The sequence below is a fragment of the Eulemur rufifrons genome, chromosome 29 (genome assembly GCF_041146395.1).
Source record: "Eulemur rufifrons isolate Redbay chromosome 29, OSU_ERuf_1, whole genome shotgun sequence".
Lineage (NCBI taxonomy): Eukaryota > Metazoa > Chordata > Mammalia > Primates > Lemuridae > Eulemur > Eulemur rufifrons.
In genome coordinates, this window is record NC_091011.1 from 46,735,262 (window position 1) to 46,857,157 (window position 121,896).

At 37.7% G+C, this 121,896-nt stretch overlaps 5 protein-coding genes and 1 pseudogene across 8 annotated transcripts; 3 read left to right on the top strand and 3 right to left on the bottom strand.

The window, feature by feature from the left end:
- Positions 1-4,820: 4,820 nt before the first annotated feature.
- FAM133B (family with sequence similarity 133 member B) lies at positions 4,821-33,394 on the top strand. The gene is made up of 11 exons (XM_069462073.1): positions 4,821-4,898; positions 14,255-14,352; positions 16,084-16,162; positions 17,215-17,289; positions 17,430-17,462; positions 17,913-17,972; positions 18,453-18,545; positions 20,442-20,492; positions 26,536-26,628; positions 29,342-29,389; positions 32,379-33,394. Exons 1-11 carry the CDS (start codon positions 4,875-4,877, stop codon positions 32,463-32,465), a joined length of 741 nt encoding a protein of 246 aa, XP_069318174.1. The 5' UTR covers positions 4,821-4,874; the 3' UTR covers positions 32,466-33,394.
- Positions 33,395-35,836: 2,442 nt separating this feature from the next.
- On the top strand, positions 35,837-52,481 carry CLXN (calaxin). The gene is made up of 5 exons (XM_069461644.1): positions 35,837-35,894; positions 43,701-43,856; positions 45,879-45,983; positions 50,603-50,754; positions 52,341-52,481. The coding sequence occupies exons 1-5, from the start codon at positions 35,837-35,839 to the stop codon at positions 52,479-52,481; spliced, it is 612 nt and encodes a 203-aa protein (XP_069317745.1).
- A 2,775-nt stretch (positions 52,482-55,256) lies between these two features.
- On the bottom strand, positions 55,257-63,507 carry RBM48 (RNA binding motif protein 48). Its single transcript, XM_069461998.1, has 5 exons — positions 63,397-63,507; positions 62,656-62,846; positions 60,403-60,548; positions 57,884-58,455; positions 55,257-55,564 (listed from the first exon to the last, which is right to left on the bottom strand). The coding sequence occupies exons 1-5, from the start codon at positions 63,505-63,507 to the stop codon at positions 55,478-55,480; spliced, it is 1,107 nt and encodes a 368-aa protein (XP_069318099.1). The 3' UTR covers positions 55,257-55,477.
- Positions 63,508-63,791: 284 nt separating this feature from the next.
- On the top strand, positions 63,792-103,536 carry PEX1 (peroxisomal biogenesis factor 1). 4 transcript variants are annotated; one of them, XM_069461805.1, is made up of 24 exons: positions 63,792-64,013; positions 69,207-69,350; positions 71,371-71,454; positions 72,052-72,166; positions 72,265-73,010; positions 75,039-75,158; positions 78,931-79,054; positions 79,942-80,045; positions 80,941-81,023; positions 82,170-82,302; positions 85,813-85,909; positions 87,109-87,279; positions 89,059-89,213; positions 90,166-90,355; positions 90,562-90,728; positions 92,562-92,696; positions 95,467-95,531; positions 96,522-96,664; positions 96,748-96,851; positions 97,692-97,868; positions 99,301-99,531; positions 100,632-100,829; positions 101,130-101,260; positions 103,036-103,536. In XM_069461805.1, exons 1-24 carry the CDS (start codon positions 63,885-63,887, stop codon positions 103,118-103,120), a joined length of 3,831 nt encoding a protein of 1,276 aa, XP_069317906.1. In that variant the 5' UTR covers positions 63,792-63,884; the 3' UTR covers positions 103,121-103,536. The 4 variants fall into 4 exon arrangements, with proteins under 4 accessions (XP_069317906.1, XP_069317907.1, XP_069317908.1 ...); XM_069461808.1 differs by having other exon boundaries at positions 63,865-63,909; positions 103,036-103,408; XM_069461806.1 differs by lacking the exon at positions 87,109-87,279.
- Positions 103,537-108,915: 5,379 nt separating this feature from the next.
- LOC138377313 (acylglycerol kinase, mitochondrial pseudogene) lies at positions 108,916-110,178 on the bottom strand (annotated as a pseudogene).
- A 1,160-nt stretch (positions 110,179-111,338) lies between these two features.
- Positions 111,339-121,400, bottom strand: GATAD1 (GATA zinc finger domain containing 1). The gene is made up of 5 exons (XM_069461818.1): positions 120,982-121,400; positions 120,336-120,461; positions 118,962-119,021; positions 114,846-115,029; positions 111,339-112,686 (listed from the first exon to the last, which is right to left on the bottom strand). The coding sequence occupies exons 1-5, from the start codon at positions 121,231-121,233 to the stop codon at positions 112,496-112,498; spliced, it is 813 nt and encodes a 270-aa protein (XP_069317919.1). The 5' UTR covers positions 121,234-121,400; the 3' UTR covers positions 111,339-112,495.
- Between the last annotated feature and the right edge of the window lie 496 nt (positions 121,401-121,896).

Here is a 121,896-nt window from a genome sequence, read left to right on the forward strand (position 1 = left end):
AGGGTCCCAGCTAATGCAATAGGTAAGAAAACAAAAAGCATATAGATTGTAAAGAAAGTAAAGTCTTTATTGATAGACAGCATGAGTGTCTATGTAGAAACGCCTAAAGAATTTACCAAAAAAGCTACTAGAACAAGTAAACTTAACAAGGTCATAGGATACAAGGGCAACATTAAAAAATTATATTTCTATATAACTTAAAACCAAAATTGTAAACCAAAAATTTAAAACACCAATTACAGTAACATCAAAAAACTGTGGTCATATTGGACTAGGGTGTGCTCCCAATCCAATGACTGGTATACTTACTTTTTAAAATTAATTTATTTTTTTGTTTTATTTTTAATTGACAAATAATAATTATATATAACATATATTAATATTTATGGGGTACAATGTGATGTTTTGATACATATTTTCATTGTGAAGTGATTAAATCACACTAATTAACAAATTCATTGCTACTCTTTTAGCAGTTTTGAAATATACAATGCATGATTATTTACTATGTCACCATTCTGTGCAATAGATCACTCAAACTTATTCTCCTGTCTAACTGAAATTTTGTACTCTTTGGTCAACATCTCACCTTTTCCTCTTCACTCCTCTCTTCCAGCTTCTGGTAACCACCCTTCTACTCTCTACTTCTATGAGTTTAGATTCCACATGTAAGTGAGATCATGCAATATTTGTCTCTCTGTGCCTAGCTTATTTCACTTAGCGTAAGTCTTCCAGGTTCATCTATGTTGTCAAAAATACCAGGATTTCCTTCTTTTGTAAGGCTGAATTGTGTATATACACACTACATTCTTTAATCCATTCATTCGATGATAGATACCTAGGTTGTTTCCATCTATTGTGAATAATGCTGCAATGAACAGGGAATGCAGATATCTCGTCAGAATACTGATTTCAGTTCCTTTGGATGTATACTCAGAAGTGGGGTTAGGATTGTTGGATCATATGGTAATTGTATTTTTAGTTTTCTGAGGAACCTCCATACCACTTCCCCGAATGACTGTATTAATTTACATTCCCACCAACAGTACACAAAGTTCCTTTTTCCCCTCCACCCTCACCAACACTTGTTACCTTTCAAAATGACTGGTCAAGAACACCGGTGGCCACCAGAATTTGAAGGAAGCAAGGAGAGACTCTACCATAGAGCCTTCACAGGGGTCCTTCTTCCCTAGAACCCTGGGACACCATGATTTTGGACTTCTAGCCTCCAGAACTGTGAAAAAATAAATTTGTGTTGCTTAAACTATGGAGTCTGTGATACGTTGTTGTGGCAGCCCTAGAAAACTAATACAGTAATTCAAGGGGAAAGAATAATCTTTTCAACAAATGGTTCTGGAAAAATTGGATATGCATATGGGGAGAAAAAACTGAACCTTGGCCCTTACCTCATACCATGAAAAAAAAATTAACTCAAAATGGATCTTAGGGTGAAACAATAAAGCTAAACTATAAGACCTGGAGAATAAGGGAATTTTTAGAGAGATGAAAGCGTTTGATATCTTGATGGTGGTCATGGTTACATGACTGTATATATTTGTCAAGACTCATCAAACTGGTGGATTTTGCAGGTGTGGTGGCCAAGTGGTAAGGCGTCAGTCTCGTAAACTGGCAGATTTTATTATATGTAAACTACACTTCAATAAAGCTGATTTTTAAAAGAAAAATTAAAGATGTTCTCTCAAGGCTAACAAAAGCTAACCTGAAATAATTGGCCAAGAATGTTTATAGTTTGTGAATCACCTCAACGAGAATGGAACAAGAGGAAAATTACAGTGAAACTGTAACCCATTGATTCGGTAGAAGCTCTCATGAACCTCAGAAACTTTCCTTTCTGACTTATTTTACTTGGTAACTTCCACTGCCTTCAACAAATAATAGTACTTAACCTGGGTTTACAATAGGAAAATTATTAATAATTAAAGTGAATGACTACTTGATTTTCATGATTCAAATTCTTTTTGAATGTCCACCCTCTAAACTCACTAATAGTATTATAAGTAATGACCAGTGAGAGTTTATTGTGTAAACTTTTCAGAAATTTTCCTGGACATACTTAAGCCTATACACGTAATATATTGAACCTTATAAAATTGCCATTCTCATAGATTAGAAATTGCCAAATATTGGCAACTTCATATGGCTCAACCAATATATCCTCTCATTTATGCACATGCTACCATACTTTATATACTCATACTCTTTATAATTCTCTATTTCTCTTTATAATATATAATGTGGCCATTTTGCCATATCAATACATACAGCTGTACATCATTTTCTAAATACCTGCATAATTTGCCATTGCATGGATGTACCACACTTTATTTAACCAATTCCCTTGAGATGGATATTTAACTTGTCTTTTGTTCTCTTGGTTAATATAGCTGAATAATCACAATGGCTGTTGTCTTCAAACATGAAAGCTTCAAGCTTCCATCTTCAGTCTACTGATATTTCTACAGAAACAACAGTCACTTGGGTTTGTGGGTTGAGTTTCTGTGTCTCTCTCAGTTGTTGAAATTCTCAGATACCCACACAACAATGAAAAGTACAGGAAAATCAATTGTATTATTAAATGTGGATGTAGACTCAAATTCATCCAAGTCTTTCTAATGTTAAAGATGCCATTGAGTTGTAATCTTTGTTATTCAGGTTAAAAATCCCTGCCACAGAGAATTATTATTATTATAATTATTAGACTGTTCCTATTTACAGCTTTGCCTTTTATCAATGCTATGTTACTTCCCTAAATAAAAAAACTCTGTCCCATTAATGACAACATGGATGAATCTGGAAGACATTGTGCTAAGTGAAATAAGTCAGGCACAGATATGACATGATCTCACTTACGTGTGGAATCTTAAAAAGTTGAACTCATAGAAGTAGAGAGTAAAATGATGGTTATCAAAGGCTGGGGTGTGAGGAGGGAGGTAACGGAGAGGTATTGATCAAAGAGTGCAAAGTTTCAGATAGGAAGAGTAAGTTTTGAGATATATTGCACAGCAAAGTAACTATGTTCAATAATAGGCCAGGCGCGGTGGCTCACGCCTGTAATCCTAGCACTCTGGGAGGCCGAGGCTGGTGGATCGCTCAAGGTCAGGAGTTCTAGACCAGCCTGAGCAAGAGCGAAACCCTGTCTCTACTAAAAATAGAAAGAAATTATCTGGCTAACTAAAAAATATATATAGAAAAAATTAGCCGGGCATGGTGGTGCATGCCTGTAGTCCCAGCTACTCGGGAGACTGAGGTGGTAGGATCGCTTAAGGCCAGGAGTTTGAGGTTGCTGTGAGCTAGGCTGACGCCACGGCACTCACTCTAGCCTGGGTAACAAAGCGAGACTCTGTCTCAAAATAATAATAATCATAATAATGTATTACATATTTAAAAATAACTAAGTAAATTTCAAATATCTCACCATAAAACATATTAGGTAAGCAAGGCAATGGATATGTTGACTGGCTTGATTTAATCATTTCATATTGTATACCTATATCAAAACATCACATTGTACCCCATAAATGTATACACTTTTGATTTATCAATCAAAAAATATTAATGTTTAAAAGTGTTTTAAATAAAAGCCTGCAGAATAAAAATAAAACTTCCCTTGGCATTCAAAGTCCTTTGCCTCCAACCCCAATGTAACTTTCCAGCCTTGGTTCCCCTCTACCACGGAAGTTCTATGCTGCTATTCCTTTTACTCAGGATGTTCCCTCTGTTTGGAATGTCCTTCCCTCTTAGCTCCTCCGTGGGAAATCTGCCTAGGGTCACAGTACACCTGAGATGCCACTTCTCAATCCTCCCTCTCCACCACCCTTCCAGCCCCATGGTATTTTTGTGTGTGGTTTTTAAAAATATAATTATATACAATGCAAAATGAGAAAGACAGGGTGGGAGACAGAGATTGGGAAAGATGATTTTAGAACATTTTCTTGTGTGTAATGAGTGTGAGTCCCATTTTGCCATTTTCCAAGTGTCCAGAAAAGATCCTAATTGATTTTCAATTACTTCCTAACACCGTGCTGAGATGAGCCCAGAGGGGTCACTTTATCCAGGTTTATAAATACTAAATATAATGTGTCCATCTCTAGAGCCCAGCTCATCATCCTTTGAAGTTTCAGTACCGTACTGACAATATTATGACATGTCATGCAGTAAAGTTGGCCTTGTGTATATTTCTCTCCCTCGCGAGTTTATAAACAGGGCCCTTGAAGGGAGGGATTTATTTTAATCATCTTTGTGTCCTGCCTCAGCTCCAGCTTCCAGTTACTCAGTGAAAACTGTACAAAACAGACGTTCACAAAATTAGTGTGAAATGAATGCATAGGTGATGCATGAATGGAGTTGAACTTAAAGGGCGATTTCATTAGCAATGTTTATGACAGCGCCATCTTTCTCCCCGACCAGCTGACGGGCTCTGTGCGAATCCACCGCTCCTGGTCCTCAGTTTATCCCTACCATTTGGCGCACAATAAGCGTGGGAATAATCTCTGTGTCCCCTGGAATGAGTACTTCAGCACATCAAGAATAGAAGAAAGCACAACAATGCAAGGCAAACGGAAGCGAGCTGCCTAGGTGAGGCTGTGTACGGGGAAGTGCAGGGTCCGCCGGTCCCTGGGCGAGTGATAAAGAACAGCAATCCCCCAGGTGATCCCTGGGAACCGCGGGTGACGGCCGGTGACGGCCTCTCCTCCGCGGCGGTAGGGGGCGCTGTGGACTAGCGGGGCCGTTGGGTCCGCGCGGCGCCGCTCTCTGGGCGGAGTAGGGAGGCGGCAGACGGACCTGCGGCAGGCCTGCTTCGGCCGCCTCTCCGGCCTGGTCTTCCTCGGCGTCTGTTTGCTCGGTTGGGCACCATGGGGAAGCGGGACAATCGGGTGGTGAGTGCTCGGCGGGGAAAACAATGGGGCGACGTGGGGCTCGGCGGCAGGAGAGCGGGACCCCTCGTTTTTCCCGGCCCGGCCTGAGGGCCAGCGGCGTCTCTCCGACCTAGGGCCCGAAGACCCAGCACCCTCCACCAGTCCCAGATGCGCGTGCGCTGCGCACGCAGTTGGCGCTTTCGGGTCCCCAACTGTCTCTCGCGCCCTCCTGGTTCCTCTTCCCCCATCCCGCCGCTCGCTCTGCTGTGTTCCCTGGCTCCCTTCCCTCCAGCACCCGGGCCAGCATTGCGCACTTCTTAGAGCCACAAGGGCTCAGGAGAAATCTCTCAACCCTGAAAATAACTCCAAAGTCTAAGGCCCATGGAGGAGGCGCCGGGATTCACCCCCTCCTCATGGTCGTCCCCCCCGCCCCCCGCCCCCGGGTCTGTTCCCTTCTCCTCTTGCGCACCCAAGTGGAATGGACGTGCTGAGGCCTCGACGCAGCCCCCGCTTCTGGGGCCCAGCAGGGAGCCCCGTTCTAGCGACAGGTGTGCTCTCGTTTGAGAACCGGGATCACAGCATTTGTCTTCCTGTGTCCAGTGCCCAGTACTGCCTGGCACCTGGTAGACCCTGCGGAGGAATGAATGGCGTGAAAATAGGTAGCTTCGGAGTCCGACACAGACAGGAGTGTCAGTCTTGGTCCCTCGGAAGTTAAGCGACCTAGGACAAGTTACTCTTCTTCTCTGGGCCTCAGTTTCTTCCTTTATAAAAGGAAGTTGTTATCATCCCACAACCATGCAGAATAGTTGGAACCACAAAAGGCAAGATGTATGAGCAATTGTTTGGCATGAAAATTACTACGTTAGTAAATGAGATTGAAAAGAGAAGGTACTTTTGACAGGTGAAGATGGGAGGAAAGCATTCCAGATTGCTGGGGGACAGTAGTGGGGGTGATTTGAAAAGCCCAGGTAATGAATCAGATAGTATGGACGATAACGTAAGAGAATAGCAATAAGATTAGATTGCAGCCTGACAGTTCCAGTTTTAACCATTGAACACCAAAATGAGAAAGATGCACTTAAAGCTAATATACTGCATTTAATGAACTAGCTTTTTTTTTTTTTTTTTTTTTTTTGTTGAGACAGAGTCTCACTTTGTTGCCCAGGCTAGAGTGAGTGCCGTGGCGTCAGCTTAGCTCACAGCAACCTCAAACTCCTGGGCTCAAGCGATCCTCCTGTCTCAGCCTCCCGAGTAGCTGGGACTACAGGCATGTGCCACTATGCCCGGCTAATTTTTTCTGTATAGATTTTTAGGTGTCCATATAATGTCTTTCTATTTTTAGTAGAGACGGGGTCTCGCTCAGGCTGGTCTCGAACTCCTGACCTTGAGCAATCCACCCGCCTCGGCCTCCCAGAGTGCTAGGATTACAGGCGTGAGCCACCGCGCCTGGCCTGAACTAGCTTTTTTATTCAGCAATTACTTGAGGGTGTGCACGTGCACTAAAAGAGCCTTTTATGAAATGATGACATTTTCCATCTTAAAAATGTAGTTTTGTTATAGTCTTTATAATCGATAATGTCTTGCAACCACTGTGGTAGTGAATCTTGATTACAAAGTTAAGGAATTTTCTTTTCTCCTGCCTGCCAGTAAGACCTTGTGATATCTTGATTGTCATAGAGTCGAAATGGTGTTATGCAGGAGCATCCTTAGGTTTGGGGTGTTTAGAGTGTTTGGCCTCTTTTAATGCCCTTGGGCCTTGAATGTTTAGAAATCACCTGATTTGGGGTGCAGTTTTATACCGAGGCCTAAGTTCATTTTGCTGGAAAAAGAAAGTCTGGGTTTCCATATCTCTTTAAAACATTTGAAAAACTTAAGTTAGCTTCATTTACGAGAGCATTGTGATAACTGCGCTCTGCTTACTACTATTGGTATGCTATCGTGGCACAAAGTGTTCTCCTAACATTTTGTTTGCACTTCAAAGATTGTGGGAGATTAAAAGGTAAAAGACACAGTTTGTCTAATTCAGTCTCCTCATTGCGTAGAGGAGAGGATGAGACTATTTAAACTGCAACCAAAACTTGGGTTAGCCGACACTCAGTTCTGTACATCATAATTCTTAATTTTTAAAGACTTAATTTTTTTAGAGCAATTTTAGGTTCACAGCAAAATTGAGTGGAAAGTACAGAGGTAACCCATATACCTCCTGCCCCGCACATGAATAGCCTCCCTGTTATCAACATCCCCCACCAGTGTAGTACATTTGTTACAATTGATGAACGTACATTGACACATTATCACCCCCACAAAAGCCATAATTTAGGCTGGGCGTGGTGGCTCACACCTGTAATCCCAGCACTCTAGGAAGCCGAGGTGGATGGATTGCTTGAGGTCAGGAGTTCGAGACCAGCCTGAGCAAGAGCGAGACCCCATCTCTACTAAAAAATAGAAAGAAATTATCTGGCCAACTAAAAATATATATAGAAAAAATTAGCTGGGCATGGTGGTGCATGCTTGTAGTCCCCACTACTCGGGAGGCTGAGGTAGGAGGATCGCTTAAGCCCAGGAGTTTGAGGTTGCTGTGAGCTAGGCTGATGCCATGGTACTCACTCTAGCCCGGGCAACAAAGCGAGACTCTGTCAGAAAAAAAAAAATAAATAAAAGCCATAATTTACATTAGAATTCACTCTTGGTGTACATTCTTGGAACAGGTTTTTGTTTTTAATTATGGATATGTAATAGTTGCATATCTTTATAGGGTGCATGTGATGTTTGGATACAGGCATACAATGTGAATTAATCAAATTTGGATGATTGGGATATCCATCACTTCAAGCATTTATCATTTCTTTGTGTTAGGAACATTCCAATTTCACTCTTTTAGTTATTTTAAAGTGTACCCTACCTTATTGTTGATTATAGTCACTTTGTTATGCTATCGAATACTGAAATATTGTTCATTCTATCTGATTATATTTTTGCACCCATTAACCATCATTCCCCCCTCCACCCTTCCCAGCTTCTGGTAACCATCAATTGTTTTTAATACATAGCTCCCACATGAGAGTGAGAACATGTGAGATTTATCTTTCTGTGCTTGGCTTATTTCACTTAATATTCTCCAGTTCCATCCATGTTGTTGCAAGTGGCAGCATTCCATTCTTTTTTGTGGCTATGTAATATTCCATTGTGTGTATGTACCACAATTTTTTCTTTATCCGTTCATCCATTGATGGACACTTTTGTTGATTCCAAATCTTGGCTATTGTGAATAGAACTGCAGTAAACATGGGAGTGCGGATATCTTTTCTTTATACTGATTTCCCTTCATTTGGATATACCCAGCAGTGGGATTGCTGGGTCATATGGTAGTTCTATTTTCAGTTTTTTGAGGAACCTCCATACTGTTCTCCTTAGCGGGGGTCCCCAACCTATGGTGAGTTGTATAATTATTTCATTATATATTACATTGTCATAATAATAGAAATAAAGTGCACAATAAATGTAATGTGCTTGAATCATCCCGAAGCCCCCTCCCCATCTGTGGAAAAATTGTCTTCCATGAGAACGGTCCCTAGTGCCAAAATTGGGGATTGCTGCTGTAGTGGTTGCACTAATTTACATTCCTACCAACAGTGAAGGAGGATTCCCCTTTTTCCACATCCTTGCCAGCCTTTGTTATTGCCTGTCTTTTTTGATAAAAGCCATTTTAACTGGAGTGAGATGATATCTTATTGTAGTTTTGATTTGCATTTCTCTGATGACTAATGATGTTGAGCATTTCTTCATATATCTGTTGGCCATTTGTATGTCTTTTGAGAAATGTCTGTTCAGATCCTTTGCCCATTATTTAAACAGATTATTTTATTTTTTTCCTTATTGAGTTGTTGGAGCTCCTTATTTATATATTCTAGTTATAAGTCCCTTATCAGGTGGGTAGTTTGCAAATATCTTCTCCCATTCTGTGGGTTGTCTCTTCCTTTTGTTGATTGTTTACTTTGCTGTGCAGAAGCTTTTTAGCTTGATGTGATCCCATTTGTCCAATATTGCTTTGGTTGCCTGTGCTTTGGGGATATTACTCAAGAAATCGTTGCACAGACTAATGTCCTAAAGCACTTCTCCAATGTTTTCCTTTAGCAGTTTCATAGTTTCAGGTCTTAGATTTAAGTCTTTAGTTCATTTTGATTTGATTTTTGTATATGGTGAGAGATAAGGGTCTAGTTTCATTCTTCTACATATGGCTATCCAGTTTTCCCAGCACCGTTTACTGAAGAGACTGTCTTTTCCCCACTGTATGTTCTTGGTACCTTTGTCAAAGGTAAGTTCACTATAGATGTGTGGATTTATTTCTGAGTTCTCTATTCAGAACAGTTTTTTTTTTCTTTTTTTTACCTGAACAGTTTAATTCCCAGGATTTGTAAAAGGCTTTTAAGTTCATGATAGCCGCCCTTGTGCCTGTTGTTTTCTGGAAGTTTTCTTCTTGTTCTTTTCTGTTACTTTGTACCCTTTAAAATAGATGTATCTTCTAGATAAAAATAGATAATCAAAGTACGAAATGAAATTCAGCACATTGTGTCTTTAGCAGTTTTACTGCATTGCTCTTTTTGTGCCTGCCCACATATTTATCCCCTTGAGCTCAATTTGCCATCCTGAGTTTCAAAAACAAAATCATTTTCTGTTACCCAAACTCACGCAGCAATTTGGAGCCACACACAATTCTAGTTATTTATGAATATGAATGTTTGATTTACAAGGTCATGGTATTTAAAATGATTAAGTCATAGTGAGATGTTTTAAGAAATTGCACAATTTCTATATATTAACTAAATTTTAACCACACACCTAATGTTAGGAGCATTATTTTTCACACTGATGCATAAGTGAAAAGGCTCTTACCTTTGTAAAATAGTTACTTTTTTTGTTTTTGAAATCTTTCTGTTTTGCATTGTAAAAAAAAAAAAAAGTATTGTTGCTTAATGATTAAGAGCAGACTTACAGGTATAATCCTAGCACTCTGGGAGGCCAAGGCGGGAGGATGGCTTGAGCTCAAGAGTTAGACACCAGCCTGAGCAAAAGCGAGACCCCTGTCTCTACAAAAAAATAGAAAAATTAGCCAGGTGTGGTGGTGCATGACATAGTCCCACTTACTCAGGAGGCTGAGGCAGGAGGATCACTTGAGCCAAGGAGTTTGAAGTTTTAGTGAGCTATGATGACACCACTGCACTCTAGCCAGGGCAACAGAGCAAGACTCTGTCTCCAAAAAAAAAAAAAAAGGTAGACCATCAAGTGTTGTGCATGGAGCCTAGTACATAAGATGCACTTAATAAATATTACTGTTATAATTGAAATAAGTCATGGAGATATTTGGAGTATACTTAAGCAGATTGAGGATGGTGTTTATGATTAAAAGCTTAAAAGTAAGCCTTATTACTTCAGTGGTAGCTCATGTAATTGTGCCATAAATTGCCCATAGTTAGTGCTAGCTATTTATGTGAATACTTTATTATTTTTCCTTTGAAAAGTAAACGTAAATAAGTTGGTGTGTTCTTTGGGAAAGCAGTTTGACGGTAGACATTAAGACACAAAAACATTAGTGTACTGTTAAGATAGATGAAAATTGAAGACTATATAACATGGTAAATGTTATGATTTAAAAAAAAAATTAGAATGGGCAGGGCAGAGAGGTTCATGCTGGTAATCCCAGCACTTCAGGAGGCGGAGGCAAGAGGACGGCTTGAGCCCAACAGTTAAGGATGCAGTGAGCTGTGATCCCGCCACTGCACTCCAGTCTGGGTGATAGAGTGAGACCCTGTCTCCAAAAAAAAAAATTAGAACGAAAAATTGCCACTGTTATATTTGTGAATTTTTACATAAGGACAATTCAGCTCTGAATTGATGTAGTGGTACTGGGATTGAATTTTTCTCATTTTGTTTACCTTTTTCATTAATGTAATGCTTATGCATATCTTTTTGTTGTTGTTTTCTCTTACACATGGTAATGTTATTTAAAAATTTTGCTCCAGTGTATGAATAATGGATGTGGATGTCTCCCTTCATATTTTGGCGCACATGCATCCAGATTTTTAAATTTTTATAGTTATTTATTAAAATGTTTCTTTATAAAGTGATGAGCTGCATTTATAACAGGAAAAACAGGAAATGATGTACAGAGATTACCTGATTGGTGCAGTTTTATGTTTGTCTGATGTGGGCATCGTTTGGCAGCCTTCAGCTTGGGATTGGCTGAGGGTTCGACTACTATGATTGGGTGAGACTCAGTTGCTTCGTTAAGAGGGTGTATGCTTAGGTTACAACTCACCACATATCATGATAGCTACAATCAGTTCACTATATATGGAGGCTGCTTTGAGCCAAACAATTCAGTTTATAGTTTAACAATATGAATAATGCTCCTGTTTTACAAGGGTGAACTTAGCTTGTATGTTGTACTTCCAATTTTTAGGATTGTCAGTGTTGTTAGTTGGGTTAACAGTTCCTCTATTTCTGCTTTTTTTGTTTGTCATACTTCCACACCAACTGATTGAAATGCTCAGCAAAGATGCTTGAATGAAATATTTGAAGGCATAACAGTTTACAAAAAAATAGAACTATCTGCCTCTATCTTTAACATTGTATTTGACGTGCACATCTTGCCCTGATTCTGTAAACATCCATGACATTAGGAGCTCTAGCATTTGTTCCTGCTTGTAGAAAATTATATCAAAAGTTTGTCTTTTTCATTTCAAGTAATTATATTAGGTTGTGTGCATTGAATGGAAATAGTTCTAAGTGTGTGTTGTTTATGCTGGTTTTATATTGTTTGCTCTGCCAGAGAAATCTTGAAGTATATAAGTTTATTTGTTATGAAGTTGGGAAATGTTGGTCATTTTTACAGATTTGGTTAAACAAAATGCAGCAAATACACTGTTTCCTTTTACTTCTTTTAGAATGTTACATATTAGGTGTAAGGCCTTAAAATCGACCTTGATAGTAGTCATTTTCAATCAAAATTCTTTTTGGTTAAAAAGTAGAAGAGTTTTATACGTCCTTGTTGTCTTGAATTAAATTTGGGAAAACCGAATATGAAGATCAAGCGGTTGAGACTCAATTAAAGGCCAGATTTTACATCTGCAGCAAAGAGAATTTTAAGAAAATAGCACATGAGCCAGGCATGATGGCTCACCCCTGTAATCCCAGCACTTTGGGAGGCCAAGTGGGGGTGGCTTGAGACCATGAGTTCAGGACCAGCCTAGGCAACATAGTGAGACCATGTCTGTACAAGAAATGAAAAAATAAAAATTAGCTGGGCATCGTGGTGCATACCTTGTCATCCCATGCTGCTATGAAGGGTAAGGCAGATTGCTTGATCCCAGGAATTCAAGGTTGCACTGAGGTATGATTGTGCCACTGCACTCCAGCCTGGGCAGCAGAGTGAGACCCTGTCTCTAAAAAAAATCTCTTTGCTAAACACTAGAATTAACAAAGAAGACTTTTTATTTTATCTCAGTATGTTTTTGAAAAAATCTTTAAAATGTGTTTTTCTGCTATAGTGATTTTAGATACAGAACATAATTTAATTTTTCGTAGTTTTTTTTATTGAGCTAAAATATACATAACAAAATTTACCATTTTAACCATTTGTAAGTATATAGTTCAGTGGCATGAAGTATATTCATAGTGTTGTGCAGCCATCACCATTGTCCATTTAAGTCATCCCAGACAAGAGCCTCTGTACCCATTAAACAGTAGTAAATCCCAATTTCCACTTCTCCCCAGTCCCTAGTAACCTCTATTCTAATTTCTGTATCTATGAATTTGCATTTACTAGGTACCTTATTATATAGGTGGAATCATGTATTTGTCCTCTTGTGTTTGGCTTATTTCATTTAGCATGTTTTCAAGGCTCTTCCAGGTTGTATATAAGAATCTCATTCTTTTTTAAGGCTGAATAATATTCCATTATACATATGTATACCACATTTTGTTTATCTATTCATCTGTAGATGGACATTCTCATTAGTTCCACCTTTTGGCTGTTGTGAATAATGCTGCTATGAACATTTGTGTACAAGTATCTGTTTGGATTCCTCTTTGCAGGTCTTGCTGGATCATGTAGTAATTCTATGTTTTTAACTTTTTGAACAGCTGTTTTCCACAGCAGCCACACCATTTTACATTCCCACCAGCAATGTGCAAGCGTTCTAATTTCTCCACATCCTCACCAACACCTGTGATTTGGGTTTGTTTTTTTTATAGTAGCCATCCTAATGAGTGTGAGATGGCATCTCTTTGTGATTTTGGTTTGTATTTCCCTAATGACTAGTGATGTTAAACATTTTTTCATGTACTTATTGGCCATTTACTATGTACCTTCTTTGGAGAAATGTCTGTTCAAGTCCTTTGCCCATTTTTGAGTTGGGTTATTTGGGTTTTTTTGTTGTTGAGTTGTAGAGCTTTTTATACGTTCTGGATATTAATCTCTTATCAGATAGATGATTTGCAAATATTTTCCCATTCTGTGAATTGTTTTTTCACTCTTTTGATAGTGTCCTTTGATGTATAAACCTTTTTAATTTTGATAAATTTCTATTTTTTCTTGCCTGGGTATATTTTTTTTATTTTTTTAAATGTATTTATTTTTTTTAAAGACAGGGACTCATTCTTTCACCCAGGCTGGAGTACACTGGTGTGGTCTACCTCACTGTAACCTTGAATTCCAGGGTGCAAGCAATCCTCCTGCCTCAGCCTCGCAAGTAGCTAGACTATAGATGCACACCACCATGTCTGGCTAATTTTTAAATGTTTTTGTAGAGACAGGATCTCACTATGTTGCCCAGGCTGGTGTTGAACTTCTAGGCTCAAGCAATCCTCCTACCTTGGCCTCCTGAAGTACTGGGATTAAGCATAAGCCACCATGCCCAGCCTAATTCAAATTTTTGATGTTAATAATTTGTGAATAAAATTGCCATCAGTATGGCACAGTATTTCCTAGGATAGAAGATGTAGTGGAATTAGCAATGAATTTAGAATTAGATCTTCTTTTAACTTTTTTGAAATTGAGTTATTTGCCAGTGAGCATAGTGTTATCACCATTACAGGGTTATTGTGCTTTAGGACAAAGTACTATAAAGCCATCAATAGGTAAGAGGTATCATTATTTCATCAAATCTCTGGAGAAAAACACATTTTCTATGAAATAGTGATATTTTTTATCTCCCAAACTTTCAAGGATTAATGGAGGGTTAAATTTATTTTTTGTAATGCAAAGTTGGTTAGTCAAATTATTCATGCATTTATAACAAAGATTACTTGGAAAGTAAGTGAGCTTTTGCATTTTTAATGGTTACTTTAATGGAATTAATTTTTGTTCTTTCTTCAAGGCCTATATGAACCCAATAGCAATGGCCAGATCAAGGGGTCCAATCCAGTCTTCAGGGCCAACGATCCAGGATTATCTGAATCGACCAAGGCCTACCTGGTATTTGTGAAACAGTTTACCTATTTATAAGCTTTTTATAAACTTCTTAAAGTTTATTCTTAAAACTTTTATTGATTGCCAAGCAATTGCCAGATAACTTGCAATATTTCATATGTGCTTTCTTTTGAGTATACCAAACACATATAGAACTATAAAACAAACATTTGAGAACCCACCGACCAATGTAGCTAAAGCACTGCCAGGCAACCTTTTCATACCAGTCTCTTCTCTATCCCCTAAAAGACCTTAACCTTGCAGTGTTCTAAGCTATTTAAAATAATGGGTTTGAATGATCTTGCCTTTCATTGAGGTGTAACCAGGTGTTAGGAAGAATAATGTTCAGCTTTGTTTCTGGTTTTACCTCCTGGATTTTCGATGAATTAGAAAAACTCATTGAGTGGCTCTGATTCCTTATAAATAAAGCATCATAGCATGGGCCTTGTTATTTTTTAGTATGTCTTCCTTATTATTAATACCATACTCCTAAAGCAACATATGACAGGCTTCAGAGCTGTTAGCTTCAGAATCCTAAGTGCACCTGAAAGCTGGGCAACTGTGGTAAAGATGTGCTTATATAGAATAGGGACTGCTTTTGAGTTGAGTAGGAAGTAAGCCTTGTCCACCCGTGTGCATGAGCGCTGTTGTTAACCATTGCAGCATACCAGAAAATAAATTACTCCAAACAAAGTATATTTTATCTTTAAAATGGGGAGAGGGAATGAACTTTAAAGGGAAATGCCCAAGCAAGTATATTACATGTATGTCAGATGTCTTCAAGACAGCCCTCAGGTTGGATAATTCATAGAAGGACTCACAGGCACCTCAGCAGATAGTCAAAATCATGGTAAGATTTATTACAGTGAAAGGATACCAAGCACGATCAGCAAAGGGGAAAGGCACATGGAGCAAAGTCCAGGGGAGACCAGGCTCAGGCTTCAATGGGTCCTCTCCTAGTGGAATCACGTAAGATGTACTTAATTCCCTCACCTAGGAGTAATGATAACACGTGAGATGTTGCCAACCAATGGAAGCTGATTAGAGACTTAGTGCCCAGGGGTTTTATTGAGGGCTGATCAGCCTCTGTTTGTCATGTACCCAAATTCCAGATTCCCAGAAGGAAAGCAGGTATTTAGCCTAAACTACATTATTTGTACAGTTTAGGCACAGTGAGCTGCTCTGATCAGGGAATGGTAAGAAACCACCAAAATCCAAGTTCTCAGATGCCCATCTAGGGCCTATCTTGTGAGTAGGCCTTTCTAAGAATAAGCAGTCAGGTGTGCTGTATCAGCTCGTCTCTGCACATGTCGGGTTCATTATAAAATGAGAGATTAAATAATGGAATATAAGAGTTCTGTCAGATAGACCTTAGCTCACTCTAATACTGAAACTACCAGCTTAATGACCTAAAATGGGGGTACATACTATCTTTTCTCACAGGGTTGTGAGGATTAAATGGAAATTTATTTAAAATGGTACCTGTTGTAAGCTCTCAGATGTTTGGTGTATTGGCTGTTATAATCCATGTTTAGAAGAGTGATTAGTGTTGTCTAATAGGCTTTATTATGAAATTTATTTACATGGATACGAACAAAGAAATTTGAAATGTATCAACATTGGAATGGAGATCTATGAGAATGTTAAAGTTTATTTATGAAATTTTTTTGCCTTATTTGTAAGCATGCATCTAATTTAAATTACTTGAAACTTTATTTGTATATTCTACTTTTTAAGGGAAGAAGTGAAAGAGCAACTAGAGAAGAAAAAGAAAGGTTCCAAGGCTTTGGCTGAATTTGAAGAAAAAATGAATGAGGTTTGTAAAAAGTACCTTTTTAAAAGCTAGACTAATCTTTTTTCTTATAATAAAAATGAAATCATCTTATGTTCCATTTTTTAGTAAACCAGGAGTTTGGTTAAGGGAGCTCTGTATTTTAGAAGTATTATTGTTATATTGAATACAAGTTTGTACGTAAATGTATGCTTTCTTTAAAAAATAGAAAATAACCATCTTATAATTTAAATCATCTAAATTATTTTAAGTTCTTACCCTGTGCTCCCCACCTACCCTGGGATTTCCATAGTGATGTTTGCTTCTTATTGTTGTTATTTTCAATACTTGCTATTACTAGTTTGTTAGATACAACTCAGGCCAGGTGCAGTGGCTCACACCTATAATCCTAGTACTCTGAGAGGCAGAGGAAGGAGGATCACGTGAGTTCAGGAGTTCGAGACCAGCCGGAGCAAGAGCGAGACCCCCATCTCTACTAAAAATAGAAAAATGAGCTGGGTATCATGGTACACACCTGTATTCCCAGCTAGTCAGGAGGCTGAAGCAAGAGGATCACTTGAGCCCAGGAGTTTGAGGTTGCAGTGAGCTACACAGTGTGAAGTATGGGGGAACAAGCATGGAGCTCCTTTTCTATACCCTTTCCAGGGCTGCCAACTTCATGGCACCAAGAAGTGTTTACCAACCTGGAACCTCTGATGTTTGTTTTGATTACAAATGTATATATGGTATTTCAGCCACAATATAGACCAATTGAACTTTTACTGGCTGGAAAGAGAATCTAGCCGTCTTTGTTGAAAAGAAAAAAGGTTTTAGCCTCAGGAATAATCCCTACTCCTCCTCTCAGTATACAGTGGAGAACCTCCAACCTTTAATATACTCTTTGAAGAGAGCCATTAGAGGCTCCTTTGGTGATAGGGTCAAGGATTAGCACGTGGATATCTTTTGACTGTAATTAAAAGGTGAGATAGATGAGAGGAAGTAAAGGATAGAGGGAAGGAAGCCGTGGTTATTTCTCTATACTAGGTGTATTAGAAGGGGATGGATAGCCTCTGATGGTGTTTATAACCTTTTTGCAGAACTGGAAGAAAGAACTAGAAAAACACAGAGAGAAATTATTAAGTGGAAGTGAGAGCTCATCCAAAAAAAGACAGGTAATACCATTTTTAGTTTATTGCTATTCTTAATCTCATAGTTGGATTTTTATAATAATGCTGTATACTGCTATTAAGAGATACATTTGAAAACTCGTATCACCTTGTTTAGACTTAGACTTTTATTTGTTTCCATTTAGAGAAAGAAAAAAGAAAAGAAGAAATCTGGTAGGGTGAGCAAAAGTTTTCCATTTTTCTAAATGTTATAATTAAAAGCCTACAAAAAGTAAGAGCAATTAATTTATTTAACCTGTACACTTAAGATAACTTAAAACTCTAGATGAGTCAAGGAACCTGAAGGTCCTTTGGTTGTGATGGGTGGTTTTGTTCTATCAGTGATAAGAAAGTGTCACCCTCCTTATAACCTAGTAATTTTTCTGTTGCTATTTAAAGAGGAAGATTGATGACTATTATTACCACACATGCTGTCACTTTGTAGAGCTTTTATGTGGCAGGGGGGCGGGGGGGGCAAGTGTGACATTTTACATTTTAATGTTTGTGTCCTATGAATATGGAATCTGTTTCTCAGACAGTAGGTTAATTTCACTAAGTATTTAAGAGACTTAGTAAAAGAAAAAAATTCCTGCATCTCACAAGCTTTAATTGTTTTGTGCTTGGTCAAGTATTCATCTTCTTCATCAAGCTCTGATTCTTCCAGCAGTTCTGAAGATTCTGAAGATGAGGTAAGGTTTGCTTATAATAGTTTGTGAAGTAATATATCTAATTTCCTTCATGTCAAAAAGAAACCCATTGTGAACTATCTGTTAGAAATGTTTACTTCGAGGTTTTGATCAATTATTTGTAACTTAGAGCACCGACATGAATAAATAACTAGATATTTAAATATTGGTTTATAGTATATTTTTTAGATTTTTAAATTTGTTCATTTAAAAATATCAGAAGAAAAAACAGATTTGAAAATCTAATATGTTATTTGACTAGATGTTAGGGATTGCATGTGATTCAAATCACTTGACTTTTTTTTATAAAATAGAAAAGTGGTATGTTACAGTTTAAATATTAATTATTAAGGAAAACATATATATTTACAAGGTGGTCCTTTCATTCAGTTTTGTTCATTGATAAAATTTTGATATCAATAAAATGCACAAATTATATTTTTGAAACAGAAAGCCAATTGTTTCTAAAAATGTTTTATGTAGGATAAGAAACAAGGGAAACGGAGAAAGAAAAAGAAGAACCGTTCACATAAATCTTGTGAAAGCTCCATGTCAGAAACTGAATCAGACAGTAAGGTAAAATTATTTAAACTATTAACATTTTGGATAGCAAGGACATTTAAGTTTTTTTAGTTCTTCCTGTCTTAAATTGTTCTCAATTTGGAAATGAGATTCAGTCTTATTTTTGTAATTTGATGTTCTGTGCCACTTAATCGATGTGCTTAATACTTTACATGTGATATTTGATAATTCTCCAGGACTTTCATATATATGTTTCCATGTCTCCACATGTTCATGACAATTTCCATTATTTTCCCCATTTTCGTAAAGAGGTAATAGTTCAGAGAAAAAATATTATGCTTAAGCTAGTATTAGATTTGGGGGTGGAATTTATATCTTGTAAATGTCTAGTCCAGTGTCCTTTCTATTGTACTGTACCTAAATTTGTTCTGTACTAACCAGAATTGTCAGACACATTTGGCTCTCAAACTTCGGTGATCATAAAAAAAAGGCATGCAGTTCTTGATAAAAAATTTGATTTCTTGGGCCTTGCCTCCAGAGTCTGATCAGGCTCAGAAGTCTACATTTTCAACAGATGCCCCATGTGATTCTGATACATGGGTGTCTGTGGACCACAATTTGACAAACATTATACTAGAGTCTTAGGAAACCAAAGCAACTATCTGGATTTTATAGCAGATATCTACTGGCCCCATTGAGGTATCTTTTGGCAAAATATTTGTTGTCTAGAAAGTACTCAGTAAATGTTGGTTTCCCTTTGTTTTTTAAAGCAGAAGAGCCAGTCTCATAATAATGATAGCTAACGTTAATTGATTGCCTACTATGTGTTAGGTGATGTGTTAAATCGTTTAACCTCAAAAACCCTAGAAAGTAGTTATTAATCCATAAGGAAACTGAGGCTTGAGGAGATTAATAGCTAGAACCTAAGGGGTTCAAGAGCAGAAATTGTCGCCTCCCCACCTGTTGCGGAGAGTAGGGAAATGAGATTGGTAGATGTCTGAGCTTGATGTGAATTAGAACTCCAGTGCATGTGACCATCACAGGCAAAGATAGGCAATGGCATAAAGTCCTATTTTAAGATAAACCATGACAGTATTACAGATAATATCTGTCAACTGAAAAAAGCCAAACTCTGTAAAATAAAGAGATTTACTCTGAGCCAAATTTGAGGACCATCACCCAGAGCCACGCCCAAGAGGCCTTGAGCAAGTGGACTTGCTGGGGCTGGGTTACAGTTTGATTTTATGCATTTCAGGGAGACAGGGATTACAGGTAAAGTCATAACTCAGTATTTGGGAGGCATACATTGGTTTGGCCAGAAAAGGTGGACCATCTCAAAGGGGGGGTGGTGGGGGGGGCTGTTACATGTTATAGGTGGGTTTAAAGATTCTTTGGCATGTAATTGGTTAAAGACTTGAAGCTTTGTCTAAAGGCTTGGAATGTTTTAACATAGTTGCTGTTCATCAGAGATAAGCCACCAGACATATATTTGTTGTGTAAATTGAGGACCTGTAGGTTTGTCTCGCATACCCTTAGGCCTGTTAATGGGTTACAAAGGATGTCCCCAAGAAGGGAGGGGGGCATGATAAGGCATGTCTGACCTCCTTCCTCCTGGCAGGCAATTTAGTTTTAGGATATTCCTTTGGCCACTAGGGGGTCCATTTAGTCAGCTGGTGGGAGGGTAAGCCTTAAAATTTTATTTTTGTTCACATATCTATCATTTTAGGAGTCCATAAATTTGATATACAGCCAGATAAATGAAGAAGCTTGTTTGCTTACAAGGGAATATATATGTAGCGTACATTTCTCTTACATTTTCAGAATAATATGCTGGGGTTGGAGTAACCTTTTTTAAGTTACAGAACAAATCGCTTTTTTGGTATTTTTGTTCTTGTTCTATAATGCTGTAATCTTTACATTTAAAATTTGTGTGTATATATGTTTGTTTAGGATAGTTTAAAAAAGAAAAAGAAGTCAAAGGATGCAACTGAGAAAGAAAAGGTAACCATACTTTTACATTGTCTTAAGATAGTCTATTATATGATACTTAATTGACTTAAAGAAATTAACAATAATGTGTACCCTTTTAAGAGACTTATTTCTTTTGCTTTTATGAATTGAGTGTTGATTTAAGGACATTTTTAATTGGGATTCATTATTGAAAGTAAAAGATCAGAAGAGTATTCTGTGGAGAGTTTGAATTTGTGTAGATTAATGGATTCTCTCAAATTAAAAATACAGAATAATGGAGATTGTACTTTTCCTTTGTTTTCTCAAGTCATTTTAAAGAAGGCCCTTTTAATTAAAGAACATAGACTTCTGTTTCTAATTGAGTATGCTATAGGTAAATGTTAAAAAAATCTTTTTACTATTGTGAGTAGATGTTTTATCTTCACTTACGACTTCTCTGTAGTTAATGCAGAATTTAACCCTACCTCCATTTCTGATTTACATTTTAAATTATATTTTCTGGTTAGTAAAAATAAACGCCTAAAGAAAGCAATTACTTGTGAAAGAAAACGACAAACCAGTGTTACCATATTTTACTCAGTCTTTTTTAAATCATTATATAATTTTTTAAAAATTGAAGTGAAATTCATGTAATATACTATTGACCACTTTAAAACTATAGTTTGGTGGTAGGTAGTGGTATTTACACTGTTGTGCAATCACCACCTCTCTCTAGTTTCAGAACTTTTTCATCACCTCATAAAAACACCCCATACCCATTAAATACTCCAATTCTACATTCCTCCTCATCCTCTGGCAACTAGGGATAAGCAGATTAGAATCTGCTTTCTGTTTCTATGGATTTGTCTATTCTGGATATCATACAAAAGCAGTCATATGATATATGACCTTTTGCGTCTGGCTTCTTTGAGCTAGCATAATATTTTCAAGTTTCATCCAAGTTGTGGCATGTATTGGTACTTCATTCCTTGCTTGTTATGGCTGAATAATCCATTGTGTATGTATATATACACACACACACACACACACACACACACACTATGACTTGTCTATCCATTCATTCATTGATAGGCATTTGGTTTTGTTTCTGCCTTTTGGCTATCATAAATAATGCTGCTATAAACATATTTTAAACATGTATATATTTCTGTGTGGACATATGTCTTCATTTTTCTTGAGTATACATCTAGGGGTGGTTTATATATCAATTTGCAAATAAAAATTTATCAAAACCCTACAAAAAAAGAAACCGTAATTCTAAGAATTGAAGGATAAGAAATATATTAATATAATTTGCCATATTAACTCATCAAAGGAAAGAAACCGTATAATTATTTGAGTAGTTGCCAAAAGGATGTGACGTAATTCAACAATAATTCCTGATTTTCAAAACCCTTATAAAATAAGTGGTAACTCTCTCATGTTTTAAAAAATATGTGTGTGAAAATGGCAATATACAAATGTGAAGTACTAAAACAACTGCACCATGATTTTGAAGTACTTTATTAGGTACAGAGTAATATATACGTGTATAATATAATAAACAAATACTCATATATGTACCAGCTAGAATTAATAGTTTACATTGGTTTCAGGTCTTGTTTTATTTTAATCTCTCTTCCTTTGAAGCAGCTGATCCTGAAATTAGTGTGCATCTTTCCCGTCCCTGTTTATATACTTTTATTATATTGGTATGTGTTCATAAATAACAGAAGATATTGTGTATTTTCAAAATGGTATCATTGTATTTCTTTCTGAAACTTGTTTTTTTCACTCAGCATTACTGTTGACATTTATCCTTGTTGATAAATTGACGTTCATTTCTTTTGCTTATAGTACGCCATGATATTAATTTACCACAAATTATTTCTCCTATTTATGCACATCTGATTGTTTTTATTTTTCAATAATAAGTGCTGCAGTGGATATGTGGATATTTCTTATCCATTTTTCCTTTCCCACAGTTATTGTTAATTTTCTACATTATTCCCTGGACTATAATTTCTAGGTTCTAGGAAGTGCATGTTTTTAACTTGTCTATAGTTTGCTCACCAAAGTGCTTATCATTAACTTGCATTCTTGCTAGTAGTTTATGAAAGTACCACCCTTGTTTCACACACTTGTCAACATTGGGAGACTTCATTTTTGCCAATTTAATGTGTACAAATGGTTAAGCTTCATTTGCTATTTAACCATTTATATTTCATTTTCTGTGCATTGCTTGGTCATACATAGTCTTTGCCTGTTTTTCTGTTGGATTGTTTTTGATCTATCTGATTTGTAAGAGTTATATATCTTGGATACTAATCTTGCATCCACATAATTGGCATTTTTTGGTCTGGTGTCTGGCGTCTCTTAACCTTGTTTATGTGTCTATTATAATCATATAAAGGCTTTAATTTTAAGTCACATGATAAATCATTGTTTTTAACTCCATTGTTATTTTAAATTATTCTGAAAGTAGTAGGCAATAAAATGCCCGATTAGAAAATACAATGGAAGAAAATATCCCATTTATAATAGCAACCAAAAATCTATATGAAAATTTTAAAGAAGTGAGCAAGAGTTATTTGAAGAAAACTGTACATGTCTATTCAGAGATATATAAGAAGATTGAATAAATGATGAATCATAACATGTTCCTGGATATGACTTGCCCTGTTAGATGTTAAAACATTATAAAAATGTTTTAATTAATACACTGTGGTACTGGTATAGGAATAGATAAAACAATGAAATAGTATACAGTCCAGGTAAAAATTTAAGTATTTGTAGAATTTAATGTATGATAAAAGTGTTTCTTGGGACAGAATAACCATTTGGAAAATGTAAACCTAGACACTCCTTAAAGCCAAATAAATTCCAGATAGGTCAAAGATTTAAATGTATGAAAATGCAACTAGAGAAAGGATGCATATTTTTATAATTTTGGGGTGGAGAAGGCTTATGCCTCAAAACTTTGTTTTCAATAGGTTTTAGAGCAGTTTATGTTCACAGCAAAATTGACAAGTATAGAGTTTGAATACACACCCTGATTCCATATATCATAACACCCCCGTCCCCCAGTCAACAATCTGCACCAGAGTTGTATATGTGTTACAATTAATGAACCTTCATTGACACATGATAATCACCCAAAGCCCTTAGTTTACATTAGGGTTCACTCTCAGTATTGTACATTCTGTGTAATTTGGCAGTGTATAATGACATGTATCCACAACTAAAGTGTCATACAAAATAGTTTCATTGCCCTAAAAATCCTCTGTGAACTTCCTATGAATCCCTCTCTCCTACCAACCTCTTTTCATTGTCTCCATAGTTTTGCCTTTTACAGAATGTCATACCATTGTAATAATACAGTGTGGAGCTTTTTCTTAGATTGGCTTCTTTCACTTAGCAATATGCATTTGAAGTACTTCCATGTCTTTTCATGGCTTGATAGCTCATTTCTTTTAGCACTGAATAATATTCCATTTTCTTTATATACCACAGTTTATTTTTCCATTCACCTACTGAAGGACATCTTGATTGCTTCCAAGTTTTGGAAACTGAAAAAAGCTGCTATACACATCACTATGCAGATTTTGTTTGGATATAAGTTTTCAACTCATTTGTGAAAATACCAAGAAGTGTGATTGATGAATGATATGGTAGGAGTATGTTTAGTTCTATAAGAAACTGCCAAACTGTCTTTCACAGTAGTTGTAACATTTCACATTCCCACCAACAATGAATGAGAAAAACTCAGAAACTTTTAACCACGTATTTCAAATTCTGAATGGCAAAAAGAGATAAATTGCAAAAATTAAACTATGAACTCAGTTTGAATATTATGAACAGACTAAGAAAAACTTCTAGGAATACATAAGACTAAAGCTAAATTAAATTAAGGAAGAAAGAATACCACACATATACACACAAATTGGCAAAGTATGCATTTAGACAATTCTAAAAGAAAATACAAACTATATTCCAGTTATCTGAGTTTGATACGATTGATAAGGAACATGATAAAGAAGTTTCTTGGTAAAGTGTGATTCATAAATGGCTAATAAATATGAAACAATTTCGAGGGTGGTAAAAGAACAAGAATATCATTTGTGTGAAGGCTACTTTGGTCTTTGATTTAGGTATTATTGAAGATTTTGCACTCACATACCCTTCACTGTATTTCAGCTTTGTTTTTAATAGCAAAGAACCATATGCCCTCCCTCCAGGAGGAGATAGGTTAAGTAAATTGTGGCATATACTTCAATGACTGTCAAAAGTGGCCATAAATGATGATGTAATTAGCATGGAAAGATATTGGGTGAGAAGAGCAGGTTCCAGACAGCAAGTATTTATGTAAAATTGTAAATATAAACACAGATGTTTCCAAAATCTTAATGATGATTAATCTCTAGTAGTGGGATTTGGGTATATTTTCTTTCAATGAACACTTTTTGTTTCAACCAAAATAATAATGCTGTTTGCAGAAACAAAGAAAATCACGTATAATTTAACACGTAGGGAAATCATCACTATCAGTTTTATTTTGTACATGACTTTTTTGTTTATGTCTTTAAAATTGGACTCATGCTATGCAGAAGTTTTATATCTTGTTTTTTTCTATGTAAGATTAGGTGGTAAGCATTTTTTCAATTGTGTGGTCTTGTTGTTTTTCTTATGAACTATTCAGACACACAGAAAAGTTATATGGAGTTGGATGCAGTGGCTCACGCCTGTAATCCCAGCACTTTGGGAGGTTGAGGTAGGAGGATTGCTTGAAGCCAGGTGTTCAAGGCCAATCTAGGCAACATAGCAAGATCCCTGTCTCTACAAAAAGTTTTTTAAAAACAGCTGTGTGTGGTGGCATGCACCTATAGTCCTAACTATTTGGGAGGCTGAGGCAGGACAATTGCTTGAGCTCAGGATTTGGAGGTTGCAGTGAGCTATGGTTGTGCCACTGCACTCCAGCCTGGACAACAGAGCAAGACACTGTCTCTAAAATAAAAAATAAAAAAAAGGCCAGGCATGGTGGCTCACGCCTGTAATCCTAGCACTCTGGGAGGCCGAGGCGGGTGGATTGCTCAAGGTCAGGAGTTCGAGACCACCCTGAGCAAGAGCGAGACCCCAGCTCTACTAAAAAAAATAGAAAAGATTATCTGGACAGCTAAAAATATACATACAGAAAAAAAATTAGCCGGGCATGGTGGCGCATGCCTGTAGTCCCAGCTACTCGGGAGGCTGAGGCAGAAGGATTGCTTAAGCCCAGGAGTTTGAGGTTGCTGTGAGCTAGGCTGATGCCACGGCACTCTAGCCTGGGCAACAGAGTGAGACTCTGTTTCAAAATAAATAAATAAATAAAAATAAATTAAAAAATTATAAAAAGAAAGGAAATGTTTATGGGAAATAGTAACATGATAATCAGCATATCCACTATGCAGCTCTAATAAATCTTAACATTTTGCCATACTGATTTTGGATGTTTTCATAATTCTTTACTATTTAAAATATATATTTAAGTCCCCAAGTACTCTTCCCAATCTTAATCCCATCTTCTTCCCCCAGAGTTATTCATTTTTTTCAACATTTAAAAATCTTAGAGATTAAGATATATTTTAATGTGACTTTAACACTTTAAATGCATTAAAGGAATTACTATGTAGAGATCCTTTTAAATCATTGCAAATAATTGCCCATTGATTTTCTTTTCTGCAGCAGTAGGCCTGTCTGATACAACCCTGGGTAGAAACAAAAAGAATTAGAAGGCAAAGGACCCACCGTTATACCATCTACATGGTTTCTTATGACTCTTTAAAAGTTTATCTTGTATAATTTAAGAAAATAAGGAGGATATTACGTCTAAATGGATATGTAGTTATTTCTGTTCAAGTTATTTAATAAAAGCATTGTTTCAGTGGAATTAAAGACTTGAATCCTGGCAAATGTCATTTTTAGATATTTCTAGAATAAAAATGGTAATTTTTATGATAATCAGAAGAATTATTAAAAAAGAACTTAGAAATGTACAATTTGTATGGCATAGTAGTATATGCTTTTGAGTCAAGATACATGTATTTATTTTTCATAGGACATCAAAGGACTCAGCAAAAAAAGAAAGATGTATCCTGAAGATAAACCTTTATCATCTGAGTCCTTATCAGAATCAGATTATATTGAGGAGGTAAGTATATGACCAAATCCACTCAGGGGTGGGGAACCTGCAGCCTCAAGTCTACATGTGGCCCTCCAGATCCCTGAGTGCGGTTCCTCAACCAAATGCAAACTTCACAGAACAAATCCTGGCTTTGTTCTGTAAAATTTGGATTTAATCAAAAGGCCACGTTCAAGGATCCAGAAGACCACATGTGTATAAAAAGAAAACTTCATAAATATTTGATTTACTCACTTTTCTAGTATGATAAAATGAAAGTTGTTTCAGAATTTCAGAATAAATCTTATATTTTTCCAGAAGATAATTATGACTTTTATTTTGATAATTAACCATATTTCCACATACCTCTCCAATCTGAAATACTCTTCTGATAATTTCTTTTTATTGTACTGTCATACTGATTACATGAAAGAGGCTGTATAATGTATAGTGTATTGAAATCCAGCATTCCCTTACATGGTTAAAATAGAACATTGCACATACTATCTGAATTTAGTTGATATTATTCTTGTTACTGTTTGGTTTTGTTTGAGTGACTGTTGGAGGAGTAGAAAGGTGATAAGGTAGAAAAGAAAGGTTGGCAGGACCTCAGTTTTTCCTGTCTATAAAATGAGAAAGGAGAATCAGGTCATCTTTATAGTCTTTTTGAGCTCTAACAGTCCCTATCTTAGATTTTGTACTCTACTGAAATTAAAATTCATTCTTAGTTAATTTCAGTAGTGTAAGTTATCATCTTTACAGTATTTCTCTGTTGGCCTTGGTTTCCTCATCTGTAAAATAGGAACCTATCATATTACTTTATTATGAGAACTAGATGAGACAATAAATTATGAAAGGTGTTACATCATATCTGGGACAGAGTAAATAGTGGATAAAGTTTGCATAATTCTGGGTGTTACAGTAAAACTTAACCCAAGATTGCCCTTGAATCACCGATTTTTAAAGCTTCAGCTTTCTTTAGAGATCAACATAGTCAACCCCGAACAGTGTAATCTAAAAAAGTTGAAGGCTTGCCCGTGGTTACAAGGGGTGGTAGCAGATGGCCACAAGAGCTGGTTTTCCTGATTTTTGTCCCCTTTTAGTGTTGGTCTCCTCTTACATCAGCCCTGCCCAGCTCTATCCCTGTCTACTCTATTCCTCATCTCCCCACTGTCTGAGTCCTGCCTTTTTGTTCATGCCTGTCTGATTTCTGATTTCATCTTAGGGGCGTCTGCAACAGTGGCCCTCAGTCCTGTCAGACCTGTTGCCCCCATTTATAGCAATACTTTGTAATGCCCCCCTGAAATGAAATCTGTAGCTAATACAGACTATCTACACAAATTTTTATATTACTATCCCCTAACAGAAATATGAAGAAGAAATAAAAGTAAATGATAATGTGTAATTTTATGAAATTATATCTCAATATGTAAATGCTTAAGTGTTGTAACCCCAGAAGACATACTATCTTAAGACAAGAAAAAATGCAGGCGGTGATAGGTGCATTGCATATACCCTTCAAAAACCATACAAAGGCATTGCCATCAATGACATTTTTCAGAATGGTAGACAAGATTTAGTAAAGCTATAAATGAAATAAAATACAATCTTCCCTCTATTTATATAATATTTGCACTTCTGGGACATGCATTACATCTTAAAATCCTGTACAAAATACTTTGTTTATATTTACAATAAATGTACTTCCTGTATTATAAACAGATTCATTACTTTAACATTTAGCGGGCTATTCAAAAGTCACATAGGATGTACAGGGCTGTCCTGGATGTTGCATGACAGCATCCATTGTCTCTGCCTGGCTAAATACGAATGCAGCACAGCTGTTGTCACCCCCAGTCATTGTAATGACAAGAATAACAATTTGAATAATTTTCTAAGTGCTCTCTAAAGAGGAAGGCTGGTTTCCCTATTGAAAGCTAATAGTCTCTAATGCTTTTATGTTCTATTCCTGTAGTCCTTATCCTTCCTTATTTTATTAATTACATTTTTATGTATTCATATCAGGTATTTATATGTAGTCACTAAGCAGTCAAACCACATAATTCATCATTTAGCCAACTTTTATACTCCAGTATTGTGCTATATTAATTATGTTTGCTATATGATAACAAGTTTAATATAAAATATCTTACATTTGGACTTAATGTGTAATATACATGAGGCTTAGCAACTTTCAATTTAATTTAAATCCACTGTACAACACTTAAAAAGATTGGAATAAAATATAAATGAGGTGATAATTGTTACTTAAGAGGATTCTAAGTAACAATTGGTTTATACTGAGTACACTATATGTATAGCTACCATTTGTTGAGCACCATAGAGTAAGAGAAATACCTACTACTATATTCCAGGCCCTTCCCCTTGAAGGGTGGATATTGTATCTCCATTTTACAGATGATGAAAGTGAGGTAGGATTCAGACCTTGGTCTGTCTTATTTCAGAGCTTATGTTTTTGGGTGTTTTTTTTTTTCCTACTGTACCACGCTGGGGGTTTTTTTAGATGCAGAAAAGAAATATAAGAGAAGCCATCTAAAGATTTAAAATCTTAATTTTCTTTCCTTTATAGGATTTTTATTGAAACCTTGTTGAAATGTCTTTTAATTGTCAAAATGTTTTTTACATATAAATTTTGAAGATGCAGAATATGTTAGAGAATGGAAGAAAAATGCTTGAGTATAAATTACATGTTTATCTTCTCCACAAAATTCAAACTTTTTAGATACGAGCAAAAAAGAAGAAAAGCAGTGAAGAACAAGAAAAAGCAACAGCAAGTATCTCATTATTTTTATGTGACAACAGTATAGCTGTTTTGGTTTAGTATAAAATGGGTCATGGTAAAGCATGATTGGATTTACTGGGACCAAACAAATATTTATTAGGAAAGTTATAGTATTCAGCAGCTTTACTTAATAGGTAGAAGAAAGTCTAATTGGCTCAAGAAAAAGGAAGAAATACCCTGGTAGCAAACATTTCCTGTTTCCATTTCAGTATTTTACTGTTAGAAGTATAAGCTTAAACTTCTGTTTGGCTTTCATAAGCGATAATATGAAATATGAGATTAAAGTATGGTGATTTCCTCAGTTTTTGATAGGATTTACTTCTAGATCTGCCAAACCTGGTAATACCAGAAAAGGCCTCCCTAAACATTAGCTGCAATGAAAAATAAGTGGGAATGTGACAACATAAATGAAGATGATTCTTCTGATAGTTTTTAAAGCCAACTCTGCTGTTATGCAAATTCAGAAGTAGGAAAGAAGAAGGAAGAAGAGAATTAAGGAAAATGGAAGTAATATCCAAATGAGAAGCAGACCAACTAAAACAAAATAGTTAACAGAGATTATCAAAGAGTAATGCAGACCATATCAGCAAAGTAATTTAGGGACCCTCAGTACAAGTGTGGGCTGTGGCTTTGAAGGCATTTTCGTAGGAGGAGGTGAAAGGAAATGAGAACAGCACCATAGTTTGGAGTAACTCCTTCCCAGAATTTCCTAGCTCTTAAAATGAGGGACCTTCTCTGATAAGAAGGTTCATCTGGTAATGTATGATTCAGAAATAACATTTTATGTGCAAGACCAAAGTAACAAATAAGAGAGACTTTTTTTCTGAATGGGGAAGTAATTTGGGTGGAGACAGCTTTGGTTTATGGTTCAGATTAATTAATTTAGACACCAAATTAGTATTTGCATTCCCTCACTGTTTCATTCTTTTGGCTAGTATGTATTTATTCAGCATCTCTATGCAGGCTCTGTTCTAGGTCTTAGAGATGTATTACAAAATAGAGAAGAGTGTGCTATGTCAAAGAGTGACTGTGGTGGAGGGGGCTAGAAAAAACCTCTCTGGGGAAGTAAAATTAAGCTGAAATCTGATTTACAAGAAGGAGGCAACCACGTGGAGATCAAAGGAAAGAATATCCAAGGGAAAGAGAAGAGCTAAGGCCTTTAGTGGGACTTAGTGTGATATGTTGAGGAACTGAGCGAAGGTAAGTGTGGCCTATGTCTGGCAGGTAAAGAGGAGTAGCACATGATTAGGGTGGGAAGCAGGCAAAGGCCCTATCACATGGCAGAGCGTTTGAGTTTTAATCTGAATGTTGTGAAAAGCGATTTTGAGGGTTTTTTTTTTAAAAGGTGACCTAAATATTTTACGTTTTTAAAATGCTTTGGCCGGGGGAGATGAGTGAACATGAATGAGGAATGATGTTTTTACTACAGTGGTAGTAATTGAGTTGAACTGGCATGGAAGGATTTGAGATATGTTTTGGACTTAAACGGTAGGACTTGCTTGGTGCTTTGGATGTAGAGTGGAGTTAAAGCAAAGAGTAGAATCAAAGATAGCTGAGATTCTCTGACTTAAGCAAGATGACAAATTAGTGGTGCCATTTATACTAAGATGGTTAAGAGAATTTGGAGAGAAAAATAAAGCAGTTTGTTATATAACTTTAGAAAGCCTACTTACTAAACATTCAGGTAGAGCTGTTAAGGAGGCACTTACAGTCCTGAGGTCAAAGAACAGGACTGGATATAAAGATGTGGGCATCATCGGTGTTTAAGTGGAATTCAAAATGTGTGACTGGGAGTGCACGTGGCAGAGCAGGGCAGAAAGCCTGGAAAGGTCAAGCAGAGGAAGAAGAGCCAGCAAAGGAAATGAAAGAGGTCTTTGTGATAGAAGAAAACCAGCAGAATAAGGTGTCGTGGAAGCTAAGAAGAAAAATATTTTAAGAAGAGAGTGTTCAGCTGTCCTTTTATGAAAATGTAGCCTATACCCACAACTTAGTTTTAAAAGCCAAAATTATAAGATTTTGAACTTTCTGTAAAATTCCCTATGTATTAAGCATGTACTGAAAAAAGAATGATGAAAGCTGAGTGCCATAAAGCAGTAGAGGTGTTTGAGAGAGAGGAGAGGTTGTAGATAGTCTTAACAGACAGGTGGCTCTGCTGTTACCACCTTATATGTCTCATCTCCTTTCTTGCTTTTCATCTTCTTCTCCTGAATATCAACACCGGCAGTTCTCATTTCAAACCACTTTTCCAAGTGTCTGATTCTAAAAGTTCTGCCTTCTATAGCAGAAGCAGTCATAAGAGTCAGAGTTCAACAGGTCCCTTTTATCCACTCATAGTTTAACTAGTTTTACTATCCTTCAACGGTATTTTCCTCTAAAAATCAAGCATCTGTTTCACTTAGCAAAACAGACTTTTCAACTATACGTCCATATTTTATACTAATTAGTTGATGTTAATTTGATAATTAAAGTAATGCTGTCAGTCTGAGCAGTACACAATATCTGTGTTTCTGTTTACTTAAAAATAGTAGATTTATGGGCAACATAGCGAGACTCCATCTCTTAAAAAATAGATTTCATATTTCTGTTCTCTCTGAAAACTGTCATTTTATAAAAACAATTATATTTTGCTATAGTTACTCCTTTACAGTAACTGCAATTACTTTACCTTTAGAAATAATACAACAAAATAGAGCAATTGGTAGCATGATTCAATTGAATTTATTTTCTGCAGGAAATTTTGTTAGAAGCTATGATATCATGCTAATGAGTTTTCCCCTATCTTTTTGAAAATTAGCAAGAACTCTTAGTCCTCATATGATACTGGTTTTGAGACTTTTTTGAGAAATGTTTTGAGTGGTTTACTTGGTTGTGTGGATTGTTTGAAATAGCTATGTAGGAGCTTACAAGTACCATGGTAAAGATATTTTAATTTGCATATTTTCATGTAGTAATGTCTAACATAGAATTGTCTTTACAGGAAAAAACAAAAAAGAAAAAGAAACATAAGAAACACAGTAAGAAGAAGAAAAAGAAGGCTGCTAGTTCAAGTCCTGATTCGCCATAACATTAAGAAAAAAATCAGGATTCCCTTATAAAAGAAAGTGCAATGTCTAAGGAAATTTCAACTGTGAAAACTACAACATATTTACTAAAATGCATGAGTTTTCTTGGTTTTAGAATTATTCCTGGACTATTCAGTAGCCACTCAGATTCTGCTGTGTGAAAGGGCCATAATTACTGCCTGTTGCTTGAACATCTATTTTTTTCTCTTCCAGTGCTTGATAACTCTGGAAGATAATATACTGCAGTTGTACTAGTGGTTAAGATATTTGGGAATAAAATTAATATTTTTGACTAGAAATGTCTAATGAGAAATCAACAGAAATTGAATCTGGGTACATCTTTAAGATGTAATCAGAAATGACCAGATAACTCTAGTTAAAATTTTTAAAGTAGGGATTACATTGATATTTCAAAATCCTTACTCTGTAGATAAGTGTATTTTAATTTTTTCCCCTTATATACTTTTTATTTACCTAGGGAAGGAGCTTTGGGGGGTGGGAGTGGTTTGCTATCTCTTTAGCTAGCAGAATAGCGTGCCTTTGATCCTCACACATCTTATGTTTGTGGACACAGTAGCCATGTTTTATGGGGAGGTCAGAGTTGGGTACCAGCAGTCTTGCCCTTTACTGGGCTTAGTGACATCCTTGGAGTCTGTTGTTTGCTGCTTTGAGTGAATCAGAGAAACAGCCCTTTGCAGCATGAAAAAGCCCCAGAAGCTCTGGGATTTACCTCCACTTCAATAATACTGAATATTTTTCATCATTAGAATGTGTTATGTCATTTGAATTAATTTTGATTATACTTTGGCTTTGGAGAGGAATTGTTTCAAATAGACACTGGTACTTTTTGAACTTGATAGCTAAAGATTCTAAAATGCATGTTTTATACTGTTAAGTTTTAACCAGTCAGGAAAATTTTATGTAACTGGTGATAGTTTTTTTTTTTTTTTTTTTTTTTTGTATGAATTTTGTTTAGGCTGCAATGTTTAGCTTTTGTTAACTCCTTACTTTACTGTTTTAAGTTCATTGCTATGTTTAACAGCATACTTGCCAAGATATTTAGCATGTAAAAAGCAGGGTTTTGATTTTTTTTTTTTTTTTTTTTTTTTTAAACAGCTTCATATTGAAGCTGAGACTTACCATAAACAAGTTGAGTGGCAGGCCTGGTATGCTGTGTCTTGTTATATAAAGCTGTTGCCAGAATCTTAGTAAATATAATGTTTTAAACATTTGTTGTCTTTGTATATTAATAACTAATTATAACAAGTTAAATTTAAGTGAGAGTTACATTATTGCTCTTCCTATGTCATATTTTACTAAGATTTTGTGCCTCATATCTCCTGCTGAGTTGTTTACTAGGAATGTTAAAAGGAATTGATAAATCATTTTTGTTTTACAATTTTATATAATCAGGTAACACGAAATATAATTTGATGTACAATTTTGCCTGTTACAGAGGGTGTGCTAATTGTAGTGGTATGTATGCACAGAACATGTTGGCATGACAACAGGCTGAATAAATAGCTATTTTACTTAAAAATAGCTGTGTTCTTATCAGCTCCCTGTGAGTTGCAAGTAAAGTTATAAAGATAAGAAACACTCCTGGGTGTTAAATAGTAGACAGATAAGACATATCCCTAAGAGTTTAGCTGTAAAGAGAACATATTTCTTGGTATGTTTCTTTCAATTGTTTGCTTAAAGCTACATACTATTTCCTAATGAAAGATATGTGTATGCTCTTGAGTACACAGAAAATTTGCAGGGCATTTTGTATCCAAAGAAAGTTTCTCAGAATTATTGTTCACGAAAATGCTGAAAGATAAGTTTTTCAGGTATTTTTTGATCAGTCTTGCTATGAACACAGAAGTGTAGCTTTACAGACTAGTCTAGTATGTGACGATTATATCCCATGAGAAAGCAACTGTTCATTTTTTTTAGACTAAAGAAAGGCGTGATTTGGCAAAAAATTGTATTCTTTCCTGACTGTGTTGACTATCTGGGCAACACCTTTTTCATTATTCCTCTGATGGCAGCCTTAACAGTCTTCTAATGAGATATGGAAAGAAAATTTGACAGGGTAATATTATCAATTATGTTAATTCCAAAATAATTACAGTGTGTAAGTTAATAACATCTCTTCCTCCCTCCACCAAACCACCCTTTTTCTTGAACAACTCTATACCAATTTTATAAACACAAAGCATGTTATTTGGATAATGGTGCTGGGATAACTGCTAGAAATTGATGAGTTGTCTGGATAGAAAAATTGGCTTTATACCAGTGCTACCTTTGTGGTTGTTTTGGATTCCTTTGGTTGCCCTTCGTATATTTCGATGTTTTAAGTACCATAAGAGTGTCCTGACTTTATTTTAACTAAGATACAGGTTTGTATTCCTTCATTCAAGATGTTCTCAAAACCTGTTGTTTAATTTTCTGGCATTTTATGGGGAACCATAGACTAGCCTCAGGGAAACCAAGTGAGAACAGCTATTCACCCTTAAGTGACTGGGTACATGCTTTAAAAAAAAAATTGCCCCCTTTTTTTTTTTTAACTTAAAATATATGAACACTCATCTGATATTTCTTTAAGAAAAGTTTAGGGGAAAGCTTTTTTTTTCTTTTCAATTGTATTTGCCTTATTTTTATATTTTATTAAACATTTAGTAAGAATATCATATCCTAAATTCTAGAAATTATTTTAGTACCCTTTGTTGCCAGCAGACAGACTAGAAAATGATTTCTCTGCTGTGATATAGCAATAGACAAGAGTTAGAACAGTTGACATTTGGGCCAGCTTTGACATAGTCACATCATGTTTTGCTTCCAGTCAGGTCTAAGTTGGAGGGGTAAAAGTGGGTAAGGTCCCAGATTGAAGCCTCTTTTTGGATATCATGAAAATGTTCTTGGTTAGAGTGTATAAGAGATTATAACATTTGAGGGAGCTGTTTATAGCCTGGGAAATTATTTCAATTCAAAGAATAAAGTCTTTATAATCTTATTTGGTCATTATGTATTTGAATGTTTTTACCTGTAGAATTTGTGCTGACTGAATATAAATGGCAATAATATCAGACACCACTTTAAGTGGTATGTAGCCCCAGAGAAAAGATAAATATTGGAATTGCTATAATGTTTCAGATCACAGTAACCTTATGAGATTACTGTATCTGTACTGAGTGATAGCAACCATTGTTGCATATTTTTCCAGTTATTTGAGAACCTTCTGTGTTTGGTTGCTGCAATGTTGCCATGGTTACATTCTGTGTTGGGATTGGAGTAATGAACTATGGAATCAGTGTTAGCTCATAATAAATAACCAGGCTTGGAGCTAGGCTATCTGGGAAGTCTGCCGTGTGTTGAAGCCATACTCAACATGGACCAGAAGGCTCGGAAGAAACTGGTGGAATCCATCAGTAAAGCTGTCAAGAGCTGTAAGTACTGATCAGATTTACAATGCTATCTGAACTTTTTTTTTTTTTTTTTTTTTTAAGAGACGGAGTCTCTATGTTGCTCAGGCTGGTCTTGAACTCCTGAGATCAAGCTGTCCTCCCTCCTTAGCCTCTTAGGTAGCTGCCTGAACATCTTGATTCGGTCAATAGAAATGTTGGTAGACATTCTAGTTGAACATTATTAACAAGTGCTTTGTAACCTTAAAATAGAGTCCTTCTTTTATATCTCATATTTTGGTTATTTTAAAAATAGATGAGCAAGTGAACAATCATGTCTGCACTGACACAGAAAATATTTTAGTCATCAGGTGTCCTAACATATATTTGGCTATGTGGGAAGAATAGCTTGAGAATTTATATGACATCATAAATGCTAAAGGATTATCTGCCAACCAAAGACTGATTTTATTATACTCTGAAATTGAAATTTAATAAGATTTTTTAAGTTATAAAGGTTTACTTTGACCAGTTCCCTGAGTTTTTTGGCACAAACCCATAGTGGCAGATGATTGCTCTTCAGGGGATCAGTAGAGATATATAAGGTACTTTAGATATTGAAAAAATATCATGGTAAGTGTTTCTTAAAGCTAATCAAAGTTAACAGATTTTTAAAAATTTTTTTCACTGAAAGACCTTAACAAGTAAGTTTTCTCAGACATGGCCACAAGTAATCCTAACTGAATTTTCAAAGAATGCTTTTAGTCATTGGGGAAGTCACTTTATTTCAGTAGTCTGATGCCAGAGTCTGCATTCAAATAATATCTTTTATTTCTCAAACCAATCTTACTGGTCAGCATTATAGACAGCCCTCATGGTCTTGCTGTATAGTGCTCCCATAGAGTAAGTGCACAGTGAAAAGTTGTTGAATTTAGCTCAGTAGCTGGGTCCTTCTAGTTGAGACCAAGATAGACTAGTCTTCCTCTCATGGCTGGAATTTGGTTCTTAATAGTTAGGAGTCGGGAGGGCTAACAGAGCTAGTGTTGCCTTGACCTTCTCAAGAAGGGACTATCTTTTTTCTCTTGGTGTACAAAGTTTTTATGTTTTGTTTTTGAGACAGTCTTGCTCTGTCACCTTGGGTTGAGTGCTACGATGTCATCATAGCTCACTGCAACCTCAAACTCCTGGGTTCAAGTGATCCTCTTGCCTCAGCCTCCTGAGTAGCTGGGACTACAGGCACGTGCCATGACACCTGGCTGGTTTTTCTATTTTTAGTGGAGACGGGGTCTTGCTTTTGATCAGGCTGGTCTGGAACTCCTGAGCTCAAGCGATCCTTCCACCTCATCCTCCCAGAGTGCTAGGATTATAGGCATAAGTCACCATGCCCGGCCTCAAAGTTCTAAATGTCCCATGTGGCACAAAGTTGGAGTGGTTTTTCCTGGGCTTTGATTTAGAACTTCTTAGGAGGGAATCTTCATTATTTACTAGGCCTCATGATCATAGGGCTCCTAGTCCAAACAGCTACCCCTACATGATTCTCTAACCCGCAGAAAACTGGATACCTTCAGTGGCCTTGTGAAGGAAATTCTTCACCCTACCAAACAGCTGTTTCTATTTTTTTTTTTCAGATTAGAATGTTTTATGTTCTAGAGTTAGTATAACTTTGACCTACTCTCTAGAGTGCAATTGTTGGATATGGTAGCCATGAGTTACATGTGGCTATTTAAATGTAAATTAAATAAAATTTAAAATTCCATTTTCTTGGTCATACTAGTCACTTTTCGAGGCTCAATAACCACATTTGGGTGATGGCTACCAAATTGGACAGCACAGGTATAAAGCATTTTTACCCTTTCAGAAAGTTCTATTGGATGGTGCTGCTCTAGAGTCACACAAAAAAATTTAGTTTCTTTCCCAAATAATAGACCTTTAATCCAGTGGGGGAGGCAGGTAAATAATTACCTAAGGGAATATAAATGGCTTCATGGTTGTACGAGCTCTGTGTTCTCACAGGGCCCCACAATTTAACAGTCTGCTATCACTGACTTAGTAATTTTTGAACAAGGGATCTACATGTTCATTTTGTACTGGTCCCACAAATTCTGTAGTTGACCATGGCTGTTTACGTCTTATTCAAAGCATGATAGGAGTATGTCCACCATCAGAATCACCTAAAGGTTTGTGTTAAAAATGTAGATGCCTGGTTTACCCTCTAGATGTATTTTTAAAAGTTCTGGAAGTGGGGCCGAGTATCCAAGTTTTTCACTCCAGGTATTCTTAGACACACTGAAGTAAGTGGAGAATTTTAAAGCAATTCCTAACAATTTCATGTTGTTTGAGTCAATCGATCATTTTGTCAAGCAAACATCATGGTGTGCTTAACATAAACCTAGATGGTACTATAGCCTCTTGCTCCAAGGCTGCAAACCTATACAGCATGTTATTGTACTGAATACTCTAGGTAATTGTAACACATTGGTAAGTATTTGTGTATCTACACATAAAAAAGGTACAGTAAAAATATGGTATTATAATCTTACGGAGCTACCATCCAACATGCAGACCGTCTTTGACCAAAACATCATTATGCAGCACATGACTGTATTGAGAGCCTACCATTGTACCAGATGGTACTGGATATTGAGTTGATGTTAATGTGTTAAATAGCACCTTTTGAATAAAAGTGCACAATCAGCTGTGTTTGTCTATAATTTACCAGCCTGCATTTTTATATATTATCTGTAAGAATTTTAATCAATATTATCAATAAGATTTTGTCAGATGCTTCATTAAAAATCCAAATACATAATGAACTGCATCTCTCTGCTCCACTCCTACAAGAGGTAGGGAGAAACTTAAGTCTAACATTATTTGCCCTTGTGAATCTACAGACACTTCTTGGTGTTCACGAGTTTTTAATACAATTAATCATCTCTTCTGGGTCATAGACTGGGACCAGCTCTAGGCCCACTAGTCTAATATTTGGCATTCATTTTCTTTGTGAGACAAAATAACATGGGCCAATATGTGTCCATAGCTAGGTTAGTATACAAACGTATTTCCTAATTATGTCTGCTGAGAGGGCTTAGAAGTAGTAACACCCCAGTAGCAATAAGCACACCAGTACTCGGACCGTGGTTTCTAAATACCATTCTCCAATTAGAAAAGAAAAGGAAAAAAACAGGACTCCTTGAAGAAATAGCTGAAAGGAGATAATACAAGATGAACTTGGAAGATTTGTGCCAGAAAGCAAAGAAGTGTATGAAAAGCAAAAAGATGGGGCAAGATACAGGAACCAACCCCAAAACTCCCAGTGGCCAAAGCTGGAATAATTTGAGCAAGAAAATAACATAATGTTGGTATGTGTCTTAGTCCATTCGGGCTGCTGTAACAAAGTACCATAGACTAGATGATTTATGAACAACAAAAATGTATTTCTCAGCTCTGGATGCTGGGAAGTCCAAGGTTAAAGCAAATTCAATGTCTAATGAGGGCCCGCTTTGTGGCTCATAGATGGCACCGTCTTGCTATGTTCTCACATACTAGAAGAAAGTAACTAACTCTGCAGTCTCAAATTTTATAAGGATGCTAGACCTAACGATGCCCCACAGGCCCCGTTATATGTAACTTCATACTGATATAAATAATTGAATAAGTGGGAAAGAGAAAAATCTTTCTTACAGTATTCTGAATAATGGTATAGATAACCACTTCGCAGGAAGTGGAGCTTAATTCCCTTCTTTAATGACTGGCTTCAAAAGGCAATTATGGAAAGGGAAAATTCGTAACTATAGTGGAGAGACCTGGCAGACTAGTTTAAACCAAATGATCAAAGTTAACATCAATAGTGATAGGTCATGTTGACATGTATCTGCTGATACGTGATGAGAACAGCACTTTTACCTCTGTGGTATTGTTTCCCAAAATACACAGCCACAGTCTAATTAAGAGAAAAGCAGGCTTACATTGATGAATATTCTACAAAATAAAACTGTCACGGTCACAAAAAGCAAGGAAAAACTGAAGATAATCACAGACGGGAGGAGATAGGACATCCAGATGGGTCCTGGATTGGATCCTGGAACCAGAAAAAAGACTAGTGAGAAAACTGCTGAAATCCAATTAGGGTCTATTGTTAGTAGTAGTGCTGGTGTTAATGTACCAGCTTTGACAAATTACCATGGTTATGTAAGATGTTAACTTTAGGGAGAAAATGAGTGAAGAGTGTATAGGATACTCTTTGTACTCTCTTTGCATCTCTTATGTAAATCTAAAATTACTCCAAACTAAAGAGTTTTCTAAACTAAATGTTATTAAAATGTCAAAATTATTAAAAAATTATACCAAACTAAAAACATGGGTCAATCTCTAGCATCTCAACACCATTCTCATTAATGACCCATAATTTCTACTATTAACACTGGTTTCTTGACCATATGTGTAAGGTCTTTAGGTATAATGAAATGTGAGCTACACTGATAAAATTCAGAAAAAGTTAGATTATTACCTGCTGAAGATTGTATCTAAAGTCTTTGATTGCTTTGTTGGAAGACTTGTCGACATTTTGCTCTTGAGAACGGCTCCTGACTTATTCTTACAACCTCTCTTCTCAGCCTTCTATTTTTACACCACTGCTGGTGCTAACATTTCTGCTCAGATGATAACTTTCTGCCAGAGTTGAACAGGGTTACTTTCAGGCAAACATTATACACCATATACTCCATACAGTGCACCCACTCACACCTGAGCTGCTTTTTTTTCTTCATATTCCAAACAAGAAAAGAAGATTTGCCAAGTTTTGGTCCTCAGAGCAGCAGCATCCATTGTATGACCTAGCCTTCTAAGTCACAGAGCCTCATTTTCACTGTACTCTGTTCGTTAAAACAGTCACAAAAATCCCCTGGTTTTAAGGGGAGGAATATCAAAGTCATATGGTAAGAGCATGTTCAATGGGATAGATTGTTACGATCATCTTTAGGAAAATACAAGCTGCCACATCAGGATTCGTCATTCATAAAGTAATTTGAAGAATCTCCTGCCAAGGTAGTTTTCCTTTAATGCAAATCTGATAACTTGCCAGCCAAATTTTTTCAGTAAGCTTCCCATTGTATATAAAATCAGACAAGTCTGCCATCTGGCCACCCCAAACCACCCACAGCTCTCAGAACATGCTTCCATACCTTCAGGCCGCTTCCTCTGGTAAATTGCCTGCTCCTTTGGGAGGCCTCAGCTCAAGTGACACCTCTTCCATGGGACCCTTTTTAATCTCTTACTGCCTCCCCACAAATTAATTATTCCTTCCTTTGGGTCACAGCCAAACAGCATTAATCATAATGCTTGTAACACTTTATTGCACTTCTTTATCTCTTGACCAGAGTGTAATACCCTTGAGGGCAGGAACCATGGTGTATTCATTGCCTAGTTCATGGGACACCCTTGATGCTTACTGGATAAATAAAAATGACCTTTATGTTCTATTTCAGAGCTTCATAGTTACAATGTGAAATTATTAATATATTAAGCAAGGAACCAGACAATCTAACTCAGTCATAAAATAGTATTAGGGACCTTCATAATTGTTTATTCTTTAGATTTTCAATCACCACCCTAAGAGTCAAGTCACCCCTTGGACCACAGCAGCCTATTATCTATGTGTTGTCATTCATTTTACTTGGTAACCTGAAATCATCTCAAGGACAGCATCTAAAATAATTCTTGGCTGGGTGCGGTGGCTCACACCTGTAATCCTAGCACTCTGGGAGGCCGAGGCAGGAGGATTGCTTGAGGTCAGGAGTTTGAGACCAGCCTGAGCAAGAGTGAGACCCCGTCTCTACTAAAAATAGAAAGAAATGATCTGGACAGCTAAAAATATATATAGAAAAAAAATTAGCCGGGCATGGTGGGACATGCTTGTAGTCCCAGCTACTCAGGAGGCTGAGGCAGAAGGATTGCTTGAGCCCAGGAGTTTGAGGTTGCTGTGAGTTAGGCTGATGCCACGGCACTCTAGCCTGGGCAACACAGTGAGACTCTGTCTCAAAAAAAAAAAGAAAAAATAATTCTTTCTTTCTCCCCACCTTTCCCACTGAAAATGAGAAAAAGAAGAAGGAAGGAAGATAGGAAAGGAGGAAGGAAGAGAAAAGGAAAAATAGTAACTAGATTTCTCCCCTAAACCCTTCTAGTTCTTTCAAGTAATCTTTGATTTGTAGAATTAGACTTTCAGAGACTGAAAGAATCCCGGAGATTATCCAGGTTAAAACCCAAGTTGTATAGGTGAGGACACTGAGGCATAAAGAAGCTGTATGAATTGGCTATTCAGGACAAGACCTAGAAGTGAAACCCATATGCTTAAGTCTAGTGCCCCTAACCTCTTGGTTCTCATTCCTGACAGTGCATCAGAATCACCTGTGCACTTCTTCAAAATAGCATTTTACTAAGTCTGGAGTGAGAGCCAGGCATGGGAATATTAAAAAGCTTCACTTTGAAAACTGCAGATCTGATCAGACACAAAGTCTTACTGATTTTTTGCAGCATCTCAGGCTCCCCAGTTTTCTGTCCTTATTTCTGTTACTGAAAATTTGGTACTTGTCCCCACGGCCTAACAAGGACAAGCAGTTTGAGGAAAAGGAAAGAGAAGTTCATTAATTTGCCCACAAATAAGTAGGATGGCAGACTCTCCTCTTAAAGGACCATTGTCCTTTCTATAAGCAGAAATACAGAGCTTTTAAAAGGAGTTTTCAGCTTTCAGCTATTGCCGTTTAACTGTAGCATCTCTGGTGAAGACCATCTTGTGACCTCTGCCCAGACAATTCCCTTGAGCCATTTCTTGTGCTACAAAAACACAAAGAACACTCCCCTGTCCCTCTTATTACTAGCCTCAGGCAGAAATGCAGGTTTTAATTCCCAAAAAGGGTGAGGGGGTTTTAAAGAGACAGCTGGTAAAACATTACCTCTGTTATAATACATTTCCACCTCCCTAGCCCAAGCCCTATTCCTCCAAGCCCAGCTTCCATGCCTCCAGCTTTCCTCCTTCAATCCAGCTTCACCAGATGGCTTTCCCTAAACTAATTTGCTGTGACGGCCCTGCCCTGGCCCAAAATCTTCAATGGTTTAGCCCAAAAATTCTCAACCTCTAGGGCATAGAAGAGTGAACTAAGCTCTTGTTTAAATTCTAATTCCTGGGCCCCTTGTTAGCAATTTTAGCTTAGCAGTTCTGGGGAAAGCCCTGGGAATCTGCGTATTTAACAAGCATGGGGCAGTGGAGAGGGGGTTGATTCTCACACAGATGGTCAAAAAATGACACCATGAGAAATGCTGCTCTGTTACAATAAATGTTAATTCTCTGACCAGGCATTCAAGGCCCTCTACCATCAACTTTATTGTTCACTTCTTCCCAACTCCTTGTTGGCTCTCAATAAAGCGTGTTCAATCTCAACCCTAATTCTACCTCCTTCCTTTACTCATGTTGTCCTCTTTCCCTAAAATTCTTTACTTCTTTACCACACTCAACACATTTCTTCCTATATAATTATCTGCATCCTTCAAGGCCCAGTTCAAAGTCGACTTCTCCCATGAAAATGTCCCAACTCATCTTTCCCATACTGATTTTTCTTCACGTGTCTATGATAGTGAGCATTATATTACATAATTTAGCAGTTATATACTGTCTTATGAGACTTCTGAGTGAGGCCCACCTTCATTGTGTAAGCTAAGGAACAATTCCATATCACATATTATCATCAGGGCACCTAGCATCATAGAAACAAAATAGCTGCTTAGTAAAATATATTTAATTGGGTTGAATAACTCAATGATTAAAGCTAATTTGCATTTATTTGTCTTTTTATTTTACAGTCAAAAAAAGTGAAATAGAATGTCTCGTAAGACTTTTTCACCACTTGGTGGGCAGAACTGATGGAAGATTTGATAACATTGGGCTAGATCGTAACACATTTCGAGCGATCCTGCACAGCATGTTTGGAATGACTGATGATATGTTGATGAATAGGGGTAAGAAGTCCTAAGAGACTACAATGGGCTAATCTGAGATAGCAGATATGTATGTATTCAATTTTCACCAAAGACCTTGAATTTTTTCAATGCCAAATGAGAAACCCATAATTCTGGCAAGTGTAGGGCTGCAAATAATAATTGGCTTGATTGCGAGGATGGTTTTTAATACAAACTCACTCAGAATTTCATATCTCATAGCTGTTCAGGTTTTAGAAATAACCAGTAATGAACTAAATAAGCTAGAACTACTGTTATTTATTTATTTATTTATTTATTTTTTGAGACAGAGTCTCACTCTGTTGCCCGGGCTAGAGTGAGTGCTGTGGCGTCAGCCTAGCTCACAGCAACCTCAGACTCCTCGGCTTAAGCGATCCTCCTGCCTCAGCCTCCCGAGTAGCTGGGACTACAGGCATGCGCCACTATGCCCGGCTAATTTTTCTATATATATTTTTAGTTGTCCGTATAATTTCTTTCTATTTTTAGTAGAGACGGGGTCTCGCTCTTGCTCAGGCTGGTCTTGAACTCCTGACCTTGAGCGATCCACCCGCCTCGGCCTCCCAGAGTGCTAGGATTACAGGCGTGAGCCACTGTGCCCAGCCTTACTGTTTTTTAAAAGATAGGCCAATTGTGGCTTTTAATCATGATGTCTTTAGAGTAACATGCTGTAGACATATAGATTATTAAATGGCTTCTTTTTCCTCATAAAAATTAATGTATCAGTCAGTATAAAAATGATAATGATTCCTTATATTGAAAAATTCAAAGAAAAGATCACATATTTAAAATAGGAAATTATTTAATGTGATCTGGTTGGTTTAAGTAATACATTTTTAAATGTACAATTTGATAAGTTTTGACACAGGTATACACCTATGAAATCATCACCACAATCAAATAACTAACATATTCATTATCTCCAAAAAAGTAAATAATACTTTAACATACTAAGATTTATAGAATACTAAGATTACTAAGATTTTATAGAATAGTAGAATACTATAGAATACTAAGATTTCATTGGTAATTTTAAAAATATATTATTTTAATAATTTACCCTTAGGTACTGTGCAAATTCTTTAGAACAGAATTTTCACTACTTTTTTTATAATAAAAATCATCACCTTGATTAGCTCCACTGTTTGTCTTCTTAGCTCATAGTAAACATACAAAACATCATAAATGAAGCTCATCATTGCTCATGGAGAAGAATGACTCTTTTCTGGCAAGGTGCAGTGGCTCACATCTGTAATCCCAGCACTTTAGGAGAATCACTTGAGGCCAGGAATTTTAGACCAGCCTGGGCAACATAGTGAAATCCCATCTCTACAAAAGACAAAACAATTAGCAGTGCACCTATAGTCTTAGCTACTAGATGGGCAGAGGCAGGAGAATTGCTTGAGCACAGAAGTTTGAGATTACAGTGAGCTATGATCATGCCCCTGCACTCCAGCCAGGGCAATATAGTGAGACTCTGTCTCTAAAAAGAGAGAGAGAGAGAGAGAGAGAGAGACAAAGACTCTTTTCCTTCTTTAAAAATATTGGGAGAAGGAAACACATTTCCAGTAATGATTGATTGATTGATTGATTGAGATAAGGTCTTGCTGTGTATCCCAGACTAGAGTGCAATGGCATGATTACAGCTCACTGCAACCTCAAACTCCTGGGCTAAAGTGATCCTCCTGCCTCAGCCTCCCCTGTAGCCACAGGTGCGCACCACTATGCCTGGCTAATTTTTCTATTTTTTGTAGAGATGGAGCCTCGTTCTTGCTGAGGCTGGTCTTGAACTCATGCCTCAAGTGATCCTCCTGCCTCAGCCTCCCAGAGTGCTAGGATTACAGGTGTGAGCCACTGCACCCAGCCACATTTCCGTAATTTTGATTCTTTCAAGAAGACTATGCCAAAACCTTTTGTTCCCCTTAATTTGGGAGAAAAGTTTTTCTATCTGTTCATACTTACATACTGTTTAACTATAAAATAGCACTAAGTTACAATACACTCGCACATTTTTTTTTCTTTCAGTGTTTTTTGCATTTGACAAAGACAATGATAACTGCATAAATGTAAAAGAGTGGGTTAAAGGATTATCAGTGTTTCTTCGAGGGACTTTTGAAGAAAAGCTAAAGTGTAAGATTTCTATATGTGATTACTGGCTTAGTACTACATATTGTCAATTTTTTATTTAGTGAATGCTTAAATATAATATTTAAAAATATAAAATCAGTGTTCTCTATAGCAACCTTGCAAAAACTGTTCATGACAGCTTTAAAAAAAAACTCAACAGATGAAATGGGTGGAAGAATTGTAAGGTCAAGGAGGACTCCCCAGCCCCAGGGTCCTTCACTGGTTCTGTAACGCACAAATGTCACCAGGATGGGTCTTCGGCTTATGGCACAGGCTAAGAACAGCAGCTAAGGGTCAGGACTTGTGCCAACTCTGATCACCTGGCAAGGCTGAGGTTTCTGAGGCTGCCTCTGGGCATAGCAGGAAATGGGTCTCAACGGGGGGCAGTGCATGTGTTACGTAGGGGCCATTCCTTGTCTTTTCATCAGAGAAAATGTGAGGGGTCGACACTAGACAAGGTAAAACACACATTAACCAGCTGACATTAATACTTTAGTGTTAGAGTTCGTTTAGATGACGGATGGAAGAGGGAAGTGAAGAAAGGGAAGAGGTTGATTACAATAAAAACCCAAAGGGAGGAGGATTATCAATGGAGCTTCCTACAGAAAAGGAATGTTATGAATTCCAAAGACAATAATCCCCCAATTCACAGTTTTGCCTAGAATTTGCTCTGGCCTGTACCACTTGGGTAATGTTCATTTCCTATGCTTTAACCTGTGGTGTCAAGAGTTTGGACAAGGAACCCTGGGAGGAGAATAGGTACAGTTTATTTATTTATTTATTAATCAAGGTAGGATGTACATATGTAATTTACCATCTTTACCATTTTTAAATGTACAGTTAAGTGGTAATAGATACATTTTATATTCTTTATTCCCCCGCTTCATCCTCTCCTCCCCACTGTCCTTCCTGGCCTCTGGTAACCACCATCTTACTCTTTATTTTCATGAAATCTGCTTTTTTAGCTCCCACATACGAGTGAGAATATGTGATGTTTGTCTTTCTGTGCCTGGCTTATTTCACTTAACATAATGGCCTCCAGTTCCATCCTTGTTGCTGCAAATGACAGAATTTCACTCTTTTTTGTGGCTGAATAATATTCCATTATGTATTTATATATCACATTCTCTTTATTCATCCATCTGTTGATGAGCACTTAGATTGATTCCATATTTTGGCTACTATGAGTAGTGCTGTAATAATCACGAAGTGTAGATATCTCTTTGCTACGTTGCTTTCCTTTCTTTTATATATGTATCCTATAGTGGAATTGCTAGATAATATGGTAGTTTTGAGGTACCTCAAGGAACAATTTATTTTATTTGAGACAGAGTCTCACTCTGTTGCCCGGGCTAGAGTGCCGTGGTGTCAGCCTAGCTCACAGCAACCTCAAACTCCTGGGCTTAAGCAATCCTCCTGCCTCAGCCTCCCAAGTAGCTGGGGCTACATGCATGCACCACCATGCCTGGCTAATTTTTTCTATATATATTTTTAGTTGTCCAGCTAATTTCTTTCTATTTTTAGTAGAGACGGGGTCTCGCTCTTGCTCAGACTGGTCTCAAACTCCTGAGCTCAAACGATTCACCCGCCGGGCCTCCCAGAGTACTAGGATTACAGGCATGAGCCAACACACCCAGCCTCTCAAGGAACAATTTTAAATAGCAGTTTTCAAGGGAACAAATTGCTTAAAATGTCTAATTGCTTAAGAAAAAACTACAAAGTTCTGTGTGCATGAGCAAATTTTTATCCCTTCTTGTTCTTCCACTTGAATTTGAATTTGGGATATTGAAAAGAAGATCCCTAAATTAAAAATACATTTAAAAATAATAGCAGCAATTTTTTAATTGTAACATTTCTTTGACACTTATGAATTTTTTGTTTCTGTTCTATATTTTTTTCTTAACTTTTTTCCTCCACTCTAATTTTTCATGAGATAACATTTAAATGTAGTTACCACTTAAATTTGCTGCAGTGCTCTTATACAAAAGTCTCACTGAGAAGTGAAAAGCTAACTTTCATGAATGTAAATTCTTATGGTAATAAATTTAGGTCATTAAATACGAAATGTCTGATTTTGAATCAAAAGTTTATTACATATCAAACCAAAAGCAGTACAATTAATCAAAGTATGTGCCTAAACTATCAACACAATTTTGCCATCTTAATGGTAGCTTGCTTATGCCAGCAGCCAAGAAACCTGGAAAGTGCATGGCAATGAAATCGTGAAAGAAGTTCTCCTTTTTTTTTTTTTTTTTGAGACAAAGTCTCGCTCTGTTGCCCGGGCTAGCGTGCCATGGTGTCAGCCTAGCACACAGCAACCTCAAACTCCTGGGCTTAAGCGATCCTACTGCCTCAGCCTCCCGAGTAGCTGGGACTACAGGCATGCGCCACCATGCCCGGCTAATTTTTTATATATATATATATATATATATATATATATATATGTTTTTAGCTGTCCAAATCATTTCTTTCTATTTTTAGTAGAGACGGGGTCTCTCTCTTGCTCACACTGGTCTCGAACTCCTGACCTTGAGCTATCCACCTGCCTCGGCCTCCCAGAGTGCTAGGATTACAGGCATGAGCCACGGCGCCCGTCCCTGAAAGACGTTTTTCTCAGCTTGTTGAGAATTGAATATTTTTCCTTGCAAGAAGTGGTCCAAAGCCTGGAGGAAGTAGTACTAGTCAGTTGGTGCAAGGTCTGGTGAATACAGTGGATGACAGAGAGTTTCCAAGTCCAGCTTTTGTAGTTTGAGTGGCGTTATTTTTTGCAACATGTGGTCTTGCAAGAGGATTGGCTTGGTCTCTTGACCAATCTCAGTTGCTTAATCACAAGTGTCCTCATCATTTCATCCAATTGGTTGTAGTAGACATCTGCTGTAATTGATTGACTAGGTTTCATGAAGCTGTAGTGGATAATAGTAGTGCCAGACCACCAAACAGACACCATTAGCTTTTTTGGTGAATATTTGGTTTCGGACTGTGTTTCGGCACTATCTCTTTATCCAACCATTGTGCTTTACTCTTGCAATTGTCACAAAGAATCCATTTTTCATCACACGTAACAATATGGTGTAGAAATGTTTTGCCTTTATGTCATGACAGCAAAGAAAGGCAAGCTTCGAGATGATTTCTCTTCTGATGCTTGTTTAATTCATGTGGTACCCATTGATCCAGCTTCTTTACCTTCCCCATTTGTTTCAAATGGTCCAATAATGTTCGAATAGTAACATCAAACCTTGCTGGTAATTCACACATAGGTTGAGATGGATTCACTTCCACTACAGCTTTTTAGCTTATCGTTATTCACCTTTGTCCCAGGTCACCCACATGGCTCATTTTCAAGATTAAAATCACCAGAATGGAACTTCTCAAACCATGGACATACTGTGCATTCATTAGCCACATTCTTCCCAAACATTTTATTGATGTTTCAAGCTGTCTGCGCCGCATCATTTCCATGACAGAACTCATATTCAAAAATAACACGAATTGTTTTACTTATCCAGGGTTTCACAAAAATTGCTCTTAAAAAAAATTGAAAGATAATTACAAGCCAAAATGTGCATTTGAAAGAATGAGGATGTACCTTCACAATAAAAAAAAAAAGTGTCAAAGTGAAATGTCAGAGAAATCAACTGTCAAGCTTAGTACTTAAGGAAATTGACATTCCATACTTAATAACCTAATAATACTTGTTAAAAATGGTTGTGACACTGAATGCAGCTGTACATGGTTGAATAGCATCACACTATCAAAAAAATTTTCCTCTTCTAATCTCACTTCCTAAAAATGTTTGATATACATTTAAAGATATGTTAATTTGGGGAAAAATAGTACTTTCTGGTAGGGTTGTGTTATGAACTCATATGTATGCTATAGATTGGAGAAAATCAACAGAAAGACACAACTATTATAATATGATAACTCTGGAGATCTATTCCTGAGTTAGCTTTTGCCAAAACATTTAATTAAACTATAAACTCCACAAGAGCTCTATCCCTGCTGTATTCCCAGGACCCGAATAAGGTCATTTATGGGATGAATGAGTGAACTTTGGTGCTTACACAGTAGATGTAAGACACGGAAGTCACTGTCCAGGAAGAGGTTATTTGATTAATTTTGGATAGTGCAGATGGGCAGGCTCAAGGAGATGACTGGCTCACTATCCAAATATACTGAAAAACGTTCTTTTTCAGTGATACAGTGAGGTGTACATTTTGTTTTGGTACTCTATGTAAGAAGAGAATCAGAATATTGGTATAGATATAGATAGATATACATGTATGTGTATGTATATATACATTGCATGATCAAAGGTTTTAAAAAATTTATCTCCTTTATTTCAGCTTCATAACATTTTTAAACCCTTAATATCAAAATTCAGAAATTATAAACCTTTCTTTCCATGCCCCAAGGGGCATTTAATCTGATGGACAGAAATATAATGAAGAATGCTTTATTCTAAAATCTCTCTACTATATGTAGTGGATTAGATTAGTAATTAAATAATGTATAAATTGATTTTATCCTTTGGTATCATATATTGAAATAACTAAAGAGAAGACTAATAACATTTTAACAGTTCTTATCCAAATCCTTTAAACTTCTTGTGCTTTAAAAAGTCTGTTTTGAAGTCTATTATTTGAATGGAGATGGTTTCATTTCTCGAGAGGAAATATTTGACATATTGAAGAACAGTCTACACCAACAATCATCTGAAGAAGAGACTGCTGAAGGAATAGAAGAGTTGGTAGATATAACGCTGAAGAAAATGGTAAGAATGAAAAACTGTGATGCATTATATTCAATCAAATGATTTATTTACTTATTTTTATTTTCCTCCATAATGAATATAAGCTTTGCGAGGGTGGGAGTTTTTATTTCTTCTCTGCTCTATCCATTGTCTAGAATAGTGCCTGCCTGATAGTTAGTAGGTGCTCAGTAAATATTTATGAAATTGCTGGGTTACTAAATGTTAATTATTTTAAAATATTTTACTATCAGTAAAATCTCATTAATTTGGGAGGAGACCAGATTCAATTTGTGTGAAATTGGATGCTACTTTATTTTGTCTTCATGACCTCACTCCTCCAATCTGTCTAAACACTCATTACAACAAAATAACATAATAAAAATACTTGACCCTTGTAGAATGCTTACTATATGCCAGGACGTTCAGAGAGCTTTAATGTATGAACTCATTTTGTCCTCAAAACAACCCTATGAAGTAGAAACTATTACTCCATTTTACATATGAGAAAACTGAAATAAAGGTTTGCCCAAGGTCACCGTAGAAAATGGGGTGCAGAATTCATCTTTCCATAAAACCTATAGTATCTCCTTACTATGGACATAGTGATTTCTGCCCTTTTCTTACCATGACCCTAAACTGGATACCAGTGAGGCAGCCCAGGCCCAGCACACCTACATTACTCTGGAGTTCAGGAAGGAAAGAGATGGTGGTGGCTTCGGAGTCTCAGAGTCAGCTAATGCAGGCTCCACAATACCCTCCTCTTTTAGAAGTGCCACTAGCCAATGCTAGGGCTCAGAGTAGACTTCTTGAGAGACAGTATGTTTCCGAGCACCACCCACCCCCTTATTTTTTGAAAGGAAATGTTTATGGAGTAAACCTTTTTCTGATAATTATTCAAACTTTAGATAAGCCTCTCAGCAACCCTCAAGGACGTAATCCAATCCAATTAAGCAGTTAAAGGCATTCATAATCTGCACACGTGTTTCCCCTCCCCACTCTCCTGCACGACATACTTAATCTCTCATAATCCCCGTCATGAAGGCTTCACTCTGGTGGGCCACTCTTCTGCATTTCCTCCCCACCCCTTTCTACCTATCCGGATCCCAATCATCCCTAAAGGCCCAGCCAGTGGTCTGCAAGTCTTCTTGGACTCTAGTCCACCCTGAACTGTTAATGGTGTGACTCCCGGTGCCTTAACAGAGCAACTTTACTTTTATCCTTTTTACCCGATGGGCTCCCAAGTAAGAGATCTTTTGAGGAACAAGTTGTACACAAAATGAAGCTTGAAATTCATTGCCCTATTGCTCTTATCAAAAAGTTGCAATATCATAATGGGCATCCTTTGCTTTTTTGTCTTATTTCTCTAATTAAACTGCTTTAGGGGTAGGGATACACTTAACAATATATCTAAGGTAACTCAGGTATGCCTATGAGAAGAACAGGAATAAAGTAAGTGGCCTCCATAAATAAATACCTTTTCATTATATATGTAAAGTGTGTACAAAAGTATGAACTTATAGTTTTGCTTGGCAAACCTTTCAGATAGCTATTTCCATGCAAAGTTAAAAACTACTCTGTCATTTATCAAGAAATATCTTCCTCTTTAGGATTATGACAACGATGGCAAGATATCTTTTGCAGACTTTGAAAAAGCAGTGAGAGAAGACAGACTTCTGTTGGAGGTGTTGGGACCATGTTTACCAGAAGTAAAGGTACAGTTACAAGTGCCAACAGCCCAAATTGGTTGAGGAAAAATTTTAAAGGGTCAGAAAGTATTACTTGCTAGACACTCGCCTCTGTGGGGCTGCAGCCTACTGCTGAAGTTCAGGTACTGCTGAAGTTCAGGCACTGCTGAAGTTCAGGCACTGCTGAAGTTCAGGCACTGCTGAAGTTCAGGCAGTCATGAAGAGCTCAGCCCCCACCTAGCATTTTGGGCCCTAAGATAGCACCAGTGACTATTTCAGTAACTATATTCAACAGACTTTTATTGAGTTCTTTAGCCTCTATAACCATACACAATTCTTGTTTTCTGTAAGTATGGTGACAGTATTTCCCAAACCAAAACCAGGGTATATTGGCTTGCTTAAGGGATAGAACATTGTGAGTGGATCCAGTAAGTACCTACCATAAACTGCTAGGACACTTGATCTCTTCCAACCCGATTATTATCAAAGAATGAGAATAAAATAAGTTTTTAAAATTTTAGATACATGTAGAGTACTTTATAGTATTTTATTTGTGCTTATGAAGGTATGACTCTAACAAAACTTTCATGATGAAATGGTCAGCCTAATAATTGATTGGGTCATAAAATTTCCTTCCTTTTTTTTCCTTTGATCAACTATGTTTTTCAAACACATATAGGAAGAAACTTTATTTCTGCAGTAATTTATATAGTGATTTTGTAAATTAACTTGGATGTTGTTAAGCTATCCTTAGCCATCTCAGCTCATCTTTCCAACTTGTCCTACTGTCATTTATTCCCTAGACCCACATTTTTAATTTTATTTTTTAGAGAGGGTCTCGCTCTGTCGCCCTGGCTGGAGTACAGTGATGAACTGCAGCCTTGAACCCCTGGGCTCAGGGCATCCTCCTATTTCATCCTGCCAAGTAGCTGGGAGTAGAGGTGTGCCCCACCACACCTAGCAACTTTTTAAAATTTTTTGGAGACAGGGTCTGGCTATGTTGCTCAGGGTTAGACCCCCCCCCCCCCCATTTTAATTGTCTAGAAATACGTGGTTAAAAGCAATGTGTGAAAAGCAGGTTTCCAATTTGAAGAGATTGATGGGGGAAAACAACGTAGCATAATGGACTGGATTGGAGTAACTATTACTTAGAACAGACAACAGTTCTTCAGCTACTCCCAGAGAGTTCATCTGTAGCCCGGCCATCTAGAGCCTTGCTACTCAAAGTGTGGTCTGTGCGCCAGCAGCAGCAGTGGCATGACCTAGGAACTTGTGAAAAATACAGAATCTTAGACCCCACCCCAAACCAACTAAGTCAGAATCTTTTTTTTTTTTTTTCTGTTTGTCACACTAAAGGTTTATTTTTTATTTCAATAGATTTAGGGGGTATGAGTGATTTTTTGGTGACGTGGATGAATTGTACAGTGAAGTCAGGGATTTTAGTGTACCTGTCAGGTTACTTTTGATTCCTTACCCTCCCCCCTGAGTCTCCAAAGTATATTAATATACTACTCTGTATGGCGACGTCTACCCATGGCTTAGCTCCCACTGAGTACGCATGGTATTTGTTTTTCTGTTCCTGAGATACTTAGGATTTTGGCTTCCAGTTCCACCCAAGTGACTGCTAAAGACATTATTTCATTCTTTTTTATGGCTGAGTAGTATTCCATGGTATATATACGCCACATTTTCTTTATCCACTCATTAGTTCATGGGCACTTACTTCTTTCCCCAAAGGTTGCTTTCTTTCTCTTATCACGATCAGCTATTGTGTATGTTGGTGGGGACAGGGAGGGGTGCTGGCTTTCACAGGATCACAGAACAGATCAGAAATCCGTTCAGGCACACAGAACCCATCTAGCAGCTCCTCCCTTTAGGGCTGTCAGAGAACACTGTGGTAAAATACACCTAGTATAAAATTGACTATTTTAACCGTTTTTAAGTGTACAGTTCACTAGTGTTAAGTATACTCACACTGCCATGCAACTCATCTCCAGAACTCTTCATCTTGCAAAACTGAAACTCTATATCCATTAAACTCCCCATTCCCCCTCCTCATAGCCCCTGGCCACTGCCATCAGAATCTGCATTTTAACGAGATCCTGAGGTGGAGATTCATAGCACCTTAAAGTCTGAGAAGCCTGATCTGGAACGTAATTTGTTCTTTCCAGTTCTATGCTTAGGTCTCTAATATATCTTTTACCTGAGATTTCAGCAAAAAATATATTCATATAATTCACAAGGAAGTAGAGGCTAATCCCTTGACTGCAGCTTCTTTTAGCACCATCCACCATTAAGCCATCCTAGCAAATTTGGATCAGTACATCATGATAACTGAAGTTGAACCTTATTTACTGTTATGATCAAATTCAATCCACAAGGCAAGAAGCCCCTAAGGTTAGGGAGAAATTAAAAACAGATATCATGTAGTATGGGTGTTCCCAAGTTGTTTTTATCAGTAAAGAAAATGGAAATAGCCTGGATGTACTTGTATTTCAACCATATGGTCCACTAACAGAGAAAAGTGTGGATATGCCAAAGTAGTGGTAGAAGTCTAGAATTTACAAATACTAATTTGTTTTTGATTGCCATAGGTCAAGTAAATTCTTCTTAGAAGTTAAAGCATGTAAGCTTCTAATGTCAGCTTTCCTCTAATAGTTAATTAACTTTTTTACTTTACAGAATTGTCTTGATTTTGAAGCCCTGGCATTCAGAAACATCCTGACTTCTTGTTTTTGAATGTGAACCACTCGATATTTGTATGAAAATGAAACAAATCCTGGCTGCCTATCTTTGTTTGTACTGTAAAGTTTCTATATCTGCTTTAATTAATTTACATTTAGTTGTGACAAAGTGAGAGACAATGTTATATGACAAGAACAGTTTCTGTAATATGAAGTATGGATCAAAAAAAAGAAATGATTTTAGACAAATGGCTTGAATGAAATTACAAGGAGTGCATTAAAAAACACCAGCAGTAAAATCTCTTGAAGAATTAAAATGATAGGCTAAAAACAAAAAACATTCTCTTTAGAAAGTATTGATTTGCTGCTGGCAATCTATATTCTTCTTCTTTGTTTAAATGGAGGACTCGTATGTACCTCTTCCTGCTTATCCTCTGGAGGCTTTGGCACAGATGAAATTACCTAGTTTAAAAAAAAACAAAGAATATTAAAACTTAGTTTTTATAGAAGAGGTGGGATATATATCCAATTGTTCAATCCTTGCCATCGCTTTTTTTTTTTTTTTTTTTGAGACAGGGTCTTGTTATGTTACCCAGGCTGGCCTGAAACTCCTGGGTTCAAGTGAGTAGCTGGGACTATAGGCGCACACTGGGCACACTACCATCACTTTTAAGGCAGAGACCTTGGTCCAAGTTCAAGGCACAGCCTACAACCTAGGCACAAAGTTTTTTGTTCAAACATTGATGACAGTAAATTTCTAATGCCATTAAAAAAAAAAAAACGGGAGGTAGGAAAATGAACATATGCTCTATTTTAACATTCCTTTATAGATCTAAAGTCACTTGTTATTTTATGGATACTGACAGATAACCCTGTTTTTACATTCTTGAAATATTGATAATGTTTGATAGATTTAGAGATATGGATGCTTGTGTAGTGAGGGAAATAAAACATTTGGAGAAATGAGTAGAAAACAGTATAATCCTCCATTTCCTAGTGGAAAAATGAAAACCAAACACATCATCAGAAAAAGTAGACAATAAGTCGAAGCAGAGTAAGACAGTCTTCATCTGAAATGGAAAGGTATTAGCAACTGTAGTAAATTTTATTGAATATTTCTTGTTTTTGTTTTTGTTTTTTTTCCTATTTCTGTATCTAGAATTTGAACACTTTTTTCCCTGAAAATGCAGTCAGCTCTGGCTGAGACAGTTATGTATCTGTATCTATGCCTCAGTTCAGCCATAACTGAAAAAAGGTTGTGCACCAGCACAAACTGAAAAACTTAAGAAGGCTTAATCATAAAAAGTGTGCCCATGGATTTTAATTATTATTAAACAATGCTTCATCTTTAGCCAGATAATAATTTTCTGGTAAAAAATGCACACAGAAGAAATTAAGCTACCTTAGGCTACATTGTAAAATATGTGTATAACTATGTGAAAAGCACTTTCTGAACCTTGGAGTTAAATATAGGAAATGGTTGGGACCTTCAGTTTATAAAAGTGTCTTTCAAAAGCTAACTCAAATGTTAACTTTCTTTTATTTGTGCTTAGGAAATGGAAAACAATTATTTAAATAACATTTTTAAAAACCTACCTAGATAACACAATCTAGGTCTAATCATTTAAGAAAGTTCACATCTGAAACGCAGACATGGAGGCCCAATTTTTAGAAATTTCACCATTTTCTTTCTTTTTCTTTTTTTTTTTTTGAGACAGAGTCTCACTCTGTTTCCCGGGCTAGAGTGAGTGCCATGGGCTCAAGCGATCCTACTGCCTCAGCCTCCCGAGTAGCTGGGACTACAGGCATGCGCCACCATGCCCAGCTAATTTTTTCTATATATATTTTAGTTGTCCAGATAATTTCTGTCTATTTTTAGTAGAGACGGGGTCTCGCTCTTGCTCAGGCTGGTCTCGAACTTCTGACCTCGAGCGATCCACCCACCTCGGCCTCCCAGAGTGCTAGGATTACAGGCGTGAGCCACCGCGCCCGGCCTTAGAAATTTCACCATTTTCTATTGCTTTTTTTTTTTTTTTTTTTTTTTTTGAGGTAGGATCTTGCTCTGTGACCTGGGCTAGAGTGCAGCGGCATCATCATTGCTCACTGCAACCTCAAACTCCTGGCTCAAGTGATCCTTCTGCCTTAGCCTCCCAAGTAGCTGGACTACAGGTGCACACCACCAAGCCTGGTTAATTTTTCCATTTTTAGTAGAGACGGGGTCTCGCCCTTGCTCAGGCTGGTCTCAAACTCCTGACCTCAAGTGATCCTCCTGCCTCGGCCTCCCAAAGTGCTAGGATTACAGGTGTGAGCCACTGCACCTGGCCTTATTGCTATGGCACCTGGCCTTATTGCTATCTTTATTACAGAAGCAATATAATAATTTTGAATTTGATGTAATCTGTAATAACTTTGAATTTAAGAGAAATTATAATAATTTTCCTTTTCAACTTTGGCTTATAATAGATCTATCTGGGGAGCTTTAAAAAAAGGGGGGGGAGGCCTTGGGCTCCACTCTCACATATTGACTTAACTGACTAAAACCACCAGTTTAATATTTTGTATCTACAGTGATATAAAATATGTCTGTTCGTTGTTTAAAGCAAGGATTAACAGTATCAAAGTAAATGAATGTTAGGCAAATTCAGTTAATTCAACAGAAAAATTGTAGGAAAAATACCTAAAAAGTGAAAAAAAATTACAATACAAATAATTCTCCATTTAGTTACTTGTTAGTGCTACAACCAAACTGCCTCTTAAAACAGTAATTTAAAATGACCTTACCTTTTTAAGCTTATTCCGAATTAAATTCGCTGTTGTATTCAATGAGTCATCGTGCATATCCACTTTAGGTATGTCTGGTAATAGAGGCCCAATCATAACCTCATTACTACTACTCGTGCTCGTTTCAAGAAAAGTTCCAAGTTTACGATCATCTTCTCTTCTTCTTTTCCGCTCCTGCAGTTGTGTTGTCCTAGGCATAAATCTGTCAGCCGCCTCTGAAGGAGTGATAGCTTTTTGTGTACCACAATAGGTCACTGAGTTTTTAAACGTGTTCACCTGTATTTTCTGCAAGGAGTCACTGTGGTAACAATGCTGCACTGTTTGATCGTGGTTTCCACCATCCTTAGAGGAGTTTGATGCTCTGTCCACATGCTCCCTGGATGAACACGTACATTTTGAGGAGAAATAACATAAAGGCAATTCACAAGAATAAGGAAGACCAGGATTTGAGTTCCCTGTAGAAGCGTTCAAAGCAGCTGCACAAAATCCAGACATCTCTGAGTGGAAGTCTTGTCTAAAATCTTTTGTGTCTTTTTGCTCTGCAACCAGTTTCTTCTTTGTCATGTAATGGTCTTTATATTACAATAAAAAATTGAGGGAAACAGAAACAAAAATGGCTCATTTATTGTTTTCATCATTCAGAAACATATAATTTTAAAAACAAACATCACTTTAAAATGTTAACAAATTCAATTCCAAACTATTTCTTGGGCAGGGAATACATTCATGAATTCATACATTTAAAAGCTAAAAAGAATAAAAAGGTATCTAGTGTCAAGTGTCACCCTTTTCTTGCTCCCCACTGACCGGGTTTCCACACCCCATAAGTAATCACTATTCTTTCTTATCTGTCTCGTATGTCTTACTTCCCCCCTCCTACCTGTACCTCTTTTTCTTTCCACTAAAAAAGGTAACCTATGATATCCATTTCTCTGCACCTTTGCCTTTTCCACTCAATTGTAGGTCTGGTAGAGTTTTTCCATGTCACTACATATAAAGCTTCTTTTTTAATGGTTTCAGAACAATCTACCACATGGATGTATCATGCTGCTTAGTTTGTGTTTTTTAGTTATTAAAGGAAACAATATGCTGGGCCCACTTAGACGGCCTGCACAGGCCTCTTCCATGGTCTACCTTCCCAAAGGCAGACTGCACCACTAGAGTGGAGTGTGAAAAGATGAAACTAGCTATGTGTTGATGAATGTTCATGTATGGTAGGTACATTAGCTTAGTCTCTCTACCTTTGTATGCTTTGAAATGTCCATAATAACAGTTTTTAAAAAGTGAGACTAAATATACAAATGTACCAAGTAGATGCTAGAATGCTGCAGATAAAGAGAGCTTAATGGAATGTTAGAATGGATTTATCAAAAACAAACAAACAAAAAAAAGTGCTTAATTACGGTAGCCAAGGCCAAACAAGTTATAGTTTAAAAACACCATATCACCCTGCCACTTAAAAGCTGGAGCAACACGAATCTAATTCTAAGGAAGTCAGGGCCAGGGCAAAAAGGTCTTAAGAGGAAGGGGAGCAAAGAACAAGGATAATATTACACTAGCCTTCTATCACAAACACTGAGATGAATAAAGCAAACAGCGAGCTCTGAACGGAGAATCCAAAGATGGTTTTAATCCCTATTTTGCTCCTAATTTATCTCTAATAATATAGGCTAGTCACAAACTTTCTGGGCCTTAGTTTCTTTACCTATGAAAATTAGGACACAAATCAGATAATCTGAAAGATCTTTCTCCACAATAATATTTTGTAATTTCCTTTGCCACACAAACATGCAAGTTTTTCTGGTGCCAGTTATTTACATATCTCATAAGTGAAAGTTCAATGTCTAAAACTGACCAGGGATTCTCAACAGCTCTCTTGCCAGAATTCTAGGTAAGTTTTTCAAGGGTCTTCCCACCTTACTTCTCTTTTCTCACTGCTTTCTGTGACTGATTACAGAAGGGGTCTGTGGGGCAGTTAGCCAGCTGGTCAAAAGTAGAACTTTTCCATGATTAGCAGCTGGAAACTAGTCTGCAAATCATAATTGCTTCTCAATGCCTTCAGGTCAAAGTCTTAATTCCTTACATAGGACACAAGGCCCTTCATGATTCACTTCTTAACCACTTTTCTAAACTTCTCTCTCACTGAACCCTCTGTGCTTTGTTTATCCTGTACTAATCATAGTTCCTTAAATACATGATGCTTATTCATTCCTCTAGGCATTTTAACATGCTGCCTGACTCACCTTTCTCTCTCTTCCTCTCCCTCTGGGTAATGTCTACTTACCCTTCAAAACTCAGCCACTTCTCACATCCTGTAGAAAGTTTTTCATGAACCAACATCTCTCCCTTTCCAACCCACATTATGCAGTATGCTGCAGAGAAACCCTGTAGTTGACACTTAATGAATATTGTGATTATTATTTACATGCCTCTCCTCTCACCAGACTGGGAACTGCATGATGGTATACATAGCAGAGTGCCTGACATGTAGGAGGCACTTAGTAATGGGCTTTCCATACCTTTATTTTTAGTAGTTCTTGCAATATATATCTTTCTTTCTTCTAGTTTTTTTCTAGTTTCTTCAACTGTTTCAAATTCTGGAGCATAGCACACATGAAGCAATCCTCCAAAGAAACTCTGTTCATCCATTCTTCTTTTGGCTGTCCTGAATAGAAATAAGTGATAGCAGGGTTTATTAATCTAGATTTACTTCAGATGAAGTTTTAACTTGTATACAACAAATACACAGATACATTGATCTAAAGAGCAAAGTCTGGCTTTGCTATATGTATATACATCCTATGGACTGGTTAATTCAGATGCTCTGCTTGTGGATGATGTTGATCCTACGGACCCAGTATGTACCCTTAAAGCCCTCCCTTCCCTCTCCCAATAGTGTTAGCAGATTTTGACCTAAGCCACCCACACATATCCAGACTCTCTCTGACTAAGGACCCAGGTGGTTGGCCTGAGGCACATAAACTGTGGTCATAAAATAGAGCTCTTCTCTGTGTTAAATGGCCCTTGAGAGCTAGTTCATACTCATTTTAGCCTTTTCAGCACAATGTGTACCTATAATGGGATTCATATATTAAACAAATCAAATTAAAAACACTATAACTGTGTAAAACTTTCAATAACTGCTGAGTTATATATAGCTATATAACGCCTAGTCAATGAGAAAATAAGAGGAATGTTATTCATTCAGTAAATATTTATGGAACATCTAGGACTGGCTGGGAACTATAAATAAGTAAATTTAAGTACTTCTGTATTCAGGGATAGTGATGAGTACTTATTGAGATTTTACCATGTGCCAGGCAATGTCATAAGTGTTTCGCTTGAATTAACACCTCACAATAGGCCGGGCGCGGTGGCTCACGCCTGTAATCCTAGCACTCTGGGAGGCCGAGGTGGGCGGATCGTTTGAGCTCAGGAGTTCGAGACCAGCCTGAGCAAGAGCGAGACCCCATCTCTACTAAAAATAGAAAGAAATTATATGGACAGCTAAAAATATATATATAGAAAAAATTAGCCGGGCATGGTGGTGCGTGCCTGTAGTCCCAGCTACTCGGGAGGCTGAGGCAGGAGGATCGCTTGAGCCCAGGAGTTTGAGGTTGCTGTGAGCTAGGCAGACGCCACGGCACTCACTCTAGCCCGGGCAACAGAGTGAGACTCTGTCTCAAAAAAAAAAAAACACCTCACAATATGATGAAACTGAAATACTGGGACAGTATATAACTTGGCCATGCTCATACACTAATTTGTAGAGCTAGGATTCAAACCCAGATGTCTCACTCCCAAGCCTACTAGACTAGGTGCTGTGGAAAATACAAAGCTGTAGAAAATATGCTTCCCTAACCATGGGGAGCTCACAGGTTGGTTAGGAAAATGAGATTACATATAACAGCTGCCTGAGAACAACACATGACTGCAGAAAATCAAGTGCTTTGTGGTAGACTATGAGTTCTACTGATAGCACAGAAAAGAAAACGTGAATTGTAATAGCCAAGGAAGGATGGGTCTCAAGAGCAGATTAGTGACAAGAATAGGGGTCAAAATAAAAATAGATAAGGCATTGCATACTTCTGCCTTATTGGAGCAGAGGGTTTATGTGATATAACCTCAAGAAGTAGGTCCTTTTACCCCATAGATTTTACAGAAAAGGAAAAACAGGTTTAACAGGGTTAAATAACTTGTCCAAGATCATGAAGCTAAAAAGCAGTGGGACTGGAAAACTTACTCCCAACCCAATTTTTCTGTTTGTTTGTTTATTTTTGAGACAGAGTCTCACTAGCCTTGCCTTGGCATCAGCCCTGCTCACAGCAACCTCAAATTTCTGGGCTCAAGCAATCCTCCTGCCTCAGTCCTGAGTACCTGGGACTACAGGCAAGTGCCACCAGGCCTGGCTGATTGCTTCTATTTTCAGTAGAGACAGGGTCTCGCTCTTGCTCAGGCTGGTCTCGAACTCCTGACCTCAAGCGATCCTCCCACCTCAGCCTCCCAGAGTGCTAGGTGTGAGTCATCATGTCTGGCCCCAAACCCAGTTTTTAATCTACCATACCACAGGATAGAAATTGTTAAGCATAGGAATGACGTGATGGAAATAGTGCTTTGGTAGGTTTAATCTTTAAAAAGACTAGAGGAAGACACGCGTAATATAGGGCCATATTAAGTTGCTGGGTAATTTAGGTATGAATGAGGGAAATCTGGGGCCAAAATGAGAGCAATAAGAATGAAGGAAATGAGACATATCTTAACTTGCATATTACCTTGCACTTTGTAACTTTGCAAACTTAATGAGATAAACTTCAGTAAAGTCTTCTGCAGGGTATTCATCTAGAGCATTATACTGTTCAATTGCACCATATAAAGCAAATCGCTCAACTAATTCTTTCATGGCTCCCACTGCAGGAACTCCTTGTATTAATAAGTACCGAGATTCCAAATTGATTGTATATACCTAAAAGAAATGTAGACTCATTAAACTATTTCACAAATCTGCCTAGGACAAATCTGCCCCTATTTTTAAAAAACAGAGCTTTGAAAACAACAAATAACCTGTTCAAACCAGTTAGCAAAACACAAAAAATGAAAATTTTGCCACTCCCTTTGCATAAAGAGTAACACATTCCATGTATCAGGGTATCTAACTAAGGCATATAACAGACTACCTTCAGTCGACATTTTTTCCCAGAAGTTGGGTCGGTAGACGTCACTGGGAACAGCCGCTCAACAAATACTGGGTGAGTACCAGGTGCCAGCAATATGGTAAACACGGAAGAGCCAATGGCTAAAACCCAGCCCTATTCTCGTGGAGCTTATATTCTAATAGTTGACCGAAAGGGTGGTGAGAAACTTTGGTACTTGACCTGGGGTTCTTCACGTCATCTCCTCGAGAGGTAGACCTGACAGCAGCCTTATCAAGCCCTTATTTACGTTAGTCTGGCCATGTGGAGCTTGCGCTTACATAAAACTACCAAGGATAGCGAACGAAACAGAAATCACTTTACCTTGACAGCACGAGGCCGTCGGCCCTCTCGGTATTTGGCTCGCGTGTCGCATACCTCCCTCTGGACGTGATGATCAAATAAGCCCCCGAGCTCCCCGCCACTCGACGCCATCTTGCCTGCTTTGGTCATCTCAAGAAGAACAACATCCGCTTTGCTGAACTCCTGTTTATCCAATAAGAGAGCAGGTGGGTCACGGCGTGCCAGGATTGGCTGGAGAATCGACAGCGTCGGCTATCATTTCCTGCGAGAGAGGAGAGGATGGAAGAGGTACTGCCTCCCAGCGGCTCGGCGGAGAGGCCCGGTGGGTGACAGGAGCTTGCTTCTCCCACAGTCTACAGGCGCACCGCGAGACGCGCCGCTGGGAGAGGGGGCGGGGCCGCAGGGGGCGGGGCCGATCGATCTTTTCGGGCTCCGACGCCCTCGGCCTGCCGGGGCTGGGGTCTGCCATAGCGCTCAGGTGGGCGACCCCGGAGTGGTGCTTTTGGACCATGTGGGGCAGCGATCGCCTGGCAGGTGCGGATGGAGGCGGGGCGGCAGTGACTGTGTCCTTTACCAACGCTCGCGACTGCTTCCTCCACCTGCCGCGACGCCTCGTGGCCCAGCTGCACTTGCTGCAGGTAACACGCCGTCCCCGGGGCGCCTGGACTGCAGCCTCGGGTCGGACAAGGCCGAGGCCCTTTAGGGACTCGGCGGCCGCTCAGGCCTTTGTCCGCGGCGGAACACTGGCTGCCTTCCCGGCGCTGCCGATCTGTGTAGAGGCCAGACTGAGGGGCCCTAGAGGGCAGGGCCGTTCTGGGTAGTCTCTACATCCCACACCATATCCAGTGCAACCTGGGGCCGTTAACTTGTCTTATTCCAGGTATTTTCACTTGGTGAAAATGGGCTTTGAAACAGCCTGATATTCTACCTCTGTATTCAGAAATAGTCTTCACTCTAGATTGGAAAAGCTCTTGAGAAGTCGTTTATTTTTATTTTGAAAAATGTTTTACCTGCCATCGATTTCCAGTTACCTGCGCTGCTGCCTTCCGGGCGTCAAGAAGAAGGGGCAGATTTGGTTTGCGGAGCCCCCTGTACCTTAACAGGGGCTGAGCACCACGTCCCACGAGCAGGAGAGGTGAATAAAATGATGCCTCTTGCCTGCATCGCTGACCCTCTGACAGCCGAAATGTGCCAGAACGTGCAGTGGAATGATGTATACCTGCACATAACGTAGTTAGGATCATTTGAACCTCTGCGGTCAGTAGCCCTTCTGGACGTTGCGGCTGTGGTATTTTACAGTTCTAACCACTGGCAGATAAACATTCATATCTTCATAATTAAAAATAGAGACACATGGTCTCACAAATTTGAGTGTGCTTACGGAGGCAGGGGGATAGGATATTTGTAATCCTTAAAAATCCTGGATGCATGGTACCCACCACTGGCTAATCTGTGCAGGAAATATTTAAGAGTTTGCAATAATTTCAAGCATCCCATCTTTCCACTTTAGCTATTTCCCCATAACTATTTTTCTAGATTTTTTAGTCCATCTTTCAAAATATATCAAATTCAGCAGAATCCTTTCCCCCCCCCTTTTTTTTTTTCATTAAGTAGGTATTCTTTTGGCCCTGACAAGCTTCCTTCATGGCTAGAGAGGAATCAGTCACTGTCACCAAGGTCCAGGTAGAATTTGGCTCAGTGATCTCTGGGTCAGCTTTGATGGAGATTTTCAATGTGTTTTCAAATCCATGTCTAAGGAGTTTATTGGAATAAACTCCCCACCTAATGAATTTATATATACTTCCTCATAGTAACTCTAATTTGATCCTAAGGTGTGGTTATTATTATAATACCTCACATCCATCGCTGTTTAAGAATTTAGGGGTCTTGATCTTTGTTTTAAATTTTGAGCCTTCAAGAATTTTTCATAAGAATTAATTCATGGATGTCTTCTTGAAATATAAATGTATTCACCCTGGAACAAATTGCTGTTTCTATTCAGCCTGTATCAGCAGAATATGCCAACTTTTCTTTCCAATTATCAAAGTAATATGTGTGTTTTATAAAAAATTTGGAAAGCATGGAAAATTATTAATGAGAAAATAAAAATTATTAATGAGAAAATACCCGTAATTTCAGAACCTAAAGATAACTAATGTTGACAGTTTCGATAAAATCTTCCAGTTTTGTTTCTAATCTTTATTTTTAACAGAAATGAGATCCTGCATACACACATATAGTTTTGTGTCCTGCTGTTTTCATATAATATTATGAGTGTTTTATTTTGTTAAAAGGTAATCATCATTTTAATTGGTTAATTAGTAGTCTAGTGCAAATTTGCAATAATTTTAATGTTCGCTGTGATTGACGATTTAGATTGTACTCAATTTTTAGACATCAAAAATGTATGATTACATTTTAGTAAAATGTTAAAAATGCACACCTTTGTTTATAAAATATTGTTGTCATTTCTGGTTATTTAAGATTGGGTGAGAGGGCATAGATAAAGCAGGAAAGTTCACCAGTTGGGAATTAATAGGTTGAATTATTTTATTTGGGCTGAAGCATTGAATACTGTTATAGATAATACAGTAATGGGAAGAGGCTTGGAACAATGGTTTTCTGACCCATGTCATACTTACCTTGAAGCTTTTAAAAATACAGATGTTCTGGTCCTTCCTCAGGCCTACTAAATCAGAATCTTGGGGAGTGGGCTTCAGGCATCTGTAATTTTAAAAATATCTTCAGGCTTCTTAGATGCACAAGAGTTGAGACCCACTGTTCTTGAATCATAAAATGTTAATGGTGGAAAGGACATTAGATATCTAGGGCATTAACATATCTAAGGCAAATGGCACTCCTAGGCCAGTACCATTTCCATGTAGTTGATTTGCTATCTTGTCTGTAGTTTATTCTACATAATCTAGTTTAGCCTTCTGACTCTTCGTTCTATAACCAATCTCCTTTCTGCTTCTGTTCTCTTACTCATGCCTTTCTTTTCTAAAACATTTTTCCCCCTTCTGTACAAATTCAATGCCTTTAAAAAGAGTGCAATTGTACCTCCTCCATATATCTTTCTAATTCTCTGTTGTCCACATTTGTCTCCTTTTCACAACATGACTGTTGTGTTTATGTGGCACATCTCATTTGTTACATTCAGTTCTATGTTTCAAGTATAGTCTTCTCTTGTTTACCTAAATCCTTATTTCAGGATTGGGTACCCAGTAGATGCTTTAAGTCAGGATTTCTCAACCTTGGCACTATTGACATTTTGGGCTGGATAATTTCTTGTTTGGGGGGCTCTCCTGTACATTGTAAGATGTTTAACAGCACCCTTGGCCACTGTCCATTAGCTGCCAGAACCACCTCCCCATGCAGTTGTGACAACCAAAAATGTCCCCAGACATTGCCAGATGTCTATGGAGGGACAAAATCACCCTGCTTGAGAACCACTGCTTCAACTCAGTTATCTTGTCCAGACTCTGGGCTCAGGACTTGCTGTGATCACAACAGGGGGAGAAGATTCATATTCTCACTGAATCAAAACAAATGAACCTAAATTACCATCCAGATATGACCACACAGTTTGTTATTTCCCTTGTGTTAGCAAGAGATACCCCACAGTCTGGGCATTCCTAAGGCATTTCAACCTATGGTTTCACTTGAAGATTTCCTTTGCAGTGATACTGGTACCGTGATTTGGACCAGAGCAGTTAGTCAGGTTATTTATTGATTAAACCCTTGCAAAAGAGGCTCCTTTCGGGCTATTTGTTGCCACTCCCTGAATAGCCAGGGGCTCTGTGGTTCAAGTAAAAGGTTTTCACATAAATATGAACTCAGAACATTAGTCTGCAAAGTTCCCTAAATCTAACTAAACTAAGCACATGTTATGACTTTATGGAGGTAGTTACTACATTTTGACCAAATAAATAATTGAAGTGTTTTCCTGTTTTATAAAGTTGATTTTTCCTTTTTTCAATGAGCTGGTAGACTTATCTTTTTTGGTATTTCAGGGCATCTTTCATATTTCCTGATTTAATGTCTCTGGTTTTAAAAGTTTCTTCATATGAAACAGGAAGAATTGATCTGGATTATATATCACTGACTGAAGAAACCCCATAGAAAGCATGTGGGGCCTTGGTCACCTTCACACTTGTATCCTCAGCTCATATAGTTACAGCTGAGATAGTAACTTAGGACTTTTGATTCCAAATCTAGGGCACTTTCTAATTTATTAAACTATACTTGGTTGAAATATTTTGTCAGCCATAGCAGGTGGACAGTTCTCTGAAAATTGCTAGAAAAATTACACAAGTAAATGATACATGATGGCTGCATTCTATATATAAAATTATGTTAATTTCAAGTATATTATATTGCCTCAGAAGTGACTCCAATGTCCTTTGAAATTTGTCCTATTTCAAGAAGCATAAGCTGTCTGTACCTAGTTTTGAGCTAGTAAAATTTCATGTAAATGAATTAATTTGATGTTTAATACTTTCAATTAAATTAATTTTGATAGTAATAAATGAATTTAATAATACTGAAGTTTCCTGATATAATTCTTGATGACTATTAATCAGATATTTACTTTTTATTGAAAAATGATACATGTGTAAAAATGCTCATGATGCAATATTAAGGAAAAAGGATATTAAATTGTTCCTATAGTATACAAGTATATAAAAAATTAACTTCAGCCTGAGCAAGAGCGAGACCTCATCTCTACTAAAAATAGAAAGAAATTATATGGACAGCTAAAATATATATATAGAAAAAATTAGCCGGGCATGGTGGTGCATGCCTGTAGTCCCAGCTACTCGAGAGGCTGACAGGAGGATCGCTTGAGCCCAGGAGTTTGAGGTTGCTGTGAGCTAGGCTGACGCCACGGCACTCACTCTAGCCTGGGCAACAGAGTGAGACTCTGTCTCAAAAAAAAAAAAAAAAAATTGCACATAGAAAAAAGGATTAGCAAGAAATAGACAAAATGGTTCACATGGTTATCTTTTTCTGAAGGGAATATCAGTAATTCCTTTTTTTCCTTCCAAGTTTATATATTTTCCAAGGTTTCTATAATGAGTTTGTAATTTTTTAATCATAGAAAACACTATTTTTAGTCCTTGGCCACAAACTTACATATTTTATATATTTGCTCTTTCAATGAGAATAAATTTTATATTTTGCTTTTTTTAACTTATAAATATATTTCCATAGTTCTATGAACCTTTAAAATTATTATTTAAGAAGCTACATAATACAACATTTCCAGAAAGGTACACACCATGCTATTAACAGTAATTACCTCTGGGAACAAGGGCATGTCTCCACATTTTATCCTTTTGTACTTTTTCTGCTTTTACCATGTACATTTATTACTCTAACAAATAAGTAAATAAATATGGGATTGCATAATCCATGTGGTTAGTGTTTCATAATTCTGAAGCTATGTTTTTATATATTGTTATGTTTTTAAAGCTCTTGATATGTTTCTACTTATGTACTTCTACATAATTGTTATATATGGCTCAATGGCTGTGTAAGTTCAATGACTATGTATTACCATTTTGAAGTCTGAAACGTTTGAATCAATTTATAATGTTGTCATAAGAATATAAGGGTATTGGTTTTATTCATTAGCTTCACCAGCACTGGGTTTTGGAATGATTATAGCTTTTGAAATGCTATGACAAATGTGAATAACAGAGAGCTGTCAACTATCTATAGAACTCTTTATATGTGTGGATTACAATAATAGTTTATTTTTCTGTCAATCTAGAAAAACATGTAAAAACTTTAAAAATTTTTCACCTTCCCATTTCTCATGTGAATAGAACCAAGCTATAGAAGTAGCCTGGGGTCATCAGCCTGTATTCTTGAGCTGGGTGGAAGGCAGGCGTTTTAGTGATCAAGGTGAAAATGTGGCTGAAATTAACCGACAAGTTGGTCAGAAACTTGGACTCTCAAATGGGGGACAGGTAAGCACATAATAACTTTCTTCCAGTGTCACATAATATAACAATGGAAATAAAAGTTCAGATTTCTTTTTAAAAGGCAGTGAGATAACACCTAATTTGTATGCTGTTATAACTAGTCTAGGATATTCCAGTTGGCTGTATTTGTTAAGTCATTATTTTGTAGTTTCCCATGCTCCCTACTTGATTTTTTATTTTACTATTTTACTTATTTTCCATTTCTCTAATTTTGTTTTTCATGTTATTTTTCCTTTCTGAATTACTGGTTTTTACTTACTATTATTGAACTTGTTTCATTTGTTTCTGACATATTTTCTAACCTTCAATGGTCTTAACGTGATTTAAAAAAATCAATTCTATACAGGGTTATTATTTTTTTCACTTTTTTCTTCTCTTATGAATTTAATATGCTTAGATTGTAAACTCACAAACTTAAAGCCCTATGTCTATTTTTTGTTTTATTATGTTCATCAGATTATTCCTTTAAAATTTTTTAAACTATAAAAGTAATAGGTATTCATTAAAATATTTTCAATTGAAAGTGAAAAATGAGTTTTTGCCTTTCCCCAAGCCCGGTTTCAAAATGAATTTTTACTGTTTTTTAGGATTTCACTAGATCTTTAGGATTTAAAGAATGAGATTATATATTTTCTGCCATTTTTACCACACAAAATATATCAAGTACCTTTCCATGTATTATAAACACTATACATTATAAACACTATACCTCTCTCTGTAGATGATCCTGTATTGTAGCAATGCCACCAAGACACTATCTCCCAAAGAATCATCGGTAGGAACCGAAAGTGGACTGGCTAGCCTAGGAGTCCTTAGTTTCTTAGTGGGCAGTGTTAGGTTTGTTCCAGGTGGGAACCCGAAAAGTATGTGATCATAAAGCCTGTGAAACAAAAGCTGCAGGAGTCTGGGGAGTCCGGTAAATCTAACTTTGACCACAGAGGGCTACAGCAAAGCCTGGCATTGCTATGCCCCTGATAAGGATGAAGCTACCCCCTCCCCTATCTCTGAGGTGTTGCACACCTTCCCCCCCACCCCTCCCACCCCACTCGGGGAGAAACCCTCTATGAAACCCAAGGCTTTCCCCTTCCTCATGGTGGATGCTCTTTTGGCCTCCATCCATCTGCACCCAGATGCTCAAAATATATAGCATTTTGCTACACATGAGGCTTTGTGTGTCTCCCTCTTGGCTCCGACCTAACAGGCAGGAGTTTCCTTGTGCTTCCTCACAATCAGTCATCCTATTCAGTAAGGGAGATACTGCAGGGAAATTCACTGAAGAGTCTGGGGTGAGGCACTCAGTGAAATTCTGCTCCAATCCACAAAAGCAGAGAGGAAGGACTGGTTACCTAGAGCATTTAACATGCCAAGGCTTTGGATGTTACTCCCTTAAACCATGGAAATGCCTGTAAAAGGGGAAAGGAAGTAAGGTGGTGGACTCTAGCTTATTGAAACACACTAGCATTTCTTGTATCTGTGAGAGTGAGAAGGTATTTGTTTTACTTTTAGCTGTGAAAGATTTTACTTCTACATAATTGTTTCTGATTTCTCTATTTCAGTATATTTTTCACTTTTCTAGAAGTAGCATGGCTTGAAGTTAGTTAGAAAGTTAACAGTTGCAAAACATCTAGAAATAATGAGAGTGTATGTTAGATCAAATGATGGCTTGATGATATTACCATTTCCCCTTATATTTTTTACTTATATTTCTTTCTTTTAATGATTATCTGTATTTATTTTTGAAAAGAGTGTTGCAGTAGGATGTATTTTCCTTTCTATAATTTCTATAATTGGTTGTGAAATAATTTTTCCTAAAATGCTGAGTATATCAAGGCCTAGCTAAGTACAATAAATACTTGTCGCATGAAAGACTACACATAGACGTTACATGCACTAACACACACTCTGTCACTCTGACTCACCTAAAAAGATAAAAAGATAACTTCTTATATTCTAGGGATATAGAAAAGTCTTTTAAAATTAGTTTTAAATTTTTTATTTTTTCTAGGTATTTCTCAAGCCGTGTTCCCACGTGGTATCTTGTGAACAAGTTGAGGTGGAACCGCTCTCAGCAGATGATTGGGAGATACTGGTAAAAAAAAAAAAAATAAGATAAAAATATCTCTTTTTAAAGTACTTCAAAATATCAGTCTCTTTAGAGTTCTCAGAACTTTGTTGGTTTGAGTTAGAAGAGCGAATTGATAGAGATCTAATGTACAACATGAGGACTACAGGTAATAAAATTGTACCGTGGATCCCGGCGTGCTGGCACGTACCTGTAGTCCCAGCTACTCAGGAGGCTGGGGTAGGAGGACTGCTTGAGCCCAGGAGTTGAAGGGTGCAGTGAGCTGTGATCATGTCATTGCACTCCATCCTAGGTGACAGAGTGAGACCGTGTTTGTAAAAAAAAGAAAAAAATGTACTTTGTCATGTTAAATGAGTAGATTTTAGCTGTTCTTGCCACAAAACAACAAAAAAATGGGTAGCTATGTGAGATGATAGATATGTTAATGTACTTCACTATAGCAACCTTTTTACTATCTATATGTATCCCATAACATCACGTTGTATACATTAAATATATACAATGAAGTTTATTTTTTAAAAAAAGAATGAATTGATATTTTCTTACTAGACATGGAATGGACAAAATGTAAAGTGAATTGATCTTTTTGTCTGTTGGTTCTAGGAGCTGCATGCTGCTTCTCTCGAAGAGCATCTTCTAGATCAAATTCGAATAGTTTTTCCAAAAGCCATTTTTCCTGTTTGGGTTGATCAACAAACTTACATATTTATCCAGATTGGTAGGTACAATTGCAATACTTGCTGTCATACTCTACAATGTAGCACTGAGTCCCAAGTAGAGATGAACACGCACTCATGAGCTTTGTTTTCTACACAGTTGCACTAATGCCAGCTGCCACTTATGGAAGACTGGAAACTGACACCAAACTCCTCATTCAGCCAAAGATACGCCAAGCCAAGGAGAATACATTTTCAAACACAGATGATGCATTTAGAAAATTTCATAGTTTTGGAAGATACCAAAAAGGAATGACAAAAGAACTTCAAACCAAGCAACTTCAGTCAAATACTGTGGGAGTCACTGGATCTACTGAAACAGAGTCAGAGGTTCCAGGCTTATGGACTATGATAGGAAACATTTTTTCTTTCGGCTCTAAGAAGAACCAAGAGACATCTTGGGGTTTAACTGAAATCAGTGCATTTAAAAATACACAGTCAGAGGTTGTTCCTCTAGACAATATTTTCAGAGTATGCAAATCTCAGCCTCCCAGTATACGTAATGCATCAGCAACTTCTATGTTTCACAGACACTGTGCCATTCATGTATTTCCATGGGATCAGGAATATTTTGATGTGGAGCCCAGCTTTACTGTGACCTATGGAAAGCTAGTTAAGCTACTTTCTCCAAAGCAACAGCAAAGTAAAACAAAGCAAAATGTCTTGTCACCTGAAAAAGAGAAGCAGATGTCACAGCCACTAGATCAAAAAGATAGTAGCTCAGGTCATAGTCAAGAAGCTGGTAAGGCCTGTGTGCTACAGGTAGTCTGGAATGGACTTGAAGAATTGAAGAATGCCATAAAATATACCAAAAACATAGAGGTTCTCCATCTCGGGAAAGTGTGGGTGGGTACAAATTTTATAATTTTGGGGAAAATTTATGTTGCTTAAACCTCCTCAAATTGTGAGTTAGAATATTTTATATATAAATCAAAAACCAGTAGAAAAGAAACACTTTCTAAAGGCACTGGTGGGGGGGACACATTTCTGCTTATAAGGTAAAGTCCTAGGTTGGGTACAGATTATATATTTTCTGGCCAAATAAGCTTGGACAGGTACAGGCCCAGAGAGGTCAAAATTACTTGCCTGAGGTTGCATAGCTAGTAAGTGATAGAACTAGGATTCAAGCTCAGACAGGTTGGCTCTAGGGTTCATGCTCAGCACGGAGTGTTCTGCTCCCTCATCCTGACCTCAAATATTAATGCTGTGAGTTACCGGCCCCATTTGTTTGAACCACTATGAAGTTTCACTATGAAGTAAAACTTCGTAGTGATACTGGGAGGAAACTGTTAGGAAAGGGAAGAAAAATAAGAAGGTAAGGTTGTCTCCCTTGTAGATATCTTTTACTCCCAGAGTTTTACATATGACTTTATGCAAGTAACTTACAAAGCTTTAATCTCTTTGGCCTACATCATTTACTAAAGCTCCAAACCATTATTTTCTGTTAGCTTTAAACTGTTAGTTTAGGAGATACTACTGCATCCTCAAATTAAAAATGTAGAACTTATTATGGTTTACTTGGTTCTGCTTAAGTGGAAATATCCTTTTATTTCCTTGAAATTGTATAGTGAACATAGGATGAAAGAGTGCTGATGGTTAAAATACTGGGAACCATACTGAGAGAGCAGTAAGAAGTCTGCACTTCCCATTCTACTTTCAAGGTTGAAGAACCACAGGAATGAGAAGTGACAGTAGTTGAAATCAAACAGGCTTGACTTGAGAGACCAGAGTCGATCACTTGGAGATATGACTAACAAGTTAACATTGACTTAAACTTTTATTGCCCTGTGAAGTATGGTGATTTTCTTTTTAAACAGACAATTTAATTGTTAAATGTGTTAGTTTTTAAGTCAGGGTATGCACCTTAGAGTTTTTATTTTATGCTTTTTTCCACCAAGAAATAGTAGTCTTCATGTCTTTGAGTGCTTATATTTAAGGACGTGACAAATTTTTTAAACATCTTTATTGAGATAAAACTTAAAGTATATAATTCAGTCATTTTTAGTATATTTAAAATAGTTGTACCACCATCACCACAATCTAAATTTCGAACATTTTCATTAGTGGGTGTGAGAAATTTTACCCTTTGCCTTTTAGATGAAGTTTTTGTCTGGACTTAGTTTTGCCTGTTGCAGATTACCTGTGATTATCTTTGGCCATTCCAGCTTGTTCATCGTTTCTTAATTTTCATAGATAAAGACTGCTTAAAGATTGCAAATAAAACTTAATTTGAATGTAATTGTATCATAGTTTAAAAGATGATTTTTGTGGATGGAGTCATATACATCCATTTAAAGCTCTAATTCTGAGGAATATGGAAACAGATGGAAAGAAATATAGGAGGAAAATTAAAATATTTGTGAAATAATAATATCTATTGCTATAGTCTGAATGTTTGTGTCTCCCCTCAAATTCATGTGCTGAAATCCTAATCCCCAAGGTTATGGTATTAGGAAGTGAGGCCTGTGAGAGGTGATTAGGTCATGAGGGAGAAGCCTTCACAAAGGGGATTAGTGCCCTTATAAAAGAGACCCAAGGGAGCTCATTTACCCCTTCTGTAATGTGAGGGTACAGCAAGAATGCACTGTCTGTGAAGAGGACCCTCAACAGACACCAGATTTGCTGGCACCTAGATCTTGGACTTCCCAGCCTCTAGAACTGTGAGAAACAAATTTCTGTTGTTTATAAGCTACCCAGTTTATGATATTTTGATATACCAGCTTGAACAGACTATGACAACTATGAGTTATTGGGATAGCTTCTATAATTTCACCTGAATTCACAGAAGCTTATATCAATATTTATGCTATGAAATATTTCTTAATCAAGCTTTGAATATATTTATATTTTTGTTAATTTATTTTTAAATTTCAGATGCCAGATGACCTGATGAAGAGACTAAATATAGAAATGCATGCAGTAGTCAGAATAACTCCAGTGGAAATCACCCCTAAAATTCCAAGATCTCTGAAGTTACAACCTAGAGAGAATTTAGTGAGTTCAAATACACATGTTATATCAAAATTCTTTTACAAGTGTTTTAAAATTTCTAGTTGCTTTAGCTAAGTAATAAGGATGCTGTAGTACTTTTTGCTAGAAGGACAAAGAAGTCTTTTTTTTATTGTGTTAAGATATATATTACATCAAATATGCTATTTTAACCATTTTCAAGTATATAATTCCATGGCATTAATTACATTCATGATGTTGTGCAACCATTACCACTACCTATTTCCAAAATTTTTCCATCACCCTAAACAGAAACTTTGCACCCATTCAGCAATAACTCCCCATCTTCTCCTTTCCCCAGTCCCTGGTAACCTCTAATCTATATTGTATCTCTATGAATTTGCTTATTCTAGATATTTCAAGTAAGTGAAAACATGTAATATTTGTCCTGTGTATCTGACTTAACATAGTGGTTTTGAAGGTTCATCTCTGTTGTAGCATGTGTTAGAACTTCATGCTTTTTTATGGCTGAATAATATCCCATTTTGTGTGTATGTATGTGTGTATACATATATATACACACACCACATTTGTTTATCCATTTGTCTGTTGACGGACACTTGGATTGTTTCCACCTTTTTGGCTATTGTGAATAATACTGCAGTGAACATTGGCGTACAAGTATCTGTTTGAGTTCCTCTTTTCAAATTCTTCTGGGTATATACTTAGGAGTAGAATTTTTGAATCATATGGCAGTTCTATGTTTTACTTTTTCAAAAGCCAAGAAGTCTTTAATAAGTGATAAACATATTATATAGTACCACTGCAAATATGGATAATTTTGGCTTTTAAGAAATTGATATTTTTGCCATATCCATGTAATTTTTAAAAATTTCTGCCTTATTTCAGTATGAATATTGCAGCTTAAAAGAGTGCTAGACTGTTTTACTTTTCAACTCAGTTAATTCTTTGGAAACTAGCGTGGTCAGGAAATGAGATATTGAACTTATTTAAAAATATTTTTAGGCCAGGCATGGTGGCTCATGCCTGTACTGTCAGCACTTTGAGATGCTGAGCTGGGAGGATCACTGGAGCCCAGGAGTTCAAGAACAGCCTGAACAACATAGTGAGACCCCGTCTTTACAAAAAATAGAAAAATTAGCCAGCATGATAGTGCATGCCTATAGTCCCATCTACTCAGGAGGCTGAGGCAGGAGGATGCTTGAGCCCCAGCATGAGATTGCAATGAGCTATGATAACACCACTGCACTCTACCTTGGCCAACATAGCCAGACTCTGTCTCAAAAAAACCCCAAAACAAAATCTTTTTAATAGAGTATTATCATATGTACCAGTTTGAGTTAGCAGTTCTCAAATAATTATAAAATAGGAAAGTCACTATTATATTATATGTTCAAGAAAGGCAACACAATTTAATCTTTCTCTGATAATTCAGATGATACTTTTGGATCATTGAGCTCATGATGGTCATTATACCATGGAAGAACCAATTTAACAGAACTTTCTAGTAGATGAAACACCAAATAAGATAGCTTATATTATCTAGAGAAGAGGAAAACAAATAGAATAAGTGCTCAATTCTATAACACATTGGCTATATGGTACACAGTGATTTATAAAATGTTTTATTTTAACCTTTTGGTTATTGGTCATGGTGTTTTTCAAATATTAGGCTCCTTATGTAAGAAAATAATAAGCCATTGGTCATCAGATGTGGGGATTTTTTGGTCTCAGTAATGGGATATACTATAACATTTCTTTTCTTTTCTTTTTCTTTTTTTTTTTTTTTTTTTTTGAGACAGATTCTCACTCTGTTGCCCAGGCTAGAGTGCCATGGCATCAGCCTAGGTCACAGCAACCTCAAACTCCTGGGCTCAAGCAATCTTCCTGCCTCAGCCTCCCGAGTAGCTGGGACTACAGGCATGCACCACCATGCCTCACTAATTTTTTCTATATATTTTTTAGTTGTCCAGCTAATTTCTTTCTATTTTTAGTAGAGACAGGGTCTCGCTCTTGCTCAGGCTGGTTTTGAACTCCTGAGTTCAAACAATCCTCCTGCCTTAGCCTCCCAGAGTGCTAGGATTACAGGCATGAGCCACCACACCCAGCAAAATTTCTTTTCTATCCTGAGTTGCATATTTGGGTGGAAGCTATATGACGTTTGGCAGGCCTCTCTGAGCACTTGGGACATGAAAATGTTTGATTCTAGAACTGGGAGATGCTTTCTGATACCAAAATTTTTTATTTAAATAGTTCTCATTTGTATTTTATGACTTCACTTAGGTCTTTAGTCCCATTGCTCAATAATATCCAAAGAAGTAACTAACTTTTTCTGTGATTTCTAAGAATGGGAAAATGAGGCCTTTTCTTAGCTAGCCTACTTTAGATAGTGGTCAAAACTGACAGCAGATCCTAGGCTTGACTCTGGATGAAGAGAGAGAACAGAAATGGACCAGTTTGAGAAATGGTAGAGTAGAGGTTTATTTTCCTAGGCAGATGTTAATCATCTTTTGTATGTGAATTTTTGTTATTTTAATTTATATTGATGATTTTTAAAAGGTTTAAAAACTTAATTTTACTTTAAAAGGTTTAAAAACTAGTAATGTTTTGTTAAAATTTGTATATAACTTTGAATTATTTATTACTATTCTACTTATTGAGTATTTCAGGACTGTGGACAGTTTAACAGAAAAAAAAAGACAAGAAACAGTGGCATAAACATATAAAGGATTTATTTTTCTCATGTACAAGGACGTTTAAAGGAGCTCATGGTGGTTAAACCAAGTCATCAAGCATCTCTTCTCCTTTGGTCTTTCTCTTCCGCCATGCTTAGCCTGTAACTTTCCTCTTGTTAGATGCAAGATGCTTGCTATGCTAATGGGAATCATGTCTGTATTAAGGAAACAGAAAGAAAGGCACAAGGCAGAGAAGACTTCTCCTGGCAAGGTTTCACTGCCTTTAATTAGGAAAGGAAGCCCTTCCCAGGGATTGCTGACTCCCGCCATTGGCCAGAGTAATATCACATGGATACACACGCGCGCACACATACACACACACACACACACACACACAGATACATAGCTCCAAGCTGGGAATCGAGGATTTTGCTTTCCTTCCTCTATAATAGAGGGAGATGAGGGGGAATGGGGTTGGAATGGTTATTGAGTAAGCCACATTATGGTATGTATATCACTGAGCATAGGGAAAGGGAGCATTTAAAACTTTTGACACTTAACATATATGTTTCTTCAGGCTACACTGTACTCATTGTATTAACTGTAATGTCAGAGCCCAAATCTGTGTCTATAGAATATGAAAATCATTCACTGGCTTTGTTTGTTAAGGTTTACGTTTTATTAAAAAGATAAGATGTTGGCCGGGCGCGGTGGCTCACGCCTGTAATCCTAGCACTCTGGGAGGCCGAGGTGGGCGGATCGTTTGAGCTCAGGAGTTCGAGACCAGCCTGAGCAAGAGCGAGACCCCATCTCTACTAAAAATAGAAAGAAATTATATGGACAGCTAAAAATATATATAGAAAAAATTAGCCGGGCATGGTGGCGCCTGCCTGTAGTCCCAGCTACTCGGGAGGCTGAGACAGGAGGATCGCTTGAGCTCAGGAGTTTGAGGTTGCTGTGAGCTAGGCTAACGCCACGGCACTCACTCTAGCCTGGGCAACAGAGTGAGACTCTGTCTCAAAAAAAAAAAAAAAAAAAAGATAAGATGTTAAAATAAGAGTGTTAAACTTAAGTTCAGATATCAGGATAATTCATTATTATTCCTTTCTTTCCACTGACAGCCTAAGGACATAAGTGAAGAAGATGTAAAAACTGCATTATACTCATGGCTACAGCTGTCTACTACCGCCATGCTCCCTTTGATAATATCAGAGGAAGAATTTATTAAGCTGGGAATTAAAGATGGTGGGTAAATTTGTTATTTTGACATTTTTTCTATTTAAATAGTCGTTTTTTGTTTTTTTGTTTTTTTTTTAAGAGATGGTCTCGCTTGGTCACCCAAGCTGGAGAGCAGTAGCATGATCATAGCTCACTGTAGCCTCAAACTCCTGGCCTCAACTGATCCTTCCACCTCAGCCTCTTAAATAGCTAGGACTACAGGTGTGTTCCACCATGCCTGGTAAGATTTTTTTGTTGTTGAGAGGGCATCTCCCAGGCTGGTCTTGAACTCCTGGCCTCAAGTGACCCTCCTACCTCAGCCTCTCAAAGTTCTGGGATTATAGGCCTGAGACACTGTGCCCAGCCAGTTATACATTTTTAATTTTTTTTTTTTTTTTTTTTTTTTTTTTTGTTGAGACAGAGTCTCACTTTGTTGCCCAGGCTAGAGTGAGTGCCGTGGTGTCAGCTTAGCTCACAGCAACCTCAAACTCCTGGGCTCAAGCGATCCTACTGCCTCAGCCTCCCGAGTAGCTGGGACTACAGGCATGCGCCACTATGCCCGGCTAATTTTTTCTATATAGATTTTTAGGTGTCCATATAATGTCTTTCTATTTTTAGTAGAGACGGGGTCTCGCTCAGGCTGGTCTCGAACTCCTGACCTTGAGCAATCCACCCACCTCGGCCTCCCAGAGTGCTAGGATTACAGGCGTGAGCCACCGCGCCCGGCCTACATTTTTAATTGTTTTTCCAACCTGTGACACATGTGAACAGTGAAATATAATAATGATAATTAATCAGTAGATTTTGCATATTGCAGAATAACTTTCATTTAAATACATTTGACATTTAAAATCTTAAATGATTTCATCTCAGTTTCAGGACTAACTCTCCATTTATTACTTTCTTTTTAATAGGGTTGAAGGAGTTTTCTCTGAGTGTAGTTCATTCTTGGGAAAAAGAAAAAGAAAAAAATATTTTTCTGTTGAGTACCAATCTGCTGCAGAAGACTACAATACAAGTAATTACATACTGCTGAACATTTTATAAAATAATATATGTTAAATGTGATTAATAATGCAGTATGAATTTCCTTTCGACACCTTGCATCCTGAAGTGTATTAGAAACCCAAATGATAAGAGTAAGGAATAACTTGATTTAAAATATTATATTCTATAATCTCTTTAAATTATCTATACAGATTATCCTGAATTTTTACAAATGAATGTCTTAGCACAATTAAGTTTCAAGAATAGAGTTGATTGTGTTAACTGGCAAATGGATCATGATTTAAAATTCTTCTATTGAAACAAAAGGAAACTTAGTTTAAGGGGTTTGATTTTAAAAATTAATATATTTACATGCAATTTTATGACACATTTTTTTTGACAATTCTTAAATTTTCAACTCTACGTGAATATTATCAGATCACTTTTCTTCCAGAAGTATTTTAAGAGGGGTCTTTTTAGAATATTATTTTTTAGTTAGGCTATACATTCTTGTCATTATAGAATTGATAATGCTCTAGTCTAGTTGTTTAGAATTTTGGTGGTTTGGAACTAGACATTATTTCTTTATTTTTGAAATATAATTGAAACAATACAATTCAGAGAAGATACAGATGTAAGAATTGTGAAAAGAATAATTGTGACACAAATCAAAATTGCAAATAAAGATATATCTGTTAAATGTATTAAGAAGATAACATTCTTTCTGCTTATTGACCATAAATATTTATGTTCCCTGTATGAGTAAGTTGTTATTGTCAAGGATGTTTTAAGTAATGATCTCGCATGCATAATTTATCTATTCTCTCTGATATAACAGAAGCAGCAATTCAGTTTTCTGGGACCCTAGAAAAACAGGCAAAAGACATACTTTGAAATGTAAAACTGATTTTTCCTTGCTACTATAGGTCCTTCTAGATCCTATGGTAAAAGAAGAAAACAGTGAGGAAATTGACTTTATTCTTCCTTTTTTAAAGCTGAACTCTTTGGGGTAAGAAGTTATGGCCAAACTAGTATGTTTAAAACAGAGACATGTTTTGGCAGTATCTCTGGCAGGGTTTTTATGTGTAAATATTACAGTAGATGTTAATGTCAATGAATGATCTTACTAATGCATTAGTAGATATTTTTTCAAGGATTGTCTCTATTTTCACAGATAGCTTAGCAATTTGCCTTATCTTCTTAGATAAGTGAAAGTCTGAAGCTTATTAGAAATTTTACTTTGAAAATTGATTTGTGAGAAGAAAGCAACTAAATATCAGCTGGATCATATGTGCTTGAATAAAACAATAATTCTTGGAGCAAATAAGTATATTTTAAAGGTTAAATGCAAAAATATTAATTGAATGTTCAAAAATATTTCAAATTAAGTTATTCCTTCACTATTTTATATTACTGCATAATTGGAATTATTTATATTTTTATCAACATTTAGAAGAAATCTAAAAAGCTCCTCTTAGTTTATTTCTCATACAATATGAGAATCTCATACATTACCTCTTAGAATTCTTCACAGAGGCTTTTGGTAGATGTAGTAGTAGTGATTTGATTTCCTATAATAGTATTATCTGTAAATGTTTTAGTAAAAGGATTAAGCCATAAACTAAAAATGTTTAAATATAGCACAATATTCATTAATAGGAAGTAAAATCTCTTCAGTTCAGACTCTAATCTTAGGAACTTATTATTTCTATTATCATAAATAAAGTAGTAGTCAGAGTCAATAAGTAGGTTAAAATTCACATTTGTATCATCTACAGGTTGAAACTGGATTTCAAGGTGATGTTTAAGCAGAAATACGTTTTGAGTTAGCCCAAACACTTCAAAAGCACCCATTTGATTACCTAACCAAAAGTCATAGGGTGTGTATGTGTGTTAAGACAGATTCCTTCAGGAGTTCTATTAGGGCAAAACTTTTAGTTACTGCACATGTTTGAAAGTAATAAAATTAATTTTAGAAGCTGTGAATCAGATTTGGCATTAATATTTACTTTCTCTCAAGTATAGGAGAATTTCTAAGATTTTACTCCTTTAAAATTCATTAACTAGACTGAGAAGGAAAGTTTCAGCATTTTTTTATAGCCAGATTTTATCCTGCTTCAGCCTTTTATCGTGTAACAATTTATGTGTTTTGCAGAGGAGTGAATTCGTTAGGCATATCCTCCATGGAGCACATCACTCATAGCCTCCTGGGACGCCCTTTGTCTCGGCAGCTGATGTCCCTTGTGGCAGGACTTAGGAATGGAGCCCTTTTACTTACAGGAGGAAAGGTGTGTGCTTAAAATGTGCTCATTTTCACTAATAACTTTTCATTTCTCTTTCTTTGGGTTTTGGTCAACTAATATAGGGTTGTTAATATGAGATATGGAAAACATTCTTTCCTTCACTCATATTTTTGTGTGGCTGCTATTAGGTATTAGGGGAGTGAAAATGAATAAGACTGATGTTTTGCCTGCCCTCTTTCTGTGTCAATTGATATAATTATATGATTTTTCTTTTTTAGGCTATTGAGAGGATGCTGATAGGGTTGATTGACTTTCAAATGTCGAACCAGTCTTGCTTACCTGTAATAAATCCCATTTGGCCATGGCATATCATTCTTTATACATTGCTGAGTTCTGTTAATATTTGCTAATGTTCTGTTGAAATTTTTTGCATCTCAGTTTATGAGAGATAATAGTTTGTAGTTTTCTGGTTTTGTACTGTCTTTGTCTGGTTTTGCTATCATGGTAATACTGGCCTCTTAAAATGAGTTGGGAAGTATTCTCTCCTCTTTTGTCGGGGGAAGAGATTATATAAAATTGGTGTCCGTTCCTCTTTTACTGTTTGGTGAAATCTCCAGTGAAACCATCTGGGCCTGGCTATTTCTTTATTAGTTCTTCAATTACAAATTCAATTTCCTTAATGGTCATAATACCATTCAGGTAATCTCTTTCATCCTAGCTGACATGTAGTTTGGTGGTTTTCAAGGAACTGGTGCATTTCTTCTAAGTTGTCGAATTTATGAGCATACAGCTATTTGTGGTATTCTCTTATTATCCTTTTACTGCCCACAGGATCTGTCGTGATAGATACCTGTTACCTGATACTGGTGATCTGTGTCTTCTCTCTCTCTCTCTCTCTCTTTTTTTTTTTTTTTTTTATGAGACAGGGTCTTGCTGTGTTGCCTGGGGATAGAGTGCAGTGGCATCATCATAGCTCACTGCAACCTCAAACTCCTGGGCTCAAGTGATCTTCCCACCTCAGCCTCCCATGTAGCTGGGACTACCAGCACACACCACTGTACCCAGCTAGTTTGTCTATATTTTGTAGAGATGTAGTCTCGCTCTTGCTCAGGCTGGTCTCGAACTCCTGGCCTCAAGCAATCCTCCAGCCTTTGCCTCCCAAAGTGCTAGGATTACAGGCGTGAGCCACCGCACCTGGCCGTCTTCTCTTTTTAATCTTTGCCAGTCCTAATATAGATTCCCTGTCTTTTTTAAGAGCTTACAGTCTTATTCTCTACCAATACAGTATTGTTTCCAAGGGTACAGTGTGGTCTCTGTGAGTGTTTGTGCTTTTTTAATTCAAAAATTACACACCTATAGTCCCAGCTACTCAGGTGCTTCAGCAGAGAGAATTGCTTGAGCCCAGGAGTTCAAATCCAGCCTGGGCCAACGTGGTGAAATCTAAAAAATAAATTAATTAAGCAGAATAAATAAAATATAGCAGCTACTCTGTGTATCTGAATTATCCATGTCAAGTTTCAAAAATGCATCATTGTGGTGGAATATTTATTTTGGAAACACAATATCCTACTGCCTCAGAAACCAGACTTCCACAGTCTCACCTAGGGGTAGCATAGTTAATGGGAAGAACAAGCAGAAGACCCGTATTTGACTCCCTCCTCTGATCTGTTACTTACTGGCTATAACTTCAGGCAGTTTAAGTTTTAGTGTCTCATCTGTGCTCTTTAGGATTAACTTCACTTAAGGGAGATAATATGTATGAAAGAGCTTTGTAAACTAAGAAGTACTGTACAAAGTGAATTACTTTGAGTCAGGAGAAAAGGCCCCTGACTAGGCAAGTGCTGATGACAGGTGGGGCCTGTACCCAGCACCTATCATTTCTTTACTCTTTGGAGCCGTTGACTTTAAATATATGTGCAATTCTGTATACTATAATAATGGTAGTATTTGTTGAGTGCCTCCTAAATTTCAGACTTTGCATATCAAGCTTGGTTGTTTTCTAGTCTATAGTAATGAAAACAAAATATTAGAGCTACACTAATGGGGCTGTTAGAACTAGACAAACAACAGTAGTAAGGAATAATAGTAGATTGAGGGAAGTCACTGATATGAAAAGAACTATAAAAACCTACCAGTGTTCAGTCTTTCTAGGAGGCACTATGGCCATGTTAATATGTGTACTTCTTGATGTAGTAATTCCACTTCTAAGAGTATAATCTGACAGATAAGTAAGCTTGTATGTATATTGATGTTTATTTTAGCTTTATTTATAATAGTTAAAAATTGGAAACAATATAAATATATACTAGAAGGGACTTGTTAAAGACACGGTGGTTCAATACATCCCCACAGTGGTCGTGTACTAGGGAGCCAGTGCTGCTGTGTATTTGTTGACGTGGAAAAAGGACAATGATTTAGTGTTAAGTAAAAAATAAGATTCTGAAGCCTCATGAATACTATAATCCTGTGTTTATAAATGTACATAAAATGTGTGTGGAGTGTCTGGAAAGATGGTAAACAATTGATGATGGTTACCTCTGTGAGGTGGGATAATTACAGAAGTTTTTTTTTTATGTTTCTTTATTAAGTATTTACAATTTTGTATTTTTCCATTTTTTTTATAATGAGGAAAAAAAAGTTTTTACTTGGAAAAAAAAGTGTACATTTGGCTGGGCATGGTGGCTCATGCCTATAATCCTAGCACTCTGGGAGGCCGAGGGAGAGGATCACTTGAGGTCAGGAGTTCGAGACCAGTCTGAGCAAGAGTGAGACCCCATCTCAACTAAAAATAGAAAAAATTAGCCGGGCATGGTGTTGTGCACCTGTAGTCCCAGCTACTCGGGAAGCTGAGGCAGGAGGATCACTTGAACCCAGGAGTTGGAGGTTGCTGTGAGCCAGGCTGATGCCATGGTGCTCTAGTCTAGCCTGGGCAACAGAGTAAGACTCTGTATCAAAAAAAAAGTATACATTGGATTAAAACCAGTCTAGTGCCATTTAATATAAAAGTAAACAGTTCTGTCTACCTTAATAGTCACTGCAGGTTGCAGTGTACACTAATTGGTGATCACAGTAATGACTGTGAATCACTAAGAAACTTTTAATTAAAATTAATTATTTTAAGATAATAGGAAAATGAGTTATAAATTTTTCCATTAAAAATAGTTGAAATTAGATAAGAATAAGTTTCATTTATCTAGAAAATTTATTTAATGTTCATATTATTTCCTTCTGATAATAATTAGTAAAACATTACCTGTTTTTAAAGGTAAAAAGTTTAAATATTGATTGTTTTAACTAAGAAATTATAAAAAATAAATTATATGTCTATTTTCTATCTATGCACTATAATGAACATAGGATGTAGCTGGCTCCTAGCACATTAGCAACTTAAAGGAAGAGCGCTATATTTCTGTAACACCTGCGTACTCCACACAGCAACTAGACTGAGGTATACTTATTAATTGAGGAATCTGAATCTTTGTGGTTGCCACAATGACAGAAGGTATTTCTGTGGTTGAATATATTGGCAACTCTCATGAAACAATTATTTTCTAGGGAAGTGGAAAATCAACGTTAGCCAAAGCAGTCTGTAAAGAAGCATTTGACATGTTGGATGCCCACGTGGAGACAGTTGACTGTAAAGCTTTACGAGGTATTAGTACGGTAACACTCTACATAAATCCCTTCTTGGGTACAAAGACAGAAATGTTACTATTAATGCTGTTAATGTGATAAATACAAATATCATCTAATCTTTAATTTTTCTGTTCATCATTTAGTCATTGAAATCTCTTAGAAATTTTAAGTCTTTGGCTTTCTAATGTTTTGATAAAATTTCTAAAACTCTCCATATGTGATGGAGGCCTATTGTTTTTCCTAGCCAAAATTCACCGTAGATCATATTCCTGGAAATGCCAACTCACGCCACTCTGAGAAAGTTAACGTTTAGAATATACTCTAATGGTATAAATGATCTCTGAGTTGCTACGGGAAACCGGTAGGGTGGTTGCCTCAGCAGGGAAAGTAGGTGGCTGTGAACAGTGAGGAGAATTAGAATTTACAGTTTTCAAAGTCCTTAGCGTTTACGTGATTATCTATTTAGTTAAATTAACTTGAAACAGTTAATATTTCCCCCTTGGCTGCCACTACCACGTAGTCCCAACTAGTCTTTATACTTTCAGTCTTTTACCTAGTATATAATAAGAAATGAAATAGTCTTTGAAAACGCATCACTTCATTTGCTATAAAGGTGGTTTTTGGAGACACTGTCCATCTCTGAGTCCTGCTTGAAGCCTCATTTGAAAATTTAGGCCTAAGTAATAGGAAGTCTTTACATAGGCTTATGAATTTGTATGATTTCTGTTCTTTGAAAATTAACTTTGAACTCACCAGAAAGTTTAAAGCCAAATTTGTGATTCAAATATAGCCACTTTAGGATCTCTAGGCAACTACGTTTGTGTTTGATTTTTTTGATTTTATCCAAATCTTGACCCTTTACTCTTTTCCCACATTCAGTTTTTATTTTACTATTTTGTTATAAGCCATCTGAAATTCTCTATGGAGTGAGACTGTGTATAAGTAAATGCATACATACATAAAGAAATTATAATAGCAAATTCCTTTTCTTAGTTTTATAAAATTTGGCCCTTTACTGAAATTGTATGTATTTGAGATTGTATGTATTGAACAACGTTAATGATTAAAAGTGTTTGTGATTGGTATATTAACAAAATATAGATTGAATTTTCATTGTTAAATCAACATTGAGCTTTTCTAATGCTTTCAAAAATGCAGCCTGAACTTTCCCAGCACTGAAATAACACTGAGACCATTTCATATCTTCTGTATCAGGAAGAAGGCTTGAAAACATACAAAAAACCCTGGAGGCAGCTTTCTCAGAGGCCGCATGGAGGCAACCATCTGTTGTTCTGCTGGATGACCTTGATCTCGTGGTTGGACAGCCTGCCGTCCCGGAACATGAGCACAGTCCTGACACTGTGCGGAGCCAGCGGCTCGCACATGGTAATGCATCCACTACTGGCTTAAGGCCTTTTTCTTTTGTCAGTCAGCATTTTTAGTCTTCATGGTAAATCTATTCTCTTCAGAGAATAGTGTGTTTATGTTAAGTGTTGTTTTCGAGGCCTCTGGTAGCATTCCACAATTGTTTTTTATTAGCAAAACTGGTAGAGTAAGAAAAGTATGAAAATTCTGCAAGTTCAGGTTTAGTCTTTTGGGGTCTTTTCATTCTACTTATTAGAAATTGTCTAATTTATAGGTTTACTCTTGCTTTTGTTCATTTGACAAATATTTGTGTTCTCAAAGACTAGCAGAAGGAAGAAAAGTAAACAATTTGAGGATAGAGTGATAATGATAATGATGGGTACCATGTATCAAATGCCCTTTCTAGCTTAGGGATTGCTTTGTACTCTACATGCATTTATTTTCCTGGTTTTACAGGTCACTAAGTGGAAATTCAGAGAAATTCAATAATTTGACCAGGTGACCAACTAGGAAGTGGTAGGATATACTGTGCTCGAAGTATATACACGGTACTGTAGGAGCATACAACCGAAATTGAGGGTGAAGTGGGGTGAGGAGTTATCAGGGAAGGCTTTATTTTTTTTTTTTTTTTTGAGACAGAGTCTCACCCTGTTGCCTGGGCTAGAGTGAGTGCCATGGCGTCAGCCTAGCTCACAGCAACCTCAAACTCCTGGGCTCAAGTGATCCTCCTGCTTCAACCTCCCAAGTAGCTGGGACTACAGGCATGTGCCACCATGCCTGACTAATTTTTTCTATGTATTTTTAGTTGTCTAGCTAATTGCTTTCTATTTTTTAGTAGAGACAGGGTCTCACTCTTGCTCAGGCTGGTCTCCAACTGCTGAGCTCAAACGATCCACCCACCTCGGCCCTCCCAGAGTGATAGGATTACAGGCATGAGCCACCGCACCCGGCCAGGGAAGGTTTTTTGGAGGAGTTTATTACTGAGCTGAGTTTTGATGGAGGAATAGAAATTAGGTTGAAGGAATTTCATGCTAATGAAGAAGCAAAAAAAGTATGGTCTGCAGGCAAAAGCGCAGAGTTGCAAGACATCGTGCTATGTTGGGGAATACTCCATTGTCTGGAGCTTAGAGTGTGAGGAGAGGACTGGTGGGGAGAAAAGTTTGGAGGGCTTGGTAGCATTGAGCTGCCTCAAAGTTTTTAAGAGCTGAAGTCAATACAAAATGTTATTACAGTGACTTGTATTATTATTAACTAGCATTAATCTCAAATTTTGAATTCTATAGCATCTGTAAAACTACTGGATCTAGTGTTTAAGGGAGTGCTGTGGATTTCTAGGTCCGGACTCAAATATACATTATTAATGCCTGTTTCAGTTCTGGCTTTCTCATACCAAACCTTGCAAGACTTGGTATGGAAAGAGGTTGTTCAGGGAGTCAGGAATATGAGCTGTATTTTGCTTAATAAACAGAAAACAATATGAAAATTAATCACCCTTCTGGAATTTTCACTTACTTTATAAGGTCCAGGAGTAGAGAACCTCTTCAGACATTGTTCTGACATACAGTCCAAATTTACCGTACCTGCTATCCCTCCATTAAGAGCCTGACCTATATTAGGTCCTCAATAGATAAATCAGTGTCTGAATGGATGGATTAATTTTTAAAAGGCGTGAAGGAGCTATACCATATATACTGCACCCTAAAGCTCAACATTAGAGTATCATTAGTTTTAATGAATGTATAAATTTAAAATGTTGTATTTCTTTTTCATAAGCATTTACACGATATTACTTAATTCTAGCTTTGAACGATATGATGAAAGAGTTTATTTCCATGGGAAGTTTGGTTGCACTGATTGCCACAAGTCAGTCTCAACATTCTCTACATCCGTTACTTGTTTCTGCTCAAGGAATTCACATATTTCAGTGTTTCCAACATATTCAACCTCCTAATCAGGTAATATATTACTTATAAAGAATATTGAAATATGTCCCTTTCATAGAAATTATTTTGTTAATGATTTATGGCTTTAAACTTATGCTTCTATTAGTGATCTTAAGGATAGTTAAAAGTTAACATCTGGTATATATTGTGCTAGAGGCACAAATTATAATTTACAGCCAGCTGAAATGTTAGTATGTACTTTCCAAGGAAATTACTTTTTTGAAAACAGTATTTCTTCTGAATGAGAAAAAGCAGTGAGAAATACAGATAGATGTGTTTTAAAAATTTGATTAAACATTTTTTTCCACCAGCACATATGGCCCTTAGTCCCCTTGGGAGACTCATGGCTCATGAGGGTTTTCGTGGCAGTAAGCTGAGAGAAGTATGTTCAGGCATATTTAAAATTCTTGTTTAAAATTCTCACGTAGTGTCTACCCCAAATATTCAGACCTTGTGCTAATTAACTTATTGAAGAACAAAGGTAGTATACCTATTATTAAGTATAACAGAATGATAGTGATGTTGGTCATTGAATATGTTTTTAGAAATAAGTTTTATATGAGCCAAAAAAACTGCTCTTAGAGGAACCATGTATCACTAGAAATGCTTCTTATTGGAGAAAGAAATGGCAATCATTTATCAATGTGATTTTTTTTACAACTTTATTGAGATATAATTGAAGTACACCAAACTCACATTATTTAAAGTGTACAATTTGATCCGTTTTAACACATGTATATACCATGAAACCATCACCACAATTAAGGTAACAAACATTGTTATTACTCTCAGAAGTTTCCTAGCGCCCTTTTGCAATCCATCCCTCCCCCATTCCACCCCCAGGCAACCACCAGTCTGCCTTCTGTCACTATAGATTGTGTCAACCTGATTCTTCTCCAAATGTATGTACTAAAATGTACAGTTGAATAAAATCAGAAATTTTAATTTTGTGTTTTTTCTTTAGGAGCAAAGATATGAAATTCTACATAATATAATAAAAAATAAACTGGACTGTGATGTAAACAAATTCACTGATCTTGACCTGCAGCATGTAGCTAAAGAAACTGAAGGGTTTGTGGCTAGAGATTTTACAGTGCTTGTGGATCGAGCCATACATTCTTGTCTCTCTCATCAGAGTATATCCAGCAGGGAAGGTATGTTTTACTATTAAAAACTGAACCTGAAATCTGCTTTTTGTTGTGGAGAAATGTAGTTCTAGTAAGGCAAATTCCATTGTAGTAAATGAATAAGCAGTTATTTGAGTCCACAATTAGCATTTCTAGCTAAGATGATGGCATATTTTAAAAATTCATATATTAAAATATGACTACCAAAAGAAGTTTTGTTTATTTTTAAACAGAATTAGTTTTAACAACATTGGATTTCCGAAAGGCTCTTCAAGGATTTATTCCTGCATCTCTGCGAAATGTCAACCTGCATAAACCTAGAGACCTGGGCTGGGATAAGGTTGGTGGGTTACATGAAGTTCGGCAGATACTTGTGGATACTATCCAGTTACCAGCCAAGGTACTTTTTATAAAAAAGCAAATACTCCCAGAAGAACCACTGAATCATTGGCTTTGGCTTTATGTGTTTGCTTGCCCAATCTCAGTTTGATTCAACAAATACTTACTGAGTTGCCAAATAAATGTCCAGCACTATTTTAGGTACTTTAGCAGATTTGTAAAAATGTTTGATATACTCCTTGCCCATAAGAAATGTATAATGGAAAGCTGGGGTGATAGTTACAGTAAATACATTTTGATGTGAATTTCGTAATTCTATTTTACTTGAATCATTCAAATTGTACTAAAGCAAGATGAACCGTCTGCTGTGATTTGAACAGAAATAGATAGGAATTAGCTAGGAGGTGGAAAAGTCATCTAGGTCCACAGGACTGGTGGATTAAGCTAGATTTCCAGACTCTGGGTGTTAGTCCTAGCAAGGCAGAGTTGGCAGACAGCATAGGCCAGGCAGATGGCAGCATTAGGGAGGCAGACGTAGACTGTTCCTCAGTAGATCAGATGGTAGAGTCTAGGAGGTAGTGTGTTTTGAGTCACAGATCCGAGAAGCATGGATCATTTCATGAGATCAGAGACCCATGCAAATAGGTAAAAAAAAAAAAAAAAAAATGGGTGAGTAAGGACCTTGGGTTACATGTAACTGGATGACAACTCCTGGGAACAGTGGCTGTAGGGGCCTGGGACATGTTGAGTGGAGCCCAGGACAGTGGATTAAGCCTGTGTGAGAGAACATGGACATGAAGTACCAGCCATCAGGATTATGACCCAGATGCCAGGACTGGGCATCAAGCATTAGTATCCAGAAACAGTCCATGGAGACTATACGCATAGCTGCTGACTTTGGGGCCTCGTTCTGATTAGAACGGAGGTAGAAGTGAGTCGGAACCTTGTCAGCAGGTGGAACTAAAGAGGCATACCTAATAAAGGAGACCAGGATATTGCTGACTGAGAGTAACCTCATGTTTGATTCACCTGTTCAAAAAGTTCTCTTGCTCTCTGAGCAGTTGGATTTAGAAGGTAATTGAGAAGCATTTAATCACTTACTTAGCCTGGAGACTCTTGGGAGATTTTTACTGTCTTTGATTGAATATATTTGAACGTACACAGCTACTGTAACTTGCCCCATTGAATTATATAAGAGTAAGGCAGTATACTTGTTAAAAGATTGGGTTTTATTTGTTTTTATTGTAGTACTTTTATAATGTTTTTTTAAAAACAGGAAAAATGGAAAGAAATTCTGATGTAGTTATATACATTTTATCAAGAATGTATTCTGTGGTTCAATTGGGAAAAACCCATGGTAGTTTCTTTGAGTTCATTTATTATTTTTAGTAGGAATTTTATTTTCCACTGTTGTGCTTCCTGTTAATAAAGAAAGGTAGCAGTTATCACCATTTGAATACTTTTTTTTTTTTTTTTTTTTTGAGACAGAGTCTCACTTTGTTGCCCTGGCTAGATTGAGTGCCGTGGCGTCAGCCTAGCTCACAGCAACCTCAAACTCCTGGGCTCAAGCAATCCTACTGCCTCAGCCTCCCGAGTAGCTGGGACTACAAGCATGCGCCACCATGCCCGGCTAATTTTTTCTATATATATTTTAGTTGGCCAGATCATTTCTTTCTATTTTTAGTAGAGACGGGGTCTCGCTCTTGCTCAGGCTGGTCTCGAACTCCTGACCTTGAACGATCCACCCGCCTCGGCCTCCCAGAGTGCTAGGATTACAGGTGTGAGCCACCGCGCCCGGCCCGAATACTTTTTTTCTGTACATTGATCTTTTGCTGCTACTTAGTCATTTCTGTTTAAACTTTATATCTTTTTCATATTTTTTAATATTTTTCAGTATCCAGAATTATTTGCAAACTTGCCCATACGACAAAGAACAGGAATACTGTTGTATGGTCCTCCTGGAACAGGAAAAACCTTACTAGCTGGGGTAATTGCACGAGAGAGTGGAATGAATTTTATTAGTGTCAAGGTATGTTGTGTATTTATCTCTTTTTTATTGTGGTAAAATTTACATAACATGCAAATAACCATTTTAAAGTATACAATTTAGTGGCATTTAGTGCATTCACAATGCTGTTCAGCCACCATCTTTCTCTAATTTCAAAACTTTTTCATCCCATTTTTTCTTTTGCTCATTCCCTGGCAACCGTTAATCTGCTTTCTGTCTCTTATGGATTTGCCTGTTCTGTGTATTTCATGTAAAAGGAGTCACACTATATGCAACCTTTTGGGTCTGGCTTCTTTCGCTTAGTGTAATGTTTTCCTGGTTCTTCCAAGTTATAGCATGGATCAGAACTTCATGCCTTTTCGTGACCGAATAATATTCCATTGTGTGTATATGCCACACTTTATTTATCCATTTATCCTTGGTGAACATTTGGGGTATTTCCACCCTTTTTTTTAAATTTCATAATATTAATTAAGGGGTACAGGTGTTTTTATTACATGGATATCTTGTATGATGCTTAAGTCAGGGCTTTTGGTGGGCCCATCAGCAGAATAGTGTTCGTTGTACCCAGTGAACACTTTTGACTATTATGAATAACATTGCTGTAAACATTCGTATACAAATTTCTGTGTAGACATATGTTTTCATTTCTCTTGGGTATAAACCGAGGAGTGGAATTGTTGGCCATAGGGTAATTCTCTATTTAACTTTTTGAGGAACCACCAAACTGTTTTTCGTAGCAACTGCACCATTTTACATTCCCACCAGCAATGTATAGGGGTCCCTGATTTTCCACATCTTCAACACCATTTATGTTTCTTGATAGTTGGTTAGTCTCACATTTGGAAGCTGGTAGAAGCAGTGATCTGTCTATTAAAGTTGTATGAAATTGAGTAATGAGCCACCTCTCTCATAGGGCTTCTTATATTCTTGCTTAAGGCAAATCCTCATACATTGTGAGTAGGATTATACACAAATATTCAGATAAAAGGGCAAACTATACTTAAAGGCGGAAGAAAACTTAAAAGACTAGTGGCTGGAGACCACACTGAGGCTGGAAGCTGGGCTTTGTATGGTTCTGTTACTCGTTGGCTGTTTCTTACCCTTGCTCTGTCACACTAGGTCTAAGTTTTTTCAGGTACAAGATGAGTGTGGCAATTAAGGGACTTGCTAGCAGATCATTTGGATAATGTCTCACAGTCCACCACTGGTATGTCATTGTGGTCTGGGGCCTAGTACCTTAGTTGTGCAGTTTTAGCACACCAGCAATATTAGTTTATCAAAGGGTGATTAGATTTCAAGGCAAAGGAATCATATATTCTATCCTCCTTATTTAAAATTTTGATTTATAATCTGAAAGCCAGCTTAGAAATATGTAGTAGGGTTTTGCCTACCCTTTTTTATCACGTTTTTTTGTGAGCTGGACACATAGGTACCTTGGCAATGGTGGAGAAACACTAAAACTTTAAAATTTTCGTATCCTTTTTCTGGATTCTGGGGAAACCATGACCATACTCTTCTTTTTATACCTGCACTAGAATGTAGTTTCACTGTTTTTTTTAAAACATAATTTTTAAGGTTAAAGCTTTTAGATTATTCCATTAGGGAGGACATCTGTTCCCCTTTTGGAAATTATCAAATTATAATTTGGGCTGAGTTCCCAGTGGGAAGATTTCAGTAGGAAGCTAATTCTCTCTGGGTGGCTCAGGGTGGATCCTAGGAGGTGTCCATCAAAGATAAGTGCCCTTCGCTGACACCATTATGTTACCTGTTCCTATTATTTCGCCTTAGTTATTAATATTTCTTGTAACCTCCTCTAATCATGTAATTCTCTGACTGTATTGAGGAAATGTAAGTAAATATTAATAATATAGTAATGTCGAGATGTCGAGTAATGTCGAGTAATATAGATGTCGAGATGGCTGTGTATTAGAAATTCGTTATTTTGGTCACACATCCCAATCAGTATTTCGTCTTTTGGAGGTAGTGATTTTTTACTGGAAATCCCTTTAGGACCTATTCAGTTTTTTAAGAGATCCAAATTTAAGGAAAGACTATTCTCATTTATTGATTTTACTATACGTAGTGAAGTTTTTTTTTGAAAAGTTTTTCAGTTGCCTTTTAGGAAAGACAATATATGATTCAACTCTTATCCAAATAAATTGGTTTCAGTAATTGAAGATGTTCATTAAAGTAAGTCATGTCTCTATGTATTTTGTGGAATCTCCAAAGATTTGAGATAGATGGGACTTTGTCCCTTTTTAAACCATTCAATTGTTCACTCGACAAATGATTATTCAGTACTTATGTGGCAGGCACTGTTTTTGGCAGTAGAGATTCAGCAGTGAACAAAACTGCCTTTTAGGGGTTTATGTTTTACTAGTAGAGAGAGGTGAAAAGCAGATAGCACGTCTAACATATAATCTACTGTCAGGTGGTGCTAGGTACCATGCAGGAAGAAAAGCAGGATAAGGAGGTATAGAGGAACTGAAGTGGGTCACAGATGGAGTTGTCCGGTAAGGTTTTTCTGAAGAAGTGGCATTTTGGCAGAGATCTAAATGAAATGAAGCAACAGGCCATGAGAATATCTGGGGATAAATGTTCTAGGCAGAAGAAACACCAATTGTGATATGATATTTATTCCAGCACACATTACTTTTTAAAATATATTTAAGAGACATTCATTTAATCATAATAAAAATCTTCCATGATTTATTTAGTTTTAGTCAAAAATCAAAGTTATATTTTCTTTTTAAATAATTTTATCTCAACTCTAATTTTGTTTTACCAGGGGCCAGAGTTACTCAGCAAATATATTGGAGCAAGTGAACAAGCTGTTCGGGATATTTTTATTAGGTTGGTTCCCTATGAATGTTTTTTTTAAATAATTGACTCCATTATTGTTTATCAGTCAATGCTTTTGAGTTTTGTTTTTTTGAAGAACTAGTGTTTGAGACCTGTGATTTATGTGAATTATTAATAAATTAGAGGACAATGATTCTGTTTCACCAAATACTACTTAAATGTAAAACATTTTAGATATTATATAAATTATTTGGTTTTATATTTACAATAGAAATATTCCTGAAAGTAGGATCATAAGTGGTTATTCAAAAAAGTCTCTGTAGGTCCTTATATGAAGCAAATAATTACCTCTAATTTATCTCTAATTTTTAAAAATTCTAAATTCCTTTTTACCAATTTCTAGTTTATAAACATCAAGATTCCATGTGGCCAGTTTAACAGGAGAGTATAATTATTACTGCATACTTATAAAACTGCATGTGAATATAAAAGCTAATATTTAAGGGAGAAAATAATTATTCAAATGTGATGGGATTATGGGGGTTTTTAAATTGAAAATTTACTTTGTTCCATTTTTCTAAAAATTTTATTATAAAAGTATGCAATTAAGAGAATATATATAATCCAGATGTGATGGCTCATGCTTGTAATCTCAGCACTTTGTGGGGAGGATCGCTTGAAGCCCCATTCTCTATGTTTGAGACAAGCCTGGGCAATATAGTGAGACCCTGTCTCTACAAAAAATTAAAAAATTAGCTGGGCATGGTGTCCCGCACCTTGTAATCCCAGGTACTCTGGATTCTGAGGCAGGAGGATCACTTGAGCCCAGGAGTTTGAGGTTACAGTGAGCTATGGTTTGGCACTTGCACTCCAGCCTGGGTAACAGAATGAGACTCCATTGCTAATAAGTAAATAAATAAATAAAATACATAAATATATTTATACATATATCTGAAATTACTTTGCAAACTCTGAATTTTATGAGATTATTTAAATATGAATTTAAATGTTTAAATATGAAATGTTGTTTGTTTTTCCCAGAGCACAGGCGGCAAAACCCTGCATTCTTTTCTTTGATGAATTTGAATCCATTGCTCCTCGAAGGGGTCATGACAATACAGGAGTTACAGACCGAGTAGTTAACCAGTTGCTGACTCAGTTGGATGGAGTAGAAGGCTTACAGGGTAATAATTATAAATACAGAAATACACTGTTATAACAAAATTTTACTAGGTTTTAGTAAAAAAAAAATTCTTTTTTCCTCCAGGTGTTTATGTATTGGCTGCTACTAGTCGCCCTGACTTGATTGACCCTGCCCTGCTTAGGCCTGGTCGCCTAGATAAATGTGTATACTGTCCTCCTCCTGATCAGGTGACAATTTCATATTTAGAGTCCAAAACCCAACAAATGCTACACTCTTTCCTTGTGAACTTTACTTCTTCCAGGTAATAGCAATTGTCCTTAGAAGACCAGCTTTCTTAGGCAAAGGCTTTAGTCACTGTTTGTTCAAAGCATAAAAAGATTCTGAATTAGATGCAAAGCCTTTCTATGGCCCAGCCATTTCCATGCAAGTCTGAAAACTTTATAATCCTTCAGTATTGGCTAATTGGAAAAAAAGGCAAGAAACCTAAAGAGTTACATGTCCACGTTCTGTGTTCAAAGATCACATACCCAATTATCCTGTCAAAAAACTCTGATACAGAATCAAGCATACGAAGAGTAAGCATGTAAGCAGGTTTCATAGAGTTACGATTTTCAACTGTTTCTATTCCTATTTGTTGCAAATCTTGTTTTCAAATTAGAAACTAATGAATAGATGAATGAAAGAACAGACAAATGAATAGTCAAAGGTATGAAATATCTGAATATATGTGATATGTAGCTATTATTTAAATTATTTTAATTTTCCTTTCGAAATATTTTCTTGGCACACTTGCCCAAATCTCGAGAATGAGCATTGTCTGAATAAGAAATTTTTTACACCGAATAGTTAAGAATGCCGATTTTCATTCATTTCATTACCTGCGTTCCTTCTGTTAGGGAAAAAGTTCCAAGGAAGATAAATAATAGACTGGTGGTTACATTTCTCAACTTACTTGTAAAGCTTATTAGATGTATAAAGTTAATTTATGAAAAAAATAATAAGATACACAGTTGAAGATAATATTTAATTTTATTTTTTGTTATATCAATTCGTTTTTTTCCCTTCAGGTGTCACGTCTTGAAATTTTAAATGTTCTCAGTGACTCTCTACCTCTGGCAGATGATGTTGACCTTCAGCATGTGGCCTCAGTAACTGACTCCTTTACCGGAGCTGATCTGAAAGCTCTACTTTACAATGCCCAGTTAGAGGCCTTACACGGAAGGCTACTCTCCTGTGGACTCCATGTAAGTCATATGAGAAGATTGTTATTATGACATTTTGTGAATGATAAGAGCAGTTCACTGTCAAAATTTCAACCTTAAAAAATACTATTTTCAACAACTTCGGGAAAACTGTATAAAAATTTAAATTGGCTAGGCATAGTGGCTCATACCTATAATCCTAGCACTTTGGGAGGCTGAGGTGGGAGGATCGCCTGAGCCCAGTGGTTGGAGACTACAGCAGTGAGCTATGATGACGCCATTGCACTCCAGCCCGGGCAACAGAGTAAGACCTTGTGTCAAAAAAAAAATTTTTTTTTAATTTACCTTTAGTTGAATATTCCATAGTTGGAATATGGATTTTGCAGAGAATTTAAAATTACAAAGAGTTCGATGTCTATTTCTTTAACATTACCTTGATATTGGCAAAATTGTGTTGATGTTTGAAAGGATATTATTTGAGATGTCATGAATTAGATAATATAAATAGAAAAATAATTGGAGTTTTTAGTTTTTTTTTTTTAGGTCCCCAGCTTTTCATGGATTTAGTTTATTTTGTACTTTAATTTAAAAAAAAAATCAGTTAACATCATTATTTATTTTGAAGCTCAAATTGTCCCAGTCTGACCAATAGGAGCCGCTTTTGGATAGCTCCTGTATCCTTATGATATGTCCTCATCATTCTTTGATCACTTCCTTACTTCCAGATACAATCAGATGTCCTTGGTTTATCTTGTATTTTCCGTATCCTATCCCTTAGGATCAGCTTTTTCTCTAAGGATAGTTATTTTGATTTTAATTTTTATAGTAGATAATTTGAACTTTGCTACATCATAGACTTTACCTTTTTTTATTTTTTTTAGAAACAGGGTCTCACTATTGCCCTGGGTTTAAGCGATCATCTCACCTTGGCGCCCAAAATACTAGGATTATAGGCATGAGCCACCGTGCCCGGTCTCTCCTTCACATTTTGTTGGAGATGTTTACAAGGCCTAAATTTTCTAAATCAGATGCTCCCAGGTTTTTGCTATTTATTTCAGCAAGCCGTTGAAGTCATTTTTTCTTCTTTTTCAGTACCAAAAAAGATGTGTATTCGTAGAGCACTTTATAATGAGAAAGCACTCTGTAACATGATTGATGCATCAATTTGGAGTACGAAAGTATGAATTAAAAGGCACAGACATAGAAATAAAATCTAGAGATCTGAGTCCTAGCTTTATTACAGACTTTTGGGGGGAGAATGGTTGGCAGATTATCTATACTTTCCATCTTGTCTTTCCTTATTTTAAGTTTTTACTGTGTGCCTCAAAACCACTAGAGAATTAATAAAAGCTTTTCGAAAAATACCTTGAGCCTCCTTGAATTGCTCTATTAGAATGCTGTCTATGTTTATTACTTATTTCTGAGTTATGAATTATTTAGATTTTTAAGCTAATTGTCCTTTTATATATTTTAGGATGGAAGTTCCAGCTCTGATAGTGACCTAAGTCTGTCTTCAATGGTCTTTCTTAACCATAGCAGTGGCTCTGATGATTCAGCTGGAGATGGAGAATGTGGCTTAGATCAGTCCCTCGTTTCTCTAGAGATGTCTGAGATCCTTCCAGATGAATCAAAATTCAATATGTACCGGCTTTACTTTGGAAGCTCTTATGAATCAGAACTTGGAAACGGAACCTCTTCTGATTTGGTATCTTGTGTGGTCGCCATTACACAGTTCTGAAATAGAAAGCTGTATGTTGGTGTAAAGTTGAACAGGGATTTATCTCCTAACCAGCCCCACATGTTCTTTCTGGTTGGTTGGTTCTTCAGTAAAATAGTCTTGTTTTTCTTACTTACACTAATTAATGATTTTCATTCTTTGTTACAATTTTTAAGACAAGGCTGGGAGCAAGGGAGAACCAAAGTAGTGAGTGGTTGTGATTACACTTTGGTTTCTTTCAGGTTTATCTCTCTTCATTAGTGATTTTAAAACATCTCTAGTAGCAGATCTATTTTATAATAAATTTAAATTCTATTATTACAGAAAAGTTGAGGGTAATGAGAAATCTGATATAATAATGTCAAAAATTCATGACAATGTTTTGTTTGTGACAATTTTGTGGAAGGTAACAGTGAAAAATAGTAAGTGTCTCAACAAGGAAAATGTTTACATTAAATATGAGCAATATCACTGTTCTTCTACTAGCATTTAACACATACTCTTCAAAATTAATAGTGTTTCACTGTTACTTTATTGGTACATGTAACATTTTTATATATATTTACTTATATTTTTCTTGTTTTTTATACATTTACTTTATTAATTCAGGTTTTTAAAAATATAAAAGCAACCTATTTTTATTCTCAAGAATAGTAAGGTGTTGTTTCAATTCTAGTTTTTAATTCTGTTTTCTATTTCTTAATTTCTAGCTAGAAATGTTCCAGAACCTAGTAAAATTTTATTTACAGAAAACTAAGAGTAAGGCTCATTTGAAATCTATCCTTGGGCATCAGTGTGTTGGATTTAAGTAACAAAGCAAAAAAAAAAAAAAGAAAACCTGTTATAGCAGCTTTCACTTTATGGTGGTTCTAGATAGATATCAGTGAACCTTTATATAATAGAATATGAACTTTTAAACTTTCTTAATTTCAGTTAATTAAAATGTGAATGTAACTATGTTAAGGTTTTATTGCTTAATATTTATAGTTTTTATCTTTGGTAAATATATAGTTTTTCCTCTCTCTTCTTTTCCCCTCCCCCCTTCTTTTCCTTGCTTCCTTCCTTCATTACTGTAACTGACCATGCAGAGCTCACAGTGTCTCTCTGCACCAAGTTCCATGACTCAAGATTTGCCTGGCGTTCCTGGGAAAGATCAGTTGTTTTCACAACCTCCAGTGTTAAGGACAGCTTCACAAGAGGGTCACCAAGAACTCACACAGGAACAAAGGGATCAACTGAGGGCAGATATCAGTATTATCAAAGGCAGATACCGGAGCCAAAGTGGAGTATGACTTTTTTCCCCCCGCCATTATAATTGTTGAAACTTCTAAAAAATTGTTGTTCCTTTTTTGTATGTATTTTTTTTATTTGTAAGTGAGCTATATTTATAAACAAGGGACTGAAACATATTGACTCAGTCAAATGGTTATGCACTTCCTTGCTTTCAAACAATTTTTAGTTATCTTACAAGAAAGGAAATGTACAGTCTCTTGAAAAAACTGACAAAAAAGAAATAACACTTGGACTGCCACTTTTTTCATCATATCCCTGAGTTAACTTTTTATTAATTTCTTTTTTCGTTTAAGGAGGATGAATCCCTTAACCAACCAGGACCAATCAAAACCAGTCTAGCTATTAGTCAGTCACACTTACTGACTGCGCTCAGTCACACAAGACCATCCATTAGTGAAGATGACTGGAAGAATTTTGCTGAGCTGTAAGTAACAGGTTCTGATTTGGAAGTATAGATATTATTACAGGTGACATAGTTATTCACATAAACCTTTAAAGTTGTTTCTAAAATAAAAAATATTTTGACTTTTTAAAAACCAATTCAGAAAAAATTGCGTAGTAGCTGTGCATTTAAACACCCACAATTTCAGGAGTACAGAATTTATAATGGACTAATTTAATGTTAGCAAAATTTTTTTTGTAATTAAAAAAAATTGTTTTAGAGACAGTGTCTCACTTTGTGGCCCAGACTAAAGTGCAGTATCGAGATTATAACTCATTGTAACCTCGAACTCCTGGGCTCAAGCAATCGTCCTGCCTCAGCTTTCCAAGTAGCTGGGACTACTGGTTCACATCACCACGCCCAGCTAATATTTTCCATTTTTGTAGGGAAAAGGTCTTGCTATGTTGCTCAGACTAGTCTTGAACTCCTGACCTCAAGCAGTTGTCCCGCTTTAACTCCCCAAAGTGGTGGGATTACAGGCATGAGCCACTGCACCCAGTTTAATGTTAGTTAACTTCGAAGAAATAAGAAAAGGAAGAAAAGTACATAGTTTGCAAAATTTGTAATGAAAAAATATACCTGTTTCGCCTTTAAAATAATTTATATTTTATTAATCTCAAGAACATTTAGATACATTCAGATTTATTCATTGGTGGACCATGTTTAGTACAGATTTGGATTATAGGCTTCTTGCAATTGACTCTTTGGTCCCCTATGAATATGAAACCCATAGACTTAGAACCATTCTAGGTCACTGATTCAACATAATTCAATTCAAGAAATGTTTATTCCTGGTCTTTAGAAGCTGCAACCCTTTCTTGTTTCATTTTTCAGTACCTTGGAGGGCGTATGTGTATGTGTGTGTTTACATGCATTAGTAATATGTACTTACTATAGAAAAATCAGAAAACAATGGCAAGGAAAAATAAGGAAACAAATTTATCTTAACCCCATTACTTTCTAAAGCATATTTGTTTGTATGCTTATGTATTTCTCGTACTACAATAATAACGCTCTGCTATATAGCAGTCCCCCTTTATCTATCTATACACATCTTAAACATTTTTTATATTTTAAATACATTACCACTTTGTTGTTCTTTAATGTCATTTTATAATATAGCCATGCTACAATATCAATTTTTGGACATTAAATTGCTTCTAGGCTTTTAATATTATAAGCAGCATAGCAGTGAACATTCTTGTAGCTTAATATCCTTTGCACGTATCCTTAATTTTTTCCCTGGGTTAGAGGTAGAATTTTTTGCATTTCAGAGTACTCAGGTATTTTAAGCCTTTTGAAATGTATCGCCAAATTGCCTTCCAGAAGTACTGTGCAATGTGTATTTCAACAGCAATATGTGAGCATGCCACTTCTGCTGCACCCGCACTCACACTGAGTTTTGTAATGTTTTTTTGAACTTGTCCCATGTGATTGGAGAAAAATTTTATCTTGTTTAACAATTTACATTTCTTTTATTCAAATTAGATAGAAGTTATAATTTTTAATATTATTCATTGCCATTTGTATTTTATCTTTTCTACCTTGTCTCTTCATCCCCTTTGCTCCTTCTGTTGGAGTGCAACCTCAGAAAATTTACTTGTAAAAATTCTCTAATTTCTGTTATAAGTATTTTTCTCTAATTTGTTATATTTTCCTTTCATCCTTAATATAATTTTGTTTGTATTCTGTTATCTTTTGTTTTCTAATTGTAATATTTACATGTATTAAATACTATCTCTGTTACTTTATTTAAGGTATGAAAACTTTCAAAATCCAAAGAAGAGAAAAAATCAAAGTGGAACAATGTTTCGACCTGGACAGAAAGTAACTTTAGCATAAAATATACTTCTTTTTTTTTCTGGGTGGCTTGTCTCTACATTGTCACAGTAAAAAAAAATGGTGTTTGCAAATTTCTTTTGGATTTAACAAATTTGATTAATCTGTAAAATCACAGATTGGAAAATGCTGGGATTATGTAATGATCAGTATTACTTGAGATTAATACTGTAGAATAAGTTGGGATATTTATAACAGATTCTGTATTTTATTTCCTATAAATCTATGTTATAATGAAATAATATTGGCCAAATGGTAACACTAATTTATTTCTCCTTTGAAGGAAACACAGTAGAGAATGTAATTAAGTAAATTTCTTGGAACTCATAATTGCATATTCAGCATCTTTAGCATTTGACAGATTTTATGCTTAGCAACTTCTTGACTGTTTTAAAATAAAATATCTGATTATCTACTGATCCAGCGTTCTGTTCTTGGTATATCAGAAAATGGGGAATTTACATATAATTCAAATAAATTTAATTATCCCCTCACCCAGAAATGAGATCATATCCCCCAATATACTACAGCTAGCTCCAAGTCCAGGATCTTTGAATGATGTCCATTCCTCTCCTGGTTCTAGCAGGATTTCATCTTGATATTGTCTGATCTGTGAATTAAATTTAAAGTCAGCCACCATCAATACAAACTGTGTTTCTAACTTTGGTGTAACAGGGTAAGGGAAAAGCGAAAAGGAGAAAGTTAATTAAAATATACAAATAAATACATAAGACAGCAATGAAGGATGTATAGTTAGTGACCCTTGCCCTTTCTGCAGAAAATATGAAGCCATGGCTGATATATTTTATTTCTTTGTTCTATTACTTATTCTGTGTTCCTCTGACTTCAGCCATCGCATCAGTGGGTTGGAAACCTTTTCTAAGTGGGATAGCCTGAAACCGTCATTCCCATCTGAACCTTTAGTATGCCTGCTAAGGTTGCAGCTTCCTTTAAATATTGTCATTGGCCAGTATAGTCCACAAGGTTCCAGCCATACTTTCCCCATCCCCCATTGTTAGCAACAACTCTGTATTCCTTTATTGGAATCAACTTACTTAGTCAACATCATAACCCTCCCCTTCCAAACCATTGGAATTATTGTTGCGTTCCCTTGGTAGACATTCCTCGTTTGGTTAACTCTAAACCAGCAAAGCCCAGAATCACAGGGAATGGAAACAAAGATTCTGTGGATCATTGGTTTGTGGATCACAAACTGAGAGGTGCCATCACCCTGGCACTTTGGTTCTCAGATCCTTATATTAGGGCCATGGTCCCTGGTTCACAGCATATACTAAGTACACTGCATCTTGTAGAGCAGTCCCCCAGCCTCACAAAAGTCCAGCTATTTCAGGTTGACAGGTGTTTATGTTAGTGAATTCCATAGGTAGCCACTGCCTTACCCTTTTCACTATAAAATGAGTTTCATGATCAGAAGCAGTGTCATTTGGGATAGCACAACAACGTGAAAGCATTTAGTAAGTCCATGAAAGGTGGTGTTGGCAGAAGTTTGGAAGACAAAGCAAATACAATTCCAGTATGTGTCCCCTCCAAGGGGGGCAAATTGCTGCTGCCTCTGTGATAGATGAGGGTCAGAGGTACCCAACCTGCTGCCAGGCTCTGGCTGGTCTCCCCTTATATGGCCTGGTTACTGCTGCTGACAGGCAGTCGGCATAGCCGAGCAGTCAGGTCAGCCGTGCCGAGGGGACGTCCACATTGTGGAGGCCACTTGGGGACTCCCCACCCTTGCCACCTTGGGGTTGTTGGTGTTTTTTTTTTTTTTTTGGAGACAGAGTCTCGCTCTGTTGCCTTGACTGGCGTGAGTGCCGTGGCATCAGCCTAGCTCACAGCAACCTCAGACTCCTCAGCTCAAGCGATCCTTCTGCCTCAGCCTCCCGGGTAGCTGGGACTACAGGCATGAGCCACCATGCCCGGCTAACTCCCCCCTCCCCCATTTTATAGTTGGCCGGATCATTTCTTTCTATTTTTAGTAGAGACCGGGTCTCGCTCTTGCTCAGGCTGGTCTTGAACTCCTGACCTCGAGCGATCCACCTGCCTCGGCCTCCCAGAGTGCTAGGATTACAGGCGTGAGCCACCGCGCCCGGCTTGCTTTGACCGCTTCGAATGAGCCTAGTAAACGAGCACTGGGGCAGCCGGGAAAGAAGGCTGATTGACATCCATAGAGAGGTCATTGTGAGCACCTGATTATGAAAAGCACTGAAGGCTTTTAGCTGAGCATTCACACAAGACACAGGTGTTCTTACTCTACGGGCCCATCCCAAGAACTCTGGGCATACCTTTCCCCCAGACCTCACGGCCAGTTCTGCTCTTTCCAAATTTCTGATCATCTGGTTAAGTTATTAGCCACTATCAATGAATCATCATAGATTTTTATATCAGGCATCTCTCCCCCCTGATAAAATGGAGGAGATATGTTCCTCAAAAATTCTGTTCCATTGGAATATTTCCTATCTCCACTGTTTGTCAGGGCTGCCCCCTCAGTATTCCAGTAATGCTTTTACTCTGACAAGTATGGGTCAGTGGAACTCTGGGGCTCCAGGAGTTAACGTTAGTGCAGACCCGGTGTCTCTGACAGTGTCCAGAATGAGTGGTTATTTCCCAGGGCACCTGGAAAGTGGCCTGATGAGTGGCATTGGATCCTTTGCGGAAAGCTTAGAGGAAAGAGGATTCATAGCGAGAACTTGTGATGGTATAGCAGGGCCCTTTCCCTAGACACCCGGCTTCTTCATTCTTGGTCTGACCTAGGCCTGAGAATTGGGTCCAGACCCATGACTATATTGTGGTAACTCAAATCAGGTGCATGTTTACTAACAGGAAGATTTTCTTTTAATTATAAGAATCGAGTAGGATCTTTGCCCATGTTTTTGGTCTTAAGGACACCACAATTAGGCAGCACTAAAGATCCCTGCAGATCAGACCATTGTAATTAACACGCTGGCTTTATTGCCAATTATGGTAGCCACTTCCACCTGCCTCTCCCATTGCAGCCTGACCTCTGCCAACCCAGGAGCCGTATGTCTCCACTGCCATCAGCCCATTTCTATTGCAGTATCTCCCACTTGCATCCTGATGTTGTTGCAGATTCTGTAGATTAGCTCATTCAATAGCCATTCCAACACCCTCTCCCTTGCCTTCCATTTCTCTCTGGAAAGTGAATTACTGAGTCACATGATCTCCGTTGCAGCTATGTGTGGTTGCGGCCATGTGTGACTATTTGTGTGACCTAGTTCTGGACAATGAGTGTAGGCCGAGGTCACCCGGGAAGGCTTCATTTCTGGAATGAGGGCACAATGCCTGGAGATACAGCAACCATCTTGTAAATATGAGGGTGAACAACCACAGGCCACTGATGGTAGGGCAAGAAAACAGAAGGATCCTGGTTCTCTGATGGCGTCACTGAGCTTACACACCAGACTGAATGTCTTACTCCTAGAAATTTATAGCATAGGGCAGAAGTGATGGTATGTCACTTTTTCCAGATTAGGTTATAAAAAAGATTGTGGCTTCTGTCTTGGGTGCAGATGCGCTCCCTCTCTTTCTGTCATGGCTCCTTTGCTCTGGGGAAGTCACGCAGTGAGCAGGGCTGTGGAGAGACTCACTTAGTGAGAAACCGGAGCCTCCTGCCAACAGCCACACGAGGGAGCTGTTTCCCCGCTTTATTCTTTACTTTTTAAAGTATACAAACTTTACAATCCAACCTATCTTTCCCTATATGGTCTCCTTCGTTACTTTTTAATTAAAAAAAAATATCAAATACGTACACATGGTAAAAAAAAAAAGCCAACTAATTCTAAATGCAGAATTTTTATAATGAAAAACATTATAGAACGTTTACAGTGAAAAACAGCAGTTCCCTGCCTTCTCCTTCAGTGTCTCAGTAACTGTATCGGTCAGAATCCGATCAGAGAAACAAACCACTGGGAGCGATATAAAATAAGGGATCTATAATAGAAATTGTGCACCATCGTGAGAGCTTGTGGAATGGACTGTGTTGCATCTGTATTTGGTGCTGGGGCCTTAAATCAGCAGGGCCCACCGTATAAGGGCAGAGGGACTTGAAGTGGGGGGAGAGGAAAGACACACTTGGACCTACATCAGTCTCTCACTCTCACCAAGCCTCCCCCTCAGGGGACACAGGTGCCCTGCAGAAGCTGGTGCCCTCGTTCTGTCACCCAGGCTAGAGTGCCCTGGGATCATCATAGCTCACTGCAGCCTCCACCTCCTGGGCTCAAGTGATCCTTCTGCCTCAGCTTTCTGAGTAGCTGGGACTCAGGCGTGTGCCACCACACCCAGCTCGGAACTGATATTATACAATTCTGTATTCTGCTTTTTTCTCATATATCATGAAACTTTCCCCCATCACTAACAATTTTCATTTCGTATGCACAAACACGATAATTTATTGAGCATTCCCTTCTTGTTGGTCATTCAGGCTCCTTCTCCCTGGGACTGACCTCCTGGCTTACATTTTTTGGTGTGGGAGATCTACCCTCCTACAAAAGGTATGGCTCATATATCTGGTGTGAAGTAAGCAGCACAGTTCTTACAACATGCCCAGGGCAGCCAAATAAAATCCACACAAATGTTTCTCCCTTTTTTGATGCATGACAGAAACTTCATTCTGAGTGTGTATCCTGTATCACATCCTGTATCACAACACACATACACAAAAATAAATGCATACATTTCCCTCCATTGTTTATATGATTTCACTTACTTATGGCTGAAATGGAATTGTGATTCAAATTTCTTTTTTTTTTTTTTTTAATTTCTACTAAAGGACTAGTTCATTTATTTTTATATATGAATGAAGGCTGTCAAATTGGTATGGTATTTAAATTATACTGATAGAGTGATGTAACAGTTATTTTAAAATATTTACATGACACCAGAAAGTACACACTTTGGCAACTATTTTAGGTATCAACTTAGATGCGTGAGGAAATACATGATTTTTCAAAATACTTTGGGGGGACATGAGCAGAATAGTTTATGGATGACCGCTGTAAAACACTTTCTCCAAGTACGGTTGAGGGACCACTTACAGAATCTCCTAGGAAGAGTGGCCAGTTTTTAAGGCCCCATCCCCAAAGTGAGTTACCAGGTTTGGGGTAGGCCCCACGTAAATCAGTTTTCAACATGCACCCCATGTGGTTCTCATGCAAACCAACATTTAAGAAGCACTACTTTAAAAAAATAAAAACTAGCATTTTATGGTATCTTAGCCATGACTGAAGAGGGAAATCATCTCACATGTTTCTGGATTGAGGACACAACTCAAACGAAAACTAAAAAGAACCAGAGCTCACAGAGAGAAAGCTCACAAGAACCAGCGCTCCACCCCTGGAGGAGCCTAGAAATGGGAAGAGGAAGGGCGGCCCTGTCCCTGGAATTCCTGGACGGTTTAACAGAGCAGGAACGGGGGAGCACAGACAATCTGAGGAACCTGCTCTCCACTGTGGTTGCACTTGGGGAGAAAACAAAAGAAAGCCCTTCTCCATCCAATGAATGTGAGAACTACTTGAACCAGCCTGAGGAAAATCAATATGTAGGAGGGTTGACTGTTAACACCAAAATAAAAGCATGCGCTGGAGGACGCTGACTGTCAAGCAGTGGCAGAGTACACCTGGGAAGCGCCGCTGGAGGAAGGCAGAGGGTACTGGCCACCAAAATGCCCTTGGGTGCTCTGACAGCACTGCTGGGACAGGTGAGCCACCTGTTCCCTTTTGGTCCCGCTGGCAGCCTGAAGTATGGCCTCGGAGCACCGGTCTCCTACCCGCTCACTGGGCTGTGTTCTGCGGCCCCTGTTCCCTCTTCCTGGGGTCACAGAAGAACTGCAGCTTCCTGGGGAGCAGCTTCACCTCCACAGGCATCGCTTCACACTCCTCACTGTCAGTGCTGAAAGAGCCCCCTGCTCCCTCAGGCAGAAGCAAGGCCACTGGCTGGCCTGGAGACACGTGGTGCCCTCGGCATGCAGCTTGGGGTCTCTCACCTTTCTACTTCTTATAGTTATAAAGTCTCCTTTGCTGACAGCGTCGGGTTCAATGCAAATGTTCATAGAGTCTTCTTTGCTTGTCAGCTCAAGCTGACCATTCCGTGTTGTGATGGACAGTTCAATGGTTGACGGCTGCACTTCTTTCCAGACCTCTGGGCTCACCTCTTCAGAGAGGGCATCCTGTGGTTGTGCCCAGTATGATGCCAGCCTTCGTAATATTCTCCTATACAAGGAAGGCCGGGGAGGGGTCTCTTCTGGTTCACTGGGAGATCTCTCTGTAGGTCCCGTGTAGGAGATAGAGACTTCATGAATCTGAGGCCACTCCTTAAGAGCGCTGAAAAAGTGGGCTGCTTTGGTTTTTAGAGGCCCCAGATACCAGTAATTGCTAACTTTGACACCAGCATCTCTGAAGGATCCCCATCGAAGGCCGGTCATTGCAAACACAGGTTGTTCCTTTTCACCCTTGATCTGCAACACATCAAATGGAACAGTCTCTCCTTTCACAATAGCAAGTGTAGCATCTGTAATATGCTGGACTTGGTTTCCACTTTTGGCAAAGAGGGTATGACTCAAACTACTGGTCTGTCCCAGTAGGATAAATCCAGTGGGAATCTTACTGAAGGCAGCCTCATCTGTTCTTCGAAGAACTCCAGTAACAATCTCCTGCAGGGCTCCATCCCCTCCAGCAACAGTGATCACATCTGTGCTTTCCATCAATTCCAGAAGCTTCTTGGCTTGTCCCTCATAATCTGTCTTAAGGATAGTCACATCCATGCCAGATAAATGCAAAATCTGGGCAGCATTTTTTTCAAATAGAGTCCTGGCTTTGCCTTTACCAGCTGCAGGATTGAGAAAGACAGTTGCCTTCTTCACTTTCGCGTTGGGAGGAATGAGTTGATTGCCAAACACCTGAGCTTCTTGACAGGCTGCTCTCCTTAGCAGGTTATCAGTGTTTTCCATAGAGCGAATGGCCTCCCCAAGTCAGCAGGCAGAGCCCAGCTGCAGTCTTCTTCCAGTGATTTCGAAGTGTTTTAAAAAACACAGTCATCTTCTCCTAGAGGTTTGCACGGCCAGCTCTGCTCACGGCCCTCGTGATTCAAATTTCTTGATGGAAAACTTCTTAGGCCTGGACAAGCCTCTCACAGCCAAGAACCAGAATGGTTTAGGATATTTTTTTTTTTTTCCACATACTCATGTTAAGCTTTATTTATGTAAGAGAACTATTTAAAGTTCATGTTAAAAATACCCTTTTTAAAACAATCGAATACTAATCCAGAATGTAGTAATTTGAAATTCTACTTGACTATTCACAATAGAATTTGAAGTTTAAGCCAAAGTTAGTATAAACTAGCATTAACTAAAAGATCAACAAGCATTTTAGTTAACAGTATTTAATTTGGACTCTAAGCATCTCCCATAAGCAAGGACTGGGTTAGGTGCTATGGGAATTGCAAAGTAAAACACGCCATCTCTGTCCTCGAGGGAACACAGGGTTGGGAGTGGGGACAATGGAAGTAGAAACTCAAATGCATTGATGGAATAGGATAGAGATTAATTTCAAGGAGCCATGGGAGCCTGGAAAGATCTCATGGAGAGACAGAATTTGAGGGCCTGAAGAAAGGCCTTTGGTAAAGTTGGATGGAACAGTATGGACAAGGGCTGAGAGCCAGGAAAATGAGGGTGTACAGGGGAAACATCTCAGTGGTAGTGAGAAGCAGGAGACCAGGCTGGGACCACAGACCAGGGCCACAGCAAGGAGCACCTTAGATAACAGGAAAAATTGACTCCTTAAGTGATGGGAACTATTGCATTGGTTGAGGAGGAAAGTGGAAATCAATTTTTATTTTAAAAGCTACAACAGAAGTATCTATAATTTATAAACAAATGGCCAGTTTATATACTAATTTTTTAAATGTCCTCATTTTAATAAATATCTTACATTAAGTGTTCATTTTACCAATCAGTCATTCTTTGATTTTCCTAAAACCTATTACTTACTGACAATGAATCTGTCTACTCCCAATTCTCAGTACTATAATACTGTTTTTTTGGTTTTGCTTTTTAAATACTATTTTTGGGTAGAAAGCCCTACTTAAATCATTTACATAAAATAAATAAATCCAAAGCAAAAACATAGTGAAAAATATATTTTAATCCAAAAGTTTTGAACATTAGCATTTAAAAAGTTATTTACAATGCTATTTACAATCAGTTTTCCATGTACATGGAGCTATCTACAGTTGCTTCTTTCTAACTCACAAACTGTAACTGTGTAGAAAAAAGATGACAGTTAAAGCTGTTACAGCTTAAAATCATGATGATCCACTTAGATTCTGACAAATTCTCCTGGGGATGAAAAATGCTGGTTAAGTCACGGCAGGAGAGGAGGCAAGCGTGGACCACCCCCTCCTCCCCTATTCTTCCGTTTGCTCCCTTACTCAACTGGCCTGCGCTGGAAGTAAGACCTGCACTGGATTCTGGACAATTTCATGTACAATAGGCCTTCCCAGGCCAAGACATGCTTTTATTCCTGTTATTATGGGTCCACTGCAGATGGTTTAACTTTAGGGTAGACTTTAAAGGTATCAATGCTAATGATCCATTAATCACTTTTGTGACTGCCCAGCCATCATCCTAATGGGGGTCAAGAACTGCCGAGTGGGATGCCTGACCAGTACATGTTCCCCATGTGGCTTTGGTAAAGCTGACTATCTGTACTATAAAATCTTACGGTTTGATTGGAAGCCTCCTTTTGACCGAGAAACAGTGAAGAGCACATCTACTAAGATCAACCAAATGATTCTGAATACCTGTTTGCTACCGAAGAATTAGAAGAAAGTTTTTAAAAACCTGGGCTAATAAAATCATCCACCAATCACTTTCCTTACGGTTAAAGAAGCCAAAAGTCTGGCACAGCATTTTCTAGATGAGAAAATGAGGCTGTGTGGCTTTATGACAAATTGATACTGTGGGTCACAGCTACATTTTATTTGATTAAGCCCTTGGTCAGAAATCAAAACTTTAATTAATATTTTTTTCTTGTAGAAAAATACAATTCATTATGAGAGTCTCTAGAAATAAATTATGAGGAAAAATAGACACTACATTTTCCTAACGGTCTCCCTGGCAATTACAGCCTTTGCCTGGGAAGATACACATAAAGAATAAAATATTTAACTTCAAAATATATTTCATTCTTTTCTATCCCTTTTAATTTTCTAAGTGACTGGTAATAAACAATCTAATGATTACTGGATAGTAGGAAAGAACCTTTTTCCATTTAAGAATTTCATTAAAGAAGTCTGTGGCCTACCTTATCATAGTATGAATACAAAATAACTGGAAATCCAGTTTTAATTTGTTAACTACAAGTGGTTAGCAACTGTTTCCTTAATAGTTATTGCAGGAGTGGGTCCAACGTGAGTCCATATATAGCCCTTTTCTGGTCTGGTGGGAACTGTGGGGAATGGTGATGACCGTGACTTGAAATACTCGGAAGGTGCGTGACAAACAAATTCCAAGTATTCCATCTTCCTTGGAAGATCTTCTTCTGGCCCTAGAGGGCAGCCAATGGAAAGGTTAAACACATTTTTGAATGTATATATTATTTTCAGAAAACGACAAAACTCCCAGCCCCTAGGAGAGAGCACTCTGGGTGACCTGACATTGGCCCTTGAAACATGCATTACTCTGAAGTTATCCTCCATCGGCATTTTTTCTTCTTCAGCTGCGTCAGGAATACGGCATTCTCCCCTAAACAGTGGCTCCATAGGGAAAGGATTCTGAAAATAATACTGGACACTTAATAAATGTTTATTATGTGCCCACACTGTTCTATGTACTTATACATATCAATACTTTGAATCTCCACAACCCCCTGAGGTAGACACTATTATTATTTCCATTTTATATATGAGGAAAATGAGGCAAGAAAGATTAAGGAATCTGCCAAATCACACAGGGTAAGTGGCGGGGCTGTGAACTCAGAGTGTCTGGCTCAAGTCTGTGCCCTGACTTCAGGACAGGGACGCACATCAGAACCTGGGGATTAGAAAGAGGAGGTGGGGAAGGAGCCCTGGAGGTGATCTGGACACATCACTGCCTCTGCGGGGATCCTGTCCCATAGACAAGACAAGTGAAAGGCCACTGTTCTCTGCATTTACCAGGGGAAGACTAGAACTGTTTGGTCACGTAAAAACTTGATATGTGAGAACAGCAGCAGGATATTATTTGTTCCTGGAGTTCTCCCTGAAAAAAAAATTTACATGTTTTTTCTCAGCATGCAAAAGTAATACATGTTCACTGCAGAAAGATTGAAAAGTTCAGGGTAACTTTAAAAATCTGAATACTTTCAAAATTGTATTAATCAGTAACTTCCTGTGAATTGTTTGTACAACATCTTTTGGTGGCCTTGAAATTGCAAAAGCACAGTGGCTGCCATTTCAGCCGTCAACAATGATACACTATAAAAGGTCTAGGATGTCATGTGTGGCATGTACAGGAATGCATATTGAGAATTTGTAAGATTTTAGAAATAACTGGAATAGTCCTTTTAGAAGCTATTTTTGAACATATTTTTATAAGTAACCTAAATAACCTAGTTCCTGAACAATAAATTATTTTAATACAGTTCAATCCTGGGTCGCCTGGAAAAATCTTATCCGTACCACTTTTTAGTAGGTGCACATTGCTCTAGCTTAAAATAACTGATAGTACTTAAGCTCCAGCTATATAACATGTCTCTCATATTTTCTATAAAGTTCTTTACCTTTTTTGTACTTAATGATATTTATGCTCTTTTTGGTTATGGAATGAACTGTGTCCCTCTACCACTAAATTCATATATTGAAGTCCTAATTTCTTTTTATTTTATTTTATTTTTAATTATTATGGGTACATAATAGTTGTATACTTTTACAGGGTACATGTTGTGATGTTTTGATGCAGGCACACAATGTGAATTAATCAAATCAGGGTGACTGGGGTATCTATCACCTCTGGCATTTATCATTTCTTTCTGTTAGGAACATTCCAATTCCACTCTTTTAGTTATTTTAAAGTGTGCCCTAACTTATTGTTGATTACAGTCACTTTGTTGTGTTATCAAATATTGTTCTTTCTAACTACCTATTTCTGCACCCATTAACCATCCCCACTTTATAATGCCCCCTTCCCCACTACCTTTCCCCACAACTCTGATACCATCATTCTACTCTCTGTCTCCATAAGATCAATTATTTTTATTTTTAATATTTAGCTCCCACGTATGAGTGAGAACACGCAAGCTTTGTCTTTCTGTGCTTTTTGAAGCCCAAATTTCTAATGCGATGGTAATTGGACATGGGACCGCTAGGGAGGTAATTAAGGTTAAATGCAGTCAAAAGGTGGCGCCCTAATCCCAAAGGATTGGTGTCCTTATAACAAGAAACACCAGGGGGCTCTCTCTCTCCACATGCACACAGAAGAGAGGCCATGTGAGGACACAGCAAGAAGGTGGCCCCCTGCAAGCCAGGAAGACAGGCCTCACCCAGAAACCAATCTTGCCAGCACCTTCATCTTGGACGTCAGCCTCCAGAACTGTGAGAAAATAAATTTCTGTTGTTCAAGCCATCCAGTCCGTGGTATTTTGCCATGGCAGTCCAAGCTGACTAACACATTCTTTTACATAATACTGGAAAATTAAGTTCAAGAACCTGTACCATTTGTCAGACTCACCTATGATATAGGATGCGGGGTCAAACTGGTCTCTGGGGCTAGAGAGAGTGGGAATGAGCCACGTCAGTGCTGCACTCTTCTCACAGTACTGGTCCTGGATGAAACCCCGGATCTGAGCATAGTACGGCTTTCCGTCTTGTTCATCAATCACAGAAACGACGTCACCGATTTGGTAATACACTCCCTGGGGAAGATAGAAGATATTCCCATATTTAAAATAAAAATAGAACAGTACCACAGCTATGAATGAAACTTTCTTAATATGAAAACAAGTTTTCAAAGTGGTCAATAAAAGTCTTCAAGATGGCCTAATATATCAATGTTTATATGTTTGTTGCCAATTTCTGAAGTTGTTTCTCCTTTGAATAAAAAAACTTCTGTATACACACATGTGATTATATGGTAATTTGCTTCTGAAGAAAACATTTGTTCATAAAAGTATTTTGATTTTAAATCACAGCAGTAGTATCCCTACTTTTTTTAAATAAGCGATTTTTTAGAGCAGTTTTAGGTTTACAGCAAGATTGAGCAGAAGGTGCAGAGATTTCCCATATATGCCCTGCCCCCACCCATGCGTAACCTCCCCCATTGTCAATCAACATCCTCCACAGAGTGGTACACTTGTTACAACTGATGAACCTACACTGATACATCATTATCACCCAAATATATAATGGCATGTATACATCATTATGGTATCATACGGAGTAGTTTCACTGCCCTAAAAGTCCTCCATGCTCTGTACCATCCCTACTTTGTTAGCCACAGTCATGAAGCTGTGGAAAGGCTAAGTGACTTGCGAAAGCCACGTAAGGCATAGACTGCAGCTGAGGCTCCTACACCAGCTCGGTAGTCTTTTTCTGTGCTGACTGTCTTGAAAATCAGTGCTTACCTGGTAAATATGTACTCTACACACCTCCCTCCCTAACCATCCATTCAAAGAAAATGAACTGAAATCAAAAGAAATGACAGAAACTCTTTCAATTATAATCAGTCTTCAGCGTATGTTTGCCCTCAATTTGCCATCCATCTCCCAGACTCCCTGCTGTCTCTTCCAGCTCCCCATTCAGGTTTGTGTCCTGCCACAATGCAATACTGGTACTTCTGGTATCCAAGGCTTTGTGTCTTACTCATTTCCTGCTCCACTTTATACTCAAATATGTACATGTATGTCCTGTGTTAAACCCTCCCTATGCCTCTGCCATCTAACCCATGTCCTCTTCCCTGGGTCTTAAACTGGAGATAATCTCTCCTTTGAACATCCACAATGGCCGACCAAAATCTTTATGACACTCAGCACTTCCTTAAGTGGATGTAGTTCTCAGTAGGCCATACTGCCCTTGACTGTGGGAATAGTGTAACTCATTGCTGATTCCCTGGAAGCAGGGCCTTGGCAGCAGGTAAAGCAGCATAAACACGATTCTGAAGTATTTCTAGTAACTGAGATGCAACATGAGCACCTAATAGGCCAGGAGTTTCTCCTGGTGGACCTTATCCATGTGTCTGAGGGTGACTGTCACACTGGGTCACTACGAATGGGTCTAGCCAAGGCAGGCCACAGTCTGCTAATTGCTGGCTTGTACCCATCGTAAGCTAGTCCTTCCTCCCAGGACTATTCCAAAGTTCTATGTTATTTATCATATAAATAGTTTGCATTTATGGTTTGATTTGTCCAAATATATAATCATTATTCCCAAATTATAAATGATGATATGTTTATCACAGGCACTCAAATGTATGCTGAATGATTAATCCAAAACACAGTATCAAGAAAAGCAGAAGGCCGGGCGCGGTGGCTCATGCCTGTAATCCTAGCACTCTGGGAGGCCGAGGCGGGTGGATTGCTCGAGGTCAGGAGTTCGAGACCAGCCTGAGCAAGAGCGAGACCCCATCTCTACTAAAAATAGAAAGAAATTATATGGACAACTAAAATATATATATACAAAAAAAAAATTAGCCGGGCATGGTGGCGCATGCCTGTAGTCCCAGCTACTCGGGAGGCTGAGGCAGTAGGATCGCTTAAGCCCAGGAGTTTGAGGTTGCTGTGAGCTAGACTGACGCCACGGCACTCACTCTAGCCCAGGCAACAAAGCGAGACTCTGTCTCAAAAAAAAAAAAAAAAAAAAAAAGAAAGAAAGAAAAGCAGAACTGCAACGCAAAAACAATGTCTCAGATAAAGATTCCAACGGTAAGCAGTGCCTGGCACACAGTAGGTGCTTATTAGTAAGTGCTGTGTACATACATATAATACCAAACAGGACTAGGACATTAGATCTAAGTAGACACCTCATTTGCTAGGAGGTTTCAAGGTTTCTGGCAGATAGAAAAGGGACCAACACGAGAAACTGAAGAACATGGATTAGGAGTAACCAGACCTGAGTTTGTGGAACTATTCTGCCACTGCAGTGCTCCAGGGAGGCCACTTAACCACTCTGGGACTTCGGTGCCCACACTCTTGGCCATGATGCCAGTGGCTCCCATTCAGCTCCCTCTCGCCCAATCTGGGCTGTAGTTCAGCAGTTGGCAGTGACCTCTTATACTCACTACCACAGTGCTCCCTGCCAAGGGCACTCCTGTGGCAGCCTCCACAATACTGGGTGTCGGCAGCATTAATTGAATATTTTGTTGTATTTTGTTTTTATTGTTTAATAAACATGGGTATTAGACTACAATATGAAAGTACTGATATTGGCACTAACTGGTCCCACATGCCTTTCCATGGAGACACACATGTAAATCATTAGTATACCAACACCTTGGCACTACCAGTTGCTTCTGGATATAATTTGTAAACTGCATGTTTAGCTGTGAAGGTAATGCACAAATGTGAAGATGTGATGATGATAATTTCTACTATTGAGTGCCTACTCTGATAAATGCTTGACAGACATTATTTCACTTGACCCACTGAGGGTCAAGTGAAATTCACAATCCCTATTTTATACAGATGAAGAAACATTAGAGAGGTTGGTCCTAATCACATAGCCAGTCACTTGCTAAAGCAGTGGCACCAGGAACTGAGCTCTAGGCTTAGGCTCTGGATCAGACTGCCTGGCTCCATAACTTGCTGACTATGTGATCTTGGACAAGTTAAGACCTCTTTGTGTCTTAATGTCCTCATCCAGAAAATGGGGATAATATACCCACCTCATAGAGCGGACTGAATGAAGTAAATGCACACAAGACGCTCGGTGCCTGATCCGTGGCAAGCTCATGCTAAACTTTAGCCATTTTATTACTGACAATGTATGAATGATGGAATTATAGGAAAGACATTTCCCTGTGTACAGACTGTTTTTGACTATATAGGTTGTGGGCTAAAAAAAAAAAAAAGTACACTCAAGGGCATAATCACTTGGGTTTCCCCGTGTCTGGTCCACTGGGTCGGTATAAAGCACCAACTCACACCACTTCCCCCTAAGTGACGGTTCAGACCCCAAAACACCAAACAGCCTTTAATGGTTGCTGCCAAGCCCATAGGTCTTTTCTACATTCCAACTCCTTTCCTAAGACTTCCAGTTTAAAAATTACAATATGTCACCTCTCACTGAGGTGTCAGATGTCCATGGGCTTTGGCCCTAGAAAACCTGACCTTCTCACTTTTATCAAAATATCCTGGACTCTCTCACCATGGACTTTCAGTAAGTGTCAATGCCCAATACTGCCCTTGTTCCTGCCATCTCTGCTTAAAGGCATTTTAGAATATCTCGGCCTACTCTACCCATTAGATATCCCAGTCTACATCCTCTACTAATCCAAATCCCACTTCTGTCCTCCTCACCCTTCAATGCCATCACATTGACTAAGATGGCTTACTTTTTCATGACTCCACACTATACGTTAGCATTTTAAGAACAATTCTCATATGCTACAGTGAAAAAATCCTTAAGGCCCTCACATTGTATTTCAATAGGCCACTTCTCCTACCATCTCAGCTCTGGATGAGATGTTTTATAGCAGCCATGTATGGGGCAAAATAGCTTAGAAGGGAATGAAAAGCATAATCACATCTTATACAAATATAGAACAACAGAGACCTTTAGAATAACCCAACATTTTAGGAGCACATTATACAATAGGCCCAATTCTTCCTTTGGTAACTCTGTGGAAGCCTACCTTGTAGAAGATTGATTCTGCAGTGATTATGGTGGAGACTGACTCAGGAGCTTTGATGGGCTATGAAAAAACAAAAGTAAAAACATGAGCATATTCATATTATGTATGTGTGTATAGTCATTTTCCCAGCCCTATATGAGTGTTTGGTAATTTGAGAAATGCTAAAATTTGTTTGATTTTACAAAGTGAAAAAGTATCTCTTTGGAGACATTTTCTATCTCAACTATGGAACTAGCCTATGACACTCCACATCAATTTTCTAGCAAGCCTGGTCCAAGGCTTTAGGAATTTTCTTGGGAATTCTTAGCAATTTGCTATCTTCCAACCATCACCAAAATCCCTTCTAAATCTGCAATACACACTTCTATGCTACAACATAGCAGGTAGGCCTCCCCAAATCTATCTTGCTTGGTACCATCTTTGAAGAAAGGGGTTGCAGAGAAATGATAACGACAGAGAACACAGCCCATCATACTTGTAAGGAAGAAAGGTGTGTGATACAAATATAAACAAATGAATATTTACATAACATATTTGTCTAGTCAACAAATGTCTCATTTTAAGAAAACTAAATTATAAAAATCTTTAAAAAATTAGTGATAACTACTCTCAGTAAGAAAATAATCTGTCATCTGCATAAGAATCCACTGCAGGGCCACTCTGTGTTTTATAAATGAATATGCCCAACTTTGGAAATGTCATTACTAGCAAGTGAAGCAATCCCATTCTGAAGGGAAAGAACAGCATACCGAGGTTTAAAGAAATAGTCTATAATGCATTGCCCACTGTCCCTGGCGTTTACAATCACAGTGAGAACTTACTGCAAAACAAACGTGCTTTCAACTACCTCCAGCACAAGTCTTTTTTCAACAATCTCTTTTTAAGCAGAGAAAAAGAACGTTTAGCAAAACCTTCTTTGATTCAGTCATTAAATTCATCACCCATTCAGCTATAATAATAGATGAATATGGAAATGATGAGTTCCAGTATTATTATTTACTTAAATCTTTAAAGAATGGGAAAAAAAAAAAAAAAAAAAACTTTCCTAGTGTACCTGGCCATATCAAGAACCATCATCTCTCTTCTTCCTTTACATAGAGAACCCATTTGGGTTCAAGGTTGTTTCTTTTAAATTCATATTTATAGATTTGGGGGGGAGCTAAAAAAAGAGAAAGGGTATTATTAACTTTGTCAACAGTAAGTCTCCTGCAACAGCGCTCTTTCCCTTTTGGGGAGTCTGGACCACTCCCCAGGATACTACAGGAGAGCTCCCAAGGGCAGAGTCCACGTTCAAAGGTGAGAAATGAAGGCGGTGGCAGGACACACTACACACACAATCATTACAGTAAAAGGCACTGTCCACAATCATCTTACATTTTTTAACTTAAAAATGTGTCTTCTCCCTTTTCCTTTAGTGGAAACTTTCTTTTCAGCAGCTGGAGCAGATTTGTATTTAGTGTTTCTGAGCCGAGCAGACCTCCTGTGAATTTCCTGCTTACTCTGTTACATAAACAATTAAAGAAAAAGAGAAAGAAATAAAAACTGTAAAAAGGTTGCTGTCCCAACACAACTATCTTAATGGATCCCAGAGTATGCACTTTATAAGGCCATTTAATGGAATACTTAGGCTTTCATTTAAAAGAATGACATAATAATCTTAATAACATGATACATAATAAAATAACCTTAACAGAAAAAGAGGTCCAGGGCCTACATTTGCCGCAAGACCCTGTTTACGACTGTGTATACGTGTGTCTCTTGAGATGTCTGGTTGCTACTACCCAAAATATCATTACAATGGAGCAATTTCTGAAGGGCTTTTAATTTTCTTGCTTCTTTATGCCTTGAACTTCTCACAATAAGAAGAGGTGCTTAGGAATGGGCCAAACCAGTGACGACTTCATCAGGAGGTGGGGAGGGACGTCCCGGCCCCGTAAGGGCAGGGCGATCCGGGAAGGCCCGCGCCCGCCTCTCCCCGCCGGCCCGGCCTCCGCCGGCGGGCGGGGCCGAAAGAGCTCACCTGCTTGCCGCCCCCGCCCCCGTTGCTCTGAGGAGGGGCGGCAGAGGTGCTGGCGAAGGTCGCCGCGCCGAAGCCGCCACCGCCGCCGCTGCCCCCCGTCCCGCCGGCCGCCCCCGAGCCGGCGCCCCCGCCGCCCGCGCCGCCCCGGCCCGTGCAGTGGTGGCAGAGGATCTCCCCCTGCGGGCCCTTCTTCCACATGGAGGACGACGTGGTCTTGCAGACGCTGCAGGTGGGCTTCAGGCCCAGGGGCATGGTGGCCGGCTCGGGCGGCCCCCGCGGGCGCAGAGACACGGGAATGGCGGCCGCTGGCCCAGCCGCCCGCTGGTCGGCCCGCCACTCCCGGCGACAGGAAGAGCGGCGAGGGTGCCAAGCGGCGAGCGCAGGGCCCTGACCGTGGCCGCTGCCCCCTGCAGGCTGGAACAGAGTCCGCCAGCTCCGCGTCCCGCCCCAGGCCCAGCGCCAGCGCCAGGAGGCCTGAGGAACGGGGAGGCGGGGCGGGGGCGGGGCCCGGTCTTCCGGGAGCACCGGACCCCGACCACCGAGGCTTCCGGCGGTGGGCGGGGCCACACGCTGGCCGCCGGACCGCCTGACCGGAAGAGCAGCATCGGGCGTCACTAGGTGCTCGTTGCAGTTCAGCTAGCTGTCGCCTAGGGGAGTGGTTGTCAAACTTTTTGGTCTCAGGACTAAAATTGCCAGGTAAAATATAGGACGCCAAGTTAAAAATGCATTTCAGATAAACCACGGATGGTTTTTTAGCATGAGTGTGACCCATGGAATAATCGTTTGTCCGAAATGCATATTTGGGCGTCCTGTATTTTTATTTGCTAAATCTGGCATTTCTACTCAAGACCCCTTTACATTCTTAAAAATTGTAATTTGGACACTCTCCCAGCAAATACTTTTGTTTATGTGGAT

Excerpts from the sequence above, each read along its gene's own strand:
- FAM133B (XM_069462073.1), top strand. The coding sequence starts at position 4,875 with ATGGGGAAGCGGGACAATCGGGTG. Across the intron at positions 17,290-17,429 it reads GCTCATCCAAAAAAAGACAG|AGAAAGAAAAAAGAAAAGAA; the intron begins GTAATACCATTT and ends GTTTCCATTTAG. Across the intron at positions 26,629-29,341 it reads AATCAGATTATATTGAGGAG|ATACGAGCAAAAAAGAAGAA; the intron begins GTAAGTATATGA and ends CAAACTTTTTAG.
- CLXN (XM_069461644.1), top strand. The coding sequence starts at position 35,837 with ATGGACCAGAAGGCTCGGAAGAAACTGGTGGAATCCATCAGTAAAGCT. Across the intron at positions 43,857-45,878 it reads TGATATGTTGATGAATAGGG|TGTTTTTTGCATTTGACAAA; the intron begins GTAAGAAGTCCT and ends TTTTTCTTTCAG. Across the intron at positions 45,984-50,602 it reads TTTTGAAGAAAAGCTAAAGT|TCTGTTTTGAAGTCTATTAT; the intron begins GTAAGATTTCTA and ends TGCTTTAAAAAG.
- RBM48 (XM_069461998.1), bottom strand. The coding sequence starts at position 63,507 with ATGGCGTCGAGTGGCGGGGAGCTCGGGGGCTTATTTGATCATCACGTC. Across the intron at positions 62,847-63,396 it reads GACGGCCTCGTGCTGTCAAG|GTATATACAATCAATTTGGA; the intron begins GTAAAGTGATTT and ends CATTTCTTTTAG. Across the intron at positions 55,565-57,883 it reads TTCGGAATAAGCTTAAAAAG|GTAATTTCATCTGTGCCAAA; the intron begins GTAAGGTCATTT and ends TTTTTAAACTAG.
- PEX1 (XM_069461805.1), top strand. The coding sequence starts at position 63,885 with ATGTGGGGCAGCGATCGCCTGGCAGGTGCGGATGGAGGCGGGGCGGCA. Across the intron at positions 79,055-79,941 it reads TAAGCTGGGAATTAAAGATG|GGTTGAAGGAGTTTTCTCTG; the intron begins GTGGGTAAATTT and ends TCTTTTTAATAG. Across the intron at positions 87,280-89,058 it reads GAGCCAGCGGCTCGCACATG|CTTTGAACGATATGATGAAA; the intron begins GTAATGCATCCA and ends ACTTAATTCTAG.
- GATAD1 (XM_069461818.1), bottom strand. The coding sequence starts at position 121,233 with ATGCCCCTGGGCCTGAAGCCCACCTGCAGCGTCTGCAAGACCACGTCG. Across the intron at positions 115,030-118,961 it reads CAGAATCAATCTTCTACAAG|GGAGTGTATTACCAAATCGG; the intron begins GTAGGCTTCCAC and ends TATCTTCCCCAG. Across the intron at positions 112,687-114,845 it reads CCCCGCATCCTATATCATAG|GGCCAGAAGAAGATCTTCCA; the intron begins GTGAGTCTGACA and ends GCTGCCCTCTAG.